General features: G+C 36.1%; 1 protein-coding gene across 4 annotated transcripts; it reads left to right on the top strand.

Annotated features, from left to right (window-relative positions):
* Positions 1-29,482: 29,482 nt before the first annotated feature.
* CHD1 (chromodomain helicase DNA binding protein 1) lies at positions 29,483-105,196 on the top strand. 4 transcript variants are annotated; one of them, XM_029216173.1, is made up of 37 exons: positions 29,483-30,659; positions 32,720-32,917; positions 55,930-56,131; positions 57,174-57,281; positions 58,553-58,617; positions 60,546-60,695; positions 60,834-61,108; positions 62,471-62,696; positions 62,882-62,982; positions 63,404-63,582; positions 64,803-64,930; positions 65,613-65,829; positions 66,498-66,587; positions 67,460-67,650; positions 68,369-68,557; positions 69,868-70,030; positions 70,888-71,040; positions 72,726-72,797; positions 73,253-73,402; positions 75,943-76,091; positions 76,458-76,554; positions 76,674-76,769; positions 78,476-78,652; positions 81,163-81,323; positions 82,612-82,653; positions 83,347-83,477; positions 84,390-84,528; positions 84,757-84,907; positions 86,227-86,349; positions 87,349-87,477; positions 87,941-88,204; positions 88,543-88,683; positions 92,763-92,941; positions 100,290-100,386; positions 101,353-101,404; positions 101,924-102,134; positions 103,675-105,196. In XM_029216173.1, exons 2-37 carry the CDS (start codon positions 32,865-32,867, stop codon positions 104,018-104,020), a joined length of 5,397 nt encoding a protein of 1,798 aa, XP_029072006.1. In that variant the 5' UTR covers positions 29,483-30,659; positions 32,720-32,864; the 3' UTR covers positions 104,021-105,196. The 4 variants fall into 4 exon arrangements, with proteins under 4 accessions (XP_029072006.1, XP_029072008.1, XP_029072009.1 ...); XM_029216175.1 differs by lacking the exons at positions 101,353-101,404; positions 101,924-102,134; positions 103,675-105,196 and adding an exon at positions 100,508-101,117 and having other exon boundaries at positions 30,217-30,659; XM_029216174.1 differs by lacking the exons at positions 29,483-30,659; positions 87,941-88,204 and having other exon boundaries at positions 32,718-32,917; positions 103,675-104,662.
* The last annotated feature ends 38,983 nt before the right edge of the window (positions 105,197-144,179 follow it).

Below are 144,179 nucleotides of genomic sequence, written 5' to 3'. Positions count from 1 at the left end.
TCATCAGATTCTCTCCCTCAGCGCTGGCCCCCAACCCCATCATCCCCTCCAGAAGCCGACTTAACCTCTCTCCTTTTCCTGATTCTTTGAATCCTCCCTTTCGAAAAACCCTAGGCAAGTTCTTTTTTTTTTAATGTATCATGAATAGTGGATTAAAAAGAAATGAAATTGTAATTTGTAATGGACATAGACTATATCAAAATGCACTGCAAGTAATAAAAGTAAGTTTTTTATGCAAAACCGTTGTTTCTGTAACATATATATATATATACTAAATATTATACATATATGTGAACTGTGTCATAACACAATGTTTCCTATTATGGTTAGTGGTGCTTTGAAAGTCTGGTAGCTATCAGGCCTAGCTTTTGATATGTTAAATGTGAGTAAAAAAAAAGATTGGGAAAACCTTTTCACCCTCCAGGTTTGCAAGACAATTATCTTCCTAAAGAGGTCAGGAAAGTCAGCTTTTGAGTCTAAAGCTCATCTGTGTCTTTTTTGGTATAGCATCCTTTGTGTAATAGCCTTGGGCTCCTTTTGTGTAATAAGCCTCAAACCCAGGGGGAGGAAGGCTGCAAAGAAGCACTAAGTTGTATCAGTATAATATTATAAAATAAAATATCACCCTATTAAACATGCCAATTATAAGTCTTGGGTTTCCATATGGATTTGCAATTGCTTAAGTAAGAAAGGCAGTTTTGGGAATTCCAAGGCGGTCCATTGGTTAGGACTCCATGCTGGTCGGGGAACTAAGATCCCACAAGCTGCTCAGCATGGCCAAAAAAGAAAAAAGGCAGTTTTTCTTAGTGACCCCAAGACATATTTGTGGAGATGAAGCAGTGACGGCTTGCAGATCCCTTAGACAGCTGTGGGAGGAGCTGCTGATACCTGCAGGACAAGTAGTTTCTCTTTTTTTGTTTTGTTTTGTTTTGTTTTTTGCGGTATGTGGGCCTCTCACTGTTGTGGCCTCTCCCGTTGCAGAGCACAGGCTCCGCAGGCTCAGCGGCCATGGCTCACGGGCCCAGCCACTCCGCGGCATGTGGGATCCTCCCGGACTGGGGCACAAACCCGTGTCCCCTGCATCGGCAGGCGGACTCTCAACCACTGCGCTACCAGGGAAGCCCCAGTTTCTCTTTTTAAGCCAAGTGGGTATGTATAACTATTGTGGTCAGCATTCCCCTCCCTCATATCTGAGCTTCAACAGATGCACTTATCCCATTAGAATGTAAGGATTTTTGTTGACTGCTCTATCATTAGTAATCAGAATAGCATTTAGCATACAGTGTGGGCTCAAAAAATATTTGTTGAAAAAATTGCTGATTTAAAGTGTATTTTTTGCATATATCTTTTAAAAGACTATGTTCCTAGAATCAACAGTTAGCAGCAAAATATCCATTGTCTCCACACAGGGACTGGGAATTAGGCTTGCCTGGGCTGCAGACCACTGGGCATGAGCATGACTATGGTGACTAAATTACCTGCAAAGGTCCAGAATAGAGAAAGCCAACTCACAGTCCCAAATTCAAGATTTAAGGGCCAGAACTTACACATAAATGCCAAGGTTAGGAAGTAGAAGAGATGGAGTGAGGGATCACAATATGTATAAGAAATGGACCAGAACCAAGGAAGTAGAGGCCAGAATGGTTTCTGCAAACACCAATGGGTAGTTTCTTTTATAGCCTACAGGTAAGTGGCATGGTGAGTAACACTGCTTAAGAGATGCAAGGTTGAAAGAGAAAATGGAGGATGATTAAAGAAATAAGATTAAAGAAATAAGATATGTAGGTATGGTTTGGGGCAATAAAAGAAAAAATAGTGAGGGCCTGAATAAAGCAGAGGGAAAAATAGATTTTAGATACTCTTCTGATTAGAATTTTCAAGACTCGGTGACCTGTACAATACAGGGAATATAGCCAAAATTTTATAATAACTACAAATGGAGTAAAACCTTTAAAAATTGTGAATCACTATATTTGTACATCTGTAACTTACATAATATCGTACAACTGTACTTCAATTAAAAAAAAAACTTGGTGACCAATTGTTAGTATGATATAAAGGAAGAATAACAATGATTAAGGTAATTTACTTGGGAAACTGGGAAGGTAGTGACTGTATAAAAAGAGATGGAGACTCTGTGAGGGAGCAGTTTTGTTCCTCCATAAACTCAGTACCTTTATGAGTTTAATTTTGAACATGATGAATTTGAAGTGCCTGTAGAAAATTCAAGTTGAGAGGTCAAAAGGACCTTTGGAAATTTTCATCTAGATCTCAGAAAAACGGTTAGAGTTGGCCAAAATAATCTTGAGAAGGAAGAACAGAGCTGAAGGTATCAGGCTCCCTGACTTTAGACTATACTACAAAGCTATAGTAATCAAGACAATATGGTACTGGCACAAAAACAGAAATATAGATCAATGGAACAGGATAGAAAGCCCAGAGATAAAGCCACTCACATATGGTCAACTAATCTATGACAAAGGAGGCAAGGATATTCAATGCAGAAAAGACAGTCTCTTCAATAAGTGGTGCCGGGAAAACTGGACAGCTACGTGTAAAAGAATGAAATTAGAACACACCCTAACACCATATACAAAAATAAGCTCAAAATGGATTAAGGACCTAAATGTAAGACTGGAAACCATAAAAATCCCAGAAGAGAACATAGGCAGACACACTTTGACATATATCATAGCAATATTTTTTTTGACCTGTCTCCTAAGGCAAAGGAAACAAAAGCAAAAATAAATAAATGGGACCTAATTAAACCTAAAAGCTCCTGCTCAGCAAAGGAAACCACTGACAAAATGAAAATTCAACCTACTAAATGGCAGAAAATACTTGCAAATGAACTGAGTGATAAGGGGTTAACATCCAAAATATATAAACAGCTCATACAACTCAATAACAAAAAAAAAAAACCCAATTAAAAAATGGGCAGAAGGCTTGATAGACATTTTTCTGAAGAAGATACATAGATGGCCAACAGGTACATGAAAAGGCCAACAGGTACATCAACATCACTAATGATCAGAGAAATGCAAATCAAAACCACAATGAGGTATCACCTCACACAAGTCAGAATTGCCATCATCAAAAAGTCTACAAATAGGGGCTTCCCTGGTGGCGCAGTGGTTGAGAGTCTGCCTGCCAATGCAGGGGGCACGGGTTTGATCCCTGGTTGGGGAACTAAGATCCTGCATGCTACGTGGCACAGCCAAAAAAAGTCTACAAATAATAAATGCTGGAGAGGGTGTGGAGAAAAGGGAACCCTCCTACACTGTTGGTGGGAATGTAAATTGGTGCAGCCACTATGGAGAACAGTATGGAGGTTCCTTAAAAAGATAAAAATAGAACTATCATATGATCCAGCAATCCCACTACTAGACATATATACAGAAAAGACAAAATCTCTCATTTGAAAAGATACATGCGCCTCAGTGTTCATAGCAGCACTATTTACAATAGCCAAGACATGGAAGCAACCTAAGTGTCCATCAACAGATGAATGGACAAAGAAGACATGGTATGTATTTATACATATATAATGGAATATTACTCAGCCATAAAAAATGAAATTTTGCCATTTGCAGCAACATGGACAGACCTAGAGACTATCACACTGAGTGAAGTAAGTCAGACGGAGAAAGATAAATCTTATATGATACCACTTACATGTAGAATTTAAGAAAGAATACAAATGAATTTATTTACAGAACAGAAGCAGACTCACAGACATGGAAAATAAATTTGTGTTTACCAAATGGGATAGTGGTGGGGGGTGGGATAGGCAGGGGGGGAGGGATAACTTAGAAGTATGGGATTAATACATGCATACCACTATATATAAAATAGATAACCAACAAGAATTTACTGTAGAGCACAGGGAACTACATTCAATTTCTTGTAATAGACTATAATGAAAAAGAATCTGAAAAAAATATATATATGTGTGTGTGTGTGTGTGAGTGTATAACTGAATTGTTTTGCTGTGTACCTGAAACTGATACAATATTGTAAATCACCTATACTTCAATTTAAAAAAATGAGAGAGTTAGTTAGACAATTACTAAGGACCCCTCATGTCTAAGAAAGGCAACCAATGTATAAACAATTCATCAGCAATGAGTTTAGATAGCATGAAGCACCTGTTACTGAAGCAAGTGTTTTTAAAGCAGAATTACAGGATTTTGCCTCTGAAATATATATAAGCTATAGAATTCTTGAAAGCAGTCTATGACTGCCCTCTTCTGTTAATTATATGGTGAAGATAACAAACCAAATACACAGTGCTTTATTTTTAACTAATTTATAAGATTCCTACCACCCCTCCTGACAAATACTCAGAAATGAGGAAATATGTTAAAATACTACATTCATGTGGGTTTGACTGTAAAATTTTACAGTGAATGAGAAAGCCCATGGCTATCATTGCATTAAGAAATTTACCCAAGAAAATAATATGCAACATGTTAGGCATCATGAATTCATGTCATTAAATATGTGTAATACTTACAAAGCATAAAAACGTTTTTATGCCAAAAAAGGAGCAGAGTTGATCTAGTCACAATTTTGCCTCTGAAAAGGCAGCAAAGAAATTTCTATTTTATATATGCTTGCCAAATCTCAAAGTTCAAGGATGTATCCCACGTATCTTTAATGTCTCCTGACAACTAATTGTGCTGTTTAGATATTTGATTTAAATTTCCTTCGTTTTTATCTTGTGTTATTTATTTGTTTTTTTGTTTTGGTTGTTGCTATCGTTTTATTCCAAGCATCAGAAATCAGCATTTTAAAACTGCAATGAATTATCTTACTTCTACATTCAAAATACAACTATTTTATTCATTCAACAACTTTAAAAAAAATTGAGGTATAACTCACATATCATAAAATTCACTCTTTAAAAGTGTACAATTCAGTGGTTTTTAGCCACAAGAGACAGCGACTATTTATTGAAGGCCTACTATGTACTAGGTTTCTGTTCAATTTGATATTCATGTACTAGAAGTCAGAATTTTCTAATTACAATATGAACATTTCATAGCTATGCCAGATAAACCAGGCAATGTTGGAATAATCATTGGTTCCTGACCAGAGATGAATTTAGCCAATGTGAAAAATAGAATAAGCTTCCGAAGTTAAAAACAATACAATGTGCAGAGTCAAGAACTGTTTCCCCTTTGCATAGCCTGGCCTGCTCGTGAGCATAGACTAAATCTCTGGTATTAGCTGAACAGATGAGGAATGATTTGTCACCAGGTAGAACAGGAGATCATAGAATTTTAGAACAGGGTGATGCCTTAGAGATAATTTATATCCTATATCTCCACTGTACAGATCAGGAAAGCAAAGACCATAAGAGAGTTAGTGTTCAGCTCAATTCTTACCTAATGCTTTCAGATTCTTACCTAATGCTTGTTCCTCTAGAATAGTTTGCAAACTATATTTCTCAGGGACCCAGGATTCTTGGAGAAACCTACAGGGCTTCTAGGATGATGGAGGGGTGGCTAAGTAGAAGAGCCTCTGCATCAATCCCTAACTTACTCTAACAGCTTTGACTTCATAAGATTCTAAGCAAGCTTTTGTTTTAAAATAGCTTCACTGCTAAAAAAAAAACACATTTAAAATTTTTGGCATTTGCTAAACTACTCCACAGTGTCCAGAGAAGGTACATACCTAGTACTGCACACACAGTTTAAATATCCTGCCTAGAAAATTGCTCAACACCACCTAAACACTAAACTGGTTTCTTAGTACATGGTATATGTTTTAGGAATTGCTCTTTTTTCATGCAAGAAGATTTTTTAAAATATATTGTCCATGTTTGAAAGCCCCCTGAAGAAAGCATTTTTCATTTACTGACCTCAAGTTCAGGTTCTGAAATTACAGAGAAAAAAAAACAACAAAAAACCCACACACGGGTAGATGACTATATTTATTAACTGAATGCAAATCTATCCACATTCAAAAATGTATTTCTGACTATAGTTTCTGTAAATTAATCTGAATTGAAAATAGAATAGCATCTTCCCTAGAGTACTTCATTTTTAAAAACAAAGTATTTTTAAAGTGTTTGAAGTCAAATTATGCCTAAAGAAGTAATAAAGATGCTTTGCTAAGAAGTCTATTCAAATACGTATTCTAGTACTAGCATAGTTCTACTACTAGGATAGCAAGTATTTGTTTATTTCCTAAGGCAACTGGCCTTCAAGGAGTATGAAAGGCTGACTTGGCACCTGGAGTACCCAACATGTGTACTAAGTGTCACCAAAGTGTGTTGGAGTAAAAAGAGTGGGGTGTAGACACTCATTAGATCAAAGCTCTTTGAAAGTCATCTCAATAAATTTACTTCTGTAGAAACTTTAATGCTTTCTTGGGTCACTCACTATATTCTAGGGTTGCCATTACTAAGTGCCACAGACTGGGTGGCTTAGGCAAAAGAAATTTATTTTCTCAGCATCCTGTGATGCTAGAAGCCTGAGATCAGGGTGTCAGCAGGGTAGACTTCTGAAGCCTCTCTCCTAGGCTTGCTGATGGCCGTCTTCTCCCCAACTCTTCACGTGGTCTTGCCTCTGTACCTGTTTCCAAATTTCTTCTTATAAGGACACCAGTTATATTGGAGTAGGGCCTACCCTAATGATCTCATTTTAACTGAATTACCTCTTTAAAGACCTTATCTCCAAATGCAGTCACATTCTGAGGTCCTGGGGGTTATGACTTCAATAAATGAATTTTGAGAAGACACAATTCAGTCCACAGTGCTCACCATGCAGCAATAAATGCTGCTGGTAAATGTTTAATAAGCGGCTCTCCAAAAAGAAAATGCCCTGAATTTTAGCATTTACTTATTTCTTTGGCAATAAGTCTCCTATTTCAGCCAATGTCAGGCTACCAATGTGATTCCTCTGAGTGCAGAGCTGGGAAGAGATAGGCGGCAGCACAGCATTTTATAGTATTTCTACCACAGAAATAATGCAGATGTAAAAAACTTAACAGAGGTCAGGAGTCAGCAAACTTTTCTGTATATGGCCAGGTACTAAGTGTTTTCGATTTGCTCAACTCTGTGTCGTAGCAAGAAAGCGGCCATAAACAATATGTAAATAGAAGGGCATGGCTATGTTCCAATGAAACTTCAGTTTGCAGTTGGCCTTTGCCCAATGATAAGAAGTTGGGGACATCTAGCATTCTCATTGTTTCTTCAGCAGCTTTCAACCAGCCTTCATGAAGGTCCATTTCCCCGATCAAGTTCTCCTGCTCCAGTTGCTGGTTCCCTCTGAACCTTCTCGGGCTAGATCAATAGGGCAGCCATGAAAGTGCACTTCGTCGATCTCCCTTCAAGATATAACTTTGCCATTCAGCTGCCATGAATGCTAATAACTGCCTCCATCTGCAGCAATTTTAAGATATGCTACAGACTTCCAGTTGAGGCCATCTCTTCCCTAGCAGCCCTCAGCCAGTGACTGAGCATGTGATGGTACTAGGGTCGAGCCATTTCTGCCCACTGTAGGATTTCCATGACAGGCAATATTTGCTCCAGAGCTCCACATTGTGTTAACTGAGCTTTTGTCTTATCTGTAGCACAATCTGAAGATGTTTCCCATTCCTGCCTTCTCCCTCTTTTTCTTTTTTACAGTAGACTTCTTGCACTCCTAACTTCATGTAATCTTCTATTTCTTGGAACACCCAGAGTGACACAGTGGGTAAAAGGAGTAGTCCAGGAAAGCAGGCAGTAAGATAGGGGTTGGGCTAGATCAGAACTGTCCCACTATCAATGAACCTAATTCCATAAGGTGTTTGGGGCACAGATAGTCCCTGGCAGAATGTGGTGGGCTGATTACTAAAACTCTTCACCAGTTATGACTTGGAAGATCATTCTGATATGGAGGAATGCCCTGGCTGGGGAAAAATGCAGGCAGTTCAAAACTTTGTGTATGTGTATGGAACAATGGATACAGGCTATTATTGGCTAGCCATTATTAACTTGCATTGAGGCCTACAGGAAGTTAATAAAAAACCTGAAAGCAGTTAACAAACAAGTGAAAACTCATTGCCAGATGGCTTCTTTAGTAGCTTCCAAAGAAGGCCTTATCTCTGGAAAAACAGAAAATTGAACACCAAACTTAGAACTTAATCGTCAAGATGCTTTAAAGGTCATTAAAGCCAAGGAGAGAGAACTTGTTGGAAAACTTGGTACCCTGACACACAGAATGGGGACAGCTGGGTGGATGCCCCCAAAGATTCTGGGTCCTGAGACTCCTCTGAACACTCGGAGCCTGCAGAGGTCACCCACCCTCCTTATTAAAAGCTAGCACTCCCCCTAAGCAGAAAAGCCACTGCAGAGAGTGCTTCTGAGCAAGACAACAGAAGCCCTCTCAAAAAACTACCCCGCCTCCTCTCAGGGCTGCCACACCAACAACTAGTGGCAAATCACAGCATAACCCACATGGGAATGTGCTAGGTCTGATCTATACCCCAAAGAAACGGCAAGAATTAGTCAGCATACACTGGCAGGAAACAGGGGAGTATTTGGGACTGGATTTTGAGGGTGCTTGATCAAGAGAGCTAGAAGGTGAGACTGCATAAGGGTGAACTTATTGAGCTGGAGGCATTTTTGGAATATGGGATTTAATACCTTGACACTAGGGGATGGTGCCAACTTCCTGTTAGGATGTTTCCTAAAAGTCTGCACAAAGTAATAGTCTGTGCTGAGATGCTGAAATGCTCGAATCGCAGAGAGTGGAGAGTGGGATTAAAAAGCTGAGAGAAATGGGCAGGCTGGACTGAATATATTATGGGAGGCCAGAAGCCCACAGGGAAGATTATGTTCCACGGGAGGGGCCAGAGGGTACACACTTCACCAAGGTCATCAGGAGCGCCCTGCTAAGAGAGATAACTACCCTAAGAAGCTCAGTGACAGCTCACCTCTGAGGGTCAAGGCTCACAGTAGGAGATGCTATCACAGGCTTGGTGTATTAAATTGAAATGGAAATGATGGGGCCTAGAAGCATAGTAGATCCAGGAGGCAGAACTTAATGCCAAAAATCAGGACAGTCACAATTATAATAATGACTAGCAAAACTGGACTGACAGTTAAGGGAGCTTGACCTGGAACTAGTTGAGATGTTTTATAGAACCCAGTGTTACAAGGAGAAAAACTGATGGGCAGGCAACAAGAGTACTGCCTATCATTCATAACCAAAGAAAGCAAGACTGGATGAGGAGACTGAGGGTAGTTACTACAATAAGAGAATGTCATGATCTCTTGCCCAGTTCCCAGATCTGAGCCAACCCAGAACGTGCTGACTGTAGAAGTGGCCAGGTCCTGGAGGAAAGTACCCCACAACACTACGGCAAGTGTATATTGTAATAATTCTTCTAGTCCTTCCCTAAAGGCATCTAGGCCATTTTCTCAGATGACTGCATACCATACCGAGAAACAGGGAATATCCAGACAGTTTATGGAAAATCAGACACAGGGTCTGAGTTGACATTGATACTTAGAGATCTGGAGTATCATCATCTTGGCCTCCCCATTAAGGGTAGAAACATTCAGAGGCCAGGTAATAAATGTAGTCCTGGCTAAATCCTGGCTCACAGTGGGTACTGGGTCCATCAAAACAGCTAGTGGTCATTTCCTCAGTCCCTGAAGGTTACAATTGTGGTTGACACACTTGGCAGTTGGAGTAATCCCCACACTGGGTTTTAGCTCCTGAAGTAAGAGCTATCATAGTGGGGAAGGCCAAGCAGAAGTCTGGGAAACTTATACCCAGCCCACTTCAGACAAAATAAACCAAAAGCAACATATATTTTAGGTGAGGATGGTGGAGATCAGTGCCACTCAAAACTCACAAGGGTCGTCTGTGATGGTTAATTTTATGTGTCAACTTGAGTGGGTCACAGGGTGCCAAATACTTGGTTAAACATTCTGGGTGTGTTTATGAGGGTGTTTCTGAATGAGATTAACATTTGAATTGTTTGACTGAGCAAAATGCCCTCCCCAGTGTGGGTGAGCCTCATGCAATCTGTTGAAGGCCTGAATAGAGCAAAAAGGTTGAGCAAGGGAGAATTTGCTCTCTCTGCCAGACTGTCTTTGAACTGGGACATCAGTTTTCTCCTGCCTTCAGACCCAGACTCTAACTAGAACTTACACCACCAGCGCTCCTGGTTCTCAGGTCTTGGGACTTGGACTGGAACTATACCACGGGCTCTTCTGGGTCTCCAGCTTGCCAACTGCAGATCTTGGGACACCTCAGGCTATACAATTGCGTGAGCCAATTCCTTACAATAAATCTCTATTTATAGATATCCTATTGTTTCTGTTTCTCTGGAGATTCCTGACTAATATGGTCCCTATCATATCTCTATTTGTTTTTAATAAATTTATTTATTTTTGGCTACGTTGGGTCTTTGTTGCTGTGTGCGGGCTTTCTCTAGTTGCGGCGAGTGGGGCTACTCTTCGTTGCGGTGCGCGGGCTTCTCATTGCGGTGGCTTCTCTTGTTGCAGAGCACGGGCTCTAGGCGCATGGGCTTCAGTAGGTGTGGCTCGCGGGCTCTAGAGCGCAGGCTCAGTAGTTGTGGTGCACGGGCTTTGTTGCTCCGCGGCATGTGGAATCTTCCCGGACCAGGGCTCTCAAACCCGTGTACCCTGCATTGGCAGGTGGATTCTTAACCACTGTGCCAGCAGGGAAGTCCCTATCATCTATTTAATTCACCTGTCTGTCTCCTACAAAAACTGGATGAATCTTGGAGAATGACCATAGACAACAGCAAGCCCAACCAAGTAGCAGCCCTAATTGTAGGTGGCAGCCTTGAATTGTCTTTACTCAAGCATATTAACATGGCTTCAGGTATACAGCATGTGAAAAAGCAAACTGAGCACAGAACGTTCTGAATGTTTATGCTATTTTCCTGTTTTTGTTTTTGTTGTTGTTTTTACAGTTGTTTCATCCACACCTCACTTATCTGAATATTTTTAGTCAGTTGCCTTTGGTTTTTAAAAAGCATTCCACAAAAATTTCATGGAAAGAACCGTTTGCCTTCTTAGTTCATCAGTTTACATAATTTTTTCAATTACATAATTGCAATAACAAGTATAAGTAGCAAAAATAGGCTTAAGAACAAAAACATAATCTCTTAAAATACACAACTCAACTTATAGGAGCAGAAATGTATGTGGTACTAGAGTAGTTTACCACCTGTAAGCATTTAGAAATTCAGCATTCCAGTGACAGCAGTCTGTTTTACAGATAGAAAGGAGAGGATCTGTTATTCATTCCAAGGAGTTAGAGTAGATTTAAAGATTAAGTGGAGCTCAGTTATGAGTGTGTTTACATTCAGAAAGGACAGGATTCTCATCTCTTTTTCCCTCCCCCCATGTGTGTGGGAGGAGCATGGAGGATAGTGGTAGGGGAATGTACTTTTGCTCTTTTTCAAGGCTAAAAAGATCTGATCTTATCATTTGCCTGCTTCCAAACCACCATCAGTCCCCAATGCCTTCCAGAAAAATAAACTCCTTAAAAGTAGTGTATCAGGCCCATCACCGGCTCAGACTCCCTATCATTTCAGGCATATTTCTACCTCATGCCATTTCCCCCCACCAACCTCCCTGTCATGCCAAACCAGAGAAGATCATGCTTTTTCACTTACTCATGACTTTGCTGCTCAGTCTAGAATGACTTTTTTCCTTCTTTTTAGGGTGACTTACATAATTTACTGTCCAAACTGGTACACATTTGAGAGTGAAAGGGGACATTAATCAGATGGGACATTGAGAAAACAGGTATGAACTGGGGTAGCCCTATGCAGACAGGTCTATGGTTCCCCTACTCATTATGGACCCACCAATTGCTTCATTCATGTGATCTCAGTGCCAACGCTCAGCTTGTGCTCCAAAAAGCTTAGGTGAAATTGATTATATATTCTGTGACCTTCTCCTATTGCTGTTTTTATTTCCCTCTCCAACCTTGTTCACCACTAATACATACAGAAACTTGGTGTGAATGACAAAATGTGCCCTTTCTTCCTGGAAGCAAAATCCAGACTACACAGTGTGTGGACACAGGCTGGATTTCAGCCACCGCTTTCCCCTCATGTGGACACTTCTGTGTGTACTGAAAAAAATTACTCAATGTGTCTCCAACTATTTAGACTGTATAAAAATTAAGTGGTTGTGGAAGATACTGAAACACTCCACTAAAATATATGTCAGATGACACTTGAAATCTGGATGAGAAAAGACACAAAGTGAATTTGTAGTAGGAGTAGGAAAGTATCAAACATCTGAAATTTTATGTAGAGTGAACACGAGAGCACTGTGACCATCTACTGGGGAGTAATAAATTTGCTTTACATAGAAAAAGTTTTTTACAAGAGGAACATGGGCCATAATATTATGTAGGGAAAGTGTATTAACAATATCACCCTGAGAAAAAGAAAAGCTGATATTCTTACCAGTCAGAAACAGGCTATGATAACCATATATATAAAATGTCCATTTCATTTTAAGAAATCCTTCTTAATAAACAAGCATTCAGTACTTTTTCGGTTGTTCAACACTTTCGCAGCATAGTGCATACATTTAAAGATATTGGCCATTAGGCACTTAAACAAAGACATCTTCAAACTTCTTTATCCTTTTTAGATCTAGAACACCAAATATTTTAATCTTTAAACTGCCTTATTAAAGGAAATTCTCTGGTGGTCCAGTGGTTAGGACTCCACACTTTCACTGCCGAGGGCCTGGGTTCAGTCCCTAGTTCCCTGACAAGATCCCACAAGCCACACGGCAGGACCAAAAAAAAAAAAAAAAGTAATTAAATAATTTTTTAAATGGACTCAATTTAAAATTCTAAACTTCATCAGGTTCTTTTTGAAAAATCTAAATAATTAAGGTACATGCTTAAGAAATCAAATAGTTTTGTAAGGCGAACAATGAAAAAGAATAGCCTAGGGCTCATCTCCCTTCCTTCCATCTCTCGGCCCTGTTTCCAAAAAGAAAACACTTCAACTATTTAAAGTTATTTCTTCTGTTAGCAAGCTCCACTTTTCTAAATAATGCATATTAACATATATACATATAATTTACATATTTTAAATATCTCTTGACTTGTTAAGAGAGAGTTGGATTTTGTCAGTTAGGATGCCTCAATTTCTAGTAATCCCAATCCCACCTGGTTTAAGAAATTAAGAAATGCACTGATTTCCACAATTAGAAGCCCAGAGTTTGCAATGAACCTGAGTCAGCTTCATGCAGTGGCTCTAGCTCCAGTTCTCTGTCATTTCCTCAGTTCTATTCTCCTCTGGGTGACATCCCATCCTTAGACTGCTTCTCCTGTGAGGGCAAAGACCTATAACACCTCCTGGTTTCACACTGACACACCCAAAATCCAGAGGAAGAAAGAGGTTCATTCTCTGATCTTTCACATTGGAATAAGGAAATCTCATTTTTTCTGAATTCCTAGACAGCTTTATACTACAAACTGGGTCACAGCTCATTCCTGAATTATCCCCTATGGCCTAAGGAATGTCATGAATTTTTTGGCTTACACCTGCCCGCCTATAAATTTATTAGAGTGGCACGGGGTATTGGATTACATGAGTCAATTAGGATTAATCAGGCCCACTTCTAAAGCTAAAGTACATGGCCACTATGCAGGGGGGAAAGGTGGAAGGGATGCTGAATGGCAATGCTGACTTCCACTGTGGGCATCTAGCACTCACACACCCCTCCCACCCCAACCACACTGAGAGAATTACATCATCATATTTATCTAAAACAGTAACAGTGTTAACTTTATCATGATCATGGAAAAGATGGCCATAGGGTACTAGGATTTTATTTCCTTTCTGTAGAACTTTTACACTTTACCTGTGACTTTTTAATTGCTTTTTTTAAAAAAAATCCTACAAAATTTACTTTCCACATATCCTTTACTTTTCCAAATGTTTCACTGTAGCAGTCTATCAAGGAGCTCACCTTCTTGGTAAGAAGGGGAGAAAGCAATGGGCAAGTAAGACAAGTAAAATGAAGTCATTGTAAATCATGATCATTACTATGAAGAAAACAAAGTAACTAGAGAAGTCACTGAGGAAGCCCCCTTTAGAGTATGTTGTTTAGAAGACCTCTGTAAGGAAGTGACACCTGGCCTGCGACCCAAAGGATAACGAATAGCCTGCATGAGAAGAGCTGAAAGAAGCATTCCACACCTAGAAACAACCAAAGCGAAAGCCAGTGAGTGGAAAACAATTTGTAAGGCATGAGGATAGAAAGGAGGCCAAGTAGCTGGAACATAATGAGTAGGGGGGAGAATGATGCGGGTAAGACTTTGGAGAGCTAGACTGAAGTGAGATCATGCAGGCTCTTGGAAGACCATGGAAAGGAGTTCGGCTTTTTCTGAAAGGGTGTTAAACAGTAGAGTGATATGATTTGCTTTATGTTTTTAAAAGACCCCTCTGGTTTCTATGTTGAGAGTGGATGGAAGGTAGGGGGCAAGGTAAGGCAGAAATGGAAGTATGAAAATCAAGCAGGGTACTACCACCACTCTCTTCCTCATAGCAATTCTACTGGACTGTACTTTTTGTCCTGTAAATGCAGTTTTTAAAAAAGAGGGTTTTTTTTAACGTCTTTATTGGAGTATAATTGCTTTACAATGGTGTGTTAGTTTCTGCTTTATAACAAAGTGAATCAGCTATAAATATACATATATCCCCATATCTCCTCCTTCTTGCATCTCCCTCCCACCCTCCCTCTCCCACCCTCCCTCTCCCACCCCTCTAGGTGGTCACAAAGCACCGAGCTGATCTACCTGTGCTATGTGGCTGCTTCCCACTATTTTATGTTTGGTAGTGTATATAAGTCCATGCCACTCTCTCACTTTGTCCCAGCTTACCCTTCCCCCTCCCCGTGTCCTCAAGTCCATTCTCTACATCTGCACCTTTATTCCCGTCCTGCCCCTAGGTTCTTCAGAACTTTTTTTTTTTTAGATTCCATATATATGTGTTAGCATACAGTATTTATTTTTCTCTTTCTGACTTACTTCACTCTGTATGACAGCCTCTGGGTCCATCCACCTCACTACAAATAACTCAATTTCGTTTCTTTTTAAGGCTGAGTAATATTCCATTGTATATATGTGCCACATCTTCTTTATCCATTCATCTGTCGATGGACACTTAGGTTGCTTCCATGTCCTGGCTATTGTAAACAGAGCTGCAATGAACATTGTGGTACATGACTCTTTTTGAATTATGGTTTTGAACAGTTTTGAAAATGTCTAATCAGCTTTATTTAATAATGTATTGTCACTTTAAATTAAATGTTAATTTTAACTATGAAGACCCATAGGACATCAAACTTAAACAAGGTACTCACATTTATTTTTCCTTCCGTTCAAATATGTCTATTTGTCTTGGCTAATTATTTCAGATGAATCACGTAGGCTCACTTCCTCTGAAAGTTTTGCTAGTGATACATATGAATTGATAGTTTCATGTAATTTTTACTTACATTTCTCTAATTAAAGTGATATTAACTGAACAGAGGAAAAAATAGGTGATCCATAGTTACAAATAATACTAAGAACCCATAGAATCAAATTGATTTCTATTTTTTAAAAAAATAAAGCATTTATGCTTTATTATAATTGTTATACCAAGTCTCCAAATACTTCAAATTTCAGGTTGAAAAATTAAAATCTATGGAGAAGCTTCTAGCTAAATAAGCATTCTTACTTCCTGAAATTTGTCTTAACACAAAAATTAGTATAAATGCAAACAATTTTTAAAAATTAGTATGTGAGTGCTCATGCTACTGAAATCACATTAGATTCCTTGCTGTTCCATAAACATAATAAGCCCACTCTAGTCTATGGCTTTCTCTCACTATTCTACATGGTGGAATGCCCCTGCCCTTGCCCCTGAAATATATCTGCAAGTCTCTCTTCTTTACTTTATTCAGGTGTTGGCTCACATATCTATTACCTTTTCAGGGAAGCTCTCTGTGATTCTGTTTAAAATACCATCCCTATCTCTCTCTATATATATATATATGTGTGTGTGTGTGTGTATATGTATATATATATATTTCATTTCTTTTCTTCATAGCACTTACCACTATTAGGTAGAACATATGTTTATTTTCTGGCTCCCCTCACAGGAATATAAGCCCCAAACAATGCAGGGACTACTTTTGGTTGTTGTTGATTGCTGTATCTCAAACACTTAAAAAGCACAATACACAGATGTTCAACACATACTTGTTGAATAATAGTGTGTCCTTTTCAAATTAAGGCCTATATTCTTAACATTAACTGAGTCTAGGCTGTCTTAAACTCATGATTCAACTATATCCTTTTCAAATGAAGACTTTCTTTGCTCCTGTATTATGAATCTCAGGGTTAGGATCTGGGGCCACTATTCTCCTTTCTCCAAGAATATATGCTCCCTTGAAGCTAATGTTATCAGCTCTACCACTGATCAGTCCTCTGTAGCTGTCCATTCTGGTTACTCTCTTATTTATTATCAACTTTAGTTCTTGGTTTACTATCATATTTTCCCTTTTCAAGACTATATACAGAACTTCCCTGGTGGCGCAGTGGTTGAGAATCTACCTGCTAATGCAGGGGACACGGGTTCGAGCCTTGGTCTGGGAGGATCCCACATGGCGCGGAGCAACTAGGCCTGTGAGCCACAACTACTGAGCCTGCGCGTCTGGAGCCTGTGCTCCACAACAAGAGAGGCCACCATAGTGAGAGGCCCGCGCACCACGATGAACAGTGGCCCCCGCTTGCCACAACTAGAGAAAGCTCTCGCACAGAAACGAAGACGCAACACAGCAAAAATAAATTAATAAACTCCTACCCCCAACATCTTCTTAAAAAAAAAAAAAAGACTATATACAGTCATTCCCAGTGACTTTCAAAAATATATGTAGATGGCCCATCCAACAGCACAGTCTCTTAATTCTTTTCTTTTTTAAAAAATTTATTATTTTTGGCTGCACTGGGTCTTCGTTGCTGTGTGCAGGCTTTCTCTAGTTGCGGTGAGCAGGCTTCTCATTGCGGTGGCTTCTCTTGTTGCGGAGCACGGGCTCTAGGCGCACGGGCTTCAGTAGTTGTGGCTCACGGGCTTCAGCAGTTGTGGCACACGGGCTTAGCTGCTCTGCGGTATGTGGGATCTTCCCGGACCAGGGCTTGAACCAGTGTCCCCTGCATTGGCAGGCGGATTCTTAACCACTGCACCACCAGGGAAGCCCTTAATTCTTTTCTGTTTCACTGTTTGTTTTTTTGGTTTGGCTGTTTATCCCTAGCACTTCTTTTTGGTTTTCTTATGTTTTCCATCTCTCTGCTTACATTATCTTCCATGATGTCTACTTTATCCATTAGAGCCTTTAGGATACTAATAATAATTGTTTTAAATTCCCAGTCTGATAATTCCAATATTCTTGCCATGTCTGGGTCTGATGCTTTCTCTTTCTCTTCAAATTATGTTTTTTGCCTCTTGATATAACTGGTAATTTTCTTTATTGATAGCTAGATATGTTGTATCGGGTAAAAGAAACTGCTGGAAATGGTCTTCAGCAACGCAGCAGTGATGTGTGGGGACAGAGGAAGCATTCTCTAGTCCTATGATTAGGTCTCAGTCTTTTAGTGAGCCTATGCCTATGGACTGTGTACTTCACAAGTGTTCCTCAGTTTTCTTTCTGCCCTCTTGGGTGGGACAGGATGGCTAGAGTGGGCTGGAGTTGGGTATTTCCCTTCCCCTAGGTCAGTTAGGCTCTGATAATATCCCAGCAGATTGGGCTCTGGTTAACTAGTTCCCCCCCGAGAGCAGGCTTTCTTTAGAACAGAGTGCTCTTAGATATTTCAAAATGGGTCCTTTTCCCTTCCTCCTGCTGGAAGCCCAAGAAGATTTTTTTGTCAGATATTTACTGTGGGAACCTAGTCGAACTCCTGGAGGTAAACCTTATGATTTTGTCCTCCCTACCCGCCCATGACTGAGTCCCCTGAAGTTTTTAACTCTTAAGAGTTGTCTGCACTGGGCTTCCAGCAATTCATAATTATAGTTCAGATTTTCTTACCCTGGACTGGTTCCCACAGTAGTTTATGCTCACCTCTGCTTAGGTAAACTGTGACTCCCAATATTCTCCTGTCTCTCCAATCTCGGGGACAGAGGTTTGTCCTGTGTCCTCCCCCATCTTACGGATCCAAAAAGAGTTGTTGATTTTTCACTCAGTTAGGATGGAGCAGAAACTTGTAAGCTCCTTACACGCCGAACCAGAAACAACTTAATTCTCTAACTTTATCACCTCCAAAGACTATTACACAACCTAAACTCATATCTTAGACTAACCCCAGACCACGTAAGCCCTAATAACTGCACTGCCTGTGAAATGTCAATTCTGGGCATCTTATTCAGTCCACCATGACTTTAGGTTGGCAATAAGTGTTTGGCCTCTTAGAGATGTCCAGTCCATTGACCCCCACCTCCCACCCTCACCCCACTACTTTTTAATTATCTGTATTTACTCCCACATTTACCCAGCTTGAATTTCATGGTTCATCATTATATTCATTCCTTTTTAAGCACAATCACCAACTCTCTCTGTTGAACTCACTTAACAAAATCCCAGACCTGCTTGAACTCAGTTTGGTTCCTTGTGCAGAGAACCAAGCAACTTAATAAAGAAACAATACAATTAGCTGACTGATTTTTTTTTGAAATTCATGACCACACACTGCAAATGAACACTCAAGACAACCTGGCAGTCCTACTATGCTTCCCTAGGAAGTTCATGTTCACATTCCCTGAGGTAAAAATCTTATTTTTTTCCTGCTTTGTCAAACTCCTTCACTCTACCCATTTTCAGCTGGTGATCCTACTCCATAATTCATTGTGAATACAGAAACCATCAGAGAGGATTTACTTCATTTTCATTCCGACAAATATTCACACCTTCTGCATCTGTACTCACCTTCTCAGCCTCTTTTCTGTAAAAAATTGAGAGTGTCATTTTTCCTATCATGGGCAATTCTAACTCTTAACACCTATAGTTTCTTTTCTTCTCAGTATTTTGCTTCTTCAGTTACTCCATTTGTCTACTGCACTTCATCAAATTTTCATTCTCTGCTTATTATTCATGCAACATACATTAGTTATTATTCTGCCCACATACATTAGTATTTCCTACTTAAAAATCCTCCGACTTCCTCCATCTATCACTACACCTCTCTGAACTTTTCACAGCAAAGTTTACACATAAACACATTTACACATATATATATACAATTTTTATAAGAAAATGATATTGAATATTTATAACAAAAAATAGCATTCTCTCCCCCACCCCTCTCCACTCCCAACTATCTTCAGCATTTTTAGCTCTTTGATATGTCTCCACATTTCCAAATAATGTTTGTATTGCTTTTTATCAGTTAACGTATTTAGATACTAATGAACGGCAAATGAGGACCTCAACTCAAATGTTGTTACTTTAACATCCCCAATTTATCTTGATTCCATCTTGTCTACATCTCTAAAGCTACTCCTCTAATCCTAACAGGCCATTATACACTAAAGTAGGTCCCTAAGTGGAGAGCTAGGGAGTGGAGAGCCACTCTTGCTACTACTATTATCCATTTTCTACACAGCGGCTAGAACAATCTTATGGAAGGCAAATCAGATTATGCAATTCTCTGGTGTAAAAACTTCCAATGGCATCCTGCTGTGTTTGGAATTAAACCCCAAATGCTTTCCATAGCCCTCAAGGCTCTAGATCAAAGGAGGTTCCTTGGCCATCTCTTCAATCTCATGTCAACCCAGCTTCCCCCTCGCTATGCTTCAGCTATATTTGTCACCTTCAGTTCTTCACACTTCACAAGCCCTTTCATACCTTAGGGTCTATGCACTTGTTCTCCTTACTACCCTTCTTGTGGTTCTTGCCACAGTAGGCTCTACCTCACTCTTCCAGTTACAGCTCAAAGAGGCCTACTCTGACCACACCACTGCTCTTCCCATCTGAGTATGTCTCTCTCTACTCTCTCTGACATTACACTATCTATCTCTCCTTTATAGAGCCCATCCCAGCTTGTAAGCTTATTTCCTCATTAACCTCTCTTCTCCTCCTTCCCCAAACTAGAATGTCAATTCCAAGTAAGAAAAACCCTTGTCCATCTTAACACTATTTTGAATGTAACTAGCCCTAGGATAGGTATATAAAGCCCATACAAGAAATACTTGGATTAATTCTGCAATCTGTGGACTAAATATAAATTTAACTAGCTCGCTAAAGTATACATTGTACCCAGCAGGAGTGAGATAGTAAATAATGGCCCTTGAAATCTCATAAGGCATAAGTTAACTGACCACATTCCTAGTCAGTTATTAGAAAATCTGTCTATATCCAGTTTGGATTCTCTTGTACAGGGTCCTCCAGGGCCACTCTTGACAAGGGACACTAAGGTTCTTCATTTCGGGAAAGGGTACCCACTTCTAACTGGTGCAGATTCTTTTGTACTGGAAAACAGGAGGTGCTTGAGGGGTTGAGATAGTCTGTGGTCTGAGTCTACTTTGGGATTTTATGGCATGCAACTGCTGTACTGTGGAGGAGAGCCTGCTAATTTTCTTTTAGGCAGATTCCTTTTCCATTTAGCTAATGCTGAAGACTTTAGTGGGTCTGGTTTCTCCTTGTCAATCTGGACTTGTTTCTTAGCAACAGTTGAGACTCTGTCCATCCCCGTTGTTCTCTGCTTTAGCCTCAAAGCAAACAAGAGAAAAAGTAGGCAAGGCAGTTTGCAGTTTGCCATTTAGTAATATTCCCAGACACATAACTACATTCCAATCCTAGTGGCTATTGATAAACAATGTGAAGGATCATCACACTTTTGTGAAGCATGAGAGGGGATGGGAAGTGGAAAATGTTTTGGAAGGAGCTGAGGAATTAGAGTCCTTAATATCATTTGTTCTTCCTTGAGAGTCCTATTCCTATTACTAAAATTTCACTTTCTGGTATTCAATGTCAAAACTTTAGTGTTAGAAACAGGTGGCAAAAAAAAAAATTATGTTGCCATTCAATGAGCCCCTTGAGTAATCTCTTGATCTAGTTGTACATTCTCAGCCCAAAGGCAAATTGGCTTCCAATAATTGCTAAATCGAATTTGCTAAATTTCGCAAAACCCGTTCCAATTTACTTTCACCTAGGAACTCTGTGCAGAATTCCTCTCTTTTCCAACATACTTTTCAAAACTCCACACATAGAAACCAATGCACTCAATATTTTTTATATTTGGCTACCAAGATCTCTGGGCCCTACCTCAGTGACTACATTAGTCTGAGTTCTGAGACAATATTGGAGAAAGCCTGGGTAAAAGATTCACTATTGCACAACAGAAGCTAACAGGTTCCCATCTTAAGGTAGGAAGGTCTTTATTACCCGCAGCCCCACCTCGATTCAGTCAGTTTTAGTTTCTCTGAGCTTTGTTATTTGTGTTCCCATTCATAGTCAAACTAGAGCAGGACACTTTCAGTTGCAATTGGCTGATCCACTTAGGCAAAGACATGAAATTTTATTATAAGAATAAATTATGATAAATAATTCAAAGATAGGGAGCAGACTACCCTTCTCAAGGGACTGAGCTCAGGAACTGGAAAGCTATCAGGAACCAAGGCAGCTATTATACATGTGTCTGATATGTCAGCACTTCATGAAAACACAGACTGGATTCAAACTGCCCAGGTTTTATTTTAGCTTCCAAAAAGAAAGAGAGAAAGAAAAGAAAAATATTTTAGCTTCAGCGCTTCAGCACGTATTTTTAGTCAAGCTTCTCAGTTTCCTTACCTGTAGATAACAGTACCAATCTCATAGTTATAACATTTATAACACCAAGCGATACAGTAAATAATCTGAGATTATTCTTGTTTTTGCAACACAACTCTGACTTTCCATGTGCTGCTTCCAAACAAAGTACCCTGGCCTAACTTTACGTTTCTCAGGAAAAGATCAGCTGTCTGATGAACTTTCCAATTTTAAATTATCAGAACAATCTGACTGGTCCAGATAGGGTTCAGTTGTTCATCCTGGCTAAAGCTAGGACAGTGTTCCTATGAAACCTTTCGCAAACCTAAATGAGGTAAAGCAAAGAAGCAATTACCTTAGGACACATCTTGCTAATGGATGCACAAAATAAATGGAGATAAAGCATTGATGCTCACAGACACAGTTCAAAGCATGATGGCTTGATGCTGAGAGGCTGAGTGTAGTTCCCAGGGAAGGAGCTCAGGGCGCATGCCACCTGGTACAACGGCTCACTGCAAAACAAATGCTGAATGCTACTTTCGCTTTTCATCTTATTTTGTAAAAGCAAAAGTCCTCTTCAGATTTCTTTTGTTTAGTGAAAACAGGTACTAAGGTATGTTTTTCATAAAAGTGAAGTGGCATAAAGTGAACTTTTGAAAAGGGGATACCTATACATATATAGCTGCTGAGGCCCACCCTAAATGTCTCTGGATATTCCTCAGTGGTAGGGGATCATGAATCAAGGCTGAATTTTTTTTTTAAGAATTTTTTTATACTTCTCCCAACTCACTGATCTTCTATTCTTCCATAATCACAAACATAAGGTCCCAATTTAAGAACTTGCCCAAAGTCATACGGTAATAATGGATGAAGGTGTGGTTCAAAACTAGGTCTGACTCCAAATCCAAAATTTACTTTCACTATACAATGCACTAGAGTTGTTTTTATCTGTTGAGAACATGTTAGGTAGCCAACGCTTTATTTAACCAAGTCCTTAAGATACAAGATTTCAAGTAGTTCAAAATTAGGTTTCCTGATTTTTTTTCATAATTTTTAATTTTTAAAAATTGGGGTATGGCATATGTAAAGTTCACAAAATTTAAATGTCCAGCTTGATGAACTTTTTCATATGTATGCATTCATATAACAACCAATGAGATCAAGATCCAAAACATTTCCATCATTTCATAAGGCTCCCTTTTGCCCCTTCTAAGTCAATACCCATGCCCAGAGAGGTAACTACTATCTTGACTTCTATCATCATGAATTACTTTTTTTCTTGAATTTCATATAAATGGAATAATATTGGGTTGGCCAAAAAGTTTGTTCGAGTTTTTCCATCACATCTTATGGAAAAACCCAAACAAACTTTTTGGCCTACCCAATACAATATGAATTGGTTTTTGTCTATTTCACTCAGCAAATACCTATGAGATCCATCCATATTATTATGTGTAGCAGTTTATTCATTTTTATCGCTGGGTAATATTCCATTGTAAGAATATATTTCACTTTGTTCCTATTTGAGGCCATAATGAATCAAACTACTATGGATATTTGTATACAAGACTTTTAGAAGACACCTGCACTCAATTTCTTGGATATACACTCAGGAGAGAAACTGCTGAATTACAGGCCTAAATTCAGCTGTAATGGATACTGTCTATCCATTTCCCAAAGTGACTGCAATCAATGTATACCCCCACCAGCAATAAGAGTTTCAGTTGCACTGTATTTTTTAAACTAGGAAAATAATGTAACCAGTCTATTGTGCTAGTCACACTTCGTAGTTCTACAAATTTATTTTATTTGAGGCTCTTTTGTTGCTGGTTATAAGCAAGGCTAAGTTGTTAGGTGGAGCTAAGTTGTTAGGTAGATCCTCATTCATTAGCACTCTTACTAAACTGTAAGCCCCACCCGTTAAGACTTTACTAAAAAATACTACTTAGGGCTTCCCTGGTGACGCAGTGGTTGGGAGTCCACCTGCCGATGATGCAGGGGACGCGGGTTCATGCCCCGGTCTAGGAGGATCCCGCATCCCGCATGCCGTGGAGCGGCTGGGCCCGTGGGCCTTGGCCGCTGAGCCTGTGCGTCCGGAGCCTGTGCTCCGCAACGGGAGAGGCCACAGCAGTGAGAGGCCCACGGACTGCAAAAAAAAAAAAACTACTACTTAGCTTGCCATCCTATTTTATAGCAGGGTTTCTCAACAATGACATTATTGTCATTTTGGGCCAGATAATTCTTTGATGTGGGGGGTTGTCCAGTGCATTGTAGTATCTTTAGCAGTATCCCTGGCCTTTACCCACTGTATGTCAGCAGCTCCAACCCCCTTTCCCATTCATTGTGACTACCAAAAATGTTTCCATATTTTGTCAAATGTCCTGAGAGGCAAAATCTCCCCGTTAATAACCACCGTTTTCAAAATAAGTGACCTGGCCTCTCTCTACTTCATCTAAACTAAATGTTGAGTCAATGCAGTGTTAACATGATGATGTCCATAGTTTTTAAACGTCAGTGGCACATTAGAATCATCATTTAAAAAGCGTTTAAAGAATGCATATGCCCAGGCCCCTTCTCAGAACAATGGAATGGAATCCCTTGAAGTAGGGCTTCAGCATTTTTATCGTGAAGTTCCTCAGGTATTTCTAAATTTTGGCACAGTTCAGAACTACTTTCTTAACAGATTACTTTTCCCATGAATATATGCTTTAAAACAGATTTCTACCAAAAACTTTTCAAACGTTAGTAGAGCACGAGGCATGTATTTGGGGAGTAGAAGGCTCACAGAAACTCTCAAATCACAGCAATTAAATGGCCACCTATAGCCCATAACTATAAACAGTGGTTATCTAGTATTCAGTTCCTGATTGAAAAAAAAAATTCTATTTTTTCCCCAAATTACTTTGAAATGTTCATGTATTTTCTTTTTGAATGATTATTACGTGGTAATCTTTCCAGCTAATTCTTGTAGCTAACTCATATTCACTCTCTCTCTCATAATGACATTTTCCATTGTCTTTGAAACACTCTAAATCTTTCACCTAAATAAAAATCCACAAAAGCCAGCAAAAAAAAAAAAATTCATATTCCCTCCCAAGTCAAAGTTAAATCACCTAAATGAGAAATTTAGACTCAGATTCCACTTTTTCATTTATCACATTCTACTCCAGTCTGGCTTCTAGCCCTATTATTCCAACAAAATAGTTCTTGCTAAGGTAACTGATGACCATCATGTTACTTAATCCAGTGGCTATTATTCAGGCCTTATTTCACCATAGCACTGGACACTATTCACCACTCCTTCCTTGAAGCACTCAGACCTTTGTCCTCTATTGCACAACACGCTTCTGACATCGCAACTCCTTATCCAGCTAATCTTCCTCTACCTAGCCAAAAATTAATTGAAGTTCTTCACTGTACAGTCCTAGGCTGTCTTCCAAGCCTATTTCACATACACTAAAGATTTTAATTTCCTCCTACACACTTAACAGTTTTTATTTTCAGTCTAGATCTCCCTTCTCAGGTCCAGACTTCTATCCAAAAGCTTCTTGGATAACTCAATGACATGAGAAACTCCAAACTAAATTCTAAACTAAATCTATCATCTTCACACCTACCCATTTCCAAACATATTACCATTCAGTTCCATTCCATTGTATGTACAGCTTCCCTCCTTCTCCTAACCCTGAATCCAACTGCATCAACAAATCCTATGGACATTTCCTTCCAAATCTACTCTCTCTACTTCCATACTACTACCCTGGTTCATTTAAGTTATTTCTAATCTTTTAGCCTCCTAATTCAAGAATTTTGTGTCGACTTTGACCCACCTTTAATCCATTTTTGGAATTTACAGTTAAAATTTTCAATTTGTAAATCTCATCATTACCACCCAATTTAAGATGTCAAAGGTTTCCCTTTATTCCAGGCAAAGAACCTACTTCTTTACCTGGCCTTTGGGCCCTGAATGGTCTGGTCACCATGCAGCTTCATCATCCTCAGTTGTTGCTCCAGCAGTACTGTACTTCTTTTAGTCCCTTATAGAGTGACAATGTAACTTATCATCCAAACCAGAACACTTCTGAAAGTAAAAAAAGGCCTATCCTTGGCAAACTGGGATGTAAGTTGATATTATCTCTCTGGCCCCCGAATTTTTGCCATGTTGTTACCGTTTACCTGTTACGAAGCTCTTCACTTCCCTTTTATCTAATCCACGTTAAATTCTTAGTTCTCATGGTTTGCAAGGCAGAAATAGAGACACAGATGTAGCGTACAAACGTATGGACACCAAGGGGGGAAGCGGGGGTGGGGGGTGCGGTGGGATGAATTGGGAGATTGGGATTGACATGTATACACTGATGTGGATAAAATAGATAATAAGAACCTGCTGTATAAAAAAATAAAATTCAAAAAAGAATTCTCAGTTCTCAGATGTCACTTCCTTTAGGGAGACTTCTGGGACTAGGGTTCTGAACTATGAATTCTCACGGCACTGTTTTTTCATACCATTTTTCTCAGTTATGATTTCCAAGTGTGACTGTTTCTTGCACTAGACTTTAACTATTGAAAGTGTCTGTGTTTGCTCTATTATAACCCTCCCTCCCCCACCCCTGTAGAATGCCTGGTATGCAATGTATTGAATAAATGTGGATATAATGCAATGGGAAACAGAGTCTGCTCAAGGAGCTCACAATGTAATACGGAAACAAATGCTTTATTACAATGTAACGATATGCTGTATTTGCAGAATACAAAATTTCCTAAAAGGGAAATGAGAGAGTTGCATGACATGTCTCGTAGGGTTTTGGCACAATTTGTCAGTGTACTCAACAGCTATTGATTTACTTACATCTAAAATAAAATGATTCATAAGACAGATGGACTATATCCATTTACAGTGATACTGATAACATTCCCAAAGACCTGGAGAAATGTATGGCTGGAGTGTCAAGTGTCTGCTAGGAATGATGGGATGCAATGCTGGAATCATATTGTGAACGAAGTAATTAAAATATTATGTATGCAAATATATGTGGTACACTTAAACATATGTATTTGAAGCAGGGGAGTGATATCACTAGATTTCAAATCTGAAGGAAGCCTATAGAGTGACCTGGAGGGAAAGGTGTAGGGAATAGAACCTAAGTAAACAAAGTAGTGGGGATTAAGGAGAAAGGCTGAAGACAACGTACATGAGGTAAAATGGACAGTAAACAAAGGATTTGGGGGAGAGGAAGGAATGATACATCATCAAGGCACCAATCTGATATTTTGAGGTTAGCTACTTAAACAACACTTTTCCCCATCTGCACACTTAATTTTTAAGTGAAATCTTTGTATCCACTTCAATACCTATTAGATTTTATACACAGTTGCTTCTTAGTATCATCTCTAAGAGCTTTACAGCTGAAATTTTACTTACTATGATTTAAGAATTTATCAGTAAAAATCTCCAAATACAGTGGCCATAAACAAGGTGGATGAGCTGTTGGTGGTTATCAGAACAATCTAGTTTTTCCAAACACTGCTTAGAACCTAGAAATTGTGCATTTCAGAAAGGGAGTGTTCAGCATGTGTAATTAGGAAAAACTTTCCAAGGTGACTGACTCCTGTCCCTGCCCAACACTGGGAACCACAGCTACTCTCCTATAATTTTTAAGATCAAGAAAATAGAAAATGTACAGTAAATTTTCACTATAAAGTGACTTGGGATTTCATGGGTTCTGTTTATAGCAGACTTTGTAAATTTAAGTATCATATTTGGAGGACTCTTTCTTTGTTTGGCAAAAACCCAGGAAATGATGTCACAGATTGAGATTCTAGAGTATTTTAATACTGTCCTGATCGTTTTAGCAGCTTTTTGTATACAAATCCTCTAGGCAACAAGAACATAATTATGGAATTAAAATACTATCTTGGCATCCAAAATGTTAACAGAAAAGCAAGAGTTGTTACTGTCTTTATGCTGCACATCTCACAATTCTGGGTAAGCGGTTTTCAATCTATTCCCACCTAAGGATACCCATTGGTAACTAGTCCTAGTAGAGCATGTCAGAATTAAGAACCTATAAAGTGCTGTCCCAGATTTTGTAAAAGTAATATTCTTTCCAAAGAATATGAAATTTCCCAAATGGAAAATCAGATAGTAATAAAGACCTCCTGGTTGATGTTAATTTTCAGGGATTTTTGCTATTCATGTGTTCAGATTATTTACTGTTTGTCTATTGTTTTCAGTAGACTTTTCAAAACGTAGACATACAGTTTGTTTAAACGAAGTGAAACTGAGAATTTAACTATGCAGATAAAATATGGTCAAAAAATATTTTTGTCTTATTTATCAACTGACTTTTAAAAAACTGAACTGGTAAGATTTTTCAATTTTCCACTTACCTTGTATTTCTCCACAGTCTCAATAGTCATTCTAAAATCCTGTGAAGTCATAAAGTATATTATAATTTTACCAGAAATGTAAGTCTCCAAGGTTCAATATATTATTACAAATTTGGCAAGGTTTTTTTTTTTGTCTGCAGAACAAGTGTCTCAAAACTATACATAGCATATCACATCCAAACAGCAACTCAGTTTAAAAAGGTGCTTTCAAAAAACATATAAAACAGATTAAGTCAATACAGTAATCATTTTTTGGTGAGGTAACAAAATGCAATATGGTTATAATTGAAGACTTTATTATCTGAATCACACTTCTGATTACAAAATTCTTTACCTGCCATGTTTTCCTCGGGTTTTTATTTTTTACTTACCACTCTAGTAATCCAAGAAATAAATTAGTCCGAGGAACAGGAAGTTCCTATTATCAAGGCACCTTATCATAATTTTATAAAGCACAGTATTAAAAATTAGCACTTAGTTTCTAAGGACTTCAGAGATGAATATTTGAAAGATCTTTTTATTCCTCACAACCCAGAATTATAGCTATTTAATAACTAGGATAAAAAAAGAGGCTGAGCATAGATCATTTTGCAAACTATGGTGGTGTTTCATTTTGTTTCACTATTCATTGACCACAGACATACTCATTTTTTTCGAGAGACTGTGTCTACCTGTTTGCCTTCCCCTACTCCCCAAGGGTGAGTATACCTTTCCATATAATAAATACATATTTGGTGTTATGTTTGGAGATCTTTTTGAGGGCTCGGAACAAACTGTTTAAACAGACAGTAGACTAAAACTTGAATATTTCCCACATGTGAAAATAATTATTTTGGGAATGAAGCTACTGCATTCAAACTCATTTGACTTGGAAGGCAGTCCTTTACATCAGATCAAATAACTGAAGAATGGGATTAGAAAGTTTCAGAAATTATCATTAACCTGGGCTGACTCAAGACTGATCTGTGGACGAGAAAAATAATGAAGTGTAAAATAATTCTGATTTAAAAAAATGGTTTAAAGGAGAGAAGCGGAACACTCCCGTGCTTGAAAAGATAGTGTTTCTTTGGACAGATCTAAAAGGTTGTAACTGAGGCCCGCAGTTACAGTTATGAAAGAAACCATCAACTAAGTTGCAGTACGCTAACCTGCGACAGTTACTAACGTCTCTCGCGTTGCATTTTTTGTAGTGATTTGGCACCGCACCCTCCACCAGCCCTTCAGGAAGCGACCTGGAAACGTTCTACACGTTTTATTCCTGAACCGGGCACGGGCTACCCACAAATGAGTCAAGAAGGGTCACAGGGTGTCAACAACTCGGTCTCTGTTTTCTCTCCGCCTCCTCAGGTGCCCGGCTCGCACCTCCCTTAGGGAGCCTTTGTCTCAGGTCGCCTAAGCGTAGGAGGCGGCGGGAGGTGACCACAGTGGCCCAACAGTTGGGTTCCCAGGCTGCCTGGTGTGACGCAGCATTCCCCTCCCCGCCTCTCCAGACAGGCGCTCAGACCCGGCGCGGGGCCGAGGCCTGGGCTACCGACCCCACGTTCGACCCCGCCCCCTCGGCTTATCCAACACAGCCCTTCCGCGGCTCCCCAAGCCCCATCAGTCTTCAACATCTCCCCACCCCTCTGTTTCCCTAGTTCCTTCTCGGGCTCTCGGTTGTGACGTCCTTACGCAACCGTCCCGAGTGACACTAGCGTCCATACCCGCAAGGAGCGAGCCTGCAGCTCCCACTTCCCGGAATTCAACTCCGGGCCGCTAAGGGAGGGAACCCGAGCAAGGCTCAACGGCCCACCACGGTAGCCAGAGTCCGGCAGCCTCTGCGCGGCCGGCGTGCGCGTTCCCATCAGTGCGCGTGCGCGCGCTCGCCCTCCGCCCCGACACAGCACCAATCGTCTTCTTCCTACGCCCCACGACTCCAAAACGTAGCCCCTCCCACTGTCCGCGCGCCAGTTGGTGGAGTTCGGCGTGCGCGCGCCCGCTTGCCCGCCTCGCGCCCAGTGGGGAAGGGGAGTGAGCCGAGGAGCTTACGTCGCGCGGGAGGCGGAGGCAACGGCTACCTCTGTGGCGGCGGCGGCGGCGGCGGCGGAGGCGCCTACGACGGAGACGGTTGCCCTAGCTCTCTCGGCGTCATGGCGGCTGCCGGGAGCCGATAAGCGGCGGGAGCGGGGGCGCGCGCGCGGCCGCGGTGAAGACGACGACTCGTTACTTCTTGCTTTTGCTGACCTCGCCGTTGGTGCTTTAATAATGAATTGATTGTTGGATCCGCTCCGCAGGGGATAGCGCGTTGGAGCCGCGGGCCGGGGCTTCCCCTTCTCCTCCGCGTCCTTCCCCTTCCCTCTCGCCCTCACGGACTCCTGCTTACCCCGAAACCCCCGGAGCCCGAGGACTCTTGGCGGCAGAGACCGCGGGCCCGGGCACAGGGGAGGCCGCCGATCGAGTGGGCTCTCTCCGCCCCGCGAAGCCTGCACGCCCGCCGGTAAGAAGGGGGTCGGCGGGCGGGTCTGGATGTGGCGGGGAGGACGGGAGCTGGCCAGGCGGAGGGTGGGGGCGGCGCGGTGCCCGGGCGGCGGCCCAGCGGCCGGGCGCCGGGCATAGGCCGGGGCGGTCTGAGAGGGCCGGCGGCGGCGGATGGACTCGCCGCTCAGGGGGCGTGTGAGTGGCGAGAGCAGGCCGGCGCCGAAGACTGCATCCTCTCTTCGGACGGGCGTGCAGCTGGCGGTCGAGACCGGGCTTCCTCGGCCTGGGGCAGGCCGGGCCGCGAGGGGAAAGCTGCGAGAAGCTAGCTATGCGCTTGGCCGGTGCGTGGGTCCCGCCGCCACCCGGGCTCCCAGCACGTGGGGAACGGCGGGGAGGGGGAGGGGGCAGCAGCCCGGGCGAGCCCAGGAGGGCGCGGGGTGGGTCTGTAGGAAGTTTGAGGCGGGAAGGGAGACTCCGGGACCGAGATGGAGGCCCTGGGAGGGATGGGAGTGGGGGGGTGCGTCCGGGTGGCAGGCTGATTGGAGCGAAGCTGCGACGGACGGGGGAGGAAGGTTTCCAACCTCCTTTCGAGAACCGCTTGAAAACTTAGCAGGAGGAAAGCAACTGATAAAAGAGGGGGCAAAGAAAAGGCGAATTGAAGAGGTTTAACGATTTAGGGAAGAATCATTGTTAAGACGAGTGAAAGGCAGGAGAGAGCTGCGGGTGCTTGGAGCTTCAGAACTTACGGTTGTAAGAAGGGGCTCAGAAAGAGGACTTAACTCTGAGAAGGAAAATGAGGAGGAGAAAGGAAGTTACAAAGTACAGAGAAAGCCATTTTGAGGGGCGAAAGGGAGGTGAAAAGGAAAGAACGAAAAGAGGAGTGAACTTTCTCAATGAAGAGAGACTTTCGGGAGAGGCAGTTTGTTAGAGTACCTAGATTTTTAAGATCTAATTGTTTAATAGTTAATCTCTTTGGCTAGTTGGAATTAATATTTAACATTAGGAATAAATGTTGCGTGAAATAATTTTTAGATAACAATTCTTGCTAAGTCTACTGGACTGTAGTTTCTGGATTATTAAAATCCCGATCTAGATGCAGAGTTTGCTATGATTAAGTTGGCAGCAGCCTATTTCCCCCCTCTTTTTTTGTGGAATGGAAATAATCGTAGGAGTAAATTCTCTTTGCTGAGGTCGGAGGACAGCTCTGCTCTCAGTCGTCTGTCTCGGTACTTTCTGGCTGGGGAAGGATCTGACGTCTCCTTCCCCCGCTTCTTCCTCTCCCTCCCCTGCCAGAGATCTCCTTTGTTTATTAGTGGGTGGCTTGTAGGTGACTCTCCAGTGTTGTGCTGATATGTTGAAAGGTGGAAATGTTGTATCTTGGTCCATGATTTCTGCCCCAAACCCCCTACTTAAAAGATCATAGTGTATATTCTGTTACCTTTTTCCCCCGGAGGAATCTCTGCATGTCCAAACTGGATATATATACTGTATTACTTAAACTTAAAACTGCGCTATCGGTTTACCTGTGAAAGGACACATTTATTTTGACCTGTACATTTTTTTGGCTAAGATTATATGATACACTTTTACTCTCCTGTTCTCATGTGAGCATTTTCAACACTTCCCCTCGCTCTGGTATACGAAGTCCTTCGTGATAGGAATTAGTGCTTGGTTAAGGTAACCTTTTTCCCCCTTATTTCATTTGTTTGGCCAAGTATCTAATAAGACTATTTTCTATTCTTGGAACGTATGTATATGTTATATACTACCATTTTGCTTTAGTTTTTTGTCTATAATGTGTGGTATATACACACGGTTGCAATTAGTCTAAAAGTTCTATCACTCCACAAATATTTTAATTTTTTCTGTCAAAAATAAGCAGCGGTGTGCTAAATTCTAGTAAGTAGTCAAGAATGTAGTTAATAGAAGCCTAGGTATTTTGAGAAAAAGACCCCTACCCCTTCCTTACCACCTCTAATCTAGTTGGCCTAGATAGATTTGTATAAGTTCCAAATAGACTTATTTATCTCTTTGTCTACCAGGAAATTTTCTCACTTTCTTAATTTTTTTTTTTTTTAGGTGAGTCAAAGGGTCCCAGGAAACCTGTGAATGTTGAAGAAAATTCATCTGTGAATTTTTGATATTCAAAGAGGAGTCAGTATTTATATTCATCTTTTAAACTGGGAAGATTTATATTTTATTTTAAAACTTCTTGATATTTACAATGAATGGACACAGTGATGAAGAAAGTGTTAGAAACAGTAGTGGAGAGTCAAGGTAAGTACTTTATTATCAAGTTTTTATTATGAAAACAGTTGAAAACTCATGTGACTCTTTTTAGTTTTTCTAATAGGTGGCAGAGTTTTCAGATTCAGATTCACTGTTAGCTCTCCAAACATTAAAAAGTTTCTAATAAATAAAGCTTTGTTGAAAATACAGAATTTAATTATTTTTTTCCATTGAGATGCACAAAGAGAAATTTAAATATAGAAAGTTTGGGATACTTAAATCTCTTTGGAGGTCTATATTGTTTGGGTTAATAATTAAAACTAGAGCAAGTAAAGGAAGACATTTAAATTGATTTGACTGTTACTGCACTCTCCAAATAAAGGCAATAAGAATTTCTTTACTCATTTTTTTCTGGCATTTTGTCTTCTATACCTGTGCTGTCCAGTGTAGTAGTCAGTAGCCACATGTGGCTATTTAAATTTAAATTAGTTAAAATTACAAAATATTCAAAATTCAGTACTTAGTCACATTAGACACATTTCAGGTGCTGAACAGTCACATGTAGCTAGTGGCTACCGTGATGAATAGAGAAAAATTGAAAACATTTCTATCATGGCAAAAGTTCTTTTGGACACTGCTGATCTGGACATTTGTTAGAGTATTGCTGCAACACTTTTTTCCCCCATTACCTTTTCAAATTTGAGTTTTAATTATATATGACTGAGTTAAGAGTTCTTACGTGGGCCATGTCTTTGCAAAGAAGATATGGTTTATGGGAGTAAGCCATGTTAAGCTATTTTAATGTGTAAGAAACCTCTTCAAATACAAAGACTTTTAAATTCTTCTGTAGCCCCCCAGTTTTAAGTTACCAGCCACGTTAATAATGCAATCCCATGTAGTTACATATGCTTATCATATATGCTTATCATATAGAGAGGTCAGGAATATGGACACTGGGGTCAGACTGCCTGATTACTTACCCAGTTGTACTTATTAGCTGTGTGAATTAGGGCAAATTTTTTAACCTCTGAGACTTAGATTTTTGTATTTATAAAATGGGGATTATAGTATTATTTATCTTAAAGTTGAGGATTAAATGAAATGCTACCTGTAAAGGTCTTAAAATAGTTCCTGCTATAATGAGCACTCTATATTATTATAATTAGCATCATATTTTATATAACCTAGAATATTACATAACTGAAACATTAATTACAGTGATGGAGAAATGTGAAGGACAAGGAACAGGAAAGTTTTGGCAGTTAAGAGGGCTTCAGGAAAATGTTGGATAGAAAATGAAGCAGTGGAATATGTATTTGACCTGAGGCTTGGGATTTTCTGGTTATGCTAGGTATACTTTATCAGTTTCACAGGCAGACTGTTTGGATAACAAGAACATCATAGAAAACAAGGAGTAGTTATGGGAAGCAGAATGATTTAGTAGAACAAGTATTGGTCTAGGAGTTACAAAACCTGAGTTGACCTGTCTCTGCACTAACTCGTTCTCTGAATGACTTCTGAACTGTAAAATAAGGAGAGTTGAATTAAATGATTTTGAAGTTTCATCCTACTACTTAATATACAAAGTATTTAACAACAGAGTTTAACTGGAAATGCCAAAGTTGAAGGGCTAAACTAGAAGACCTTTGAATTTCAGCTTTGATTCCAATCTCTACAGGTATATTGACTGGAGTAAGTTAATAGGAGAGTCACATTGTCCACATTCTCTTGTTCATTGGTGAACAGTGAAATGGTTAATAGGTAGAAATATCTAGGGGAAACGCAGGAGCCTAACTACCCACGAAATAGGAAATAAGATTCTTGAGAGTAAATCTTCTGGTTGAGCATGTAGAGAGATCACATGCTGTTATATTCTGACCCCTTACCTTTTCCAGTAATCTTTTACGTATTTTGCTGCCATATGTAAAGCAAAGGGGGAGTCTTAAATCAAATTTGATATAGTAGAGATGAAAAAAAATTAAACCCTGTGAAATCAAATTTACTTGAATCTTTTACAATGCATACTCATTTTAAATAAATGCAATGTATATTCTCTAATTATTCTGAGTCATTATTTCTACCATATAGGTTTTATGTACTTCTTAGAATTGTGGCTGTCAGGTTATCTAGTTCTTGCAACTGCCTTGGTGTTTATCTGAAGAAGGGAGACCTGCTTCTGTTTTCCTTTCATTTTCTTCCTTTCTGCTGTTACGCTGTCCTTTTCCTTTGCTCTACCGTAGTTACTAAGCCTCAGTACCCCCATACCAGAAGCTTTCATAACAAGGCAGTACAGAGAAGGGAGATTGTGCCTAGTTAAAAGAGTGAGGTGAACTTTATAGATACAGGGATTTTCTTGCAAAAACCAAAAGTCACCATAACTATGAATATTAATATAGAGTGATGAGGGGAGAAATATGCCTTTTTTTTTAAATAAAGCACACATCTTTTTTTTAATTAATTTTTTTTTTTTTTTTTTTTTTTTTTTTTTGGCTGTGTTGAATCTTTGTTGGCTTTCTCTAGTTGCAGCACGTAGGCTTCTCACAGCGGTGGCTTCTCTTGTTGCGGAGCACGGGCTCCAGGCGCCCGGGCTTCAGTAGTTGTGGCACATGGACTCAGTAGTGGCTAGCTTGCTCTAGAGCGTGGGCTCAGTAGTTGTGGTGCACAGGCTTAGTTGCTCCGTGGCATATGGGATCTTCCTGGGCCAGGGATTGAACCCGTGTCCCCTGCATTGGCAGGTGGATTCTTAACCACTGGGCCCCCAGGGAAACCCTATGCTTGTTTTTAAAATTGATATGTGCTGTAGAATTTGATTGTTATTGGCTAGAACTTTTACATGTATTTTTGCTTCAGATTTCCTTTTTTTCCTTCATGGAAATTTATGAAACGAAGTAGAATTAAGCAAGAAGTCATTTGGCATTTTTAGTTGGTATGATTAGCTTTCTACTCAAAAGTGTCTGTTTTGCTTCTTTTGATGTGAAAACCTTTCCATAACTATTGACAGAAAGGAAGAAGAATACACAGGAGAATGTCTCTTTGGCTATGTTATAACTGACAATTTTGAAACTTATTTACTAAGAAACGTGTGTCAGGATGCACCTGTACCTCAGTTTCAAGTTAGCACAGAGTTTATTATATAACTGAAGTTAAGCTTTCTGAAGATACTATTGGAAGATTTCAAAGCATCAGTTCCCAGCTCTCTAGATTTCTGTTGTTAATTGTAATGAAGTTTTTCAAAGCCTGGTTAGACATTTTTTATTTTAAAGTTAACTTGAATGATGATTTGCTCCAGAAATAGATTTGTGGGTAAAGACCATAAATACATGGTTACATTTTACTAATTTTTGTACGATTGATAAATGCTTAATACTCAGAAGTAATTTCTCTGCTTGCCTGTAGATTAAATTTTCAATAATGTAAATTTGCCCACGTAAATTTGAGAATTTATTTTAATTGTTTAGTCTATATAGTATGCTTATGAAAAATTATCACAGAGTGAAGGAAATTTTGGTGATGTGTTATGACAGTCTTACCTACTTAGAATTGATCTAGAGCTGGCAACTGAGCTATATTGACCTGATTCTAAAAGAATTTTTTAAAAAAATTATTTATTTATTTATTTATTTGGCTGCATTGGGTCTTAGTTGCGGTACGCGGGATCTTCATTGCGGCGCGAGGGCTTCTCTGGTTGTGACATGTGGGCTCTAGAGTGCATGGACTCAGTAGTTCTGGCACAGGCTCTCTAGTTGTGGTGCACGGGCTCAGTAGTTGTGGCACACAGGCTTAGTTGCCCTGCAGCATGTGGGACCCTAATTCCCTGACACGTATCGAACCCATGTCCCCTGCACTGGAAGGTGGACTGTTAACCACTGGACCACCAGGGAAGTCCCTAAAAGAATTCTTTTCCTTGATACATTTTAGCTTTTTATAGCATTAACAGTGCTTGACCTAATATACTTATAAATATGTTTTAAATATATATGTGTGTAAATTTTATATTTACTTAGAGGAGCTCTGTTGCAATTAAATTTCCTTGGCTTACTGAAACTATTTTAATTGTTTTAAGCTTCAAGAATCTTTGGGTCTCAACTTTTGAAGTGTTTTGAGTAGGCAGTGAGTAGGAAATATGATCAATGGAAATGTTCTAAATGAAAATCTCATTTTTAGAAATTCAGAGTCACTTAAACACTTTTTAAAGGCTTTGAGAAAAAAGCCAGATAGTCGAAATGACCTGTTAAATTTAAGGAACACCAAATCAAAGTTAATTTGAAGACAGGGCTGCATATTTCACCATATATCTGTTAGTATCCTATCAAAGACTTCTATGATATACCATTTTTGGAAACATTGCTTTTATGTATACACATACCAGCAAGATTTCTTGCCATCAAAATCAGTTTCTTTTAATAAATGAATTTGAACATTTTTTAAAGGCAATAGAATGGTATTTCCTGAGCTTACTTTGATGTTATCTCAGAGTTTTCTAAATTAATTAATTAATTTTTATTTTTGGCTGCATTGGGTCTTCGTTGCTGCTCACGGGCTTTCTCTAGTTGCGGTGAGCGGGGGCTACTCTTCATTGTGGTGCGCGGGCTTCTCATTGCGGTGTCTTCTCTTGTTGCGGAGCACAGGCTATAGGCGTGCAGGCTTCAGTAGTTGTGGCGCATGGGCTCAGTAGTTGTGGTGCGTGGGCTCTAGAGTGCAGGCTCAACAGCTGTGGTGCACGGGCTTAGTTGCTCCGTGGCACGTGGGATCTTCCCAGACCAGGGATCGAACCCATGTCCTGTGCGTTGGCAGGCGGATTCTTAACCACTGCGCCACCAGGGAAGTCCTCAGAGTGTTTTTTAAAAGGTTCAATTCTTAAATTTCAAAAGTTGAATGTGAAGAAGCATTTTAAGGAAGACAGGAAAATGTGAAATCACACAGCCAGAATGGCTAGAAATCATTGAGTTAAACTGGTTTTTAAAATTAACTGTGATGTCATTAATTGTAGGAAAGTATGACTGTTTTACATCTCATTTTTTTGTTAATCCCTATTTCTTGATTCAGTATGTACTTTCTTCATCTTTTCCTACTAGTTTTTTCTTTCCTCAAATATCTTGTACATGCTACTGAATCTCAGATCATTTATTAAGATCATTTTTTATGCTTTGAAAACTCAATAAACTGTTAATCAGGAACTTTGGTAATAGGTTACTCTCTCCAAACCTAATTCACAGAATTAAAATTTTCCCGGGACTTCTGAAAATTGTGGTTAATCTAGATTACTGCAATGTATTTAGACTAATTTTTAATTGGTAAAGATAAGAGAATTGTATGTGATTTGACTTTCAAAGACATTATTTTTATCTTCACAGGCGTGAGATAATGGGGCAAATATTAATGTGTAGTTGCCCCTTTTTTATACTGGTTAAGTCATTGCTTATTTAAGATATTGATGACTTGCAGGTTATAGCTGGTACAGTTCTGTGTTTAAAAATACAAGTATTTGTGGCGAAGACATAAAGTTTGGTGGAGAAAACCTTTTTTTGTATTTTTTATGAAAAATTTTAAAACATTACAGAAGTAGAAAAGTTATAGCTCCAGTTGTGGTACTTGGTGTAGCAGCATTGGCATCACATGGGAGCTTGTTTGTAATGTTCAACCTTGGACCTTACCCCAGACCTCCTGACTCAGAATCTTCTTTCTAACAAGATTCCCAAGTGATATGTATTCATAATAAATTCATATGCATTATATATGAAGCTGTTTGCATGGAGTCATTCACCACCTTGCTACTTGTTGTTATTGATGTTATTATACATGCTTTTTATTTTCTGGGAACCCCCCAGAGAACTGTGTCATAGGCCATGCAAGCAAGAAGTTGGGTACGTTTCATTTCTCAGTAATAATGGCAACCAGTAATTATTGAGCTCTTACTCTGACTGAGCCATGGTGTACATGGTGCATTACATTAATTTATTGTAGCTATTCCTTCCAAAATTCCTGTGATGTATTTAGTACTATGTTTACCATTCTCCAGAAGGGGAAACCAGATTTATAGCCTTTTTAAACGTCTTAAAAAATACCAAACAACTATTAACCAAATTTCAGATTTTACTTGGATTTTATTGTTTTTCCATTAATGCCCTCTTTCTATTCCAGGATTCAGTCCAGCGTACCATGTTGCATTCAGTTGTTAACTCTCCCCAGTGTCCTCTGATCTGTGAGAGTTTCTAAGTCTTTCCTTAATTTCTTTAACAGTCTTGAGAAGTACTGGCGAGGTATCCTATGAAACATCCCCCAATTTGGATTTGTCTGATTTTTTTTGCTAGGATAAACTAGGGTTATCAGTTACCAGTTTTTAGAAAGAGCATCACAGAGATGAAGTGCTCTACTGGTCACATCATATGGGGAGCAGAATATCCACTTGACATTACTGATGATGTTAACCTTTATCATTTGACCAAGGTAGTATTTGCCAGGTTTCTCCACTATAAAGTTACTGTTTTTCTCTTTCCATAGTGTATTCTTTGGAAGTAAGTCACTATGTCTAGCCCACTCTCAAGGGATGTGTGTGGTGGCATGGGTGGGAATTAAGTTCTGTCTCCTGCTGGGAGGGAGTAACTACATAATATTAAATGGAATTCTTCTATAAAGAAATAACTTCTCCCTCATTAATTCTGTCATTCACTTATATAAGCACGGACTTATTATGTATATTTTATTCTTTGGGTTATAATCCAGTAGGTTAATTTTATTGTTCAAATTGTTTTAGTCTTGCCCATTGGGAACGCTTTCAAGTTGGCTTCTGTGTTCTTTTTACACCCTCCCATTCTTTTGCCCTAGAATCAACCATTTCTCCAAAGAGCCCTGGCTGGTTTCTTTTATTGGAGAAAAGGGTAATTAGAAACCAAGATTTGGGTGCTGGGTTGCTACTCAGGTGTCACTGCTTCGAAGTCCTCTCAGTAGACAGAGTTATATCAATCTATAGATGTTTATATATACTAAACCATGTGTATCTATAGTTGTTTCTGTGTCTGTCCATCTGTGTGCATTTTTTAAAATTTTATTTATTTGTTTGTTTATTTTTGGCTGCGTTGGGTCCTCGTTGCTGCACGCGGGCTCTCTTTAGCTGCGGTGAGCAGGGGCTACTCTTCGTTGTGGTGCGCAGGCTTCTCATTGTGGTGCACGGGCTCTAGGCACACGGGCGTCAGTAGTTGCGGCGCATAGGCTCAGTAGTTGTGGCTCGTGGGCTCTACAGCACAGGCTCAGTAGTTATGGCTCACGGGCTTAGTTGCTCCATGGCATGTGGGATCTTCCCGGACCAGGGCTCGAACCCATGTCCCCTGCATTGGCAGGCAGATTCTTAACCACTGTGCCACCAGGGAAGCCCCCACCTGTGTGCATATTAGGGTAAACATGAATTAGTACTGTTGTCTCCAATTCTAATCCTATACTACAGGATTCATCCTAATCTTCCTTTCTTGTACCTTCATAACTTCCATCTCTAATAGAGAGAAACTTGGCTCCCACCATCTGCCATCCACCATGCATGTACTCCAACCTCAGTATACAAGTAAAGTAGTTTCAGAATTTTTAGACTATACTCCCAGAAGAAACAGATTTACCAACTAAAATACAGTGTCTATGTACAGTGTACAGTTCCTATTATATTTAGCCTTATGGTTTCTAGTCAGAACACTGATTTCCAAAGTTACTTGAGGTAGCTTTCTTCCCCTCATCCCCTTCAGTGTGGTTATGTCATAAGTTTGTAATAGTTAGATTCATATATCAGTTTGCATTCTATCCTGGGATCCTCAGTCACATGGGTTTATGTTTTAAACTTGTATATATTACATTTACTCTGTGATATACAGTTTCATGGGTTTTGACAAATGCATAGAATCATTTATCCTCCACCCCAGTACTGTACAGAATGATTACGTTACCCTAAAAGTTGCCCTCTGTGTCCCAGATCTACTGAATCAGAATTTTCATTTTAACAAAATTCCCACGGAAATGTATAGGCATATTAAATTTATATGAATATATATGAAACTATTTACCTGGAGTCATTCAGTATCTTGCCATGTTTTGAAATTATAAATTAAGTTGCAGAAAGATTATTTTGATCTAGAGGTGATAATGGAATAGCCAAGTTTAAGTACACAATCAAGTGACTATGCTCAAACTCATGGGGTTGTATAGGCATTCAGGTGAGGTGAAAGAAAATGGAATTGGGCAAATTACTGGAGTGAGGTAATGGGCTATATGGGAAGTCTTCATGGAGTTTTTGAACTTTTGTAATCTTAATGATCAGAAATGATGTGGTTTGGAAAGAAAAGAAGAACAAATGGTGTATATTGAGAAACATGATGGAGAGGAAGGTTTTCACAGGATTCATAGTCCCCCAGTAAAAGAAGTACAAGTTCCCTAGTGCAGAGAATGTGTTGGACATCTTAGTTTAGCAGTTCTTTACCCTGAGGTTTGTTTAGTGTCATACTGAAATTTTGGATGGTTTAGTCCCAGGTGGAGGAAGGAGGAAAAAAGGAAGCATAGCTGAATAAACACTACGTGTATTAAGAGATACCCATGGGAGAGTATATTACCCATGTAAATGGACTGGTCAGACCCACTGGTTTCAGAGAGAGACTCTAGGAATCTCTTGTACCAGAATCAAGTTCTTGTGTATTAATGACGGAGAAAATTGCTGCTTATAATTAGGAGTATATTATCTGTCATTGTGATATGAGGTGACTGCTAAGAATTCAACTTTAAATAAATGTTAAACTGAATTTGAAAGTTGCTTTGGTGTGGATAGATTGAGATTTCAGTTATTGAGGTTAAAATACAGAGACACACAAAGTTCTGGCTAAACAGTACTGGCTTATGGGATCCACTGTCTACAGTATCTATCAGAGCTGTGGCATAAGGCACAAAAATAGTGGGGAGCACTTTTCTCAATGAAAACCATTTTCATTAGCTGTTTCACATCTCACTGCTTTTAGAAATACAGTTCTCTGTCCTCAGATAGTTATTTAGATGATTGAGCAACTACTATGTAATGAATATCATAAGATGCTAAAATTTGAGATTATTCTCTAAAACTTAAAATCAAGAAAGAGACCTAAACCTTTAATGTCTGAGTATCAGGTGGGTATGGTAAATACAGAGAGATACAGTCTGCAGCAGTTCAAAGGTAGGAGACAAGGAAAGTTGATCATAAGACAGATGGTTAATCTCTGTATCAAACCCAATATCAGAATGAAATTTTGTGCTTTTTTTTGTTTGTTTTTGAGAGATCATTTAAAACCTCGGGTAGCCTTAAATTTTACGCATGTTAAAAGTCCTTGTAATGTGGCTTTTATGGTGGTGAGGTGTTTTGACAGGCTTAGGCAAAAAGCAAAGAATAATTTTTTATACTGAGGAAAAATGATGTTAGAAGGCAATACATTATGCTGAAGAGTTTATATGTAAAGGATTGGGGCCATTGGAAAAGAGTGGAGTTAGTCTAAATTCCCTCAAAGAAGGCTGTTCTTGTTTTTGTGCTTAAGGTAGATTATAATATGATGATTGCCATCTGATGCAAATACTATAGTATTTCCAGTTCTAAATTACTAAATCCTGAATTACATTAATAAAAGGAAGAAGTTTGATCTGAAAGGAAATTTTATAAGAAAAGAATTACAATTAGGGGTACATGAGAGCTGAAAATGTAAATAATCTCCTTATTCCAGTTTTAGCATGTATTTTATACCAAAGGTTTGACCTAGTGTACAGTAGTTTATCTCAGTCATACTGTGCTACATTGATCATTTCACTTTTTTTTTTCAGTAAATGACACGGTAGATGCAGGTTCTTATGTGCAGCACACTGTCATGGGTATCTGCAGACTGTGATGAATACCAAATTACAAATAATTTTGTTAGAAAGTAAAATATATAGCGCTGGGAACTTTGTTTTCTTGTGAGAGTATTCATTAAAGTAATTTAAAAGCATATAAGTATTTAAAAAACCTTTTTAAAAAAGCAAATTAATCAAATGATTAATCTTTTAAAGATTGAACTTTTAAATGTAGACATTTATTTTATTCTTTGTGCTCATTTTAAAATTATGGATAATTTCAAACATATGCAAAAGTAGTGACGATAATAAAGTGAACCCTCGTGTATATGTCATCTAGTTTCAACATATTTCATCTCATGGTCAATCTAGTTTAATCTGTAAATCCTACCTACTACTCCTCCCCTCAATTACTTTGTGGATTGTTTTGAAACATTATATAATTTCTACATGTGTTAGACTTCCGCATGATAGGTAATACTAATGGGGAAAAAATATAAACGTTAAGTTTTGCCTACTTGTTATAATTATAAATAATAGAATTAGAGGGTTTTATCATATCATTGATATTATAACAAATTTCATACATGTTTTATGAAACTTGTTAAGTAACTTTGAAGTGTATGTATACGTAGTCCTTATTTCTCATCTGATTCCCTGAATGCTTATTAGAGAAACTTCTGAGTTTACTGCCTTTACCTCAGATTCAGCATGACTAAACCCAGTCATCTTTGAAATTAGTCTTGCTAAATGTTACCTTTCTTAGCATCTATTTCTAGCAGTTTTATTCTCATTTATTCAGTTAGAGACTTTAAGAATAATACTGTACTTTAAGAAGTTTATGATAGAATTTTGCATTGGATTGGTAATTTAGAATGCTAAAAGGAGCTGTTGTGTGTGTTCTTTAGTTCCTAACAAAGGCAGTAACTGGTTTTCAGACCCATGAGGATGAATACTTTCCAGATTTTCTCAAACCTTTGATAGTTATTTTATAGCCTGTAGTGAAAGATAAGGATAACAAATTTTAATACAGTGTAATTTTATAGAATTTGAAGGTGATCTGATCTTAGTTATCATCTAGCTGAACCCTTCTCATTTTCTAAGTGACTGCTTCTATGCTAATATATTTTAAATAGTGAGTTGCAACACCTTAGAGGACCATAACTGAATTTTTTTTAATGAAAGAGAATAATGTAAACTAATAGTGTTCCTTTTGTAGAGTATTACTTCATCAAACTTTTGTTACGTTACATGTGTGCATGTGTATACTACATCATGATATAAAATGTATTTATTATTTAAGTCATCCAAAAAGTTTAAAAGCCATTGCCTTTGACCACTAATTTGTATTTTTTTTTAATTGTAAGTACTCAGTACCTGCTAATTTCCATATTGTTTCTCTAGCCCTGTTGAAGTGGATAATGGTCTATAAAAATAACTAAAGGCCCCAAGTTAATGAATTCCAGGATGTAGTTAGAAGAGAGATACATGTATAAGCATAATTTGTAATATTGTGAAGGAATTATTAGTAACATATGAGCAAAATATTGTGAACACATGGGCTGGAACAATGACCTGTCCCTAGAGAAATTGGAGAAAGTTACATGAAGGATAGGATATTTTTGAGTAATCTTAAAGAGTGAGAAGTTTTATCAGTTGCCTCAGAGAAGAAGTGTTTTCTAGAGGGAAAGTGTGGGGAATACACCAATACCCAGCTCTAAAATTACTCCCTCCATGAAGCCTTGTGCCTAATTTCATTTGCCCTACCTCCGGTTCCTCAATCAACAGCAGATCCATCCTTATGTCTTTTTTTCCTTTTTTTTTTATCATCATCCTTATATCTTTGATTCTCACAAGTTTTACTTTTCCCATGGCATTTTGTCCCTGCTAGAAACTCTTGTTCAATACTTGTTAGTTGAAGAGATGAGCAAACAAATTCAAATTACATATGTATAAAACTTGTTATTTCAAAAGTGTTTATTGCAAAAACATTATTATAGCATATCAGTTAGAGAACCAATTAAGGTGCCATATATACTAGAGTCCAATAGTTACTTCTTTTCATTATCAGGTAAGTGAGCTCTACCTCTTGAGGTTATCCAGGTACTCTGGCTAGTAGGACAGCTTTGTTATCTGTAACATGTGGCTTCTATTGCTCCAGTGGTTGCCATCTTCAGTCAACAGGAAGAAAATGGGAATGGGGAGGATTTAAGGCAAGCCAGTTAATGTTTAAGGTGAAGATGTAGAAATTTCACATCACTTCTAGCCATAATCCATTGGCCAAAACCTGTTCACATGGCCACACCTAGCTGAAAGAGATGCTGGGAAATCTAATCTTTAGCTAGGTTGGCATGTGCCATTTAAAACTGGAGTGCCAGTTATGTAATACCAAGGGGCAAGCACAGTGGATACTGGGTGAGTGGGGAGGGGCAAGTAGACAACATTCATATGGCACAACATCAAGGGATATTAAAAATAAATCACTCCTATCATCCTAAGAAATTAGTGGCTTTCATTTTTCTGAATTTTCTTTCAATTCTTCATAATATTAGTGTTTGTTTTCTTCACTTAGCCTTCTCTGAACCTCAGCTTGTTTATTTATTATATGAAAATGAAAGGATTAGATGAGAACCCAGTGTTTGGCACATAGCACTAGTTAGTAATCACCAAGTCTTCCTTTTTTTATTAGTTTGTTTTGAAATTGTTAGTATTTCTACAGGTTTTATGCATAGACATTTTATATATTTATACTTATGACAGTCCAAAGAACACCTAACGCAAATTTTGAAGTAATGATTCTGATCTTGAACTCAGGAGAAAAAAATCAGTTTTTAAAATTCTAATAGCTATTAATATTGAGCTCCTAGTATATGTCAGATAATATGCTTTACATTTTTTTAAATCTTCACAGTAATCCTTAAGTATGTTTATTATTTCCATGTGGTAGAAACCTGAGGCTTATCTAATGGGTGTAAATATATACATACAATGAGACAAAAGGGCTAGGAGGGGAGGAGAAAATAAGTCAGTTGAATTTCAGAACACCATCAAGTTAGTCCCGAATTTCCCCACAAATGTCTGTCAAAAAATTCTTTCAAAAACTCCCTCAAAGAAGTCCTTTTGAATGGTATTGACAATTAAGCAGTAGTTAAGGAGGAAGGGAGCAAGGCGTAAAGTGAGAATTTAGTGCAATATGCTTGTTCTTTAGAACAGTAAATACAGTTCTTTGATTGCAAATACAGTCCTATTTATTGTAATATAATAAATAAGTTATTACTGTAATTGTCAGGCACACAAGCCTCTATTATAATAAAATCAGTTTACCTTTTATCAGTGTATCCTATAACTTCTCTTCCCCTCCTTCTCTCCAGAGTCTAATTCATCTAAATTCTACCAGTTTAAAAAAAGGAAAGAAAAATTACGGAAATGTGATATATTAGAAAGAAAATCTTTACATATTAGGAAGTAAAGAAGTAAACAAATGGATATGTTTTTAAAATGAAATCGTCGATTTAAGCCTTTGATAAAGGTAGTCTAACTTACATATGATGTTTAAATACACAGTGTTTTTTTCTTCTTCGTTAGTGCTACTGTTTTGAGATGTTCCTTTCATTCCTCCTCAGTACTTCTACACCCACTTCAGTATTACTTTCTTTTGACTTTTCAATCTATTCCAAGATTTATCAGGGCCAGTTTCTTCTGTTGGCAATCTGGTGGTAAGGAAAGCAGCTGTCCGTTGCTACCACTTTCTTAGAAGGTCATTATTTTATTCATTCTTTCTTTATGTTCCATTGCAGGCTAGTTTCCAATTCCTGTGATAAAAAAGCATGTTTTTCCTGTAACATAGAAGAATCTTTGTTTATTCACTTGAGAGTACATCATTTTCAAGTACTCAGTATAGGTAGTAGTGTTTTCTTTAGTTCAAAGGACTGATAAGAGTGGAAAGTTGAGTATAGAGAAAGGAGGTCTTGCAATTCTGTTATAGGCTGGGCTGAGCTAACATAGACTCTCACTCTGAAGCACTTCCTACCCACAAACACGTGAAAATGCTAAATAATATAGAGCAAAGGAGAAAAAAGTAGATGTGCAGCTGAACTTTAGAGAAAACTTTGATGTGCCAGGAACAGAACGGAACTCAAAGTCAGAGCAGTAAGCTCTGAGCAAACAGGACAACGTAGGATATTTGGAAGGGGCCCCAGGGTGCTGGGATTGGGACTGGAACTTAGTATTTGACTACAGAATTAAGTCTCCTTAAAGCTGGGACCTTAGAAGGGTTGTCTTCTCTGAAAACAGTTTATGAAGTCTCCCTATATGTGCCTTCAAGGACATTTTTTCGTGGTGAGGATAAAATGGAATTCGTTTTACCAAAATATTTTGAAAGCTATAAAGAGAGATTAAAAATTTTGTCTTAATTGGAGTATAAATGAGAAAAGGAGCCATAAGGGCCAAACAGATAACATAAATGAATGAAGCTGTCCAGGTATAAGACATTTGTTTAGGGGAGGCGACTGGTGAATTGGAGGTCATATCCTTCATCAAAAGGAACCAGTGCTACTTAGATATAGACAATTGTGACCATGTGGGAAGTGGACCTGGTGTTTTCAGATCGTCTGATTATTCAAAATAAAAAAAAAGGAAGAAAAAATTTCTTCTTAAAATTATTTTCTCCAAAACAGTTTTAAGTTAGATGACTTGGAGGAAGAAAAAACCCAAATGAGAAAAGTAGAGGCAGAGAAGCCAGGAGTAAGAACAAGAAAATTTCTGTGGAAGATTTAGGCTTATGGTGTTTTTGAATAAAAGTAATGAGGAGGTAGTATTAGCCATTTATTAATTCACAAATATATTTTCAGAATATGTCAGGTAGAGTGCTAGAAAGTAGGGATACAGTTGTTAAGTAAAACACCCCTGTGCTCATACTAGTTTATTTTAAGCATACACTAAGTGCCAGATACCATGCTAGATGTCTAATGTAGTTTGGGGGAAGAGGTCTAGAACTAGGGAAGAAGGTGGGATGAAGATTAACAAGTTTTCCAGGTAGGGAGAATTGCTTTATACCAAGGCTGTGAGGTGAGAAAGCATGGCAAATTCAAGGGCTAAAGGAGGTTAGTGAGACTAGGGTGCAGAATAGAGACATTTAAGATAAATTGGAGAGGTAGGCAGAGATCAGATTTTAGTCATTTTATCCCAAGAACAAAAGTGAGTCATTAAAACTCAAGGTACTAGCTTCACCAGAGGCTATGAGATGGGGCCAAGGCATATGTAATTGAAAACTTGGAGAGGGATGGTCATCTTGATGTTTGTTAGAATTTGAAAAGCATTTCTCAGAGCCAATCCATACATACAGAATCATAACATTTTAGTTATGTGGAACTCATGAGGAAGTAAACCATTCATGATAGCTGCACTAAAGCTCCTAAAAACTTAACTTGAATAAAACAATTTAAAAATGGATTTAATGTCTTACTGAACAGAATATTAATTTTTCATGGTCACTCAGGTTATTAAGAACATTCACTTACCATAACCTTGGGAATATTGGAAAAGAATATTGGCTTTTATACTAAAAGAACCTTGCAAATGTGAATTTTGAGTACTTTTCCTACTGTCAGACAGCTGGAAATTTTGAAGGCAAATCAGAAGGGCCAAAAAAGGGAGCATCTCCTAGCTGAGTCAGCCCGGTTGAGTAGCCTTCTGGGAAGTACAACCCAACATTTCTGCTTATGTTTCATTTGTCAGAACTTTTAGCTAATAGCCATACTTTAGCTGCAAGGAGTTTCTGCTGTACACTTTTTTATACTTTGTAGACCATAACATTGGGATTTCTGTTACTAAGGAAAAGAAGACATGCTGAGTTGGGTGACCAGCAGTTTCTGAGGCAGCTGTTGTATACAGCTGGTCTTTAATTTCCCTTCCTTAGTGTTTTTATCTTTCCATATCTCTTAAGGAAAAGTTTTATGCAGTTCTTATATTTTTACCTATTCAGCTTGGCCATTTTATTGGCTGAATATTAGATATTTTATTTTTCATGCCACTGAATGTTTACTTACTTGCCTGTTTCATATGCATTTGACTTCTGCAGCTTTAAAATTTCCTCATCTTTGTACCTTTTACTACTTGAATATGAGATACCACAATATTGAATATTAGTGACACAATCTTGTGGTATTGGAAAAAGTTATTTTTGTTTATTAACATTTCAATTTTGAATTAATTTCAAATTACAGAAAAGTTGTAAGAATTTCAAATTACAGAAAAGTTGCAAGAATAGTTCCTGTAATATGCTTCTGCCTGGATGCACTGATTTTTAGCTTTTTGCCACATTTCCCTTTTATTCTTTCTTTTTATACATATATGTTTATATACATGATATTTATGTAATATGTATTTTTCCTGAATAATTTGAGAGCAGGTTGCAAAAATCATATCCATTTATGCTTTTAAAAATTCAGTATATATATTTTTAAGAACCAAGGAATTCCCTTATATAAGCCCTGTATAGTTATTATATTCAGGAAAATTTACATTAATATAATACTTTAATCTTTATTCTGTATTCCAGTTTGGTCAATCATCCCAGTCATCTTTCAGTACAGGGTTCAGTCTAAAATTGGATTTGGCTGTCATGTCTCTTTAATCTCCTTTAATCTGAAACAATTTCTCTTTCTTTGTCTTTCATGACATTAGCATTTTGAAGGCTATAGGCTAGTTATTTTATAGAATATATTTCTCAATTTAGGTTTGTCTTATATTTACTTATGATTTGATGCAATTTATACATCCCCTGCACTCTGCATCCCCTGGCTGGAGGACTGTGTGAGTGATGATATGTCTTTCACAAAGGTATCAAATCTGGAGGCTCATAATGTCTGTCTGTCCCTATTGGTGATATTAGTTTTGATCACCAGGACAGGGTGATATCTGGTTTTTCCACTGTAGTTTCTAATTTATCCATTAATACAGCTAATAAGCAATTTGTGAGAAGATACTTTGAGACTGTGTAGATATCTTACTCATCAAACTCCCCCCTAGATTTAGCATCTTTTGATGATTTTTGCCTGAACCAGTGTTTTCTATGATGATTGCAAAATGGTAATTTTCTAACACTGCCACTCTGTCCACATTTACCAGTTGGCATTCAGAATTCTTTCAGCCTGTCATCTGCCATCTGTCTGTCTGTCTTTCTACCTACCTACCTATCATAAGCATGGACTTGAGGATTCCTGTTTTATTTACTAGGCAATAATCCTTTACTGTCTGTTTTGATGCTCAAATCAGATTGAGCTGATGGAAGCCCCTTCAAATTGGCTCCCATATCCTGTTTTTTCTTCTTTTCTCTTTAGTATTTTGCTTTTTGGCACAGCAAGCTTGTTTAGGTTCATCTGGTGCCTTCCCTGTCCCAGCCTTAGAATCTGCCATTTCTCAAAGGACTTCTAGTTTACTTAAGTGTGGATTTGTATTTAGCAATCAAGACCTGGGTGCTAGGTGATTGTAAATTTAAAATTTCAAAGGGGATATATTTACATTGGTTGATAAATAGCAAATAAGAAGATACACTGCCATAAATACAAAAAAGATATGCAGAGGGTCATTTTTTTGTATCATTGTTTGTGGTATCAAAAGACTGGTTCATCTTTGAGGGACAGGTTGAAACTATGGTGTATCTACAAAATGGAGTATATGCAGTTGCATAAAGGAAAGGGGACTGTATCCCTACACTGCTATGGAATGACCTCCAGGATACAATGTGTGTATAATATGACATTTATATAAGATTGTAAATATGTTAATGATCATTTGTGAAAAGGGACTATAAATATACTCTTATTCATAATTTGCTTATATTGAAAAAGGGAAAATAAGTGAAAAACTTAAAAAAATAATTTCTGAAGGGGGAGAGAGGTCATGGTGTAGAGGAGACAAGGATGGAAGCTGGATTTTGATGATAACTTTGGTAGCTCAGGTTGGATCCAAGTAAATAATAAAGCAACATTAGATCAAAGTGAATAAAAAGCAGTTCCTAAAAATGAAAAAAAAGCAAATGACCCTAATTAAACAAAATTAGTGACCATACAGAAATTTGGTGATCAAAACTAATATCACTAATAAAATATCACTATTTTAGTTGGCTTCAAAGCAGTAATTTGATAGTAGGGGTGAGTATTCCTGAAGGCCAAGAAGAATTGTGAAGAAATCTTAACTTAGTTAAGACGTCTTAAGTAAAAGTTAAGACGTCTTAACTTTTAGTTAACATTGTTAATCAATGTTATTGCTATTTTGAAACTGTTATGTATATTCTAAGATAAAGCAAATAATTTTATTAGTGTCATTTGGAACCAAGAAACTCAACCCAAGTGATGGTATAATATAAAATCAGAGAAGTAAAAAACCTACAAATTTGACTTGGAATTACAGTGTAAATTCTTAATTCATTGTCTCTAAAAATACACGTATCCTAGCTCATCTTATTAAAAAAAAAATCTTAAAAACAATGACCAATCCAGTAGTAATAGGCTCACCTAGTACTCAGATTGCAATTTAATTTCCAGCTTAAACAGAAGCAGGGCTTTTTGATGAAATGCCTGAGTTACAGTCTGAGGCAAGAAATATATAAGATAAGCGTGGTTCATCTCATCAGACCAGAAAGTGAGGAAGCTATCAAAGACGACTTGAGGTCTTGTGAAAAGGATTCAGGAAGTAGTAAAGGGTTTCCTGTTCGCTAAAGAGGGGACAATTTGGGCATTAACAATGATAATGGATTGTTAAAACTCATCAAATAACTTCAAATGCATGAGTTCATAATGAGACTTAGAAAATTACTGGTCTACTTACTTTGAAAGGATGCTAGCATTTTGAAAGCTGGAAAAGAAGGAAAAGAAATGCAAGTGCATTTCCTGTATGAACTGTACCTCAAATTTAACAAATATGGTGAGGGAAATTTTCTCCTTATAGAAGAAGTATTCCACCTACTAGTGAAGAAATGATATAATGGGTAAATAAAGAATGATATAATATCACCATTTTACTGCCTCTAAATAAATAGTGGATGAATTCCCTGTAGGGGTTATGAGGAACTGTATAATGGAAGGATAAGGCTGAAAATAACCTGTACACACAGATCAAACAACCTCATACAAAAAGAGACAACCAAACATTGTTTTTTGTAATAGAAGTCCACAACAACTCTTAAAATACATTCTTGCCAAGAAGAACTGAATTTAAATCTGAGCCTCTAGATCGAACAGTTTACAGGAAATACAAGGGACAGAAAAATCTGTGAAATAACACCACAGAGATGCAGTCAGTAAAATCTGGAAAGCAGGAAATGTCTGCAGGAAAAACTGCCTAACTTATTCTACAAAATAAATTGCAAGGGGAAAAAAAAAGGAGAGGGAACTGTCAGGTTAATGAAAGAGACTTAAATACGTGATTCATTTGCAGTATATGAACTGTGTTTGGATTTGCAGTCCATGAAGAAACAAAATCAACTAAAGAGATAAACTAAACTGGATATTTAATACTATTTAATAATAATACCATATTTAACATTAAGGAATAAGTGATTTTGTTTTAAAAATGATACTCATTTTGTGGATGTTTTAAAATAGGAGTTTTTTTGTTTGTTTTTACATATGAGTACTAAAGTATTTATGGATGAAATTTTAACATGTTTGAGATTGTGTGTTTTTGGGAAGCTGGATTCTTTGAAACAAGATTGGTATGAGTTGTTAATTGCGAAGGTGGTTGTTAGATAAATGGTAATTCATTATATTACTCTCTTGTTTATATTTGAAATTGAGCATAGAAACAAGCTTGAAAAGAAACTTTAATTTGAATTGCTATTTTATGTTTAAATGTTGTATTTCTACTTAATTTACCCTAAGAAAACTATAATTTTATCAAAGTACCCATAAACATGATGGTGGGTTTTTTTTTTTGGTAAATTGAGAAAGATGAGGAAAAGAATTCAGTGTTTTTAATAATCTACCACCTTATTACTGTTGGGCTAGTGAGGTTTAATATAAGTAATAACTCTTAAGTGGTATACAGATACTTATGTTGTATTAAAAAATCAGTGCTATTGATTACTACCTAAATAAATAAAATGTTAATTGGAGCTTAGAAATATTTTTTATAGTCAAACTCGATTTGTGAATTTTATGTAAGACGTTGTATCCATGTATATCTTTGATTTGTTTGCTTATGACATTTATCCACCCACCAAACATATATTGAGCCCTTCATTTAGTGCTCAGCATACAAAGAACAAGTAAGAATTCCAGGAACATATGGTAGAATACCAAAGGTAGGATACCAAAAAACAAAAGAAAACAGAAAACTACAGTGATTATTATATGATGTGTGTACGGGCAAGATAGTAATAGGTACAGGATGCTGTGGGAATGCTGAGTTTAAGCCTGATTTAATGTTCAGGTGATTTAATGTTGGAGTCAAGAGAGATTTGATGGAGAAGTAGCCATGAAGTGAGGCTCAAGTAGGAATTATATAGTGGGGAAAAAAAAGGGAAGTAATTATGCAAAAGCAGGAAGTGGGAAGAGAAACTAGCTCTCAGAGAATTACAAGTAGTTTGCTATCACTAAAACTAAGGGTTTATGTGGGAAAGTGGCTGGAGATAGGTTGGCAGAGACAAATTCCTGCACCTCATAGGTGTTTGACCTTTGTTACAGAAACACTGAAAACTTCTCAAGTTAGGCCATGTTTAATTTTTATTCTAGAAAGAGCATTATGAGCAGTGGCTGTCTAGAAAGAGCATATGCAGCAGTGGGCTGAAATAGAATTACTTCATTAGGGAGAGGCTTTTCACCTATTTTCGCTCAGAATTTTATGTCTGAATATAGATTCCCCCCCCCCCGCCCCCGAACCTATATATATTTTCTCTCAATTGTTAGGATTTCCTTTTAAAATAAATTATGTAAAGCATTTACATGGTTCAGAAACTGACAGCTCATTTCAATCCTTGTTCCCTCTACTTTCTTCTTCCCCTCCCTTTGTAGGTAACCATTTTTAATTTAATTGTTTTATGCTGCCATTATTGCTTTTTTCAGAAGCATAAGCAACTATGCGTAAGCATTTCCCCCTTCATATACAAAGGAAGCATACTATAAACACTTTTGTATCTTGCTCTTTTTACCTAACTATATCCTGTAGTTCATTCTATGGAAGTATATAAAACATTCCTTACTAATTCTTTGTCTATTCTTAATCCTGCTATAAACAAATAAAATAAATACTTTATACTTTTAATACCTAAGGTGAAGACATTCTAATAATAAACATATGCCTTTAGAGTAGTCTAGGCTCAGGCTGTTAGCTTATCTCCAGCCAACTTTTGCCTAGAGTATGAAAGGAAGATTCCTACATTCACTTAAGAATTTTGATTTATTAACAAGGAATTTTGACTAGCTACTTCATGACTAATCAAGATATAATTAACAATATAGGCTCATGATAGTTCCCAAATTCAGTCATCCGTCCATTTACTTTTCAGGTATTTACTGAGCGCCCCACCTGTGTAAGGTATGCTGGGAAAAATAAACAGTACCCTCAAGAAGCTTGTAAGCAGTTAAAATGATACCCCTCTGCTTAATTCTTCTTTCCTAAGGGATTAGTTCATCTTCACTTTCTTTAAATGTTCCCCGATTACTGTACCTGACTTGTTTGTATCTTCAGTGTTGCGCATGCTCCTAGTTCAGTTATCTTAAATATGCCCAGAGTGGTATTTATTGGTTGACATGACTGTCTCTCCATAACAGGTTAGAAGTTCTTTTAATGGTAAGGACTTTGTCTCATCTCAGTCTTCCCAGTGCCTAACGAATGAAAGTTCTCAGTAAGGTTTATTGAATAAATGAAAAACGTCTCTTGCCTAGTGGGTTAAAGGAAAAATAAAATTGTGTCAGGAAAAATATCTTCTCTGATATTCTTGTTGAAATTTCAAGGGATCCAAGTAAAATACAGTATGGTAAATTTTGTTTTTGTTTTTTAATTAAAAGACACTATGCTGTTCTTGAACCAGGTGTCTAGAGGGTAGAAATTGTGATAGAAATGTAGAAAAACATATTCCACTAGATTCCCAGATTTTAAAAATAGGCATATGTTTGTTCACACCTTAAGCATTTTAATTTATATCTAACTTTTGGAATCAAAAGTCTTCTTGAAAACTTTTATGTCTGTGTTTCCATGTAGAAACTTCTCGCTCTCGAAAAGGAGAAATTACTTTTAGAAAGGGATTACTTTTTGATATTGCAGCATTTTCTTAGAGTAATACCTCCATCTGGTGGTATTTCTGAAAATTACAGCAAGAGAACCTGAAGCTTGAGTTTTGCTGTGTGTTGGTGTATATTATATTACCGGTTGTTTCTCATGAAGCCAGATGAAATTACATCAAAAGCTGAGTCTACCATGCATTTCAAAAATTTAATGCCCTGGTTTTCAACAATTCAAATGGAAACACCAAGTGAACAAATGGCCTTTTGGATAATAGTAATTTATACAATCATTTATTTAGTACAGACCATCTCTAGACTACTTTGGACTGAAAATAAGTACTGGAGAATGAGATATTCTCATTGAACTATTAATTGCTTTCACATGTGTGTGTATAGAGGCTAAGAAAGATTTGAGAATTTTCTATTTCAGATTTATTACTAAGGAACCATAAAAGAGTCAATAATTTTCTCAGAGAAGCAATTACTGATCTTATTTTTTAGTAAATTGTATTTTATCATAGTTTAGTGGTAATAATTTACATTCCCCTGAGATGATAGAACATAAAATGTAAACTTGAAAACAAGTTGAAACTGTAAATTAATTTGTTTTCTACCTTTTGCTATAAGAATTTTTAACACATTTAACCTTTTCTTCACAGAATTCATTCTTTATGTTTACTACATCAAATAGCCTTTTAAAGATAGGGACTGCGGCTTAAACTTTTTGTTTTCCCAACTTTCTAGCCCAGGATTCTGTACTTGGTAGGTTTTGTTCATTATCTTGGAGGAAGATTGTGATCTGATTGCTTGTGTTTTATCCCAAACTGTACTAAATCTATCTAGTATGTCAGTTATTACCAGAGATTAACATTAATTCCTTTTCTATTTGTTTGGTTATAGACAGTTGACATATGAACTAAACAAGGTTTAATGATCTGGGGCTTTTTGCTGAGTTAAGAAAAACTAAATTTTTTAATGAATTTTGTTTGAAATCTGTTTATTTTCTAATTGTAGCCAGTCGGATGATGATTCTGGGTCAGCGTCAGGCTCTGGATCTGGTTCAAGTTCTGGAAGCAGTAGTGATGGAAGCAGTAGCCAGTCAGGTAGCAGTGACTCTGATTCTGGATCCGAATCGGGCAGTCAGTCAGAGTCTGAGTCAGACAATTCCCGAGAAAATAAAGTTCAAGCAAAACCACCGAAAGTTGATGGAGCTGAGGTAATAAATAAACTATCCAATGAAAGGTAGATTTCTTGTATTACTTTGGGAAAATTTATAGCTTTAGTTTAGAGCATTCTTAATCTAGCTTTTAGAAAATGTTGATTTCAAATATTAAAATACACTTTAAGTGATTCTCATGCTTGTGGTTCAGTATCTGTGGACTGATTGGCTTGGAAGAGAAGCAGTCTGTAACTATATGAACACATACAAAACTTTGTAACTATACAAAACTTTGTAACACATATAAAAATGAACACATACAAAACTTTCTCTTTTTGAGGCAGAAATTGTTGCATAAACATTGATTGTCTCATGGATAAAACTGTAAGGCTTTGTGAGGTCTTTTTGTTAATCTACAGTGTGATCTCTACTTTCAAGGTCTTCAGAGGAGATACTTTATTGCTAATAGGAGACTTTAATAGAACTCTGCTTCCTTGAAGATACATGGTAGAATCGGCTAAGGGCCATTCTGTTTAAAAAAGGCTATTACAAGATTTACTAAAACTTGTCTATATCTCAGAATAGTATACAGTAGTGTTACTTAGAATACCAGTCATGATAAGATGCTTGGGCCAGAATATACATACAGCTTCCTTCATTCAGGAAGTCTTGCTACCAAAAACAAACAAAAACAAAAAGTCAGTTGAACTAAAACTGTGCTTAGTTGATTTGCATTCTGACTCAAGCTCTTCATCTTCACCTCACACCAATTAAAAAAAATAGCAACCTCACTTTGAGTAGCACTGGTGTCATATATTATCACATCTTTTTTGAAAATAATAGTCTTAATACCAAAGAACATATTGATTGATTGTCTGTGAAACTCAAAACACCATAAATTATTTATATACAACTAAAGCTCAGCATTTTATTTTAATTATATTGCAGTAATATTGTATTATGTATAATGTGAGTAAGAAAAATAGTCTTAATTTATTATTTGGAGGCAGTGAAAATGTTGGTACTACTTTTCAATAAATTAACCTTTTTCCAGTTTTCTCAAAACTTTGTTCTTCACTTGTTTATATTTCTATTATAGTTTTGGAAATCTAGCCCTAGTATTCTGGCTGTTCAGAGATCTGCAATGCTCAAGAAGCAGCAGCAGCAGCAGCAACATCAAGCTTCATCTAATAGTGGATCAGAAGAGGTGAGTTTTCATTGTGAAAACTCTTATCTGAAAAGTAGACATGATATGTAATCATTTAGGTAGCTATTTATGAAATTACTAGAAACAGTAAGGGTTTTAAAAGGATAGGAAAATAACTAAATTTAAATATGTGTATCAATAGCCTTGAAATGTAGACATATTTTTATCCAAATTTCCTCTTGTTTCTAAAGCAAACAACAGAAATTTGTGTGCATTTGTTCATCACAGCAAAACTAGAATAAACTAAATATGACTACTAGGAAAATACACATACACAAACACACACATGTATGCACTCATATATGAAGAAATACCATACTGTTAGGTCATATTTGTACAGAACATTAATAAGAGAATTCTCAACATGGTTTTAAAAGAAAAGGCTGCAACTGTAAACAATGTAGTTCCTGTGTGCACATGAGCACACATGCAGGTATGTTTGCACAAAGACATTCAGGAAGAACTGTAGGTTTCCCCAACTATCCGAAAGTAGAGTGTTCCTTTCCTAATCCAAATGGTGTAAAGCAAAGAAGCTATTTCCTTAGGACACATCTTGCTAACTGTTATGCAGAATAAACGGAGATAAAGCACAGATGCTCACAGACACAGTTCAGAATTATGGCAGCTAGTGCTGAGATGCAGAGTGTAGTTCCCAGGGAAGGAGCTTGGAGGTGCTGTTCTCGCTGCTCCGTGTCCTTGCTGCCTCTATAACAGCTCTCTGCAAAACAAATGCTGAACACTGTTTTTGCTTTTTGCCGGTTTTTGTAAAAGTAAAAATTCTCTTTGGATTTTTTTCAGTTAGTGAAAACAGGTACCAATGAAGGTTTTTTGTAAAAGTGAAGTGGTAGAAATTGAACTTTCAAAGAGTGGGGGATATTTGTATATCAAAAGCTGCCTGATGAGGAAGAAAAATATTAAATGAAAATTTGACATACCAACAATTAGGATTCCGTTTTGAGGCCATACTAGGCAACAGTAATAGTCTCCAGAGCCAGTAGATTATAAGATTTTATACAAAGTGCTGGCATTGTGATGTTTACCTAATTACACTGGCTGTTACATATTTGCAATAAAAATGTTATTAATTACTTTATGTGCTAATTAATGGTATAAACATAACATGGAAAAAAAGAGCCTTTATTATTAAAGTGAATGTTAATAAAAAGTAATAAAAGTAGTAAAGTAATAAAAAGTTAATAAAAGTAATAAAAATGTATTATGGTTAAATTCTAATCATTAATAACATTAACTTTATATATTTTTCTCTACAGGATTCTTCTAGCAGTGAAGATTCTGATGACTCATCGAGTGAGGTCAAAAGGAAAAAGCATAAAGAGTATGCTGTTTTGTTCAACTGATTACTTTTATATCAAGAAAATCCTAATGATTTTGTATTTCTTCCTTTATGAACAATTGTTGCCAAAAGTGAACTTCTTGGTTCATGGCATTTTATTAGGTTAATTTAAACCATTAATTTTTAACTTTTATCTTTCTGTGACAACCTGAGTTTTTTGTACCATTTATCTCCTATAACCCCTCTCCCCTATATATTTTTAAACTTCAAAGATCTTCTTAGTCACAATATCAGAAAATCTTGATAACTTGAGAAACCTATATAGGAGTGTAGGGACCAACAGATGATAGATTTTAGGTGATTCTGATGTTAATAGCTATCCTTACTATTTATCTGCACATGAAATTTATTTCTTCTGTAGAACTCATTTAGAAACTCACTGTAATTTCTTAAAGATCTTGACCCAGGAAGTGTTAAGAGTACCTCAGATCTCAGTTCCGATATTTTAGATGGTCTGAGTTTTTTTTCCTCTCGTTTCTCATTGTTCCATTGTCTTGTCTCTTATTTTTCTCTTTGTCTTGGGTATTCTGCACTTTCACTTTGGTGCATCCAGCTTTGGATTTGTTACTTATTTATCCCACTTTATGCACTTTATTTTATGCTTCTTTAATGTGAAGATTCATGAGTTTTACTAGTTTCTGTAAATTCAGTCATTGTATCTCTAGGCATTTTCTCTTTCCCATTCTGTAAATCTTCTGTTTCTACAGTTAATAGATATATATTGTATCTGTCTTACTGGATCATATCTATTGTATATATTTGTTGGATCATTCATCCTATCCATGAATCTTACTGTATCATGTTTTTTATCCTTTTATTGCTATGCTACATTCTGGCTGATTTCTTCATATCTGCCTTCTGTTTTACTAAGTGTATTTTCAACTACTGTGCCTCATCAACTGTAACTCTTCCACTGAGTTAGTAATTTCTGAACTTAGCATGGGTGCAAGCAAAGAATATTTTAAAACAAAAGTAATTTGGGATGATGGATAGATTTGGTTGGATATAAAAATCATAATATTTATTATAAAAATGTAAAACGGAGACTTCCATATATCCTGGCTATTGCTATTGTCTACTGTGCAAACTCTGAAAAAAAATCTCAAGATAAAAAAATTAGCTTCTCTATTATGTTTTTTATCATAAACCAAATTTTATCATGTGTGCTTGCTTTTGTAACCCTTAACACAGTCATAATTGATGCAAGCCATGCAGAGCAATGGAGTAGCACAGCAGCTGTGAGACAGGATGTAGTGTATATGTAAGAACTTAATGTGTATCTTTCATTTGAAGTTTATATTATAGCAGAATATTAACAATATGTCCAATATTTTTTTCTTTACATGTTAATTGGAATTAAATAGACTAAAAATAGTAATAAAGTTAAGGTAATAATTGAATGTTGGTTAAGATGGAATTTTTTGTTTGTTTTTGCATTTTCTTATACCTTATTTTAAGCTTCTTAATGAATGTGTTGTATTTTAAAAATCATTTTTGAAGAGTATGTTTTTAAAAGTCACAATCTCCAGAAAATTAAAGGGATTAGAATCTCTTTTTGAAATGGCAAGTATAATAATTATACAAGGTTTTCAAAATTAAACACTGTGACTCTTCAAATTAACATACTGTGTTTTCATCTACACTAATAATCAAAATAGATCCACTTAATTTGCCTTTCATTGAGGTATAACTAAATAATTAACAGAAAACTATGGAGTTGGAGAAATCTATGAAGAATATTTTCTAGCATTTTTCTTATTCTATAGACATTTGAATATTTTTATAATGGTGAAAGCAATATTTTTGATATCAGCTGGAATGTAATTTAGCCTGATTATTTTTATATCTTATCAGACATAATTTGCAATATGATAAGTATGAATAACATCCTTTATATATTTTACATACAGTGAAGATTGGCAGATGTCTGGGTCAGGATCTCCATCTCAGTCTGGTTCAGATTCAGAATCTGAAGAAGAAAGAGATAAAAGTAGTTGTGATGAAACAGAATCTGATTATGAGCCAAAAAACAAAGTTAAAAGTAGAAAACCTCAAAATAGGTAAGTATAGTATGTTCTTGGTTTGATTCTGAAAATTGTTGGTTATAGAAGGTATTCGTTGTTTTTCTCACAGTTTCTCAAATCTTGTTTTTATGCCAGTATTTCTGTAAAACACCTCTCTCCCCTCGTCTTCACTAGATCTAAGTCAAAAAATGGAAAAAAGATTATTGGACAAAAAAAGAGACAGATTGATTCATCTGAGGAGGAGGAGGAGGATGAAGAAGACTATGATAATGATAAAAGAAGCTCTCGTCGACAAGCAACTGTCAATATTAGCTATAAGGAAGACGAAGAAATGAAAACAGATTCTGATGACCTACTTGAAGTCTGTGGAGAGGATGTTCCTCAACCCGAGGAAGAGGAATTTGAAACAATAGAACGGTTTATGGATTGTCGGATTGGGAGAAAAGGAGGTATTTTTTAAAAAAACATTTATTTTTTGGTTGTTTCAGTAATATTTACTAAAGTATTTCTTGAAGATTTTTCAACTTTGAAAGCCAAGAGGGTGGATTTTTTTCTTATTTGCTATAAAATATACTTTGCTTAGCCTGAATATTTTCTTCCCAGGAAGTATCCATTTGATCACATCATACGTTGCGGATATTAGGGAATTTTTAACCTGTGCGTTTGACTTTTTCTGTTACCATGCCTAAATAAATGGTTGTTTTTAAAGTATTTTCAATTTGACATATGGTTTGGTTTAAAACTTCTTTCTTCTATCTCAAATATGTAAGTTACTTTTTAATTACCTTGACGTACATTTTTTTCCTTTCAGTTTTTTTAAGACATAATTGACAATGCAGCACTGTATAAGTTTCAAGGTGGGCAGTATAATTACTTGACTTACATATATTGTGAAATGATCACCATAATAAGTTTTGTTAACATCTGTCATCTCAATATAGATAGAATTTTTAATAAAACTTCCCTTGTAATGAGAACTTTTAGAATCTACTCTCTTAGCAGCTTTCAGGTATACCATACAGGAGTGCTTATTATAGTCATTATGTTGTACATTACATACCCAGTACTTATTTATCTTATTATTGGAAGTTTGTACTTTTTGACCACCTTCATCATACTTGCCCTACCTCTGGTAACTATGAATCTGATCTCTCATTTTATGAATTCTTCCCTTTTCTCCCTCCCTTTTCCATATATGTGTGATCACACAGCATGTCTTTCTTTGACTTATTTCATTTAGCATGATGCCTTCAAGGTCCATCCATGTTGTCACAAATAGCAGATTTCCTCCTTTTATATGGCTGAATAGTATTCCATTGTATATGTACATGTATATGTATATGTATGTATCACGTTTTTTTTAATCCAGTTATTTGTCAATGGACACTTACGCTCTTTCCAGAGTGTCTTAGCTATTATAAGTAATGCTACAGTGAACATGGGGGTGCAGATATCTTTTCCACATAGTGATTTTGGAAATGTAGTTTTTAAAGATGATTTTTAGTTATTTTAATTTCCAGTTATTAATGTTTCAGTCATCAGTTATCATATATTGCTGTATGATCTCATGTGAGCTGCTGTCTTTTTGACCTTTTTTTTCTAATTTTAAAACCGAGGGGATTAAATTAGATAATCTTTCTGTTCTAGAATTCAGTTTCTTTTATAAATGTATAATATAATTTCCCATAAATTCTTACACCCTGTTTTTTATTTAAAAGAGCATATATTTTTCTATTTATATTCTTGAATTTTGAGTTGAAATGCTTCTATAACAGAATTATATGGAATGTATTGTGCTTTTTTTTTTTCAGCTACTGGTGCTACTACAACCATCTATGCAGTTGAAGCAGATGGTGACCCAAATGCAGGATTTGAAAAAAACAAGGAACCAGGAGAGATCCAGTATTTAATTAAATGGAAAGGATGGTCACATATCCACAATACTTGGGAGACAGAAGAAACCCTTAAGCAGCAGAATGTTAGAGGAATGAAAAAATTAGATAATTATAAGAAAAAAGATCAGGAAACAAAAAGATGGTATGTTTTATCTTAGAGTTAAAAATTAATGATGCTTAACTTTATTTCTTTTTCAGTTTCTTCATTATTCAAACTGATTCACATGATGAGTGGCAAAATGGGAGATTTTGTGCTACAGATGGTGTTTGGGGGATGGGTTATTGGGGGAGATTTTTAAGTCTGTTCTTGGATTAATAATCTTTCAGGTTGAAAAATGCTTCTCCAGAAGATGTGGAATATTATAATTGCCAGCAAGAACTTACAGATGATCTCCATAAGCAGTATCAAATAGTGGAGCGAATAATTGGTTAGTAATAAATGATTCTAATTAAACATTTATCTTTCCATGCTTGAAGTCATCTGAAAAAAATCTTAAATTTACTGCTTACACATCAAATACAGTAGCTTGCTCTTACTGTAATAATAGGGGCTTCCCTGGTGGTGCAGTGGTTGAGAGTCCGCCTGCCAATGCAGGGGACACGGGTTCGTGCCCTGGTCCGGGAAGATCCCACATGCCGTGGAGTGGCTGGGCCCGTGAGCCATGGCCGCTGAGCCTGCGCAACGGGAGGGGCCACAACAGAGAGGCCCGCGTACCACAAAAAAAAAAAAAAAAATAGAGCATCGTAAATCAGATGGCTTATTTTTACTTGTATAGTTTTTAACCAAGAATTATTCCTTGGATAAGATTCAGTGTAAAAAGTAAAATAAATACCTGATTTATCTCACAGCTCATTCAAATCAAAAGTCAGCTGCTGGCTATCCTGATTATTATTGCAAATGGCAGGGCCTTCCATACTCAGAGTGCAGCTGGGAAGATGGAGCTCTCATTTCCAAAAAGTTTCAGGCGTGCATAGATGAGTATTTCAGCAGGAATCAGTCAAAAACTACTCCTTTTAAAGACTGCAAAGTAAGTATTGTTTGCCATTTTTAATTATTGAAAATATATTTATGCATCATAAATATTACAAGCCTACATAGAGAGTTGGATCCTGATTTCACATAGGCTAAAGGAGAGAACTGCTTGGATGGTAGGTCTTACAGGAAATGATGTTCCTGTAATTGCTATTCCATCTTACATGTGGCACTGTCTTTTAGCCTTGTTGAGTGAATCTGTATCAGAAAGATAATAAATTGGTGGTGGTAGCTGTGGGGAGTGGGTTAGGGAGATCAAAAAGGGAAAATTCCTTGGAAACTAGATGTATATGCTTGATTTAAAAGGTAGTGAAGGACTTCCCTGGTGGCGCAGTGGTTAAGAATCCGCCTGCCAATGCAGGGGACACAGGTTCGAGCCCTGGACCAGGAAGATCCCACATGCCACGGAGCAGCTAAGCCCATGCGCCACAACTACTGAGCCTGTGCTCTAGAGCTCGCGAGCCACAACTACTGAGCCCACCTGCCACAACTACTGAAGTCTGTGTGCCTAGAGCCCGCGCTCCACAACAAGAGAAGCCACCGCAATGAGAAGCCCGTGCACCGCAATGAAGAGTAGCCCCCGCTTGCCACAAGTAGAGAAAGCCCACACACAGCAATGAAGACCCAATGCAGCCATAAATAAATAAATTTATTTATTTATTAAAAAGTAGTGAATATTTTCCATGATGGTAGGAAAAGAGGGATGTCCCCATAAGAAAGTATCCAGGACTACCTTGCCTAATATAATATCTTTGTACTTAAAATTACTATTAGTAATAGTTTGGGGTCTGTACTACTAGAATTTGTTTTCTTATTACAAGATGGAATTAAATTCATAATGGTAATTTAGAAATCAGAAATCAAATGGGAAGTTAAACCAGTTTTATGGTTTATTTCTAGGTCAGTGCTGGAGCAATGGTTAAATGAATGAGTTTAATATAGCTTTTGCTTGTGAAACATGTGAGACCCAAGTATTTCAGTAAGAACTTATCTATCATTTTATTCACAAAAGAGAGCAAAATATTTTACTGTACATTGTTACAGTAATAGAAAACAGTCTTCTTTGACTGAATCCTCAGATATATTTTGAGTCATGGAATTTCTGGGCTTGAAATGAAATTTTAAAATTTATGGTAAAAGATAAAAGATCTTCATCTTTTAATATGATTTCTTATGTTTAAGAATTCTTCATATTAACATTTATTTCTACTAAAGGTTTTAAAACAAAGGCCAAGATTTGTAGCCCTGAAGAAGCAGCCATCCTATATTGGAGGACATGAGGGATTAGAATTAAGAGATTATCAACTGAATGGTTTAAATTGGCTTGCTCACTCTTGGTGCAAGTAAGTATATTTTGAATTGTCTATTGTAGAGGGTAAAAATTTTACAAATACAGGGTTTGGAAAAGATTTCTACCAACGTAAAGAATAAGACCCTTTGGTGTTTATATGCAGGTCTTTGAATTTCCAATTATATAAACAGTACTTATTACATATTAAGAAGAAAGAACCTTTTGATCGCTGCAGTATTTAAATAAGTTTTTATTGAAATTGAAATCAGAATATGTATACGTTCTGTTTCACAGTAGCCCTGGACTATTTCTCTTCCAGTTATTTTTAATATCCATTTAGGCCTCTATTTTTTTTTCCTCTCTCCCATGTCCCCTACTCTGTTCTTGGCAATAGAGGTGACTGAGGTGCAATTTTTTAAAAAAACTACCATAGCTGTAGTTTTATCTGGGCTCTACCACTTGTGATGGGTTGTGTTCTTGTCTACATATCTAATTATAGGTAATGCTGTTAATCTTTTAGCTGCTTCTGGTCTAAAATGATAAACTCTTCTCTTACACTATTATAATGGCCTTGACATTTATTATTTATAGTTAATATAAGTGGCATATTATACATAATACTCTCAGATTCATCTTATTTAACTTCATATAAACTTGTACATGGATTATGTAAAAAGGTTTCTTGTAAATTTGAATCTTTATTGCATACATGATTTTTGTTTTTAACTTTGTAGAGGAAATAGTTGCATACTCGCTGATGAAATGGGCCTTGGAAAAACAATACAGACGATCTCATTTCTGAACTATTTGTTTCATGAACACCAATTATATGGACCTTTTCTATTAGTAGTACCACTCTCCACTCTCACTTCCTGGCAAAGGGAGATTCAAACATGGGCTTCTCAAATGAATGCTGTGGTTTATTTAGGTGACATCAACAGCAGAAACATGGTAAGTTGTTTTGTCACAAATTTAGAAATTTAGACAAACTTGTCTTTGAGGACACATCTTGATTTGTCTTTATAAAGTCTTAAGTTTCTAGCATTAAGCTTGCCACACAGTAAGATTCAATACGTGTTTCATTGGCTTAATAAAAATTAATTTTTGGTTTAGTGTTACTTTATATATATTTTTTCCTGCCTTATTGAAAGTTTCAAATATACATGAAAGCCTACAGAAGAGTATAATAAATTACCATGTGCATAGGTCCAACTTCACAATTTTAACTCTTGCCAGTTTTGTTTCATCTGTACCTCTACGTGGTACTTTCCCCACAGTTATTGTGAAGCAAACCCAGACATAATATTTCATCCTCAAAAAAAAAAAAAATCACTTGTGTTTCGTCAAATGAGAACTTCCTTCAGTAAAAAGTGTATATTAAAAATGTGTCTTTTTTTATAGAAGGTTTTGATATGCTGGAGTATTTATATTTTATTTATGATAAGTAAGATCAATGTAGCTTGTTGGACTATATAAAGAATAGTTAAAATTATTTTATTACCTAAACATATAGACATAGTTTTTTGTGTATTTTGAATGGATTTTATTTTAGATATTCAAGTAACAGTATACTTTTTTTTACTGTTTGTCTTAAAATTGTCTTTGAAATTTCTTGATAGATAAGAACTCATGAATGGATGCATCCCCAGACCAAACGGTTAAAGTTTAATATACTGTTAACAACTTATGAAATCTTATTGAAGGATAAGGTGTGTATTATCTGTGTTTCTCTGTTTGGTATACATCAGTTTTTCCTTTACCATATGTTGTGGATAGGATGAGAAGATAACTTAAATCAAGGGTCAGCAAATTAAAGCCTGTGAGTCAAATCTGGCTTATCTGTTTATTTTTTTATGATCCTTGAAGTAAGAATGATTTTTACATTTTTAAAGTGTTGTAAAAACAAGCCAAAGAATATGAAACTAGTTTGTTGTAGTGTCTGTTGATTTGTGAAGTCTTTAAAGAGGAGGAAGATACTTAACAGGATTACGCTACCACTAGGTAAATGCTTTATACCTATTATTTAATTCTTCATAATTATTTTATAATATATTGCTGTCCCTATTGTGAAGAAAAGTCAGGTCTCAAGGAAGTTAATGAACTTGTCTAAGGTCATGCAACTATTAAGTAGCAGAATCAGGTTTGTTTTAAGTCGGAGACCCACATTTATATTATTGGAGATATACAATTCATAAAAATTATACAGTAAATTATAACTACACTTGGAGTAAGACACTGTTCCAAATTTATTTTCTCCAAATTAACATTAATAGAGGTTTCTACTGGGCTTAGGCTTAAAAATCTTCTGTAAAATTTTTAAATGATACTATAGTTTTATTTTCAATATGTAAGCTGGTAAAAAAAACTTTCATTTTATTATATTATACTTTGTTTTTCTAATGGCTCAATTAGTCATGGAAGGAACTTTATTTTGCATGTTGAGTTACTTGATTTGAAGATTTCAATAAATCTTAGAATAATACATAATTTTTATCTGAATATTAGATATAGGTTTGTTTTAAATTTGCCCATTTTAATGTTTCTCTCGAAATATTAACTATGTTTTTCTGTTCATTTTAAGGCATTCCTTGGAGGCCTAAATTGGGCATTTATAGGTGTAGATGAAGCACATCGATTAAAGAATGATGATTCTCTTCTGTATAAAACTTTAATAGATTTTAAGTCCAATCACCGTCTCCTTATCACTGGAACTCCTCTGCAAAACTCCCTCAAAGAGCTCTGGTCTTTGCTACATTTCATTATGCCAGAAAAGTAAGATAAATTGAGATACACAATGTTACTGTTAGTTTTGTATGCTAAGTTTAGCAGGAAAATAATTAGTGTAGGTAATAAGGTCAGAAGGAGGTTTTATTGTCCCAAACATTGGACCAGGGATTATTAAGAAGAATAGAAATGGAAATGGGATGGAATATTTCATGTTTGAAATAATACTTTAATTTTCCAATTTTGTAAATAAGCTTGAGCCACATATAATAAATTACAACAGTTGATTTTGCCTGGGTTCAAAATATACCTTGCTTAAAAAATGGAAATAGTATCATTCTTAGTACTTAACAGTAGCAGTAACAACAGTAACAAGGTGCTCTTAGAAAATTCCATTTTCTAAATGAGGGAAACCAGAATAAGTAAGGGTAAACAACTCGTCCAAGTTCACATACATATTTTCTTTGAATAGATTCAGAACTTTCTTTGAGAAATATTTTACTGATAATTACTCCCGTATTTGAAAATATTTCATCTGTATTTAACTCAAGGAAAGTCAAAAATTATTTATAAAACAACTCCTTATATTTTACCTCTATATAGATATACAGTAGATTTCTTGGAAAGATAGTTATTAGAAGTGATTAATTTTAGCTAATTTTTTTTTTCTAAAAATCTGTACTTTGTTTACATCTGACTATCCTGAAAAATCTCAAATGCAATTTGACTTCTTTTAGTGATTCTTCCATTTGCTTAAATTTTTAAGGTTTTCTTCCTGGGAAGATTTTGAAGAAGAACATGGCAAAGGCAGAGAATATGGTTATGCAAGCCTCCACAAGGAGCTTGAGCCATTTCTGTTACGCAGGGTTAAGAAAGATGTGGAAAAATCTCTTCCTGCCAAGGTTGAGCAGATTTTAAGAATGGAAATGAGTGCTTTACAGAAACAATACTACAAGTAAGCTGTAAACAGAGCACATGTTCTGAACATTTAATTGTATATAATCCCTGTCCTTGTCTCATCCAGGTGCCCTCCAGCCCCATTTGGGTCTTAGAGCAGTAACAATTCTTGAATTTTAGAATGGGTTTATTCATTGGAATATTGATTGAGGCAGAGATTTAATGGCATGTCCAAGATCATGGGTGACATAAGACTAAATAATTCATCTTATAACACATCATTAATTGTTTTTCTCTATTTCGTACTGTTACGTTATGGAGGGTTTCTTTTTAAGTGTTAGGATTGCCATGATACCAAGGCATTATTATGTAATTATGATGATTATATAATTGACAGAAGTAGAAGCCAGAAAAACAAACTTAGAACAAAATTTTAGGCCTCCCCTGCTTTTCGAAGAATGTTAATAATCATATTTTGTATAAATTATGTATGTTGGATCTATATAGTAACACTTCAAAGAATCAAAAAGAAATATGTGTCCTAATATCTGTTTAAACATTTAATTGCATAAAATGCACTGCTACATGCATTTGAATTCTCACAAACATATTTTATGACAAATCTGTGTCATCCACTTAAAAAATACATTTATTATATAAATGTCACATTTTTATTATGGAAAATTTCAAACATACGCAGAATAGGGTAATATATTAAACTCCATCACTCAGCTTGGTTTTCAGCTCATAGCCAGTCTTATTTTATCTCTAGCCACCCCCACTTCCCCTATTTTCTGTCATTTTGAGGCAAATCAGATATAATTGTTTCAAGTCCCTTCGAAGACTAACTTTGTAAAAAGGAAGAAAATAAAAGATATTAGTCAAGTTAGATCATGGTGAGAGGAAATGTTATGTATAATTTGCAGTAATAAAGTAATCACTTACCATTTTTCTCTAAGTCGCATGTGTATTGTGTAACTGTAATTTAGAGAAGGCAGTGGGGCTAAACCAGATATCCTCATGACGTATTAGGTACCCAGTGTAATTTGTAGGAAGGTTAAGATAGATAATACAGTTGACCATTTTAAAAATAAATTTTTGGTGTAAGGGATTAATATACTATATTCACTATGTTATGTTAAGCCTTTACTTTGTGTAGTTAATGGTTCGGATAACAAATTATGTGTTCTCATGAGTCTTATGAATGAGGTTCAGTAGTCTTGTGAACAGAGTTTGGTCCATTGTGTATGCAGTTGAACTTCTTAATGGTGCAGTTTTGCTTTGGTACTTAATTGATTTTTTATGGTTTTAGAATTCATCCTGATAATTGTTCTGCTACATCATTTTCATAATCATTTTTCTAAACAGATGGATATTAACTAGGAATTACAAAGCCCTCAGCAAAGGTTCCAAGGGCAGTACCTCAGGCTTTTTGAATATTATGATGGAGCTAAAGAAATGTTGTAACCATTGCTACCTCATTAAACCACCAGATAATAATGAATTCTATAATAAACAGGAGGCCTTACAAGTAAGAATTTTAAAATTTTATAACTTTGTGGTAAAGCAAAATTCTAGAAAGGTTTATTTCAGTTTTAACTGAAAATGGCACAGTGCTTTAATATATTGGCTAGAAGTTCTCTTTGGTTAATGGTATATTTAAATAATGGTGCTGCTTATTTTTTAGTCTTTATAAAAAGATTTTAAAATTATAATTTATCCATTTAATCATTTTGATCATTTTTCTAAAAACAGATCTCTCTAACCGTGGGCTGTCGCACTTTATCCAGCAAAAACCCCTTAGTGTATTTTTCATTGTGGAAAAAATTCACTAATAGTGATTGTGCTGAATTCGTGACATGGCAAATGGTAGTCTTAAGAAGGGCATCTGGACCTTAGATCTTACCTTTCCTATCACTTCCGGAAGACAAATGAAGAGTGTGAAGAAGGCACAATTGTCATCCAGCCATAGTAGTGCTTTGAAGTGCTATCAGTGACTTATATATATGAATTAGAATACATTTTCGCACTCTTTCAAGACCTTTGATTACTTAGTTGTTGCTTCTTTCAGTGTATTGTTTTTCAGCTAAGAATTTTGGAGAAATGGTGTAATAACTGGCAAATAGAGTGAAACACTGCTTTTGTTTTTTTGCCTCCAGAAAATACAGCAAAAACCTAGGTGCTAAATGGCAAGGAAGATTTAGCTTAAGTCATAGAGCAAATTGATAAAGCTTCTAGAAAATTTCAAAAACTGAAATAAACTATTTCCAACATTATGAAAATTTTAAATCTCAATTTAAAATAAAGAAACAGGTGTGGGGCATTTATTTAATTTGATATAGTTCTTTTAACGCGTCATAACAGTTGTAATTTATTGTTTCCTTATAGCACTTAATCCGTAGTAGCGGAAAATTAATTCTTCTTGACAAACTGTTAATTCGCCTAAGAGAGCGAGGCAATAGAGTTCTTATTTTTTCTCAAATGGTGCGGATGTTAGATATACTTGCAGAATATTTGAAGTATCGTCAATTCCCCTTTCAAGTAAGCATTTCATTTTGCCTTTTTGGTTGATTTAAATTTCATCTAATTCCTGGGCGTGTTCTACAAAATTACCTTTGAAATTCTTTTGTAAATGAAGAATAGATTTTATATAAATCATACTCTGTTTAAGAAAATAGATCTGTTAAAAAAAGTTTTGTCTTTCTTTTTTTTTTTCTTCTTGACCTTATAGCAAAGCAGTCTTTCTTTTAAGTTTGTATTCCTCTCCTGTGTTCAAATTCTAAGGGGCAGCCTTATGTATTAGGCTTTAGTCTTAGGAAGGATAAGAGAGAGCAGTTCTTGTGAATGTTGCCAGGACTGTTGCAGATTCTGAAGATTATGAGCTCATAGTTATTCTAATGCATAGTTTGCTGAGTAAAACTTACATGACTTTAGAAAATATACCAAAGACCAAAATGGGCTTATATTCCGTCTATTCAATATTTATTTTGAAATTCATTCAATATAATTACAGCTAATATGAATGAGTATTTAATATTAGAGTCAGTCTTAGCACTTTACTTTAGTCCTTAGAGCAATTTTATGAACAGTACCTGGAACATAGTGAACACATAGCATATACAGCTAATAAATGATGTATATTTAGTACAGGCAGTAAAACAGAAGTAGAATTATAATGATGAACCTCAATACACATAATCCCTGCTCTGTTGGAGCTTACAATCTGGTGTGGGAGATAGCCATTAAGTAGGTAATTACAAATGTAATGTTACAACTCTGGTAAGTGCTATGAAGAGCAGGTGTTGGGTGATATAAACTTGATTGAGATACATGTAGTCATTTAGGGGAAAAAGTAGAAAGAATGAAAGGTTTTACTAATTGTAATTTTTAGTGAAAAAGAAACATAATACTTTAAAAACTTTTTTGATTTTGGACATTCTTGTTTAGGTAATATTTAGTAAACACTCAATATGTCAGACACTGTGCTAAGTGTTTTACTATGTTCTCTAAATGAATCCTCTGTATGAAGGAAATACACTACTTCCTATGTCCATTTAATGAGAAGGAAACTTACAAGGAGAAAAAGGCAAATTACTTGCCCAAGGCACCCATGAATACTCAGTATACTCAAATGTGGGCTATTCATCTAGAGCCATGGTGCCCCAAATCAGTGATTCTCATACTTTAAAACAGAGGGCTTTTGTTGGATCCCTCTCTCACAGTTTTTGATTCAGTAGGTCTGAAATGGGTCTCAGTAATTTGCATTTCTAAGTTCTCAGGCGACGTCAGTGTGTTGGTCCATAACCACACTGGACTGTTTTTTGAACTGTGGGCTGTAACCCATTAATGGATCTGGGAATCAGTTTAATGGGTTGTACCAACTTTTTTTTTTTTTTAATCATAAAATAGTGAGGGTATATCACAGTACATTGTGTCATGAAACTTGCTTTGGGCATATAGCTGTATACTTCATTCACATGTAAAATGTATTCTTACGGTGGGTCTCAGGTAAAATGACAGCCAGTGCTATTAGCGAAAGTAGTTCCAGTGGTTAAGAGCACAGATTCTGGAGACAGAATTCCTGGGTGTTGCTTTCCTACCTATAAGTACCTTCTAGTGTTAGCAAAAGCGATGCTGCATTTTCATACTTAATTTCATAATTGATTTTAATTCCTTTTTAAAGTTTTGATTCTGTTACAATGCAGTATTTTAATGTTTTATTCCAGAGATTAGATGGATCAATAAAAGGAGAGCTGAGGAAACAAGCTCTAGATCATTTTAATGCTGAAGGATCAGAGGTATGAATGCTTTCAAAATTGTAAATAAATTGTTTTAGTCATTATTTTAGTCATACATAACTTGTAGTTTTTTATTGGTGGTAGCCAGTTTCGATTTGCAAGTGAGCTTTTTAAATCAGTATTCTATGTTAAATCTGAGGAATTTTACCCTTTCGTATCAATACTATTACAATATAGGACAGTTAGATTTGCTTCAAAATAAATTAGCCCACTTTGATTTAGAATTCTTTTTGAATTGTTTATTATTCCCATATATATATTTGTATTTTGGAGTCTTGTTGATTGGTTTTGCTAGATGTTTATATATTTTATTAGTAATTTTTAAAACTACCTTTCAGTTTTATTGGTAAAATACTTTTTAAATTCAGAAATTCAATTGTAAAATTCTCACATTGATTATTCACAGTCCCAGTTTAGAAAAATTTAAAATTGTGCCTATTTGTAATTCCTTACAGGATTTCTGCTTTTTGCTTTCCACAAGAGCTGGAGGTTTAGGAATTAACTTAGCTTCAGCTGACACTGTTGTTATATTTGATTCTGATTGGAATCCACAAAATGATCTTCAGGCACAGGCTAGAGCTCATCGAATTGGGCAAAAGAAACAGGTATTTTTTTATTCTCCTTATTTTACTCTTCTATTTTTATTTTTTTAAAGTTTTTTAAAAATAAATTTATTTTATTTATTTACTTTTGGCTGTGTTGGGTCTTCGTTGCTGCACACAGGCTTTCTCTAGTTGTGGCAAGCGGGGGCTACACTTCATTGCGGTGTGCGGGCTTCTCATTGCGGTGGCTTCTCTTGCTGCGGAGCACAGGCTCTAGGCGCACGGGCTTCAGTAGTTGTGGCTCGCAGGCTCTAGAGCACAGGCTCGGTAGTTGTGATGCACGGTCTTAGTTGCTCCGTGGCATGTGGGATCTTCCCGGACCAGCGATTGAACCCGTTTCCCCTGCGGTGGCAGGTGGATTCTAGCACCATCAGGGAAGCCCTATTTTACTCTTTTAGAATCTTTTTTATGATCAGTGTTTAGAAGTGATTTTGGTTTATCCTTCTGGTAAGATTGTTGGAACAGTCATATTGCTATTGAACAGATAGGGTACTGAGGAACTCAAATTTACCAGAATCACCTGGAAATTCTGACAGAACTGAGAAGACTGTGCCTAAATAAGATCATGCACTCTCTTTTGATCATAATTCAGTTTACAGCTATAGAATACAATGTTCTTCATTCAGTATATAAACTTTAAAATGTCTTCATATACTTATTTTAACTATTGAAAGAGTTTTGCTTAGTACCTTGCTTCCTTTTTGTTAGGCTGTGCTTTATCCATGTGCTCACAAGATTCTCCATGCAAAAAAGCCATTCTCATAAGTTTTGTACAACTGTCTGGCACAGTTGTAATAGCCCTTGAGAAAAACCATCTCTCATCCTTTTGATGTCTTGGTCCTTGTACTTTTAATTCATTTACCTCCATCTACAATAGTGTTCTCAGACTTCTTCAAAGTAGGAGATATGAGCAAGTAGCACAAAAAGGCACGTTTTATTTACTTTTAAACATTCATATTTTCTACTGAAAAATAAATCCATAATATAAAAGGAAAAAAATGTTTTACTCATATAATTCTTATAAGAGAGAGGGAAACTTGAAGTAGGGATAACAACATGCCAAGACAAATTGTAGACTGTCAAAGATGAGAAAGTGAGGAAATAGGGTATTCTCACAGGTGAGCTGGGCCTAATGTATATGTGAAAAGACAGCATATTCCTATATTATGAATGAGATGGAGAAAAGTGATTAATTGCACTGAACAGATACCTCCTATATTGAAATCCTCAACACATGGCTAGACTAAACATTCCACTTATACTACTTAAAGACCTTGGCTACCACATTTTCTAATACAGGATAGAAAATAGAGGATACATATTAGGAAAAGAACCAGTAAGACAAGATACTATAGAAAGCTGTGTGGTAGAACTCTGGGATGAATACCTAAATAAGATCACAAAATAATGCAATACAGATTTCTTAACCATTGTGTTAACAAAAATTTTTAAACATAGGTATATATATGAAATATATTTTTATTATTAATGAGATAAATTCTTTACTATTTCATTATTGGTGACATATAAGATTCCTGTGCTTCATGTACTTGCTATTTTAGTAGTAGTTGGTTCTAAATCTGATCAAAGGAGTCTAAGATCTCCTTTTAAATATTTGCATGCAGCAACTACAAACTGAGTAGTTGTAGGTTACTAATACAGATGAGTTTTATTGGTGACCCAATACTATAAATATTTAGAAATAACTTTTGATAAAAATGCAAATAATACAATATCCAGTTATCTACTGATTTATACAGTAGTGCCAATCCTGAAAAAATTAGTGTGTATTGTAACTTTGTAAAAACGCTTCATGTTTATATTAAAATAGTTATAATTTAGATTCATGATAATTTAGAACGGTTTTTAAAAATCATTTGGAAGACTCAAAAGGCACAGGATAATTTTTCATTGAGCTAAAATGTCCAGTTTAATGAAGAATGCCTGGTATCCCAGGTCCCTGTGCTCTAAATGCTGGTAAGCCCACCTAATCACTGAAAACTAAAAATGTTTCCATAAATTTTCAAAATATCCCTATATGGTGGTATTGTTTGATATAGAACCACTGACTTTGAGAAGTAGGGCAGAATTACTACACATCAATTTTTGTCTCTTTTGGAAAACAACTTTTTTTTTAATGGCAGGGCTTAATCATTAACTTGGCAAGTGATTTGTGGGATTTTGGATTATTGGAATGATGAAACAATCAGAATTAAGGGAACTGGTATAAGGTTGTCATAAGTTTATTACCATTCCCCCTCCTTCCCAGCTAAAAGATAATTTAAAAATTACTGTCATTCCTTTAAAAAAAGAAAATGAAGCAAATAAAGTCTATTAACCAAAATGTAAGAAGGAAGGACATACTCTCAGTCTTTAAACTGAAGAAACTTAGTTTTATATTTTTTAATTTTCATATTGCTTTTGACCAGTGAAAATTTCGTGTCAGATGAACATCAGCCTGTGTACCAATATTTGGGCATTTAACATTAGCAAAACGAGTCCTTTTTACTGCACTTTAAGTTTCATCGTGTGTATCTTTACAGGTGAACATTTATCGTCTAGTTACAAAGGGATCAGTTGAAGAGGATATTCTTGAAAGGGCCAAAAAGAAGATGGTTTTAGATCATCTTGTGATTCAAAGAATGGACACAACTGGGAAGACAGTATTACACACGGGTTCTGCTCCCTCAAGGTAGTTACTTTACTTAAAAAAAAAGTCCTTTTAGAATCATACTATACTCATTTTTCTGAAATGTTACATAGTGTAAACAGGTCATTGAAGTACTATATTTAGTGTTATTTTTTAAAGCACTGAGCTAATTTCTAGTCAATGGCATACATTCAGTACGTGGTTTCACCACTCTAGTTTTGTAATCTTGGGGGAAAACCCTAAGCTTTAAGTTCTTTAGTTTTAAAATAAGTATACTAGTAATGCTTCACTTATCTATGTCATATTAACTGTTGTAAAGGTGACTATGTCAATAACTCATAGAAGTGCTATGTAAATGTTAAATTTGTGACTGTTAGTGTTAAGTATTTTTGTTTGTCCTGATTTTAGTTCTACTCCTTTCAATAAAGAAGAGTTATCAGCCATTTTAAAGTTTGGTGCTGAGGAACTTTTTAAGGAGCCCGAGGGAGAAGAACAAGAGCCCCAGGTAAAACAAACAAAAACAAACTTGTCTCAAAGTGTGTCATTTTTTAAGCTATAAATGTAAAGTATATTTATTTTAAAACATAAAGCATATTTAAAATAAAGATTTCTTTCTTATTTTAGGAAATGGATATAGATGAAATCTTGAAGAGGGCTGAAACTCATGAAAATGAACCAGGACCTTTAACTGTAGGAGATGAATTACTTTCTCAGTTCAAGGTAGTTTTCTTTTTTAATTTTTCTTTATAATTATATAAATTGATAAGGGATGATTTTTTTTGTCATTTAGTGTTTTATTCATCTTTTCTTTCTTTAAGCAGGATCAGCATGATAATCTAAAAAATGTTAAAAACATCTTTGTCTTAAAATTTGCTATGGTGTATAAAAATTTTTCTTTCTTATTCTGACAAACCAGTAGTGACCTGATTTGAAAGGGACCAAATCATTTATGAACAGTTACGTTTTCATGACTGAAGACTTTAGCTAATCTTTATTGGAGCAGTTTTTGACATCAGATTAGTTTAAGCATTATCACAACTAAGAAAACTCAAGTTTTCAAGTTTGACTCAAATCAGTCAGACAAAGTAAGCAAAGTAAGCAGTAACACTGACAAATACCCCTGGTTAGGTGAGGGCTAAAAGGTTGCAAGGAGTCCTAAAGTCAACCAGCCTCATAAAGTGTGTGCCAGTTGTTTAGCATAAAGAAGCAGCTTCCTCTATATCCTAGCCATTTCCTACAACCTGAGGTTTTTAAGGGTCAATTAATGTCATTCATTCATTTCACACATATTTATTGTGCACCTGCAATGTGCCACACACAGACACAGCAGTGAATAGAAACTTTTGCAATTTTAATGGATCACCCTGCCTGCAATGCAGAGGATCATTCTGGCTGCGGTGCAGAGGATTTACTGTAGTGGGCAAGAATTGAAGCAGGAAGAAAAGTTAGAAGACTATTTCAGTAATCCTGGTGAGAGGTAAAGTTTTCTGGAACCGGCACTCACTCTGGGTATTGTCTAATGAGCTTTTGTTTTTTTAAACACTGTTATAGTATTTGCTTGTAATTTGACTAATTGGCAATTTGAAAGTCACTGATACGTTAACTTGAATAAATACAGATTATGTTTATACCAGTGAGTTGCTACTCATACACAGCTGGCTTTAAGGCTGTCATCAACATTTAGATAGCATACATGAGAGAATAAGCACTATATTTTCAGCCCCATTCCTTGTATAGCATGAGCATAGTTTTCTTGTCTTTTCAGTTATCTGTAAGCTTTAATGTACTAGTATTGGCAGTTAGCTTTAATGAGTGCTTTCTGTGTACCAGACTCTGCACAGTTCTTTAAATGCATTATCTTACTTAATCCTCACAAAAGTTAGTGAGCTCTTACTAGCCCCCTATTTTGAGAGTTGAATAAACTAGGGCTTAGGGAACCTAAATAAATTTATCTGTGGTCTCAGAGCTCCTTGTGTCTTGTCGTTAGCTCTTTAGGTACTTCGTTTATGATCATAAAAATAAGAATTTCGGGTTGTTCTATAGCACTTTGTAGTTAATGGACTGGTGTGGTAATTTCTGCAGAAGGTGATTTAGCATATTATTCTATAAATTACTTTGTTGTTACTCTGTTAACTTCCTCTAATTCTGTTATTAGTAATAGTTTTGTTGATAAGCAAGGCAAAAGAGAATCATTCCTGGAAGAGAAATCTTAGAAGTCATTTGGTTTGATCTACTTTGACCTCATGAAGAAATAAACTTAGCAGTCATATTTGGTTTAACCCATAGTTATATTCATTATCCTGAGGCTATTTAAGTTATATTATCTTATTCTGGTGTACCTCTTCCTTCCCGCTAAAAAAGAAAAATATAATTTAATGATGAGTTCTTCTTTAATCTTATTCTGCTAAAATTCTGGAATTTATCAGGTTGCCAACTTTTCAAATATGGATGAGGATGACATTGAGTTGGAACCTGAAAGAAATTCAAAGAATTGGGAAGAAATCATTCCTGAAGATCAAAGAAGACGATTAGAAGAGGAAGAAAGACAAAAGGAACTTGAAGAAATTTATATGCTCCCCAGAATGAGAAACTGTGCAAAACAGGTGACTTTTTAATTTAAAAGATATTTCTGTATTGTAAGAGTATTTACATCTGGACTGTCTTTTTTGTTTAGAGAAATATTGATTCTTAGCTTTTTTTTTTTTTCCTAGTAATGATTTCATCTGATTTAATAATGCCTGTCTCATAAAGTGAGTTGGAAAGTGTTCCCTCCTCTTCTATTTTTGGGAAGAGTTTGTGCAGGATAGGTTATTATTTTCTCGTTAAGTGTTAGGCAGCGTTAGGGAAACCGTCTAGGCCTTTAAGTGTCTAAAGGTGTAAGCTTGGATCATTAAATCAAGACTTTCCTTTTCTAATATTAGCATTTAATGCTGCAAGTTTCCCACTAAGCACTGCCTTTTCTGAATCTCCTAAATTCTGATTTTTGTTGTGTTCTCATTTTCATTTATTTCAAAATATTTTCCGATATCTTCTGTGACTTCCTGTGTGACCCATAGGGTTTTTTTAGAAGTGTGTTGTTTAATTTTCAAATATTTGGGAGATTTGTCAAGTATCTTTGCTATTGATTTCTAGTTTAATTCTTTTATGGTCAGAGAGCATACCTTGTGTGATTTGAATTTTTAGAAATTTGTTGGTATTTATTTTATGGCCTAAATGAACAAAATGGTAGATTTTTAAATAATGGTAGCAGCGCCATGCCAAGCTATATTGGGTCCTGTGGCAAAAGGAAAAACTTTAATGTTAGAACTCTTTGCGTTAACTTCTGTTTTTAGACTACTGTTGCATTACAAGATTGTTTGTCCTGATTACTGAATTTTTTGGTATCCCCTTAAATTTTGAGTCTGAGGGAAATGAGGAACCCACCCTACCCTAATCCTTGCCCTGCTAGTTTTTTGTTTTCTTTTCCTACAACCATATTAGGTCTTCTTCTGTGTCCTCGGTTCAGTAGGTGAGAAGGGTCTGGCCAGGCTTTCTGCCTGTCCCCTCAAAGGTGACTACTCTCTTTCTCTAGGCCTTCACTGTGAAGGAAAGTTTCTGTAATCTCCAGCCCTGTTTCCAGTCTGTCTCATGAGCAGCTGGTGGAGGTTTGTGGAGAAGCACCTGAGAGTGGGTACAGGTTCTCCCTGTGTCTTTGGTTCCCAGGGATCCTCTGCTCTCATGGTAGCTCACACTCAGTCTTTAGCAAATGTTAGCTGACTTTCCTCTTTCCTGCTTGAATCGTACTTGATGTCTGCCATTCATGCTCTTCACAAGTGAGCCAGTGTCCAAGTTCCATCTCTTCTTATAATCTGCTTTATTTCCTTATATTTTAGACTACTAGATTGCCTTGTGATTTTGATGTATGTAATAAAAGTTATGATTTTGTAGATTAGATTTGTTGTTAGGGCAGGAGCAGCCTACCGACTTTTATTACATCCCAGGCAGAAATGGAGGCCAGTAATTTGTGTTTGGCCTGAGAGTAATTGTTTGTGTAGTTTCTTGTTTGTGTTTATTTCTGCAAACCCCTTAGTGGTTTCTTTTTATAGTGCAAGGGAAGCACAGCATTATATTAGATCTAGTGAAAGGATGGGAGAAGGTTAGAACAAATAAGAACTAAATACCATCATTGACTTTCAATTAGCTTTCAGCATATTAGGGATTCAGAATATGTACTGAGGCTTTGGAAGAACTCCAAAGACTTGCAGGAAGAATGTCTGTCCACTCAGAGATATCATAGTAATAATATTATTATAGTATATAGTATACATAATTCTAGTATTTTTTTTAATACATATCATTTGCCAGGTTTAATTGGAGTCATTAATTTGGGACTTGCTTTCTTCCTTTTGACAGTGTATAATGAATGTTAGTCATTCTACAAAATTTTTAATGGCTTCTCAGCTTTCTATTGTGTAGATTATTTGTCTGATCTTTTTTTTGATGAACGTTTAGATTGTTTGCAATTTTTTTTTTATATGGTAAAAATGACTTGGCCAGTGTTCCTTTACATTTCTGATATCAAGAAAAATGCCTAGTAGGGATGTTGCTGGGTCAGCAGAATGATAAATTTTAAGACATTTGATACAATATTGCCAAACTGCCCTCTGTCCCAGTTTAAATACACACCAGAGGTGTTTGACTGTTATTCTATACCAGTACCAGTATTGGCTATTATTGCTTAGTTAGTATTGGTCAAGTTGATGGATTAAAGAAAGAATTACATTTCATTGTAACTTTAATTCACATTTTAAGAAATATACCAATGAGGTTGTATAATTCTGTGTTTATGTTATTTGATTAATTGCTTTTTAATAACCTTTCATATATTTTTACAAAAGGACAATGGATATTTTCCTGCTGATTTATGAGAATGTTTTAAGTGTTAAGGCTCTTAATAACTCTTTGTCATTAATGTGCTATATTTTTTCTGTTTTGTTTGCTTTTTAATTTTGTTTATAGAATATTTTTGATACATATTTGTTAATTTTGTCAATCTTTTATAATGTTTTCTTTGCCCTTAACATAGAAGCCTGCTTTACCTAAACTTGGGCAAAATTTTATTTTCAAATTCCAGATTAGTTTCAATGGAAGTGAAGGGAGGCGCAGTAGAAGTAGGAGATACTCTGGATCTGATAGTGATTCAGTCTCAGAACGGAAAAGGCCAAAGAAACGTGGAAGACCACGAACTATCCCTCGGGAAAATATTAAAGGATTTAGTGATGCAGAAATTCGGCGGTAAGATGACATAAGACCATTTTTACTTCAACTTGCTTTTAGTAGGGGGTGAAATTAAAACAAATTCCATAAATTTTAAAGATTAAGATGAAAGTTTTAGAGGAGGCAAATATATGATAATTGTGTAGGGATTGGGTGGTTCTGCTTTTGGTTGTTCTTTATAACTATGGGTAAAAAATGAGTTTGGCATTAATCTTTGCTGTGTTATTTATTGGTACTCTATTTAGACTGCTAAATTATTTTGGTTTTATTAATGTGGTTCAGAATAATAGCCCTTTTGAATAATGAATGTATATTTCAGTACATTAGATTATTTATTAAAAATTCTGACTGTATTTATGACTCCCAACATTACTCTTTACATGGGAGTAATTTAGTTCCATATTTTTCTAGTTTTTTACACGGAGGTGATTGGTTTTTTGAAACTCACCATGTTAAAAGTGTTTCTGATATGTTCAAATAGGAGTTGAGGTAAGATTGGCCAGGCAGGATAAATTGTAGTTTTCTTTCAAAATATGTTTGTTCATATATACAGATTTATTTAAGGGGAATGGGATAGCAGCTTACTTTGTTTATGTAATATTTTTGCATATGAAATTTGTGAAAGGTTGTTCGTTGTTGTATTTTGAGAGTTTGTTGTTTCTTTCAAGCCGTTGTAACTCTTTTCTTTTAAATCATAGACCTGACTGATAAAGTTCTTCCTCATTTTTTTCTACCAGAAAACTAAATATATTGTTAGATTTTGTTTAGGGTACTTTTATGACCACCTGATTTGTTGGACTTTCTGTCTCTAGTTGAAGAGGCATTTCAACTTCTACTTTTCCTGGATATTTTCCCTCATCCATCAACCACTTGGGTAGCTTTGTTCTTAAGTAATATTTATTTTTCCATTGTTGGTATAATACCATACATCTGAATTAAAGCTATATTCAGTAAACTTTTATCTACACTTGAAATGTGAGGAGGTGTAATGTGATTGATAATTCTGGAGACACTTCCTCTGGTAGAGCCTTGAACCTTTTTTGTCTTGTGAAAAAAATAATTTCTGAAATAAAATTTAGCTTCTGTTTTATTTATATTGGTTTCTAAACATCATCCTGGGTGTTAAAAAATATATCTTGTCTTACTTGGTTTATCTTAATGTTTTGATTCTAGCATAGTTTATTCATTTTTGTTAGTAACAGTGCCTTGAACTTTTACACTAACAAGTATTATTTCTATATATTTATATCTATTTTTTAACGAATAGTGAAGCCCACATTTAAATCAAACAATTATTTTCTGTTAGGTTTATCAAGAGTTACAAGAAATTTGGTGGCCCTCTGGAAAGGTAAATACATCTGTCATTCTCAATAGAATTATAGAATGTATCACATGCTGTCAGCTTTATTTATACTATTGTTAAATTTGCTGTAAAAGGTTTTTATAAAGTTAACCTGTAGAAAGCAAATTTCGGATAGATTTTTGAAAGCTTTTTGTACTATCCTTAATCCTTTCTAGTGTCTAAAGTTTTATCTACAAATGAAGTTTTCTATAAAATACATGGCCTGTAAAACATTTGCATTTTTATAATTGTAAGCTACTTTTCAAATGCTTTTTCTTACCTTTTCATCACAAGCTTATAAAATAGCAGATTCATCTGTAGAGAAGCTAAGTTGCTAACCTAGCCTCTGACTTAAAGACCAATTTTGTTTAATGGTTATTCTCAATAACCGCTATAACCACTATCTTAATTATAGAGTGGCAGAGACTAAAATTGGTTTAATTCTGTTTTTCTCCCCAAAACTCCATCTTAAAATAGAAATATTTTCTGTTTTATTTTGAGATGACTTGCATGAAGTTACAATGAAATACTTACATAATTATTTTAGATGATGAAAAAGATGTTTTGAACATTTATTATTCATATTTTCTCAGTGTATAGTAATTAAAAAATTATAGAACTTTACTCTTATAATATCTGTCTTAAATGGCTCCATTTTATTCTGCATATTTACCTGAAAATTGTATTATTTTATTATAGATTAGATGCAATTGCTCGAGATGCTGAATTAGTTGATAAGTCAGAGACAGACCTCAGACGACTAGGAGAATTGGTACATAATGGTTGCATTAAAGCTTTAAAGGACAATTCTTCAGGAACAGAACGAACAGGTAATACTAAAATGAAAGTGATTTAAAGAGAGGTAAATGGAAGTTTCAAAATATGCTTTTATTGAGTTAGTTAGGTATTATATCTTAAGTTACCTATTCATTAGTCTTAAAAGATGCTTTATAAAACAAAGCAAGGCCATTTCTGGTTAAGAGAAAATGGGCAGCAGAATTGTATTATTGAAGGCAGTAGAATCCATCTGCCTGGTATATTTTCTGGCTGGGAGGTAACATCAGGAATTATTGTTAGTTGTACTATATTTTTAGTATAGATGAGATATTATAAGTATACACATGTGATAATGGTTTTAGCATAGTTACTTTCTACTTATTTTGTAATTCATCTATCTAAATAAAAATAGATAAGATTCAGTAATTATATGTACTGAAAAAAATCATACTGGAACTCTTATTTAGAAAGGCTGACATATTAATAGATTGATGTATCTTATGCATTTGCTAAAGTACATGAAATGCTTTTTGTGAATCTTCATGTGCTATATTATAATCAGTAGTATGTACTGAAAAATCTCGAGTGAAATTTAGGGTTTGCCAGCAAGCCTCCCCTTAACACAAATAAGTAATACTTTAAAATATAGGTAGGGGCTTCCCTGGTGGTACAGTGGTTGAGAGTCCGCCTGCCGATGCAGGGCACACGGATTCGTGCCCCGGTCCGGGAAGATCCCACATGCTGTGGAGCGGCTAGGCCCATGAGCCATGGCCACTGAGCCTGCGCTCCGCAACGGGAGAGGCCACAACAGTGAGAGGCCCGTGTACCGCAAAAAATAAATAAATAAATAAATAAAATAAAATATAGGTAAATAGTACTTATTTATATAAGTAATAACATATTTTGCTTTGCGTTTCGTAGTATATATTTTATACTTTTTAATATTCTTTTCCAAATAAATTAAGGTGGTAGACTTGGAAAAGTAAAGGGTCCAACATTCCGAATATCAGGAGTACAAGTGAATGCCAAGCTAGTCATCTCCCATGAAGAAGAATTAATACCGTTGCACAAATCCATTCCTTCAGACCCAGAAGAAAGAAAGCAGTGAGTTGTTTACTTTTACCATTGTAAAATATTTGTTGTTATTCAATAATTTGGATATGAATGTATGTTAAAAATGTTTTTTATGCCATTGGCCAATTTGAATAAAATGTTTTTAAAAATAAAATAAAGCATAGTATTTAGAAGTTGTAATGACTCATATATGGTTTTCAAAATTAATTTTTAATAAGGCAGTTATAACTTGACAGTGGCTGTTAACTTTAATGATAGGTATATCATCCCATGCCACACGAAGGCAGCTCATTTTGATATAGACTGGGGCAAAGAAGATGATTCCAATTTGTTAATTGGTATCTACGAATATGGATATGGAAGCTGGGAAATGATTAAAATGGATCCTGACCTCAGTCTGACACACAAGGTACTTAAATATTTCTTGATTCTGTTGACCACTGATGTTAAATTGAATTTTTTGCTTTCAAATTATGTTAGAAATAAGCTCAACTGGGAGTCAAGAAACCATGGCTCTAGTTAGCTGTGTGACCTTGGCTTCTTTGGAATCTGGTTTTCATGAAGGGATTGAATTTAAATGATCTCTAGATTCTGCTTTACCTCTGAAATTACATTTTTGTTATTAAGGCATAGGTATATTTTTCTTCATAGTATCAGGTTAAAAGTAAACCTGTCATTCAGTCATTATGTTATTCAAAAGCAAAAAAGGATTGTTTTTTATGTGTGTGTGTTTATATATTTTTTTAAAATAACAGTGTTTAGGAGTTTTGGTGATTTGATGCCACCACACTAGTTATTATAATCATTTCTTTGCCTAGAATGGAAAACATTGGAAGCATTGCCCTATGCTTATCATTTATCTTTTTATATTCTACTTCTTCATGGACAAGTGGGAACCTTCAGATATTTGTCATTTGCTACTGTGAAACAAAATTAGTTTATGTTTTCATTGTAAGAGTTTCCTCACAGTACATGCTTTGGGTCATCTTCTACATGAACGATACTTTTTTTTTTAATTAATTTTTTATTTTTGGCTGTGTTGGGTCTTCGTTGCTGCGCGCAGGTTTTCTCTAGTTGCGGCGAGCGGGGGCTACTCTTCATTGTGGTGCGTGGGCTTCTCATTGTGGTGGCTTCTCTTGTTGCGGAGCACGGGTTCTAGGCACACAGGCTTCAGTAGTTGTGGTACGCAGGCTCAATAGTTGCGGTGCACGAGCTTAGTTGCTCCGCAGCATGTGGGATCTTCCTGGACCAGGGATCAAAACCTATGTCCCCTGCACTGGCAGGCGGATTTTTAACGACTGCGCTACCCTGGAAGTCCTGATAGATGATACTTTATATTCTAGGAATTTTTGTATACTTTATACTTAAAATATACTGTTGAGAAGGAAGGAAATCTAAGAATACTATGATGTTTAATAACACTGAATGCCAATACACCATTATATATTTGAAAGAAATTTCTAACCTCATACTGTGTAGTCTCATTTTGAATAGAGGGATATTTTTCTCATGTATTTAGAATTCATTCCCAGATAAATTGAATCTTTGTGGCATAGCTATAAAAAATGTATTTTGCATTTTAAGCTGTTTATTCCTACAGATTTTAAGAGTTGTAACTTGTTAGTGAATTATACATAGTTTTTAAATGAGCAACCCTTTTTTAAACAATGATTATTATTTCTCATGTTATTTATTAAAGACAAGATGAAAAAATTAATTGCTTTTCAGATTCTTCCAGATGATCCTGATAAAAAACCACAAGCAAAACAGTTACAGACACGTGCGGACTACCTCATCAAATTACTTAGTAAAGATCTTGCAAGAAAAGAAGCTCAGAGGCTTTCTGGTGCAGTAAGTTAACATATGCTTAAGAGCAGTTTACTTTTGAATAAGATAAATCTAGTTTTCTGATCACCCTAGACACCCGTGGTTAGCATGGGCTCATCAGTATGTTTATCTGTAATTTAGCTATATTGAATATGGTAATATTTTGATCTCAGCATTCGTGTTAAAACTCTAGTGAGTCCTATCTTTCAGAATGGGATCTGTTTTTTCCTAGTATTTAGAAAGAGAGTGGGAGCAACTTTTGGAGTGGAGTGGAGTGCTTTTTGAGAGGACAGGCTTCCATTATTGTTTCATTTGGAGACATAGGGCAGCTTAAGGAATAGCATTAAAGATCACCAAGCTTATTTATGAGGGCATTTCACGAAAGAAGGAAAAAGACACTAAAACAGAGGTGATTGGAAACTAAAGCAACCCTTGAAAGTTTACCTGTGACCACAGTGTCAATAACTACCTGTGTACTATTAAAAATAATTTCTGGGCTTCCCTGGTGGCGCAGTGGTTGAGAGTCCGCCTGCCAATGCAGGGAACACGGGTTCGTGCCCCCGTCCGGGAAGATCCCACATGCCGCAGAGTGGCTAGGCCCGTGAGCCATGGCCGCTGAGCCTGCACGTCCGGAGCCTGTGCTCCGCAACGGGAGAGGCCACAACAGTGAGAGGCCTGCGTACCGCAAAACAAACAAACAAAAAATTTCTAAGGCTATCTCTGGTGACATTGGATTTAGTTGAAGATAATAATAATTTAGGAAGGTGAACAACCCTCCTATTTCTTTCTTTTTTTTTAAGAAATAATTACAGTTGGTTAGCATTTATTCACATTAATTTGTACTTGATTCATTAAGTTATATCACTTTTGTTGATAATAACTTCCTAAGATTGGTGTAGTTTAGTGCCAGCAGATTAAGGATTGGGTTGGAGTGTGTGTTCTTTAGCTTTATAGATGTGGTATTTAAGATTTTTTTTTAATGGAATCTGTGGGGTTGGTTAGAATAAAAATAATTATTTTTAGGGAGGTTCAAAAAGGAGGAAAGTAAGAGCTAAGAAGAATAAAGCAATGAAGTCTATAAAAATGAAAGAGGAAATAAAGAGCGATTCTTCTCCCCTGCCCTCAGAAAAGTCTGATGAAGATGATGATAAGGTAAGAATGTGTTTTAGAAAAGCAACCTGTTATATAGAAAGGGAACATGGCATATTTTTAGTATGCTTTACATTTGAAGTTTGAAGTAAGGCTTGAAATTTTACTTTTAGATACTGAAGTTCTTTTTTATAGTTTGCTATGTAGTCTCATTTACAGAACAGAATTTCTACCCATCCAATAGAATATTATATTTCACTACAGGGATAGAGCAAAGGTCCTTCCTTTTCAAACATTTGCCATTTGAAGACATTCTGTCTCCTTTAATTTTGTTATGAATTTTGAATGGGATTGGCTTACCTTAATTTTTATAGGAAGGTAAATATTGCATGTATCATTACTAATGGGATTCTGAGTTACTTCTCTCAGAATCCACATACATGCAATCCGTAGTCATGCAAAGAAAAGAAATTAGTCTTTGTCAAGATTTGGTTAGTAATACATTGGCCATACTTGCACTTTTCAGGATGAGATCACTTCTGTGAAACATCCAAATAAAAAAGTTAAAACAGAAAGAGACAGTGAAGAAAAACCTGAGCCAGATGTTTGTATAAAGAAGGAACCAGAAGAAAAGAGGGAAGCGAAAGAAAAGGAAAATAAAAGAGAACTTAAAAGGGAGATAAAAGAAAAAGAGGATAAGAAAGATATAAAGGAAAAAGATTTTAAAGAGAAAAGAGAAAACAAAGTAAAAGAAGCTATACAGAAAGAAAAAGACATAAAGGAAGAAAAGGTATGCAAATCATAATATAAAATTTAGAAAGTGACAGAACAGCGTATTTACAGTTTAGGAGAATAAATTGTCAGCCCAATTAGTCTCAATAACTGAGTTCTTTAAAAATGCATATGGGTATCTAGTAGAGGAGAACAGGTTTGAATCCTTTTTTAGATGCCTTACCTAATAAATAATGTTACAGAATAGCTTTATTTTTGGTTTCCCCAAATAAAATGGGGGAAAGATCAAATAGATAAGAATGTTAAATGTGAGTAAACTTTATAGAATAAAATGGGACCATAATTCTTCTGGAAGTGTTAATCATTTTTGCCTTTGTTGTTGTGTTTTATCATCAGTTGAGTGAATCCAAGTCTGATAGCAAGGAAAGATCTAAGAAATCTTCAGTGTTGGATGCTCCAGTTCATATCACTGCAAGTGGTGAACCAGTTCCCATATCTGAAGAATCTGAAGAGCTAGATCAGAAGACATTCAGCATAGTAAGTAGTAAAGTTTCTGGTTATTAGGAATAATTCATATAACATTTTATTTAATTTATATTCATCTTTTAAAACTTTAACTTTAGAAATGTGTTTGAATTTGATAGCATTGCAGTTCAAGCTGACAAAAGCAATAGATTTAAATTTTGAAAGGTATCCTAAATTTAGAATCAACCTAGAAAAACTTCTTCATAAATTAAAGATTTTAAGAAGAGGTATTTAGGGAATAAACTTTTTTTCCTCCAACTTTAGAATTTTAAACTTTTCAATTCCTGAGCCTATTATCCATATAACAGTGGATATATCTACAGTGAAGGACCCTTCTTTTCTAATCTTTTACAGACCAGTGTTTTTAGAAAATAAAATAAAAATGAAATTAGGAAAAAAAGAATATAAAATATAAGCCCTGGTGTTGTATTACTAGATTCAGTAGGTATAAATTTGCACTGTCAAACTGATATAAAGGTTTCTAAAATTTCTGTACCTATCCTGCTTTGGACTAACACAGGTTCATAGACCACACTTTGAGGAATATTGGTCTAAAATATTACTGGTTTTACATGCTACCATGCTTTTATATTCATCAGAGTCAGGGAGAATCTGTCTTGGCCTTTCTCCAAAGGGTTTATTTGCTGTATATATTCAGGAACGCAAATAATCTTATGGGTGTAATCTTAAGTCAGTTTTATCACTGATACTAATCAAATCCTATACTTGAAAGATGGAAATTTTCACCTTCTAAAATTATATTTGTGTTTGACCTACTACGTCCTTTTAGATCCCCAGCTCATCTTCATGTCCCATTTTCTCCTATTGTGTACTCTGACTAGATGATATTAAGACTGAGAACGCATTTATTCATTTCCTACTGATTCCATTACATGCCCTAATATAGTTCCAGATATGCTCTTTAAATAACATAGTTCCTGCCACAATTTTCTTGTCCTCCTCACTTTTGGCTGTTTACATCCCTCTAATCTCTGAGAATATTGGGGACATTCCCAAGTAAGCTGTTGCAGCTCCTGTCTTCCATCTTACTTACTTGAATGAACATATATCTTATCTCTTGACTTTCATTTTTATCTTTTCTCCAGGTTCACATGTTGTGATTCCTTAGCAACTTTTAAGGCTAACCTTTCTATTTATGGCCTAGATCTTAATCTAGCCTCTCTATCCATTTTCTATTGTTTTTGTTTTTGTTTTTTACCCCCTCTGTATTGGGTGGGAATGGGTGATGGTGTGCTTTTGCTTTTCTGAGGTGAAAACACTGAACTCTTCTGAACTGCTTCCCCTACACTATGTGCTCCATTACTGAGGTAAGGGAAATTGCACCTCTTGCCTCTTCTTTGCCCACATTTCCTCCTTAGCCATCTGACTTGTTCATATAACCAATGAAATGGAAAGTTTTCTTTTGTGCCCAGTGCATGAATTTCTTCTTCATTAACCTTCATAAATGATTTAAAATCTCTTGTATTATGGAAAGGAATAATGGAATAGTTTTAAACATGGACTCCAGATTTTCTGAGCTTGTATGATTAAGATTTTCTTGGGGGCTTCCCTGGTGGCATAGTGGTTGAGATTCCGCCTGCCAATGCAGGGGACGCAGGTTCGTGCCCTGGCCTGGGAGGATCCCACATGCCGCGGAGCGGCTGGGCCCGTGGGCCATGGCCGCTGAGCCTGCACGTCTGGAGCCTGTGCTCCGCAGCTGGAGAGGCCACGGCAGTGAGATGCCTGCGTACGGCAAAAAAAAAAAAATTTCTTGGTATATACATTTTATTGTATTCAGGAATAGCTCTGATTATTAAGAAATTCACTGGTCTTTTCTCAGTCTTCATTTTCCTTGACATCTTTGCCTCATTTAGCATCTCTTGATTTTCTTGTGTCTTATTGATCTGTCTTCCTAGATAGCAGTATAATTTAGCAGTCAAGAAAGTGTTTGAGGTCAAAACTGGGTTTCACAGATGTCATTTCATTCTAAGCTTCAATTTCTTTTTCTATAAAATAGAGTGAATGGTATTGCAAAGGTCTATTGTCAGAATCAAATTTAAAGCAATGAACACACAGCCTCTGGTACCTAATAAGTGCTTTATAAACATTAGTTATCATTGCTCCAGTTCCCATCTTCAGGCCTTGACCTTAGCATAGATTTTAGTCATCAATTCCTCTCTTTTTCCTCCACTCACATTCAATGAGTAAATCATATTGGCTCTAACACACTGGTTCAAGCCACAGCCATCTCTTTCCTAGATTATTTCAATAGCTTCATAGCTGTTCTCACTGCTTTCACCCTTCCCATCTCACCCTATACCCTTTTCATACCCCGGTTTGTACTCCACACAGCAGCCCAGACTGACAATAACTGTTACAGGGATAATAAAGTCACCCCTTGTTACTTTTCTGTTTAAAACCCTTGAATGGCTTTCCCTCTCATTCAGGATAAAAGATTCATAACAATAGTCTAAAAGATACAGCATATGGTTTACTCCCATCATCTCCTGCTGTTTGCCTGACTCACTTGGTTCCAGCGACACTGGAATTCATACTGTTCCCTTGAACATGTCAGACAAGTTATAGGACATTTTTACTTGCTCTTCCCTCTGCTTGAAATGGCTTACTCCTTCATTTTCTTTAGATACCTGCTCAAGCATCACACTTCTCTGAAAGCTTAAGTAAGGTAGAAAGCTCCCTGTTCTTTCTTGCTTATTTATTTTTTTATCATGGTTGTCACCATCTTAAACACTATGTCTTGTTTACTTATTGGCTTTATTCTCCTACTAGACTACAGGTTCCATAAGAGCAGGGTCTCCGTTTTATTTACCACTCTGTTTTCTGGGTCTAGAACAACGCCTAGAATATAGTATGTATTCAGCCTACATATGTTGAATAAATAATTTTCTAGCAGAATATAAACTAGAAAATTGAACAAGAAACAGAAAATGTAGAGAACAAATATGAGTAACACTAAAAATTAGAAAGGAAATTAAAATTTTCCCTTTTTTAAAGAAGACATTAGGCTTGGCTGAGTTCTAATTTTAACTAAAGAATAAATGATTCCAGTGTTAAATTATTCCTGACAAAAGATGGAAAGTTTCCCAACTGATTTGGAGAAATAGGTCAATAAAACAGAGTAAAGTACTCATAAACAAATTTGCACATATAATATAGACACTTAATTGATAATAAGAAAGGCCCTTCACAGCAGTGATGTAAATAAATGGTGGCATTGGGTCAACTAAATATATTGTCTGTAGTTGATCCATCCTTACATTCCCCAAACTAACCCAACTTGCTACTCATGGATATAATTACTATAAAGTTGTTTTTGCATTTGTATACAATAAAATTTATCTGCAGTTTGCTTTTTTAGTAATATTTTAATTCTGGTTTTGGTATAAGGTTAACAGTTTTTATTACACAAATTGGACTTTACTGAATGGTATGGTTTGGGTGTGTTGTCCTTTTACTAGCATGCTAGTGCTCTGTAGGCCAAGGAAGAGGTTGGTTTCCATCAACTACCCCCACGTCCCTGACTGCCCAAATATGATAGAAGCAAAATTCATCATTAGCTACTTTGGCCCCAAGAATAGACAGTTTATACTTTTAGCTATATTGATGTTAATAGCTTTGCCAATATATTATATAAAGATTATTATTTATGTATTTATATATAAAAATAGCTTTGCCAATATATAAAGATCTTTACATTTTATTCTATATTATAGTCAATACATAATATTGTTATACTCTGAAATATTTTGTTATCTTTTAACATTAAGTCTGTTTAGAATGGTGTTCTACAGTGTAAAAAGTAACCATTTTTATAAAAAGTAAGTAAAATCCAAGGCTTTTACTTAGACAAAGACTGATTTTAAATGATAATGGAAAGCCTTGCTTTCTGAATAAAGTCTGAAGGAGAAATGCTTGATGTTTAAGAGCTGTGAGGTGAGATTTAATGCTCGTTTTAGCATTAGACAATGCTATATTTACTCAGGTAAGTAAGTATGATTGAAAGAAGTAGATCTTTGTTGAATTCATGGTTTTAATACATGTATTTGTGTTCTTATTTTCCTGTTTTAAAGTGTAAAGAAAGAATGAGGCCTGTCAAAGCAGCTTTGAAGCAACTTGATAGGCCCGAGAAAGGCCTTTCAGAAAGAGAACAACTGGAACATACTAGACAGTGCTTAATAAAAATTGGAGACCATATCACGGAATGTCTGAAAGAGTATACAAATCCTGAACAAATCAAGCAGTGGAGAAAGTAAGTGATGTATTTTTCAGGAAGTGTTAAATTTGTAATTTTGTAACCATCTATTTGTCTCTTGTATTTCAATTTTTTTTTCTACTTCTGAAGTTTATAACAAAAAGTTTAAAAAGGTAACCTGAGGATGATTGCTTTCACTTTTTCCTTTAACTTTAAAGCTTTTTATAAATAAGTGATTACTTAATTGTGCATCATGATAAACACAGGTAGCATCTCTGCCTTTAAATAAATAGTGAAAGGCATTTCATTAAAATTCAAATTTTATTTTTAAAAATCTCCACAATTTACCAAATTATTCTCAGTAATATCTTCAGAGGTTGGTGTACCAATTTGTTACATAAATTTAGCAATTCATCTTCTAAGTATGACTAAAGCCTTGTAAAACTCAATGTCCTCAAGCAATGTAAAATGCAGACTTCTGTTTTCCTCTTCATCTTAGAAGTGGCAGCAATTTGATTGATTTTAAAATTACAGTTGGTTTTAAAATTATAAATCTGAACTGCTATAATATGATACTAATCACTTAATGATTACCAAATCCAGGACACTGTTAAGCCAGACTACTAGACAGGATAGGAGAAAAATAAAATGAGCATAAACCAGTCATTGACATCTGTTTATTAGCCTTCTGATTTCTTTGCTACATGTAGTGCAGCTACACATCAAAACAAAAAATTTAATGACACATTTCTGGAGGAGGCATGATGATTACACAAAAGTTAAAAAAAAAATTTCTATCCATGTCCCTTTTCTTCTTAAATTCAACCAGGACCCCCATTTTAGAAAGAGGAGATAGAAGTTCATCGTGATCACTAGGCTTTTGAAAACAAGTGAAACTGAGCTCATGTCTAAGGAAACTGAAACCATTCACAGACATGAAGAAGAGCCTAAAGTCATGTGCCTATAATGACATGGAATGATCACTGGAGTTGGCATCACAAGACATGCATGCTTAGTTCCATCCTGGCTAATTTTTGGCTTTGTGACCTTAAACAGTTACCAATATTATCATCTGTAAAAAGATAAGGCACTGCATATTTTTCAGTTACTGAAGGATAATGATAAGATATATTATGCAGAATGAGAGGCAATAATTCTCAAGTACTATTCATAGTGTCTAGTTGAATCTTTTATTTATGGTTGGAATATATATACACCGGAGCTTAGTGCTTTCCTTAAATACCATAAAATAGAATTACTCCATCCTTCTCAAGCTCTTAACTCATACAGGGACCCCTAAAGTACAGAACCACAGGACATGGACATGAATACAATAGAGTTTAATTATATATACTAGGATTAAATGAGAAGATAGCGGAATTCCTCTATCTTTTTATATTCAAGATCCAAAGTTAAATAAATGTTCTCTGTCAGTGGCTCCCAGACATATTCTTGATTGTTGCTTGTCTGTGATAAAATTAGGGAAAAAGGAAATGCAGTGAGTTATTTTTAAAGCTAAATTTAGTTAATTTAAAGGATTATATTAAAGTTATTTTCTACTTTTTAGTGTAAAGGAGCTTATTTTCTCTCTGACAAAACTTGTGTACTACATACCAGTTTTTAAACCTTAATAAGAGTTTAGATTTTTGAGGTTGTGAAGAAGGCAGAATATCTATTTTACCTGCTTTCTAGATTAGAAATAAGCAGCATCTCATTGAAATTACATGTCGACTAATACAACTGGATGTTATTTCAGGTTTAGGTTGTTATTAGGAAACGGGGGAGGGGGGTAAAAAACCTTTAAAAGAAGAGAGACCAAATAGCCAGGAGACATTTTTCTTTGTGTTCGCCCTTACCTCCCAAGGTTTTTTTTTTTTTTTTTTTTTTTTGTGGTACGCGGGCCTCTCCTGTTGTGGAGCACAGGCTCCGGACGCGCAGGCTCAGCAGCCATGGCTCACGGGCCTAGCCACTCCGCGGCATGTGGCATCTTCCCGGACCAGGGCACGAACCCGTGTCCCTTGCATCGGCAGGCAGACTCTCAACCACTGCACCACCAGGGCAGCCCTCTCCCAAGGTTTTATTCCTCTTTTTACCCAGCTGGGCAAATTAGCTTTTGTTTTTCTCCCAATCTACCTTGATTTCATATTCCTTGGTACTTATTCCTGCTGCCACTGTCTCTGGTTATACCAGATTCCTTTAAATGGGAAAGGAGAACAGAAAGACCCCAATTGAAAAATATTTCAAAAGCAAATTAGTTTTTGCTCTGGTCTGAGTGCTGTCTTTAGAGAAAGATTGGGGAAAAATGTAGAAGCAAGGGAGAGTCCCTTGTGTTAAGGTTGAACTTCTGACCACCCTGCTCTACTCCACTCCAACCCACAGAACACAGCTACAATTACTGATTCTACAAAAGGAAGGAAGATCAAGACCTTACCTGTAATTTTAAAGATAGGGACTTCACCCATAATTATACAGCAGTTGACGTTAAGCAAATTTTTACAGTAACCATAATTATCTGCTTTATTTCTTGCTTATAAATGTTTATATATAAATATTTTGGCCAAATAGTTGGTGAAGAAATGCAACACTAGTTTTTATTTAAAAATCACTTACAATCAAGTGATAACCATAATAATGTATATTTGTGTTTCGTTTGTATATCAAAGTACTTTCATATGCGTCATTCTAATTGATCCTTTTAAAAATGCTGTATTTAGGAAATCTTAATAGTTAATACTTCCATTTTTACAGAAGAAAAAAATGGACTCAGGTGAACAGCTTTGTAGGGCTGGGACTGGGTTAATGGCCAAGGAGGCGCATAGGGCATGAACTTTAACAGCAAGGCGCTCACTCTTACGCTAGTTCCAGGTCTGGAGTTTTGCCCAAGATCACACAATTCAGCAGGTGATATAATTAGGACCAGAATCTAATTTCAACTAGGTTTTTTCTAGGGAAAAAAGTATTCTTAAAAAGAAATTTAATTACTAACAAAAACACAGTTTATTAATTCCTACCTCTTTACTCTTTTGAGTTAACTGTAGAATGTAGACAGTCTAGAGATAGTCTATAAATTCATTTAAAGGCGATGAATTTTCTCAGCTGCTGTGGATTTCACTTCACTCAGGTATCATTTAATTAATTTTCTCTAAGTTTGCTTATAACTTTTATTTCAAGGTTAATGTCATACCTATAGTGAAAGTTTTAATATCATCTGGGGACCACTGCCCTAACACAGTATTCTTAACAATTTAAAGACATACTGATTTTTTTAGCCTTTTGTTGTAGTAACAAAATGAAAACCAGATTACACTCATTTATCTTTAATAAATAACTCAAGTATTTTATAAATTAATAGAACCCCATGAACATTAGTCATAATTTTAACTTCATTTATTTTTAAACAGGACCAAATTTGCATTTTACTTTATTGTTATTAAAATATAGTTGACTTACACTATTAATTTCAGGTGTATAACCTAGTGATTTGTAAATATACAGAGTTGTTGTATTTATTGACTATATTCCCTGTGCTGTACGTTACATCACTGTGACTTATTTATTTTCTTACTGGTAGTTTGTACCTCTTAATCCCCTTTACCTATTTTGCCCATGCACCTATGCACCTTCCCTCTGGCAAGCACTAGTTTGTTCTCTGTATCCGTGAGTCTGTTTCTGTTTGTTACATGTTCATTTGTTTTGTTTTTTTAGATTCCACCTATAAGTGAAATATATAGTATTTGTCTTTGTCTGGCACATTTCATTTAGCATAATACCCTCTGGGTCCATCCATGTTGTTGCAAATGGCGAGATTTTATTCTTTTTTATGGCAGTGTAATATTTGTGTGTGTGTGTGAAAGAAAGAGAGAGAGAGAGAGATCCACTTCTTTATCCATTCATCTATGGTTGGACACTTAGGTTGCTTCCATGTCTTGGCTATAGTAAAAAATAATGCTACAGTGAACATGGGGGTGCATATATCTTTCCGAATTAGTGTTTTTATTTCCTTCAGAAAAGTACGGAGGAGTGGAATTGCTGGATCATATGGTAGCTCTATTTTTAATTTTTTGAGGAACCTCCATGCTGTTTTCCATAGTGGCTGCACCAATTTACATTTCCAGCAACAGTGCATGAGGGCTCCATGTCCTCCACATCCTGGTCAACACTTGTTTTTCCTTTTTTATGATAGCCATTCTGACAGGTGTGAAGTGATATATCTCATTTTGGTTCTGATTTGCATTTCCCTGATGTTGAGCATCTTTTCATGTGCCTGTCAGCCATTTGTATGTCTTCTTTAGAAAAATACCTACTCAGGTCCTCTGCCCATTTTTAATCAGCGTTTTGATACTTTAATTTTTAAATAAGCTATTCTAATTTAATGTCAAACAATGGATAATAATAGGATTTGGCTAATTAAGTTAGATGTAAATTACAAGGATTTTACTATATTTAGGAATGATTTAATTTTCCCAACTGCTATCTGATAAACTTTTATCAAATTTGTTGAAAGAATTATTTTTCATGACTCAGTATTAGCTATTTCTTCATTCTTTCATTTCACTGATAATTGATTACCGAGAGTAGTATAATCTAAAGAGTGTTTCAAAAGAAAAAAACTAAATAATATTGACTCCAGTTAATGATATGCATGCTGAAGTATTTAGGGGGGAGATATACTAACACCTATTTTTCTTTGAAATGTATCAAACAAAAACTAGAGGGATTGACAGAGGGATGGACATAATGGAATCATATGTGATAAAGCAAGCACAGTAAAATGCTAGTAAGAGAATCTAGGTATTAGGTATATGGTTGATCATTGTAAAGTTCTTTTATCTTGATGTATGAAAATTTTCATGATGTTGAAAATTAAGAAACAAAATAGTCTGTGCATATGTATTGTGAAAATGTCCCATTAGTTTAAAATAGCCTGCTAATATTAGTCTTTATAACTTGATAAGCCTGTTAATATGCCATAATTTATTTAAATAGCCCAGTTTTACAGGCTATATGAAGTATCACTATAGAAGCAAATTTTGAGAGTATTACACACATATATGCACATTAAATATAAGGGTTTGGGTGACTGCTCTTTAAACTGCAGTACAATTTTATAGTCTAGTTTTTGTAAAATTATAGATCAAAATATTGATGAGGAGTAGGTATCATCATATACACAGTTAAGCAAAGAGCTGTCACAAACTAAATTATAAATGGTAATTTATAATTAATAAAACAAAAAGGAAAGAAAACACTTGAGAAAGCCACAACTGTCTTAACAACACTGGTAAGAATTCTTTTAGAAAATCACCAGATATCCATCTCTGTATGCACATATGCTGGGATAATTTTGCAATTATTGTATGACTCACAGGTTTCTGATTTCCAAAATTTACTAACACTTAGGAGTTTACTAGCAAGCAGCTCTTCACACATATCAATGTCCAAAATCAAAAGGCTGGGAATTACTCATCTTAGTGGAAAGAGAATTAGGAGCCAGAGCCCTGCCTTCTAGCCTTACCTAGCTATATGAATTTAGGCAAGTCACTTAGCCTCATTACCCCATTTGTTCATTTATTTGAAAAATTGTCTGCTACATTGGCTGTGCCTACCTAAAGGCTGGTTATTTGTGGAATTAAGTAATAGAAAAGAGCTTTGAAAATATAAAAACTGTATAAAGTACCTAGCCAGACACAGGTTAGGTACTTTATACAGTTATCTCATTCAAGCCTTTGTAACAATGTATGTTTTGTAGTCATAGGCAATTGATGCTTGGTATTTGAGAGAAATATGTCTCAGCTGTTTAGAAACCCCCAAATTGGGACTTCCCTTGTGGTCCAGTGGTAAAGAATCCGCCTTACAATGCAGGGGTTGCAGGTTCGATCCCTGGTCAGGGAACTAAGATCCCATATGCTGTGGGGCAACTAAGCCCGCACACCACAACTACTGAGCTCGCGCACCTCAACTAGACAGCCTGCATGCCGCAAACTACAGAGCCCACGCACTCTGGAACCCGCGCACCGCAAATACAGAGCCCATGCACCCTGGAGCCTGCACACCACAACTAGAGAAGAGAAAACCCACACGCCGCAACGAAAGATCCCACGTGCCACAACTAAGACCTGACGCAACCATAAATAAACAAATAAATCTTAAAAAAAAAATCCCCCAATTAAGTGCTTCTGTATAACTTTATTTCTCCCATAAAAAAGAATGAGAATAGTTATTTTCTAGCTAAGAATTTTTGCTTCCTTATGCCTTGTTTCTTCCATTAATATCCTGAGAGATGGCTTTCTTTTGGGAAGTCATTATTCACACACACAGAGTTTTATTATTTTTAAAAAATCACTTAAAATCGATTGCTTGGGGCTCCCCTGGTGGCGCAGTGGTTGAGAGTCCGCCTGCCGATGCAGGGGACACCAGTTCATGCCCCGGTCTGGGAAGATCCCACATGCCGCAGAGCAGCTGGGCCCGTGAGCCATGGCCGCTGAGCCTGCGCGTCCGGAGCCTGTGCTCCGCAACGGGAGAGGCCACAGCGGTGAGAGGCCCGTGTATCGCAAAAAAAAAAAAAAAAATCTATTGCTTGACTCAGCAAAGATGTTGATATTGGGTAGTCCACTAAACCTCCATCATTGGCTAATTAGTAATTTCTTTCCTCTGTTTATATAAGCAAGATTCAAAATCTTTAACATACCTACTGTAAAGCTAGTGGTTCAAGAAAAAATTGTAAATATATGAAGCTGTTACTTTTTCAGTGATGGCAGATAGACTTCAACTCAAGTGTCACTGATTATTAGTGCCTCTGAGGAAGCTGTGTTGAGAAGGATTCAGAGACTGCATCTGAATTTATCATGAAGGAGTACCATGATCAATTACTGACCCCAGCCTTGGGATGGGAAGAGAGACCTAAAGATACAATACTGTCCTTGGTTTATAGTGTCTGATCATGTTACTCTCATGATGATTACATCACAATTATAAAATGACAGTTGCTTTTTAATGCATTATTCAGGACCTTTCATTCACAGGCTTAATCCATATTATCTGATGGTATCTTTACTCAAACTATTAACATAGTTTATCCCTTTTGTATCTAATCTGAACCACAGTATGAGTCCCTTCCTGATTTGTAAGTTTACTTCCCTTTGGTTTCAAATTAGGATTGATTACTACTTTTCAAATCCAAAGATTGTAAAATGAAGGAATTTGAAAGAGAAGTAAAAGTTAACAATGTCCAGTTTTATTTGGAATCTTATCCATATATGAAGTTTTAAAAAAAAATGCTAGAAATAATCTCCTGAGACCTTGTTCCATAGAGGGCTAAGATGTGTGTATTTCTGTGTAGAGGGAAGGGATTTCATTAAAAAGCTAAATATTTTCCACCAGACTAACTTGCCTTTTCTTCTTCTAGAAACCTGTGGATTTTTGTATCTAAGTTTACTGAGTTTGATGCAAGAAAATTACATAAATTATATAAGCATGCTATTAAAAAACGGCAGGAATCTCAGGTAAATGAATGCATCATATTTTCTTTATGTTATTGAAACATTTTTCCTTACAGAAGAATTCAGTTAATAAATGTAGAAGGAATAAAGGAAATAGAAAATCTCACAATAAAATTTGTTGCAGGTAAGATCCTCCAAGGGAAGCTAAAATGAGTGGGCAAGAAAACAAGATATTGGCATAGTCTAAAAGTATCTCCTCCAAGATGTTTATTGATTACAAAGAGAAAAATAATAGCTCTGTAGAGGAGAAACCTGCCTCACACCACCTTAAACAAGCAATCAAAGTTAATGTCACCAGTAATAAGACATACTGACATCATGAACCCCCTGCACTGTGTACTGAGAAAGGTACATCACTTCTGTGGAATTCCTGGCAAAAAAGTATCACTTCAATCCAATCATGAGAAAATATCAGATAAACCCCAATTGAGAAATACTCTATAAAATAGCTATCTAGTATTCTTCAAAAGTGTCAAGGTCATGGAAGACAAGAAAAACCTAAAGAGCTGTCCCAGTTTGGAGGAAACTAAGAAGACATGAAAACTGAGTGTAATGGAGTACCAGATTGGATTCTGGAGGAAAAGGATCTCAGTGGAAAAATATGAAATCTGAATAAAGTCTGTAGTTCAGTTAATAGTATTGTACCAGTATTAATTATTTAGTTTTGATCATTATACCATGGTTATATAAGATATTAACAGTAGGAGAATCTGGTAAAAAGCATATGGGGACCCTCAGTACTATTTTTGCATCTTTTCTGTAAGTCTAAAATTATTTCAAAGTCAAACTTTTTAAAAAGTCATGGGACAAATAGTTTATACTTTTAAAAAATATCTGCAAATATTACATTTATACATTCTAATATCTTAAGTGAGAACTTCTTTTAGCATAAGGGTTTTCTGTATCCTGTTTTTTATAAGGGTGTTTGAAGCCACTTAAAAGATTCTTACCTATGTGCATTTATTTTAGCAAAATAATGACCAGAACAGCAACTTGAATACTCAAGTGATTAGAAATCCAGGTAAGTAAGTCTTGCTAATTGTTTTGGAAAGTAAATTTTAAAATTGGGGTTTTTTTTTTGGCGGGGGGTGTTTTAGATGATATATACCCATGTTATTATATTGTATCTAGTATCTTAATAATCCTTTTTAGCTTATTATTAACTTTCCCATAAATAAACCTATTACCAGTTTCTAGAAAATTATAGAATAATTGTTGAAATGAACATATTTTTTAAAAAACATTGTTTGGAATAATAATGTATTCTTTCTGTGTAAGAGTCACAAAAGTATATTCTGAGAAGGAAAAGGGCCTTATACTTTTCGGTTGTGATTGTTCACATTTCAGATTAAAGTAACCTATTTCTAAGCCTTAGTGTGGCTTTTGTAAAGCCATTTCTAAATGCTGTAACTGCCTGTATTTGAGAACTGGTTTTGTTAGTTGGAGTTGAAAAGTTCTTATAATCTAGCAGTGAAGTTACTTTTGTTTACCATGTATTTTTTTAAGTCATTAACAAAAGTTGGACACTTCTATCTAACAGATGTGGAAAGATTAAAAGAGAATACAAATCATGATGATAGCAGCAGGGACAGTTACTCATCTGATAGGCACTTATCTCAATATCATGATCATCATAAAGACCGACATCAGGGAGATTCTTATAAAAAGAGTGACTCTAGGAAAAGACCCTATTCTTCTTTTAGTAATGGTAAAGATCATCGTGATTGGGATCACTACAAGCAAGACAGCAGGTAAACTTGACAGTTTTAAAATTTTGCTTATTGATGTCTTCTTTATTTTATTTGTTGTATTTGACTTTATCAGCCAATTCAGTCTTCAGGTAATCAAAATAAGTCTTACGTAAGGTAAATGTTTTGTTTGTAAATAAGAAAAACTGAAATATAGTTCTTTTGGTTAAGAGCTGAATTTCTCTATAAAAATGGATTTTTAATTATAAATTTAAGATCAAAGTATACAATAAGAAAAAGTTTAGTGTAGGGAGTTCTGTAAGTCATGGGATTCATAATTGCTGGTTTTGGAGAATATTGGCTCAAATACTCTTCAAAATGTAGTAAGTAAGGTAAAATAAAAGATTGATGGACTGTGGCTGAAGTGAGGTGGTGGTGAATTCTACATTCTATTCCATTAAAAAAAAACTAACATTTATGTGAAAAATTAATTTATGTGAAAACAATTCATTGAGGTTAAACTTAAAGCAATCTGAGATAGTCCTGAAATCAGGAAGTTTTCTCCATATATTATTATTTTTTTGAAGTCTTTAAGTAGTAAACAACTGGAATATAATAACAATATATTTTACTCCTTTGTTGGTAAGGGAATATTTTCATTATAGTGATCATTACTGTAAGCCAAACAAAAATACTGAGAAGAGTAAAAGTAAAGATCAGAAATAAGGAAATGAGTAGGTTTTTTTGTATTTTAGTTGTGCTCACTGCAGTAATTTCTGAGAAACACAGCCACATTATAAACATGTCAATTGTATAATGGCTCTTAAAATTGGAAAAAGGCACACAATGAAAAGGAAAAGCCATATTTGTTGTGGTAAATGTTTGTAATTTCACAGACTTACATAACAATTTATATTGTTTATAATAAGGACCTTTTGTGAACCAAAAACCATTAAATTTTGTTTGGTGTATTTTATTTGAAAAGGCAAACATTTTAGAGATTACTTTTCATTAAACTGCCATAATTTTTTTTAGCCAACTGCCGCATTTATGTATGGAGTAAACTTCACAATGACATATATCAAGTCTTACTATATAAGTAATCAAATTAAGGAAGCTTTTAATAGGCATCACCAACCAATAAAAATTCTCTTTTACAAATTTATTTCATAGACTGTTTTAGAGGTTTTTATTTTTTTTCCTGCTTACAGGTTCATAAAAGGCTCTGATTTCAGGGGTATTTTAGATTCATGTAGTTATCTTAATTCCAACTTTCAGGTAGTTAAGATGTATTAAGACAAATGATGCATAGAATAAAAAGTAGCAACTAATCTAAAATGAGCTTGAGAAATTAGATGCTACCTGAATTGCTTTGTATGGTTTCACTTTAGTTTAATGAATGGAATAGTTTTTCCAAAGGCAGGCAGAGATATTTCCAGTGATTTTTAAGCTCACTTACAAAGTTTTGTGATGAAACACTGAATTTGTATAAATTAAAAGTATGCTTTAAAGCAATTTTGTTTTATTTTTAATAAGATTTTATTTGGAAACATTTAATTAGCATTATTAATTTAACTAAAATTCCTAATTTCTCTTTTGTTAGATACTATAGTGATAGAGAGAAACACAGAAAACTGGATGATCACAGGAGTAGAGACCACAGGTCAAATTTGGAAGGAAGTTTAAAAGACAGAACTCATTCTGATCATCGTTCTCATTCAGATCATCGGTTGCATTCAGACCATCGGTCAAGTTCTGAATATACACACCATAAATCTTCCAGGGATTATAGGTATCACTCAGATTGGCAGTTGGACCATAGAGCTTCCAGTAGTGGCTCTAGATCACCACTAGATCAGAGGTCTCCTTATGGCTCCAGATCTCCATTTGAACACTCAATTGAACACAGAAGTACACCTGAGCATACCTGGAGTAGTCGGAAAACATAACAAAAACTGATAGTGTCTTTCTGGACTTTTCTTTTAGCCATATATCATAAACCAACACAGTAATTGCCTTACATGACTTGAAAGATATAAACAGATCTTCTATCAGTAGCAGTATTGTTACTTCTTTCCAGGATGCAAGGTCTATTATCCCAACAGAAGAGAAAATATTTTTATATTTAAGGATTATGCTGCACTGTACTACAAATATTGTAGTACTTTTTCTTTTCTTTTTTAAAGAAATGGAAAATGTTTACTATTACAGGGACCTCAACACTGCCCTTCCATATAGGCTGGATAAAACTGTTTTTAAGTCAGTGGTTTTAGACTGACATCCATTTAAATTATGTTTGTATATGAACTTTACTCTGACCTGTGATCTTGTTTCAGGAAGGAATGAAAGAGAGTTCTTTTCTTAATAAAGAAAACACACTCAAGGACTTTATTCACTTTCCAAAGCTACTTGTTTACATGTACACTGCGACCACCTTGCCGCTTTTCATCACAAGCTTGAATATTTAAATTCTGTACTTATATCTGTAAAATAGCCAGGAATTTCCTGTTTGTGATCTATTATTATGCCTTTTTACACACACAAACAATGGCTGTAAATTACTGTAAATGGATTAAATGAGCTTTCCTTACTTCCTTCCCCTTCTCAGGCTTTTTTTGACTGTTCCTTTCCCTACCAACTCAGGCCTTCTTATCATTTAAAAATATATATATCAGTGTAATAACACTTTTTAATGATTTGTCTTGATGGAATCATTGTTTAGAATGTAAAAAAATGGGGAAAGGGGCCACTTAATTCCATTAGTCCTTTTTATATTGACTATTTTATTAGATACATGTTATTTCTTTCCTTTCCCTTTTTTAGTCAATATTGTGTAACAAAATGGTGAGATGATAATGTAAAATCTAAACTGCATGCTCTGGAAACAGTTTTTTCAGATGCATTTGGTTTAAAAGGGTAGGTGTATGAACACTTTCAGAATCCAAATGGCCAAAAGTTATTGTAAATCCATTTGTTTTCCTTTTCATGTGGGCAATAATGTCAAATGTGCTATGCAGCCAGGTAACATTTTAGATAAACTTGATTGACTTTTAATAAAAACTGTTACAATGCACACTGATTGTATATAAAAACCTTATATATTACAAATTAAATTTAAGAAAAAGGATATGTGGGCTCCTGTAATTTTCTGCTGCATTCTTATTCCCTCAAGCACTTAACTTTTTTTTTTTAAGTAGTAACATTTAGCTTATAGAAAAGGATATTTTGATAAGCAGTTGATTATTGTTAATGTGTAGCACTATAATTAAATCTATTTTGAAGAATATATGGATCTATGAAGTAAAATTTAGATCATAGAAATCTGTTGGACTCGATTTTCTGCAGATATTATTTTAGAATGCCTTATATTTATTTACAGATTTTTTTATTTTGTTATATTCAGTGGGAATTTTTTAATCATGTGGCGTACCTTCTTGGATGTGTGCTGTGATCTAACAAATTTGAACCTTAACTGACAAATATAAGTATATTGATATATTCCTATAATATTCTTAAATGTATCTGTTGATTAGCTGTGGGAGTGATGTACAGAAATTTGTCCATAGATATATTTTTTAATATTTTCCTTTTATCCAATTAGGTCTAAAATTTACACTACGTGTACAAAACAGAGCTTCTTTATCCCCCCCGCCCCAGAGTTACCCTGAATGTCTTTTCCTGGTATGTCAGGTAACAAGAGAAATAACTCAAATTTTTAAACATCTGATTATAATTAAATATAAAAGTGATAAAACAGTTTAGTGCTGGTACACATTTTTTAAGCTTTTTCACTTTTTTCCACTATTAGTATAAATGATTTATTCTATAAGATCGCATTAATAAAAAATTATAATGCTTAATAAAATCATAATATTAACATAGCAAACAGATCCGGGTTGGCATTTTTAATTCATCACTTTGTAGCTGGGACATTTGCATTATATCCTATTGTGAAAATTTCATAAAACAGTATTACATTTTTGAGACAATGGAATGGGCTCTAACTTTCTTAATAATGCTACGTTTAGTTGAATATTTCAGTCAACTAATAGCTGAGTTGAATGAAAAATCTAAAACTGTATGTAACATTTATTAATTGATGGAAAATATGTTCATTATTTTTAAGAATCAGCAATTATGTAGAAAAGGAACAAGGCATAAATTTTTTAAGACACATGAAGAAGAACATTAGTACATACATATAACAGGAAAAATTCTCCATAAAATATGCTTAATTTTTGTCTTTTTACATGCTCATTCTGATCTGCCATTTTTATCCATTTGTGTTTAATTTTTCGAGAATGAGAGATTATGCATAGTACTGTACCAATTAACCCTCCACCTTAATAATATACAATAAATGATTCTTACTAAAAGCAATGGCCTGTTTGCGTATAAAGAAAATATTCTTTGCTTAGGGTATGTTAGATAATTTTCAGACTGGAAAGCTGTGGAAAATGAGGGTGAATGATTCATTCATTAACTTCACAGTGAGTGGGCTTAATAAAATTAGAACCTTAAAGTTGCATAAAACATAGATTACATATGTAATTTCCCTTTTGTGATCTGTTTTTGAGGTTAAGTAATGAAAGTTTTGTGTAGATTATAGGCTGGTTTACACAGATTTCATTTCCTTGAAATTTATCAAGAATATGCACAAAGGGTAAATGGCATAATTCTGTCTTTGCACCACATTACTGTTTCTGACTAGAAAATGATCATTGGACTATAGATAACTCTATGAGGGTTTTTAAGGTGGGGGAATTTGAAAAAGCAACTAATCATTAAAACATAGGATTTTTTCCCTAGAATTTCCCAGCTTCATCTGAAAGTTAAATGTAAACTGCTTAATATGGCTTAACTGTTAAAATTTTGAGTAGTTCATTACTTAGCAAATAATGCAAAAAAATATTTTTAAATGTTTCTGAATTGATACATTCAAGCATATTAACATAGATACCTCTATCAAACAAGATTATTTACATTGAAGACTCAATTCAAAAATACAAACAAAACCTATTACATATTATTGCAGCACTTTATGCAAGATTGATGGATGGAACATGTTTAAAAGGAAGCAACTAGGCAATAGTGCAACAACAAAAATATCAAGACAGTGTCAAAACTTCTGTGTTAAATTCTTAAGGCATTTACTTTAGACATTTAAAAGAAAATAATTCAACTGAAATTACATTTTCTCCTGGAAATGACTGTATATTGATAGTGATTTTGCAGAATGCTTTACGCTAATTTTGTTTCTTTTTTCTTTTTTTTAGCACCTACCTAATAGGTAGATTTTATTACAGAAAATCTTTGGATTCTTTATAAAGAAAGACCTACATTTAGGAAATAGTACCTATGTTAAATAATGAAAGATGAGATTACTTGGTAAAGTAGAATTTAAAAAATACTTTTCAGATTTTTTTCAAGTATGTATACAAGTTCTCCAGTGGGGCTTCATGTGCCAGATTTTCTATTGTAAAAGGCCATTAGCCATCTTGTCCTTCAGTTAAAAAAAAACCCAGAAAACCCAACCTTTACTTGAAATGGGATTGGTAGTTCAAACTCCCAAATGAAGGAGATGCCTAATTTAATTCCAAATTCTATTCTACATTTGAGTTTTGATCTAAATATTAAATTGAAGAGGTATAAACAGTTTCAAGAAGCTCCCTAGCTTATAATGATTCTATTAAATGAGCTAAGGATAATCGATTGTATTGATGACATACATACTTCACATGCAGAAATGTGGGTTGCATTGTAATTTCATTATTGTAGGCTGCCATTAGGTTTCCAGTCTGTAGAATGAGCTATGGAATTGAATTGGCACTTATTGCTTTATTCTCTGTTTACTTTCAAAACCTTTGCTTTGTCTCTGGTGTTGTGCAGTTTCACTGTGCTAAGTCTAGGTGTGGTTTTATTATTTATTTGCTCACGTCTTGCCTCTTGCCCAGTTCTTTTTACTTTTTGGAATTCCTATGGTATTGCTAGCGTACGACTTTCGAATTTCTTTTCTCTGTCTCAACAGCTTTACTGTTTTTCCTTCTCCTTCCATTTCTGTGCTGAGTATCTTCAGCTTCAACCACTCCCCATGAAGTCATCTCCACTTAGATATCTAATAGATACCTAATTTTAAAATAATAAAACTTGGGCTTCCCTGGTGGCGCAGTGGTTGAGAGTCCGCCTGCCGATGCAGGGGACACAGATTCGTGCCCCGGTCCAGGAAGATCCCACATGCCGCGGAGCGGCTGGGCCTGTGAGCCATGGCTGCTGAGCCTGCGCGTCTGGAGCCTGTGCTCCGCAACGGGAGAGGCCACAACAGTGAGAGGCCCTCATACTGCAAAAAAAAATTTTTTTTTAATAAAACTTGATTCAACTCTTCTCCATTACTGACAGTTAAAAAAAAAAAAAAGAAAAAAACCAACTTCCAAATGTTCCATAATTTTTGATAAATGGACTCGGCATTCACAGCTCACTAATCTATGACACTTTCCCCCTAGCTATTTGTTTGTTTTGCCTCACTCACGTTACTTCCATTGTTTTTAGAATACACCCGAGAATACTCTTGGGTCTTTGGATTGTTGTTTCCTCTATTAAGAATATTTTTATCCCTGATTTGCAGAAAACTTGTTCCCTCACCTAATTCAGATCTCAGCTCAAATGTCATCTCAGGTCTCCAAATTAGTATTCTGCCCTTATTTTTACATTCCTTATCTTGCTTTCTCTTCTAATGCTTAACCATTACTTGACTTTATTATTATTATTTTCATTTGTCATTGTCTCTTCACTAGAATGTAGTTCCAGTAGGGTAGGGCCTTTATTTTGTTCATTGATGTATCCCCAGCACCTAAAACAGTGCCTCACATATCTGTTTTTTTCATTATTTTGATGTCTCCCAGAAATGCTGTGTTCCGTAAATGGCTAGTATTACCAAACTTTTCTTTCTTGTCATTGTTACGTGATCTGTTAGTATTATTGGAAACTTTTGTATGCCTTATCAGCATCTCTATTACTAGAGTCTGTTTACTATCTTCCAGTTCTTAAACCTGACAAATCACCTGAGACACTTGAGAAATAGAGAAACAACTAAGTGTCATTTCCATAAATTAAACTTGGCAGAGAAGGGCCCAAGTAATATTTATAGGGATTTTAATATTTATTGACTTGAATAATAGAGGTTAACTCCACTGTTATAAATAATATGCATGTGCTTACATATAAATGAAAAATTGGTTTCTGTTATTTATTTATGGCTACTTAAGAAATTTAATGATACTTTGTGAAAAGATATTCAGAGATGTGGTATGTAGTAGGAAAATATAAAACATTTTGATTTGTCTATTTTATCTTTTGAGAGGAAATATGTTTTTAGATGGCATGCCACTGTCTTTTCCTACTCACAAGTAAAGAACATGACTTGTAAAGACACTATAATGCAAGAGAAATAGGTTGCATTTGCAATATTTCTCAAGTGAAATAGCAAAAATCCCCTCCTTTTTATTACTGAGTAGCATTTCTCGTATTGGATGTACTACAGTTTGTTTCTAACCATTCACCAACTGGGTTTCCAGTCTTTGGGTTATGAATAAAGATGCTATAAACATTTCATGTAAGGGTCTCTGGATAGACATATTCTCATTTTTCTCTGGTAAATACCTTGGAGTGTGATTGCTGGGTGGTATGGTAAATCATGTTTTACTTTATAAAAAACTGCCAAACCATTTTCCAAAGTGGATGTACCATTTTATGTTCCCACCAGATATAGATGAGAGTTCTTATTACTCTCTACTCATGTGAGCATTTAGCATTTTAGCCATTCTGATAAGCATGCAGTGGTAACTTAATTTGCATTTCCCTAGTGACCAGTGATAACATCTTTTAGAGTATTTATTTTCCATCCTTATCTCTTTGGTAAAGTATCTGTTCACATTTTTTCCAACTTTATAAAACAGGATTGTTGATACAAGTCATCTATCAGATAAGCTGCAAAGATTTTCTCCTACTCTATGGCTTGTGTTTTCATTTTTTTAACAGTCTTCTGAAATGCAGAATTTAAAAAATTTTGATGAAGTCCAGTTTATCCATTTTTTTCTCTTACGATTCATTCTTTGTGTGTAGAAATCTTTGCCTAATGTGAGGTCACAAAGATTTTTTTCTCCTATGATTTCTTCTAGAAGGATTATACTTTTAGGAACTGCTTTTAAGTCTGTGATTCATTTCAAGTTGATTTTTGTATGTAGTATGAGATATGGATCAAAACTGCATGTTGGGGTGGGGTTTTCGTATTTTGTTTTTGGAATATGTATATCCCATTTTTCCAGCACCATTTATTGAAAAGACTGTCCTCTTCCACTGAATTTTTATTTCACCTTGTTGAAAATCAGATGTCCATATACCTGTGCGTCTGTTTCTGGGCTCCCTATTCTGGCCTATTTATATTTCTGCCCTTATGCTAACACCACACTATCTTGATTACTGTACTTTATAATAAATCATGAAATCAAGTGGTATGAATTCTAAATTTTGTTCCTTTTCAAGATTGTTTTGGCATTCTAAATTCCTTTGCTTTTTCACATACATTTTAGGATTAACTTCTCAATTTCTACCAAAAAGCCTGCTGGGATCTTTATTGAGATTATATTAAATCTATAATCAATTTGGAGAATATTGACAATTTAACAATATTGAGGCTTCTGACTTATGAACCCAGTATATATGTCCATTGTTAGGTCTTTAATTTCATCACATGCTGTGGTTTTTCAGTGTACAAATCTTACACATATATTGTTAAATTTACCCCTTAGTAGTTCATATTTTTCTACTATTATGTTTTTTTAAATTTCAATTTTTAGGTGTTCAGTGTTTTTTGGATTTGACCTTTATTTTGTGACCTTGCTATACTCACTAATTAGTTCTAATTCCAGATTCTTTGAGATTTTCTACGTAGATAAACACATCTTCTGTGAAAAGAAAAAAATTGTATCTTCACAATCTTGATGCTTTTTCTTCTTCCCTTAATGTCCTTTCAATGACCTCTAGTATAATGTTGGTAAAAATAGGCATCTTTACCTTATTCCCATCTGGGTTGGAAAAGGTAAGAATTCAGTCTTTCACCGCTGAGTATGGTATGAGCCATAGGTTTTTTTGTATATGACCTTTGTCATGTTAAGGAAGTTCCCTTCTAATCTTAGTTTTTGGAGTATTAAAAGAAAAATATTTGTTTTTTATTCTTAAAATAACCTTAAGTACTTTTTCATGGGATATGTGCACCTGTTGTACAACTTCTCAGATCATGGAATCAGACTGGAGACAGCCACCCTTATCACCTGTTTCATACTGATTTTCTCCCAGTACTTGTTTATCAAAGAAACCATCAAAAAACAGTTTTGCAATGTAATGGGATATAATGATGAAACTGAACCATCTCAAGCTGGTAGTTAATGTTGTTTTGGGCCAATAGATATTTGTCACTGTGTTTCCCTTGAAAATTTAAAATTTCCTGAAGCATCCCTGTGTTTTTGCTGCATTTGCAAACCACAGCAGTAGCCCACACACAGTCTTTAAGAATTCATTCAAACTGAACTGATTTCTTCTTACCTGCTTCACAAAACTCTCTCTTCCTGTCATAATATGTCAAATATAGTATACAGTTAATGTATATTAGCTCCTCTTGGAGAGTCTTGCCATTCTTTATAATTCAGCTCACTTGGTTGCCTGGTGACCTCTGCTTTCTAATGGGTTCAAGAAAAACTATGGTTTTTTTGTTTTGTTTTTTTTAGATTAACCATCTTTTTTCTTGTTAGGACAGGAGGAATGTTCTCTTGGAGCTATTTACATCCTGAGAAGAGAAGCTCTCAAATGAGAGTTTTTTTGAGTCAACTTTACTGGGGTGTAATATATGTACAATAAGTTGCATGCTCTGTAAGTGCACAGTTCGGTGAGGTTTGAGAAATATATAACATACTCATGACAGAATATTTTCGTCACTCCAAAAGTTTTCATTGCCCCTTTCCAGTCAATCTCCATACTTAAACGGTAGCCCAGGAAACTACTTACTGGTCTGCTTTAAAATACTACATATTAGATTTGTCTAACAAGTTTAATATGTAAATTAGTAAAAATCATACAGTGTATGCACTTTGTCTTTTCCTCCACATAGTGTTTTTGAGATTAGTTCATGTTGTTGCATATATCCGTGGTTCGTTCCTTTTTATGACTTTGTAAAATTCCATTGTATGGATATACTGCTCACCTCACAAATGGGTTTCCAGTGTTTAACTAATATGAATAAAACTTCTTTGAACATTCCTTTACAAGTTGTTTTTTGCATATGTTTTTATTTCTTGGGTAAATACCTTGGAAAAGAGTTGGTAAGTCATATGGCAAGTACTTAATGAGCTTTTAGAGAAACTACCAAACTTACATAAAACAGCTGTGTCACTTTGCAATGTATGAAAGTTCCAGTTGTTCTGCATCCTTGTCAGCATGAGCTATTGTCAAGTTTTTTTAAGCTATTGTAATAGTTGTGTAATGCAGTCATATTATGGTTTTAATTTGCATTTTATTGATAACTGATGATATTGATCTCTTTTCATGTGCTTTTTGGCCATTTGTATGTCTTATGTAAAGTACCTGCCAAATCTTTTGCCTATTTTGTAGTTTGTTTTCTTGCTAGTGAGTTGTAAGCTTTTTTATCTGTTGTAGTTTTAAAGACATTTTATTTTTTAGAGCAGTGTTAGGTTAACAAAATGGAGCAGAAGCTACAGAGATTTCCCGTATACCTTCTGCTCCCACACATGTATAGTGTCTCCCATTATCAACATCCTCCATAAGCACTTTTAATATATATTATGAACACCAGTTCTTTATCAGATATGTATATTGTAAATATTTCCTCCAAATCTATGATCTGCCTTTTTTTTCCCTAACTAATTTGCAAAGAAGTTTTAAATCTTTACGAAGTCCATTTTCTAATTTTTTTCCTTAATATTTTATACATTTTGTATCCCATGTAAGAAATCTTTGTCTAACCTAAAATCTCAAAGCTTTTTTTTTTTCTAGAAGAGTTTTCGCTGTTCTATTAGATCATTGTTTCAGTTCAAGTTAGTTTTTTCTGTGCAATGTGCAATGTGAAGAGTTGAGATTCATTTTTTTCCCTCCAGTTTCTGTAGCATCATTTATTGAACAGAGTAACCTTTTCTCATTGAATTTTTTGACTCCTTTATAAAAAAAAAAATTGACCACGTGTGTGTCTATTTCTGGACATTCTCTTCTTTTCTATTGACTATATATCTAATATCCCTGAGCCAAAATAAAATGATCTTGATTACTGTAGCTTTATAAATAATTCTTGAAGTCAGGTACTAAGAGTAGTACTCCAACTTTGTACATTTTCCAAATTGTTTTGGCTACTCTAGGTCCTTTGTATTTCTTTATACATTTAGTCAGCTTGTAAATTTCTACCAAAAAAATCTTCTTAGGATTTTATTGAAATTGTGTTGAATCTACAGATAAATTTGGAGAGACTTGGCATCTTAATAAAACACTGAATCTTCCAGTTTACAAACATGCTTTATCTCTCCAATTATTTATGTATTTAATTTCTCTCGGCAGTGTTTTTTCAGTTGTCGGTGAATTGGATTTACATTTATTTTGTTAAAGTTATCTCTACAAATTTGGTATTTTTTTTTAGATGACTTTTGATAGGGTTTTTTTTTTTTTTTTTTTTTTTGGCTGCGTCAGATCTTACTTGCAGCACGCGGGATCTTCGTTGAGGTGTGCAGGCTTCTCTCTAGTTGTGGCGTGTGGGTTTTCTCTAGTTGTGGCGCACAGGCTCCAGGGCACGTGGGCTCTGTAGTGGTGCGGGGGTTCCAGAGCGCGTGGGCTCTGTAGTTTGCGGCATGCGGGCTCTAGTTGAGGTGCGCCTGAGCTCAGTAGTTGCCGTGCGCGGGCTTAGTTGCCCCGCAGCATGTGGGATCTTAGTTCCCTGACCAGGGATGGAACCCACATCCCCTGCATTGTAAGGCGGATTCTTTACCACTGGACCAGCAGGGAAGTCCCAAATTTAGTATTTTGGATGCTATTGTAAGTACTTTATTTCAATTACCAATTTTTGGATTCTAGTGTATAGTTATACTGTTGATTTTTGTGTTGACCTTGCATCCTGCCAATGTGCTAAACTATTAATTCCAGTAGATTGCAGGGGAGGGGGAGGATAATTTCCTTAGGTCTTTCTATGTACATGATCCTGTTTGCAAATAAAAAGAGCTTTAATTCCTTCATTCCTAACTGTATACTTTTTTCCTTTCCTTACCACCAACAGTGTTGATATGGGAGAGGGGTTGGGAGTGGACATCCTTGGCTTATCCTTATCTCAGCATTTGTCTTGCTCTGTTAAGTATGATCATAGCTGTAAGTTTTTTATAGATGCCTTTTATCAGGCTTAGTAAGTTAACCTCTTCTTGGTTTGTGGAGACATTTTATCATGTCTGTTGAGATGTGTTCTTTGTTCTTTCTTATTAATATGAAGTACATTGGTTTTTAAATGTCAGACCAACCTGGCATTCCTCAGATAAGCCCTATTTTATCAAGGTGTACTTCTCCATATACTGTTGGATTCAACTTGCTAATATTTTGTTTAAAATTTTACATCTATATTCATGGTGCTATTTGTCAGTAGTTTTGTTGTATTATTTTACAACTTTTTTTTTCTAGTTTGAGTAGGATAACGCTGATCTTGTAGGTTGAGGTGAGAAGTATATTCCTTTTCTCTTTTTTTTTTGAGCTATTAATGTTTATTTGGGATCAAAAATAAAGGGCAAAAATTGTGAAAATAAGACATAGTCAAAGTGACAAAGTTCAGACTCCCAGAAAAAAAGTATCTTTTCCCATGGTAGAAAATCTGGAAAATGGAAAATACAAAGAAGAGTAAAAAAAATTCCAGCACTGTCCCCACTGTCTATAGGTAACCACTGTTAATTTTTTTTTTTTTTTTTTTTTTTTGCAGTACGCGGGCCTCTCACTGTTGTGGCCTCTCCCGTTGCGGAGCACAGGCTCCGGACGCGCAGGCCCAGCGGCCATGGCTCACGGGCCCAGCCGCTCCGCGGCATGTAGGATCCTCCCAGACCAGGGCACGAACCCGCGTCCCCTGCATCGGCAGGTGGACTCTCAACCACTGCACCACCAGGGAAGCCCACACTGTTAATATTTTTTAAAATATTTTAAATATAATGTTTAAAATATTGTGGTCACACATGTATGTGTATTTATATGTTTGATGTGTATGTGTATTAATTTATAGCCTGCTTTTCACTTAATAATGTGATATTACAATGTGATATAACAGCAATATGATATAAAATGGGTTTTATATATATTTTAGTAACTGCATAACACAAATTTGTTTAACCAGTCCCCACTGTTGGGCATATAGACTCTATTTTTCCTTATTATAAATAAAACTTTAAGAAATATACCTGGCACATCACTATTTCCTTACTATAACTTTTTAGAAGTGGAATTTGTGGGTCTTAAGATTTGGGGCAAATATTTCCAAATTGCCTTTCTGAGAGATCATTTTCCACTCCCACCAGCAGATCCCTGTTTCCTTTTTTGATGACTGAAAATAGTGAAGGTGAAAATTTTTAAAAATATGTTGGCTAATTTTTTAATTGCTCATTTTGATTTTGAATACTTTGTCATTTTCTTACAGGTTTATAAGGGATCTTACATATTAGGGGTATTAACCATTTGTCATTTTGTTTATGGTGTTGTGTAATTTTTAGTTTTTTAAAAATTGAATTATAGTTGCTGTACAATATTGTATAAGTTACATGTGTACAATATAGTGATTTAAAATTTTAAAGGTTATACACCGTTTATAGTTAATATGGGTTATATTCCTTGTGTTATACAATGTATCCTTGTAGCTTATTTCACATCTAATAGTTTGTACCTCTTAATCCCCTACCCCTGTATTGCCCCTCCCTCTTCCCACTGGTAACCACTAGTTTGTTCCCTGTATCTGTGAATCTGCTTCTTTTTTGTTTTATTCACTAGTTTGTTGTATTTTTTAGATTCCACATATAAGTGATATCATACAGTATTTGTCTTTCTCTGACTTATTTCACTTAGCATAATGCACCCCAAGTCCAACCATATATATACACCACAACCTCTTTATCCATTCATCTGTTGATGGACACTTAGGTTGCATCTATATCTTGGCAATTATACAGTTTACAAATATTGTTGCTATGAGCATTGGGGTATACATATCTTTTCAAATTAATGTCTTTGTTTTCTTTCAGATCTATACCCAGGAGTGGAATTGCTGGGTTATATAGTAGTTCTATCTTTAGTTTTTTGAGAAATCTTCATACTGTTTTCCACAGTGGCTGCACCAATTTACATTCCCATCTGTAGTGTACAAGGGTTCCCTTTTCTCCACGTTCTCACCAACATTTGCTGTTTGTGTTCTTTTTGATGATAGCCATTCTGACAGATGTGAGGTGGTATCTCAGTGTGATTTTGATTTGCATTTCCCTGATGATTAGCAATGTTGAGCAACTTTTCATGTGCCTGTTAGCCATCTGCATTTCCTCTTTAGAAAAATGTCTATTCAATTCTTCTGCCCAATTTTTAATTGGGTTGTTTGTTTTTTTGATGTCGAGTTGTATGAGCTGTTTATATATGTTGGATATTAATCCCTTACCAGTCATATCATTTGCAAATATTTTCTCCCATTCAGTAGGTTGTATTTTCATTTTGTTGATGGTTTCTTTTGCTGTGCCTTTTCTCTGTTTTCTAAAACAGTTTGTGTAGGCATATTATTTCTTCTTTAAATGTTTGATAGAACTTTACCAGTGAAGCCATATGGACTGGTTTTAGTAGATATAGGACTATTCAGATTTTCTACTTTTTCAGTTTTGAAAATTTGTGTCTTTCAAGGAATTTGTACATTTTCTCTAAGTTGTAAATTTTTTGGCCTATAGTTATTATCTTTTAAATGTCTGTAGGATTTGCAGTAATGTTTTCCTTTTCTTTTGTTCCTGATATTAATCAGGAACATTGTAGCTTCTTTTCTTCTTCAGTCTAGCTAGAGGTTTACCATTCTTGCTGCTCTTTAAAAAATAAAGATCAGCTTTTGGTTTTATTGATTTTTTTATTTTATTGCTTCTGTCTTTAAAAAAATAGATTTTGTTTTATAGAGCCATTTTAGTTTCACAGCAAAACTGATTGGAGGGTATAGAGATTTCCCATATACTCCCTACCCCTACATATGCAGTCTCCCCTACTACCAAAATCCCTCACCAGAGTGGTAAATTTGTTATAATCAATGAACTTATATTGACACATCTGTTATCACCCAAGGTCCATAGTTCACATTAGGGTTCACTCTTGGTTGCTTACATTCTATGGGTTTTGACAAATGTATAATAAAATGTATCCACCATTATAATATACAGAATAGTTTCACTGCCCTAAAAATACCCCATGCTCTGCCTACTCATCCCTTCCTCCCCTCAACCCCTGGCAACCACAGATCCTTTTACTCTGTCCTTAATTTCGCCATCTCTAGAGTATTATACAGTTGGAATCTTATGGATTTAGACTTTTCACATTGGCTTCTTTCACTTTGTAATATACATTTAAGTTTCCTCCATCTTTTCATGACTTGATAATTTTTTGTTTGTTTGTTTTTCGTACTGAAGTATAATCCATTTTCTAGATGTAACAGTTTACTTATCCCTTGATAGATCGAAGGACATCTTGATTGCTTCCAAGTTTGGGCAATTATGAATGAAGCATTCATATAAACATTCATGTGCAGGTTTTGGTGTGGACCTAAGTTTCAACTCATTTGAGTAAATACCAAAGAGATTGCATAGTAAGAGTATGTTTAGCTTTGTAAGAAACTACCAGGCGGTCTTCCAAAATGGCTACCATTTTGTATTCTCAGCAGCAATGAATGAGAGTTCCTGCTGCTTTACATCCTTTCCAGCATTTGGCGGTGTCAGTGTTTTGGATTTTGGTCACGCTAATAAGTGTGTAGTAATATCTCATCATTATTTTTATTTGCAATTCCTTAATGATACATGATGATGAACGTCTTTCCATATGTTATTTTTTTAATTCTCATTTTTGTTTTGCATTTCTCTGGATTAGCAGTGAATTTGAGCATCCTCTTCACATATCTTCATATATCTCATTCATTTACGTTTCTTCTGTGAATTGCCTGATCATATATTTTAACCATTTTTTTCTATTGCTTTTCTTTTCTCTTGTTGATTCTTAATTCCTTTGGGATGCCAGAAAATTAGTCCCTTATTGGTTTAAAATATTGTAAATATCACCTCCCAATTTATTATCATTAACTTTTTCATGGTATTTTTTATTGAATAAAAATTCTTAATGATAATCAAGTCCATTATCTTTTCCTTGCCTTATGGTTTATACTTCTGGTACAAAAGTCCTTTATCTGCACATTGGTCACAAAATGTTTTCCTACATTATCGTCTATTCACTTTTTATAGTTTTAGATTTCACATTTAAGTTTCTAATTCATTTAGAAGCTACTTTGTTCATAGTTTTAGGTGAGAATATAGATTTACTTTTCTCCATATTGTGAACCAGTTCCTCTAACACTATTAGGTAACAGTCCTTCCTATTCCCATTGATCCGTGGTGTAAACTTTGCGATATACCAAGTTCCTACATATACATGGCATGAGTCTAAGTCTGTGCTTCCTATTTTTTTTGCATCATTCACTTGTCTGACCACTTTATTATATCACAGAAGTGTTATTATGTAGTAGGGCAAATCTACCCTCTTTGCTGTTCTCAAAGCTGATGTGGTCACATATGTATCTTTAAGCAATATATATTTTCTTTGCATATTGTCTATTTATTTGGGACTAAATGTTTCTAATTAATTTGTACAAATAAAAATGTGTAAGGAAAGATGTGTGATACAATTGATGTAAAATTTCTCTGGCTGGATTTATGTTTTTTGGTCTATGCAAATAAAACAAAATAGTTAATACTTCTTTTAATGATATGCTTACACTATATTTATGCCAGTGTCAGAGGAGTTAGTAGAAGTATTTTTATGTTTTAAATTGTTTTATTCTATACTCCCTAAATATTTTGGAATGAAATATATGGATACATCTAAAGGTTTTTATTTATATAGAATCAGAGTCAGAGATTAATCTTAGAATTTGCTTCATGTGTTTCAATTAATAAATAAGAGAGACACAAAGAGGTCAACTGACCTGCCCAAGTGGATACAGGCTAATTAATTGTGAAATCAGTAGTAAATACATACTTCTTGACTTTGCCTTTTATATAGTTCTGAACATATCTATGATTTATTTGCCACTGAGACTTTAGTTTGACTATAACATAGAAAAACATGTTCGGCAAAATAGGTTTTTCAGATATTAAATAATATCTTTTTTACATTTACTTTGTTCCCACATGACCTTCATTATGGGGTTAAATCTTCTGTGTGGGGACAACAGTACTTTTGATAAATTTGGGCAAAATTAAGACTAGAGGATGGAAGTTTGGTAGAAGTTTCTTGCCATCAGAGCAAGGAATATATGTCTGTAAAAGCAAGTGCTTTCAGAATATATATTCTTACTATCTGCATATTCACCAAGTTTAGTGGTGATAAATGCTCTTATTTATAACTTCTAATTGAAATAGTAGGGTGCCTGAGCAGGTGCAAGTATTTTTCAAAACAGATGCTACTAAAAGGCTCTGGTAAGGATGCATGTTAATATTTAAATGTTCTTTCCAAAGGCCATCTTACTAGATTACAAAAAGTAACACAGTGATATTATTGACTCTTTCTTTCATAAGAGACAGGCAAGTTTTGATGACTTTGTAATGTGTCACCTTGGCTAGGCTACATTACATTCCCCTAAATTCCTTTACCTGTTTGTTGCCAGTTAGGGTGGGCCACAAGGGGTATTTCTGTGGGGGATTTGGAGAGCAGAGGTGAAGAAGCAGCCATATGTGTGTTAGACATCTTGTTGCTTATCTGCTGGCTCACCTAGGGTGAGGAAGTGGCCAGGACTGCACCCCTGGAGTCTGCCACCCCTGGAGTTAGTGTCTCTGTCTCCTTGACTTGATGAAGGGCCCTGGTTCCCACAGGACACTCATTCCATTAAGGTGAGAGGCAACAAGAATGGACACATTTGTCAGACTGTTCTCATGGGCTCTAGCTCATGCTTGTGAGTTTGAGATTGTTTTTGCTCTTCCTCATTTTATATTCATTTTCCCTTCCCAACTGTCTGCTATGTGGACTTCAAGCTACAGCATCATATGCAAAGTCAACAACCTTATAGAGACTACTTAACCAGCTCTCACAATCAATAAGGTCAAATCCTTGTACCAAATCCCCTTTTTTTTTTTGCGGTACGCGGGCCTCTCACTGTTGTGGCGTCTCCCATTGCGGAGCACAGGCTCCGGACGTGCAGGCTCAGCGGCCATGGCTCACGGGCCTAGCCGCTCCGCGGCATGTGGGATCTTCCAGGACCAGGGCACAAACCCGTGTCCCCTGCATCGGCAGGCGGACTCTCAACCACTGCGCCACCAGGGAAGCCCCAAATCCCCTTATTTTATCTATCTACCTACCTATTCATCATTCATCCATCCATCCATCATCTACCTCCTAGTCATTCTTCTTTTCTAATTAAACTCTGGCTGATATATTTTTCATTTATTCACACGAGTCTGATTAAAATGTACTTCTAACCTGCATTCATTTAACACAGCACATGTATATTTTACAAAATTAGATTTCGTTTTGGGTTTGAACCTAGACCAATGACTTTTTTTCCTTATTCTTGAATTATCAGAAACATTTGACACAGTTGATCCTTACTCACCTTGATTCGAAGGCTCTGACTGTAATTCATGTGTTAATTTGCACTTTTGGCTGCAAATACAATAACAGAAAATCTTACTCAACTGATTTAAAAACGCTGGGGAGAAGTTACCTCCCATAGTTCTGAAATATTTTGTCTCTAGGGTAAACAACAATTCAGTGACATGATCAAGAGCCAAGATTCCTTCCACTTTCTACTCTGCCATCCTTGAGCTAGTTTCCTTCATTGCTACAAGGTTGTTGCAGCAGTTCAGAGGCACAACAACCACAGGAGAAGGGGCCCTCCTCTTCACATGTGTTTTTTATTGGTAGCAAATATATCTTTCCTGGCAGTCTCCACAGCAGGTTTCCCCTCATAATGCATTGGCCAGGCTTGTGTATATGTATACATGTATGTGTATGTGTATATATGTATGTGTATGTGCCTAAATCAATCTACGGCAAGAGGAGTGGAGCATGATGATCAGCATAGATCACTTAGAATTTAGCCCTGGAGCTGGCAGTAGCTCACCATTCCCTGAGTGAAGTACGGCAACATGGAATAAACTGGAACTTGGACAGCAAAAATGAAAGAGCAAAAATGTTCCTGAGAGGCAAACAATAGTGCCTGCTACATAGTGCATGTTTTATCTCCCTTATCTCAGACCTCTTTCCCTGTTTGAAATCCATAAAAATGTACAAAGCTCTCCTTTTTCTCTTGACACATTCTCCCTTGGCAATCCCATCGACTTTCCTATCTTTAAGTACTGTTTCAGAGCATGGTTTCCACAGCATTGTAATGGTGACCTCTCCCAAACTCTAGAGTGCTGTTTTTAGAAGCCCATGGGACATTTTCATCTAGCTATGTCACCAACAAAGCCCATTAACAGTTCCTGGGAAATGAAAATAGAATCTGCACTTAGTCTGGTTTCACTTGCTCATAGGGTGCTGTGTGTAGAAGCTTTGCACTCAGTGCTTCAGACTGGAGTTTCTAGTGCAAAATGGTTACATGCATTTCAGCTCAGTGGGCCGTGTGCACAAGCACTGCACAGGACACTTCAAGATGGCAGCAGCTTACTGTGTGAAGAACCTGGCACTTTGATCTGGAGTGCTGGGAGCAGCACACCTGTGCCTGACAAAGATACCACAGAAAAAGAAAATTACAGGCCAATATCACTGATGAAAATAGATGCAAAACTCCTCAACAAAACACTAGCAAACCGAATCCAACAATACATTAAAAGGGTCATACACCATGGTCAAGTAAGATTTATCCCAGGGATGCAAGGATTTTTCAATATCCGCAAATCAGTGTGATGCACCACATTAACAAATTGAAGAATAGAAAACATATGATCATCTCAATAGATGCAGAAAAAGCTTCTGACAAAATTCAACACCCATTTATGATAAAACCTCTCCAGAAAGTGGGCATAGAGGGAAACTACCTCAATGTAACAAAGGCCATATATGACAAACCACAGCTGACATCATACTCAATGGTGAAAAGCTGAAATCATTTCCTCTAAGATCAGGAACAAGACAAGGATGTCCACTCTCCCCACTTCTATTCAACATAGTTTTGGAAGTCCTAGACATGGCAATCAGAGAAGAAAAAGAAATAAAAGAAATATAAATTGGAAAAGAAGTAAAACTGTTACTGTTCACAGATGACATGACACTATACATAGAAAACCCTAAAGATTCCACCAGAAAACTACTGGAGCTAGTCAATGAATTTGGTAAAGTTGCAGGATAAAAAAATTAATACACAGAAATCTCTTGCATTCAAATACACTAACAACAAAAGATCAGAAAGAGAAATCAAAAAATCCCATTTACCTTCGCATCAAAAAGAATATAATACCTAAGAATAAACCTACCTAAGGAAACAAAAGACCTGAAAGCTATATGATGCTGATGAAAGAAACTGAAGATGACACAAACAGATGGAAAGATATACCATATTCTTGGATTGGAAGAATCAATATTGTCAAAATGACTATACTACCCAAGGCAATCTACAGATTCAATTCAATCACTATCAAATTACTAATGACATTTTTCACAGAACTAGAACAAAACATTTTGTAATTTTTATGGAACACAAAAGACCCCAAATAGCCAAATCAGTCTTGAGAAAGAAAAATGGAGCTGAAGGAATCAGACTCCCTGACTTCAAACTATAGTATAAAGCTACAGTAATCAAAACAGTATGATACTGGCACAAAGACAGACTTGTACATCAATGAAACAGGAAAGAAAGCCCAGAAATAAACCCACACACCTATGGTCAATTAATCTATGACAAAAAAGCCAAGCGTATACAATGGAGAAAAGACAGTCTCTTCAAAGAGTGATGCTGGGAAAACTGAACAGCTACATGTAATAGAATGAAATTAGAATATTCTCTAACACCATACACAAAAATAAACTCAAAATGGATTAAAGACCTAAATGTAAGACTGGATACTATAAAACTCTTAAAGGAAAACATGGGCAGAACGCTCTTTGACATAAATTGCAGCAATATCTTTTTAGATCCACCTAGAGTAATGAAAATAAAAACAAAAATAAACAAATGGGACCTAATTAAACTTAAAATCTTTTGCACAGCCAAGGAAAACATAAACAAAATGAAAAGACAACACAGAGAATGGGAGAAAATATTTGCAAAGGATGCTACTGACAAGGGATTAATCTCCAAAGTATACAAACAGCTCATGTAGCTCAATCTCAAATAAAACAGAACCCAATCAAACAGGCAGAAGATCTAAATAGATGTTTCTCCAAAGAAGACATACAGATAGCCAAAAAGCACATGAAAATATGCTCAACACCACTAATTATTAGAGAAATGCAACTCAAAACCACAATGATGTATCCCCTCATGCCAGTCAGAATGACCATCATCAAAAAAGTCTACAAACAATAAATACTGGAGAAGGTGTGGAGAAAAGGGAACCCTCCTACACTGTTGGTGGGAATGTAAATTGGTACAACCACTATGGAGAACACTTTGGAGGTTCCTTAAAAAACTAAAAATATTGGATTTCCCTGGTGGCGCAGTGGTTAAGAATCTGCCTGCCAATGCAGGGGATATGGGTTCGATCCCTGGACCAGGAGGATCCCTCATGCTGCAGAACAACTAAGCCTAGGCGCCACAACTACTGAGCCCGCAAGCCCCAACTACTGAAGCCTGCGTGCCTAGAGCCCGTACTCCACAACAAGAGAAGCCACCACAATGAGAAGCCTGTGCACCGCGACAAAGAGTAGCCCCGGTCACCACAACTGGAGAAAGCCCACGTGCAGCAATGAAGACCCAACACAGCCAAAAATAATTAGAAAAAAAAAAACCCTAAAAATAGAGCTATCATATGATCTAGCAATCTCACTCCTGGGCATATATCTTGAGAAAACCATAATTTGAAAAGATAGTTGTACCCCAGTGTTCATTGCAGTACTGTTTACAATAGCCCAGACATGGAAGCAACATAAGTACCCACTGACAGACGAATGGATAAAGCAGATGTGGTATGTATATACAACAGAATATTACTCAGCCATAAAAAATGAAATAATGCCATTGGCAGCAACATGGATGGACCTAGAGATTATCATACTAAGTGAAGTAAGTCAGAGAAAGTCAAATATCATATGACATCACTTATATGTGGAATCTAAAAAAAATGATACAAATGAACTTATTTACCAAACAGAAACAGACTCACAGATATAGAAAACAAACTTACGGTTACCAAAGGGGAAACACAGAGGGGAGGGATAAATTAGGAGTTTAGGATTAACATATACCCACTACTATATATAAAATAGATGATCAACAAGGATTTACTGTATAGCACAGAAAACTCTACTCAATATTCTGTAATAACGTTTATAGGAAAAAAATCTGAAAAAGAATATATATATATATGTATAACTGAATCACTTTGCTGTATATTTGAAACCAACACAACATTGTAAATCAACTATATTCCAATATAAAATTTAAAAAAATTAAAAAACAAAGTGCAAGATGTCAGAGGAAAAAAACAATAAGAAAAAGAAAAAGCAATTACTAGAGACCCCTGCCCTGGCCCTCCCAGATTTAACTAAACCCTTTGACCTTAACTAAACCCTTCATGAGAGATGGGGAATCGCCCTTTGGGCATCAGCTCAAAAACTGGGACCCCTTGCTCAGGTGATTGCTTATTCCTCTAAACAGTTAGATCAAACTGCTGAGGGATGGCCTCCTTGCCTAGGGGCAGTAGCAGCTACTACAACTCTGCTAAAGAAGGCTGAAAAGTTAACGTTTGGCCAGCCAGTCACTCTATGGACCCCACACCACATTCAGGCTTTAGTAAATTCTAAGGGAACAGAGGCGCTATGCCCTGGAAGGTCGATTCAAGTTCAGGCTATGCTTTTAGACAACCCAGTGGCTAGCACAGAAACCCGTCACGCGCTAAAATCTGCCAGCCTGCTACCCACAGAAACGGCATCCCTGGAGCATGACTGTATAGAAACCATAGACACAATCTATTGCAGTCACCCCAACCTAGAAGGTTAGGAAGTGAGCCTCTCCTAAACACTGAAGAGGAATGGTTCACAGACAGGAGTGATTTTATGAGAGAGAGCGAAAGGTTGGTGGGATACACAGTGACCTCCCAGACTCAAGTCATAGAGGCAAGAAGCCTACCCCCAGGGACTTCTGCCCAAAGGCTGAGCTGATAGCCCTCACCTGGGCCGTAGAGCTCAGGACAGGGAAGATCTTAAATGTTTACAGATTCCCGGAAGACATATGCCATCCTACATGCACACAGAGCTATTTTTTTTAAAAAAGGGGGTGTGCTTACTGCATAGAATAAGCAGGTGAAACATGGGTTAAACATATTGAGACTCCTAGATGCAGTACAGCTTCCAAAAAAGGTGGCAGTGATTCATTGTAGGGGTCACCAAAAGGAGATGCAGAGACAAGAAAGGGAAACAAAAAAGTGGACGCAACTGCCAAAAGGGTGGCTCTAGAACCACTAACTTGGCAACTACCTTTTATACCTCGAAGGCCAGATCCATCCAATTACTCCCCAATCTACACAAAGGAAGAATTAGACAAAGCCCGTTAATGGGGCTTCAACAAAAATCTAGGAAGCCATGTGTGGCTAGTTAATGATCATGAGCAATACTTCTCCCAAACTGCAGCTTGTCAAGCCATCAGGGAGGCTCATCAAGGAACTGACTATGGGAGGGAAGCCCTACATAATTGATTAGTGGAGCTCATGGTAACTCCTGGCATGAAAAGTATAATCAGTTGAATAGTCGAGACATGTCCCATATGCACAGTAAACAACACAAATACCAGACCACCTTCCCCCTTCCCCCCCCCCCCCCCCCGAGGAGGCTCCCAGATAAGGCCCTTTCAGCCAGAGTGGCATACCCTGGGGAAGACTGGCAGACTGATTTCACTGTCAGGTATTTCAGACTACTGGAAAAAGCAACTTGACTAGCAGAAACGAGTCAGCCGAATTTGGCCAAACGAATGTGGAGCAACATAAAACAGATCCTCCCTGGCATCATTTGGTTTTTACTTTTCCTGGGCCCCTAATGACCATGATTCTCTTTCTAATACTTGGGCCATGCATCCTAAATTGTCTGGTGTCCTTCATCTTCAAAAGTTTTATGAAAGGGAGCAGAAGCCTATGGGGCCTTTCTGGGACAGACGCCCCCTCTGCCCCATGTCTTTCACCTGCCTCTTGTTTGTAGAAAATCTTTAGCCTCCTAGGCCTTCCCTGAGTCCTAAAGAATAAATTTAATCAGAGAAGTGAGAAAATACAGAAACAAAGGAAAAGAACAAAGCAAGACAAAATAATAACACTTTAGCCATTAAACAAAGTCAAGGACCCTTAGTTCCTCCTCAAGGGCCATAGGTAACATTCTGAGCCAATTCCTTGAGCCGTTTCACAGATACTAAAAGCCCGATCAGGTAGAAGATGTTAACTGCGTACCGCCCACAAGCACGTAAACCCCAGACCGGTTGGAACCAGCAGGTTGATGATGTTGATTCCCAAAATACCATCCTGTTACCTCACTACCGACCAATCAGAAGAACATCTATGAGCTGATCGTGCACCGTGCAACCTTCTCCCTCACCCTTTAAAAACTAAGGACACCTGAAAGCCATCAGGGAGTTCAGGTCTTTTTACCATTAGCCACCAGTACTTGCTTGGCCTTGCAATAAACACTGCGCTTCTCTTCAACACAACCCGAGGTGGGTAGTTTAGCTTTACTGCACAAGGGCGAGCAAACCAAGTTTGGTTCAGTAACAGAATCTATAAAACTCCAAATCCTGGTCACTCAGGAATGCAAACAGTCAGGGCTAAGGCTTGGTGACCATCAAACGCATCTAAAGGCACCGGGGAGAAGCTCTTCTCCTCCATCCAGGGTTATGACAACACACAGACTCAGCAAGAAGCAGTTTCAGAAGATGGAGCTGCACCCCTCAGCGCCCCTCAAGAAAGAGGAGCAGGACAAAAGACAGAGGACGGATTTGTCATCAGTAAAGCCCGTTAACAATTCCCAGGAAATAAACATGGAGTCTGGGTAATAAAATAAAGTCTAACCTTTTTTTCTTCTTTTTCCTTCGTGCGTCATATAATTTCACTTGCTCAAAGGATGGCGTGCAGAGCCTCCTACCCGCAGCTTCAGACTGGAGCTCCTAGTGCGAAATGGCTGTGCCTGACACCACAGCTCAGCGGAGCGCGGGCACAGGCCTCTGCCACCAGGAGCCAGAGCAGCTCAGCTGCCCCCAGCCCTCGAGAACTCCGCCCCTCCCTGCTGAGGAGATCCCAGTGAAGCAGCTCCTTCACAGCTGTGCCCCTTTTGCTGTGGACCAGAACCCTACAGAGCAGCCCCGCCCACGGGCTTTGGAGAGCACGTGTGCTAGAGAGCTTGCTTGTTCTTTGACCAAAGCATAAAGCTTTCCTTTACTTCTGACCTGAACTGGATCTTGTTCTGTTGACGGGAGCAACAATGGGCAGAAAGACCCCTTGTAGGGAGCTGACTTGGGAGGGTCATAACAGGTGTCTTCTAGCACCCCGAACTGTTTAATTTAGCATCACATTTTCCTTCCTCACACCGTGTCTCCACACCTCAGTTCCTGCATAACTTATTTTCTAGTCAGTAGAATTCTAGTTAAATTATGGATCTACTCTAACTATAAATGATGTGAAAATAAGACACACAGACAAAAACAAAACACCACCTCATCTTTATTTCTTCAGTCATTTTAGCATTTGGATAAGTATTTTATATTTAGAATGGAATTCAAGATAGTCTTTTGCTATCCTGGAAAGAAGGGAGCAAGAGAAAGGTTTACTAGTGACTAGTTGCTGTCAGAAAGTGAGGTCAGATTCCTTCCTACTCTTTTCCTTGGGCTTCTCATCTCTTTGCTCCGTTACAATGAACCTTTCTTATATATAGGGTATCTTTTGAAACTGTCACCTCTTCTCTTACTCCAAGAATGCAGAGGGTTCCAAAGTATCTTTCCTACTTTAATCTTTAATTCTAGCTATAAAATATCAATAATGATAGAAGAGATTGAAATTAAATTATGTAACTAATAATATTAATTGTATTTATTTGAATTGATGACACAATAAATAGTAATGAACACATGCTAATATTTTAATATTATTGTTGGCCAATCTCTACTTGAGCATGCATAACTGCTTATAAGTTTGAGATTCTCTGGTAATCCTAAATATAATACATCTGGGTCACTTCTGCCCATACCTTGTGCTCTAAACCTGCTCGCCAGCCATAGGGGAGACCCCTATGGCCAAGCTTGTTCTTTGTGACTGTGTCAGTCAGGGTTTTCCAGAGAAACACTATAGATTTTTCTCTCTCTCTCAGAGATCGATTTAGTTTAAGGCATTGGCTCATGTGAATGCAGGGCATGGTGAGTCTAAAATTCTTATGGCAAGCCCACAGCCTGGAAAGTGAGTCAGTGTTTCTATGTTGCAGAGTCTGGAGGCAAAAGCCTTTTTTTTTTCAAAACCTCAGTCTTTGCTCTTAAGGCTACAGCAGATTAAATGAGCCCACCCACATAATGGGGATGGGGGGAAGGGTCATCGGCTTTACTCAAAGGCTACTGATTTAAATGTTAATCACATCTAAAAAATACCTTCACAGCAACATCTAGACTGATGTTTGAGCAAACAACTGTGTACTGTAGCCTAGCAAAGTTGATGCATAAAATTAACCATCACCATGACCCTGCCACTCCTTGGCCATGGCTAATTGGGAAAAGATGCACACTTTAAGCAGGACTAATCAAGTTTCTCTCATTGGAATTTATTATGAAGGACTTAGGGACTCTTGTGGGTCTTTGTTGATCCCTTGACCTAGAAAGGTGTATATATCGGTCATCTTTAAAGGAGCATAAGCACGAAGCAGACATGCAGAGAGAAGCAAAAACAAGAGACCATGCACATTCAGAGCAGCCTAGTGAATTATCTTATGGGGCTTGGCTGTACTTCCTCCTCTTATTGTGTGAGATAATATTAGATTTTTTCCAAACAAATTTTTTTCTATTTAAGTTACTTTGACTGAGTTTATATTCTTTACCACAAAGTCATCCCTACGATGCCATTTTCACATACCATATTTTTTCTCATTCATGTGGTCAACTGTCAAAAGTTGTTGAGTCACTTAAGAACAGAGAGGTTTTTTTTTTAACTGGATTTGGTAACAGAGAATTAAATTTCTTACCTTGACAAGTCTCAGCCAAGTGGAAGGATATTACTGCAAGTGAAGTAGATTGAAGAAAGCATGTGAGGTGAGGAAATAGAAACTGTGACGCACAGACATTTTCAAGAAGTTCAGTGGTGAAGGGGAACAGAGAAATAGGTCATTGTCTACAGGGTTATGTGGAATCGAGGAAGATTTTTTAGGGGCGGAGGTTGTTTGAAAGAGAAGGAGATACTTGAGGATATTTTTCATTTGTGGAAATGACCCAGTAGAAAGAAAAAAACATGATGCAGAGGAGAGGGGATAATTGCAAGGATCAAGCCTTTATAAAGGTGGGAGTTTATGAAGAGAGAGTTTCAGAGCACAGGGGAAGGAGTTACTGTCCATAGTAAAAGAACTATGAGTGGCACATGGGTGTGATTGCTCACAGGCTGGTAATTTTAGAGGCTGTATCTATTTTCTCAGTATAAACCAAGTTCAATCATCTGAGAAATGGAGAAGGGAGAGGAAGTTTAATAAAGATGAAAAATGGTGAATTATGTCTCTTAAAGGGAAAGAAATATTTAAGCAAGATACATATAATGGCACTGCTGTAACTAACTAAATAAAAATGACCAAGATACCCCAACAAGTGACTCCCTGTGACTATATTTCTTATCCCTCAAATGGTCAAACCTGCTTATCTTTCAAATGTATAAAATAGGAATAAGTTCAGTTGGTTGCTCTTATTGAGCACCTTACCTATGTGTTTTTAGTTTTCCATGGCACCTACGAGGCTGGTAGTTTAACCGTTTTCCTGTTGTGGAAACTGATCAAGAGAAGTTAATTCTCCCAAGATCACAGCTAGTGATGTCTGGGGATAAAATTCAGATATAGTTCTTTCAAATTTCATTATGCCCCACTCTTTCCACTATGCCACACTTTCTCCATTATGTTCATCCCAGTTACTGACATCCTCAAGGCATGGAGCCCCTGGGGGCAGAGAAGGGCAAGGAGGGAGGATGCTACAGGGAGAGCTAAACGAAGGTAAAGCTCCACAATTGCACGGAGAAAAACCCGAATCTAAACGCTGATTTTACATTCAGCTGATGGAGTGTCTGTATCATGTCTAGAGACTCTTTTTTTCTCTTTTTTTTAAATAATAAATTTATCTATTTATTTATTTATTTTTGGCTGCGTTGGGTCTTCGTTGCTTTGCGCGGGCTTTCTCTAGTTGCGGCGAGCGGGGGCTACTCTTCGTTGCGGTGCACAGGCTTCTCTTTCGGTGGCTTCTCTTGTTGCGGAGCACGGGCTCTAGGCGCGCGGGCTTCAGTAGTTGTGGCTCGCAGGCTCTAGAGCTCAGGCTCAGTAGCTGTGGCACACGGGCTTAGCTGTTCCGTGGCATGTGGGAAACTTCCTGGACCAGGGCTCGAACCCGTGTCCCCTGCATTGGCAGGCGTATTCTTAACCACTGTGTCACCAGGGAAGTCCCCATGTCTGGGGACTCTTGAGTACTGTCTGGATATCTCTGGAAAGCAAAAATCTGCTTGCTTGGTCAATGCCAAATTACAGTTATTAAAGGTGGACAAGCTGATTTTTTTTATCCATTGGAGGTCAAATCCTAAATTTCAAAATCCTGTCACTATATCCACATTTCATAAAAACTGTGATTATGTGTGAAATGTAGTCATCTCTACAACAAATTGCTATTTTTTCAATGCAGCAAAAAGGAAATGGAATTCTGTTTCCAAAATGCCACAGGTCCAAATCTGTACTTCATGTGTTCCAACCTCTGTAACCACCAGAGGGCAGTATGAATCCACCCATTAAAAGGAACCATAGAAAAGACAGGTGTTCTGCAAAATTTTTGCTCTGAGATTCTTAAAAATAATTTTTAAAATTATGAATCCCTCCAAAAAGTTTAAGTCATATCTAAAAAATTTCAAAATAAGGACATAATTTTTGTATGTTATAATAAAGGATATAATTTCTGGTATATTTTGAAATATTTATATTTTAAAATAAAATTTATATCACCTTTTCCATATATCCAAAGGAAACTAAATACTATGGCCAACTTGATACCCATCACCATCCATTCAAAAATAAAATGGTGGATGTAGTGGAGGGAGGACCCCAGGTGGTTCCCCCCTACCCCTGCCCTACCTGGCCTCATCCTTGTATTTTACTAATTAAGCAATCTCTTGTTTTTTAACCCCTAAAAAAATACATGGAAAAAGCTTTCTTAAGCAATTGGAAAATTTGCATTTTTCTATTTTCTTCTTAACTTGTATATAAATTCCACTTTCATTACATCACATATACTTGTAGGGTTTTTTTGGATCACCCTCTCACACTTTCCTGCAACAAAAATACATACATAAATCGAAATATAGTTTTTAAAAACTTCAAGTGACCATAATTATTACAGATATTACTAATATACAATTAATCACAACAGCATACATGTATTATAAACATTGATATAGAATTATTAAACCTGAAAAGTAAAATTGTATTTTAAATGTAGATATTAATGAGGTGGATGAGGATATATTTATTTTAGAACAAGACAGGATTCAGCATCAATTTTATTTTTATTATGCTGACAGACTCGATCATATCAATAAGTAGATGGAAATGGAAGGAGTTTTGTTCAGGCAATGTCACAAAGTTATCTGAACCCCTCCCAGGTTACATGCTGAAAGTCACATAGTGATTGATCATCAGAAATGTTTTAATGATCTAATAGTTGACGACTGGATTAGATCTTCCCATTTTGTGCTAAGAAATAATTGAAAACTATTTGATTTGCATAATGATTGTTACCCATTCATTAGAGTCATTCACTTGCTTAAGCAATATTTTGAATTGTCCCCTGGCTTGATGCTCCAGACGTTTTTCAAATCAGAGCATTGTTCCATGGGAAGACTAGGGATGGTTGAGGGATATGCATTTCAGGTGTTAATTGGGAGAAGGCTGGTTATGAAGAGGGAGCAGGCAAGGAAAACAGCATGATCTTCAACTTCAGGGATGGCTTCAGGCAGAACAGTTCTAAGAAATATTACCTATGAAACAAGAGGATCTGGAAATCACATGCACGTATGCCTTAGAAAGTCTTCATGTGCTTCAGTTGGAAGATTATTGTCCTAACTAACTTAAAACAAAATAAAAACACAGAACTTCTCTCACTTCCGGACTTTTGAAATCAATTGAGTTGAGAACATGTGATGAAAACTGAGAAGTACGCATGCCCCAAAATCTGATTTTAATCTAAGTAAACATATTATTTTAAGGTCCAATGAAGAAATTTCTTTCTCCAAATCAATGTGCTTATTAGTCTATACCTTCTTCTAATTCTTGTTCTTATCATCATAGATATGCTTTTGTATTCTGCATTTTAACTGTTTGAAATATACTTTTTATTGAAATTAAAAATACTCATGATCTAAAGATAGAGATACTTCCACAAAGCTTTTATGAAAAAGAACAGTCCTGGGTCTTAATCACCTCACCACAGCATTGTTTACCTCCCTTTTTAATGCTCTTGCCCCGTCTTATGATCGTAACCGACATATACCAAAATACAATGTGGGTATTGCTGCTTTTCTGTCTTACAGTTTTAGGCATTAACTATTATAACTTTCCATTATGAAAGATGAGGATTCAGTTCAATTTCACCTCCATCTGCACCCCATGGAGTTCCCATGCTCCAGTCTTTCCTGTGTAGATGCAACTTTAGCAGGAAACACGTTCAGTTTCCACATTATGAGGGTCATGTTAAGCACTATCTGCACCTGGGCCACATACTCAGTGCACTGTGATTACTCTGTCTTGCCTGCACAACATTTCATTTTCCTTGGAATTTTTAATACTTTTCTATGTACTCAACTCAGTTCCAAACTCCCCCTGAATTGTATGTCTTCAGTTAATATGTTCAGACATGTTAGGTTTCAATTTCATCTTCTTGAAGAAGTCTCTTCCAAAGTCTTCTGACCTTTCCTATTTGGGATGGGGCTGCCTCTAGCCTGCTGCATGACCATGGCCTCATTTAGGAATCCTGTCGGCTTCCTTCCTGCGATGGATCCCCTGGTTCCTGGATCCCCTAGTTCCTCCTGGGTTTATCCCCTTATTCTGGTGGAACATATTCTCCAGTAGCATTCTGAGAAAGGATGAATAGGAATTAGGTTTTTGAAAGTGTATTTCTAAAAATATCTTTTTTTTTTTTCAAATCTGCAACTTAATTGATAATAGAGAAGCCTTTAAAAATCTAGGTTGGAAATCATTTTTTCTTTTTTCAAACCAGTGGTTTAGGAGAACATGTTGCTTTCCAATCCTTGTCCATATTGTAACATCTTCTTCTCCTCCTTCTTGAATCATTCATTGTGCCAGACACTCACAATCTGATCTGCAAATTCTTTAAGATCATATATGCGTCCACCTTTGAAAAAGCTTTGGAAAAAAAAAAAAGAGCTCAAAAGTTTCAAAAATAAAGTAAATGGAAGTTTTATAAGTCATCACTGAGGAAACAAAGAATTGCCCTTTGAATAACCTTTGCGTTTTTTTCCATCTCCTATATACTAATTCTTCACCCTCAGGCACTGGTCTACTCACCACCCCCAAACTTACCTCAGTTTTCACGCTTCTGTACCTTTGCATGTACATTTCTGGGTCCTGAAATATATCTATTAGCAAAGTCTTACTTGTCCTTCAATTCCCACTTTATTTCCTATTTTCTTTGTGGCATTTTCACCATTTACTTCTTAAAAAAAAAAGATACTTATTATATTTTGAACATTTTATGTAAACTAACAGTGGCTGTGGGCCACTTTATAGCCAAAGTTTAGCCGCTAATTTTTAGGCAGATCAAAAAACAAGAATTCATCACAATTTACAAAAGGGGAACAATACTTAAAATATGAATGATCTTTGTTTGAAACCATGGAGAAGAATGACGTGTGTGCAGTCTTCATGAAGGTAGCGTAATGAGGTTCCACATCTGGGGTATTTCTTATTTTGATCTCTATTTTAGCTGGATTAGAAAAATCACATTTGTGTATCATTAAGAATGGGAGAAATGTTTTGATAATCAGTTTTCCATGTTTGTATTGTACATAACATTGAAGTTAGATTGCTCACTGAAAATAACTTTCATCACTTTGCTGGACACTGTGTAGATGAGTTATTACACTGAAAACAACACCAGCAACAATAAAAACCTATAAAGTTGATTGCTTCAACATATAAAGTTGAACTTATAGGTTTCATTTAGCTGTGGAACATTTCTTCATGCTCTGTTTTAGCATTTAAGTAGGGACAAGGTTTGTACTGTAATATATCATTGATTTCATTCTCTGAAGGATGAAAAAACATCAAGTGCTTGTAAACAGTCAAACTCAGCAATGCAGTGATTTGAACCCAAATTTTGTCTTCTTAGGAGAATTTATCTTCAACATTATTTTCAGTCAAATTCTTATTTTCAAACTTAAGCCTTGTGGAATTTTGGTCTTGAATTATTAGATTCTGGCTAATCACTAGAATAATAACACAATATGAAAGTAAAAATACTGTCTTCACTGGCATTTTCATTGTCATGATGAACTGTCTTATTTCATCTCTCCTTTTACAAACTCATGAGAGCAACTTTCCCTTCAAAAGCCAGTTTACTGTGATATGTAAAAGCAGAATCATTTACTTATTATTTCTTCACATAACATGAGGAAAAGCAGCTATAGTCATCACAACAATTTAATTATATTAATAATTTTCACAACTTCATTTAGTGGCAAATCATGATTGAATGTCACATATTCTACATAACTGTTCTCTGTAAATAAAGCAGTGTGTAAATTCGCATTAATGTATAAATTATTTGCAATTTACGTCTCTTCCTTCCTGCATATCAGCTGGAGTGTTTTGAGCTACATTTCTATTCTATATCAGAGGGTCAGCAAACCCTCTGTAAATGTCCAGAGAGTTAATATTTTAGGTTTTGCAGGCCTAAATGTAGCATCAAAGTAGCATAAACAATATAAAGATGAAAGCGCTTGTGTTAAAAAAAACTGTATTTATGAACACTGAAATTTTAATTTCACATAATTTTCACATATCAGGAAATTTACTCTTAAATTTTTTTTTCCCATTTAAAAATATAAAAGCTACTGCTAGCTGGTAGGCTAATAGGTAGTGAGTCAGACTTGGCCTGTGGGCTATAGTCTGCTAACCCCTGGCCCATATCATGGCTCAAAAAGAAACCAGTTAACAAAATGAAAAGTCTGTTCTTACGTAGCCTGGGTTTTCAGTAAAAAGCAAATAAACAGTAAATCATCACATACTTCTACCTTATAAGTTTCACATAGATGCCAAAACCTGAACCATACTTTGACCACTGGTGATTAACAATGAAGTAAACGATCTGCTAGCACCCAGAAGAAAATGATTGCTCATCCACATTATGTGCCATTCATATTATATAACAACTAACAGTGTCATTTGAATAAGGAATTTTACCAGTAGCCGTTCATTGGCAGGCACATGAGAATATTTATTTGTTCGTATTCAAGTTTCATAATACATTTGTTACATCCCGTCCCAGACGCTTTTATTCTCTTGGTACAAATTGTAGCCGAAAAGATCTCAGCTCAAACTCAATTTCTCTTTAAAAAAAAGTGTGTATTCATAAGAATTCATGAGAGGGTGTGTGTATATTTATATCTTGATTCATGTCTTTCATCAATTTTAGAAAATATTCAGGCATTATCTCTTTGAATATACCACTCTTCCATTCGCTCTAACATTCCCTTCTGGAACCTGTGTTTTACACATGATAGACCTCACATTCTATCAGCATGCCTCTTAAGCATTCTTTAATTTTTTTTTACTATAAACTATTTTAAGCATAAGATAGAGAAGTTATAGAAAACAATACAACCCACACCAGTAAGTCAACTTTGTCAGACCATAGCATTTTGCCATATATGCTTGTTATACATATTGTTGAGAGATAAATTATAGATATAATTGAAATCTCCTGGGTACCTTCCCAGAATCTTTCCCTTTATGCCTCTCCCAAGTTGACAATGATTCACTTTTTAATATTTTTGTTCACATAACGAAATAATATGTCCTAAAATTTTATGTCAAAGTTAAATATTGCAGATGTATCAATCTTTTTTTCATGTAGTTTGCTTCTTGTGCTTTTAGTATATGGTTTAAGAAATTCTTACTTAATTTAAGGTCATGAATCAATCAATCTATCTATATTTTCTTCTCAAATTTAAAAAGGTTTTTCTTTTAACATTTATGTCTTTAAATCATCTGGAATTTATTTTCATCTAGAGTGAGGTAAGGATACAATGCCAATTTTTGCATGTGAATAAGCAACAGTTCAAGCACACTTTATTAAATACTTCATTCTTTTCTCACTGATTTGAATGATCAATTCCATTATATATCAAGTTCCTATTTATGCTCGGGTCAACTTCTGACCTCTATTCTGTTTTCCTAGCTTATTTTTCTCATTCTGAGGTAGTTTCACACTGTTTTAATTGTTATGGTGTTATATAGTTATAGATAGCTGGTAATCATACTGTTTGGACATGTTTTTCTTCCGAATTATTCTGCTTTCTCTCTAATAAAGCATACAGTATTGACCTTTTTTGGTTTTAGTCTTCACAGCAATAAAGGGTAGGAGGTATATAAATATGAATAAATATCAGTCTGTGATATTGGTCATTTGCCTGCTTTCAGAAAAAATTTCAGCAGTTATGTAATGAATAGCATTATTTTGCATAGTTTTGTAAAACTGTGATTGATTTTACAAGACTAGTCACTATGCAAGAAATCCCCTACGGCTATATGCCACTACAGACAAGTGTTTTAACAGATAATGCACTGGGACTGGTGGCAGTGGATCAATTTTCCAATAAAGTTCATTTATCTTATATTCACCATCGTACGTAATCACACTTTTCTTATTGGCTGCTTGTGCAAAATCATTACAAGTTTAATTTTCCTTGCTCTAGCTTATGAAGATTCACATTCTATATTCACCCTGGAGTTCTGCTCCCTATCTATATTTCCACTTTTATTCTTTTTTGTTGTTGTTGTTGTTTTGGTTTTTTGCAGTACGCGGGCCTCTCACTGCTGTGGCTTCTCCTGTTGCGGAGCACAGGCTCCGGACACGCAGGCTCAGCGGCCATGGCTCACGGGCCCAGCAGCTCCGCGGCATGTGGGATCTTCCCGGACCGGGGCACGAACCCGTGTCCCCTGCATCGGCAGGCGGACTCTGAACCACTGCGCCACCAGGGAAGCCCTCCACTTTTATTCTTAGTTGCAGTATTTATACTACCACTTTCATCACTCCTTTTAATCTTTAAAGAACTATTTTTAAGCTATGGATATACTTCCTTTGAATTAGAATGATAGCAATGAAGAATGAAAGTTTAACAGATTTAAGTGATGATACTTAATTGACTTGAAAGCACCATGAGCATTGAGATAATATTTCAGTTTAGTTGAATATCAAGCAAGAGTTTCTTGATCAAATAGTCCAAATAGCGCATGTACAGCCTCTACACATTTAGAAGTCATTAAAACGTAATGAGATTTTAGCAAAAATTATGATTAATATTACATTTCAAATTTATAAAATATATGCTAACAGCTGTACTGTGTTTCAGAGAAGTAGAACTTTAACAATCTGAAGATAATGAACTCAGATAATTACATATGAACCAATAAGACCCCAGGTCTCCACTCAAAAACTGGCTCAGAGGAACAACTTGGAATCACCCAGGCCTTTCTTGGTACCTGGTTTCTCCCATTCCTGAGCCTTTCAGAAGAGCTGCCGGGCAAACTGACTTGCTTGCCACTGGTATCTACCTTTACCTTTATCTGCATTGGGTGTTTCTTCACTCTGGTAGATGAGTGACCGTTCCCCTATTCACTTCTGACTTACACCGGGTTTAGGAAATATGGATTTATTTTAGTATCATCAAAAACTGAGTTTCTGTTTCTTTTCTGTTCTCATTTTTGGGCTGATTTTAAAGTGGATAACAGGCAAAAAGATTTTTTTTTTTTTTTGCCATTTTGTACCTGGTAATGAGATTAGTCTTGTCTGAGATGATAATGCCTCTTTCAGCCTCTGAATTGTCCAGACCCAGACACAAGGGTGTAATATCAACCCAGGAGGAGAGGAGCACAGCACTTGGGAGTAAAGAACTCATTCAAGTTTACTCAGCTAATCAACCCAGATGTCCGTGATTTTCAATAATTCAAGAAACAATTTACAGCCTGCTGCACTAAAAACCTCCAAAAGAATCCTTGAAACAATCCTGGAAAATCTGTTCCTCCGCTCTCAGGATTTCTGGAGACTTGGGTTACTTATTCTCAGGCAGCTAACAGCACTATTAACCGTAAGATAAGATGAACGACTGAGGCCATTCACTAGGGCTTGCATGTACTATAAAGAGGTGGGAAACACATCCCTCAGAAGGCCAGGAGGAAGTGTGCCAGGGAGCATCAAATCACTGCAGCGATTCCCCACCTAGGTGTTTCTGATTAGCTGTTAGCTGCCTGATTAGATCACGGGTGTGTCTTAAGGATCTCAAGAATACAATAAACACTTTAAAATCACTTGAATGTAAGCATACACCTCTATCTGTATCATACACCTCTGGTATATTTGACACTGCTGGGAAATAAGGATACATTTAAGTAAATTTTCCAGTTAATTTTATTAGCTAATTGTTTATGGATTGCAATATATTCTCTTATTTTCCAAAAAGACTTTGTGTAGATTAAAGGATACATATGATAATGAATCTCTCGGTGTCAGTTTTTAATGATCTATAAATGGATATCACATAGCATAATTATGAGAAATAAATGAGTTAATATTTGTAAAGGGCTTAGAACGGCATCTAGCGCATGACAACTTCCATACAAGTTTTTAATAAACAAACTATAGAGCAAAAAGATATACATTCAAAATAAGTGAAAAGGATGAGGCAAATGGAAAACAAAAGGTATGGAAACAAAACGCAGTGCACAAAATAACACCCATGAAATCCCTTCAATAGTGAGAAGTGGGTCACAGTCTTAGCTTGCGCTTTCTGGTACCAAGGCAAAGGCAGTCAGTTATCTGACTAATAGAGCCCATAACTTAACAAGAGATAGCCTTATTCCTTATATTAAGAACAGAGAGACTGCATCCCCAGGTCCTAATATCTATTATTTCCACTAAGTTTCTCACAGTTAATAAAGCAATAGGTTTTAACTGAGCTGTGTCTCATCACTCTATTCAGACACATCAAGCAATCCGCTGACAGCAATCTGAGCCTGCAGCAAACCTGCAGAAGGGAGAGCACTGGGGCAGTGATGTGCTATCTTTATGGCCTGGCTTAGTCTCAACAATGTTGAGAAAATTGTTAGGAATGAGCAGATAGCTTATCTTCCAGGCCTCAGTTATCTAAAATTAAAAACAAAAGGCAGGGAATGGAAGTCGAGCTCAGCACATAGTAAGCACTCGATGTCTATTTAATAAATGAATGAACTGAAATCCTTTATTTCAGCCATTTTTATTGAAAAACTTTATGTAATGGGCAATATACATTCTGCCTTCTTACTGGAATTCAAAATATAATTTAACCTTTTCTTGATGACTCAGTTCCACTGTACTGAACATCAGTGATGGCCTCAGGGGATGTTGAGATACTCCCACGCACTGATTTAGAATGATGTATCTTTTATTCTGATGTACATTTTGAAGTTCTCATTTTCTCATCCAAAGCAGTTGTCAGGTTTATTTTGGTTATTGCTAGTGTGCCTGCTTCTACCAGCCTTCTTTCTTCCTTCTGCATATTTGTTGGTTTTCTTGTGATGTTGAATAAGAAGTTGGTTGATTATCAATTGCACGTTGGTTGATTACGAATTGCACGTAAAATAGAAGTAAATAAGCCCTGAGCGATGGCTTGAGATTCTTCTCTGAGTAAAATGAGCAAGATTTTGTGTACATATTCTCTAAGTTTCCTTTAGTGGCTCAGATGACTTTTTATCTTCCTATTTACTCTTGGCTGTGTTCTGGATAGCTGAGTTTTCTAGATAACTGATCTTGGGACAAATACATTATTAATCTACACAGGATACAGTATTATGCTCAGTACGGTGTCAAAGGGAGAGCTGTCTTGCAAAGCATTTCATAAGAAAGAGATTGCAGAAGTGTTGGTGGGAAAGTCACCTTCTTATACACAATAGATTGGTTAAGCAAGAGCTGCAGGTGAATGGGGACCAGAAAAACCAGGCTGTAGCACTGAATCATCCAAATGAAGGAGACAGAGGCATTGAAGGCTCAGGGCTTGGAGCTTGAATGTCCTAGATACCCATCTGCACCCATCTGCAACATTGTTGGCCTGCCCTTGGGGCAAGAGTTTGGGGGTTAGTCAATGCCTCTTTCTGTCATTTTCATACTCCATAGGTGGAGTGAAAAGAACATTCCTTTCTTTTTTGAAATTTGGGCAAGTTGCATCCAATTTTCATTTAGTGACTTTATTGTCTACCCTAAACATTTTTAGGTACCTAGAAATATTTGGGAATGGTACAACAAAATGCATGGACCACATAACACAACATGACCTTAAGGAGTTCAATTTTAGCAGCATGAACAAAGATAACGGAGGTCAGTTTAGTTTTTTAAGTGGATCAGTGTAGTTCAGTAAACTTGCGAAGTGGAGTAAGATTCTCAAGAGAACCAGGGATGCATAGTCTGTAAAGAATAAGCAAATCCTTGAGATTTTTTTCTGACGAAATGGTACCCCATGTACTACTGATACAGTCGAAACGAATGCACTAAGGGTATTTTAAATCTTATAAAATTTAGTCCACACTCTCTACCTATTTGGACGTATTCTTCTTGCCATTTTAATCAGATAATCATTTGCTAGCAATTGAGTTTGTTGATACTGTTGCCAACTTGATTAATGAAATGGAGTGTGGACCCATTTATTCCTCTAAAAAACAAACCATTTATCTTTGTTTCTGAAGTTTCTTCCCACACTTCCACCACCTTGGTCCCTATCCAGTTCTTCCCAAAGATCTAAATGCATCTCTTTCCTGTAAAAAATGGGCTTCATAGTGGCCGACCATTGCACTGGGGACTGGCTTGTTCAATTTACTTTAAGGTCATGTTAAAACAACATTGTCCCAACTATAAATAAATTGCTTAAATTGAGGTCAAAGGTAGCCCAAGGAAGTAACCTTCATTGAGCCACCTGAGCACACTTCCAGAAATTCATTGACCTACATACACAACACACGTTCACAATCGATTAAAAGTGCCCTCCAGTGAACCAGCCTCTTGCTACTTTCTTTGTAACCTCATCAGAGAGCTTGGGGGCTATCAGGACTGTCCCTACTGATAAATGGCGGCAAGGCTCATGCTGGGAATGGGACCTAGGAAAGGACTGAATCTTTGCTCTCCATCGTACCAAAAAGTGAGACAGGAGGACTATCTTGTCAGGAAAAAACACAACTTTCTAATACCTTTATATCTCTTCCTGCCATGACAGAACCTGTGTATCAACAATCTGGGATTTTCTAGGTCCCCACTTAGGTATATTTTCTTTTTAAGAAGACTAAAAGATGCAGGGACATAGAAATTTTTAAGCATTGGGAGAACATTTTGGGGTTTTCCAAGCCTATCTAATGACCATATTCAAACATGAAGAGTTAATAGTTTAAAAAAATTAATTTATGTCAGTTACTGTGAAAATTGTTCATATTTCTCTTTTATATGCAGCACTATGGAAAAATGTTGAGACTGTTACCACAATCTTATCTCTACTGATGGTAAACAAGAAATGCTTGAACACGTTTCTAAATTAATGCAGGTTAAAAGGCAGCCTACGCAAAATTAATTCTGAATTTTGTGCAACTTATTCTGGTAGCCATTTGGGGGAAAAAAGCCAAAAACCAATAACACTCAAAAATAAGGGACACATCAACCACTGCTGAGACTCATCATGAAGAAGAGACAATATTTTTCTGCCCTTTGGCATAAGTTGTAAATTACAGGAAGACATGGTTTCTGGATTATAAGCTTTTGTATAAGTCTAAAACACTTAACAGTATCATATAGTTGATTTCAATAGATTAATTTCTGTTTGAATTGATGAAGAGCTGAAGGGACATGACACTCATAGATAAGCATTTAGATTTATTATCACCGAAGACTGTCTGGATGTATCATCTTGCCCTGGATATTAAAGACTTGTTTCTGCGCTACTTGGGGTGTGGGTGTGCATGTTAGACCTGCACTAGTACTTGTCTCACCATTGGAGGGAAGTTCTTTCCCCATATGTGGCATTTCCTTCTTTCCCTTATGTAAGTGTAGATGGGAACAACCTTGCTTGTCAGACAGATAATGATTTACTGCATTTGAAAGTTTTAATGCTAGGTTAACATAATTTGGGACTTCCCGGTAGTCCAGTGGTTAAGACTCTGTGCTCCCAATGCAGAGGACACAGGTTCGATCCTTGGTCAGGGAACTAAGATCGCACGTGCCATGCGGTGCAGCCAAATAAAAATTAAAAAAAAAAAAAAATTGAAATGAAACATTGCTCAAAACAATGACTTTTCTATCTGTGGCAGATGATGTTTTCCAAAGATATCTAATGATAACTCTAATCCCACATTATTCTACAATGTGGTCTTGATACTCCCTCATCAAGAGATAGAGTTTATTTCTCTATGTTCCTAAGTTTGGATAAGCCCTGTGACTGCTTTGACTTATGAAATACGGTGGAAGTGACACTGTGCTAGTTCCTGGTGTAGCCCTTAAAAGTGTTTGATTTATCTTAACTGCTTTTGCATCATGCTTACTCTCCATGTGCTCCCTCTTAGAGCTGCCATGCTATGTATGAAAAGCCCAAGTCAAAGTCACACGGAAAGCCACGTGCAGGGATTCTAGTGTCTAGCCCAGCTTACCTCCCAGCGAACAGTCACCTCTGACTGTCAGCCAGTTGAGTGGGCCATCTTGGATGTCCAGGCCAACTGAACTTTCGGATCACTGCATCCTTGAAGACTGCTAACCACCACGGCGTGGGAGATCCCAGGGAAGAACCACCCAGCTGAGCCCAGCCAATCTGTAGAACCATGAGAGAAAGTACTTTACTTTATTTATTGAAATTGTGGATTGATATTACAGAAATAAGTTACACTTGATATATGAAATACATATTAGCCCATTTAAAAACATTTCATTTAAAGTTGAGCCCTGAGTGATATGATCACAGCCCTGTCCAACACCTTCATTGCAGCTTTGTGAGATCCTAAGCAAAGTACCCAATTAAGCCATGCCTAGACTCCTGGTCCACAGACAATATGAGATAATAAATGGTGGGTTATGTAGGTTTTTTGTTAACAATCTTATTCACATGTAATACAACTCGCCCATTTAAAGTATACAATTGAAAGGTTTTTTTTCTCTTCACAGCATTGTGAAACCATCACCAC

The sequence above is a fragment of the Monodon monoceros genome, unplaced genomic scaffold (genome assembly GCF_005190385.1).
Source record: "Monodon monoceros isolate NGI ecotype Baffin Bay Population unplaced genomic scaffold, NGI_Narwhal_1 Super_Scaffold_12, whole genome shotgun sequence".
NCBI classification, from domain to species: Eukaryota; Metazoa; Chordata; class Mammalia; order Artiodactyla; family Monodontidae; genus Monodon; species Monodon monoceros.
The sequence above is the reverse complement of the archived record's forward strand: the minus strand, read 5'-3'. Positions and strand labels throughout refer to the sequence as shown.

Coding starts and splice junctions, on each gene's coding strand:
- CHD1 (XM_029216173.1), top strand. CDS start 32,865: ATGAATGGACACAGTGATGAAGAAAGTGTTAGAAACAGTAGTGGAGAG. Junction 70,031..70,887: donor ATAAACAGGAGGCCTTACAA/GTAAGAATTTTA, acceptor GTTTCCTTATAG/CACTTAATCCGTAGTAGCGG. Junction 82,654..83,346: donor TTTGGTGGCCCTCTGGAAAG/GTAAATACATCT, acceptor ATTTTATTATAG/ATTAGATGCAATTGCTCGAG.